The 110,583-nt window shown below is 41.7% G+C and overlaps 3 protein-coding genes across 7 annotated transcripts; 2 read left to right on the forward strand and 1 right to left on the reverse strand.

The window, feature by feature from the left end:
- Positions 1-12,659: 12,659 nt before the first annotated feature.
- Positions 12,660-36,781, forward strand: thrap3a (thyroid hormone receptor associated protein 3a). 4 transcript variants are annotated; one of them, XM_061674064.1, is made up of 11 exons: positions 12,660-12,804; positions 25,393-25,556; positions 27,356-28,213; positions 28,314-28,934; positions 29,033-29,205; positions 30,170-30,281; positions 30,529-30,613; positions 31,512-31,675; positions 31,762-31,936; positions 32,735-32,866; positions 32,951-36,781. In XM_061674064.1, the coding sequence occupies exons 2-11, from the start codon at positions 25,420-25,422 to the stop codon at positions 33,167-33,169; spliced, it is 2,676 nt and encodes an 891-aa protein (XP_061530048.1). In that variant the 5' UTR covers positions 12,660-12,804; positions 25,393-25,419; the 3' UTR covers positions 33,170-36,781. The 4 variants fall into 4 exon arrangements, with proteins under 4 accessions (XP_061530048.1, XP_061530051.1, XP_061530050.1 ...); XM_061674066.1 differs by lacking the exons at positions 12,660-12,804; positions 25,393-25,556 and adding exons at positions 25,793-25,857; positions 27,022-27,107; XM_061674067.1 differs by lacking the exons at positions 32,735-32,866; positions 32,951-36,781 and adding an exon at positions 32,149-32,700.
- An 836-nt stretch (positions 36,782-37,617) lies between these two features.
- On the forward strand, positions 37,618-55,473 carry sh3d21 (SH3 domain containing 21). 2 transcript variants are annotated; one of them, XM_061674068.1, is made up of 17 exons: positions 37,618-37,783; positions 38,904-39,061; positions 39,148-39,205; positions 39,275-39,384; positions 39,672-39,762; positions 40,869-40,930; positions 41,011-41,050; positions 42,393-42,487; positions 43,106-43,207; positions 46,848-46,899; positions 50,164-50,214; positions 50,319-50,436; positions 51,908-52,070; positions 52,412-52,480; positions 52,906-53,102; positions 54,772-54,835; positions 54,929-55,473. In XM_061674068.1, exons 1-17 carry the CDS (start codon positions 37,768-37,770, stop codon positions 54,959-54,961), a joined length of 1,479 nt encoding a protein of 492 aa, XP_061530052.1. In that variant the 5' UTR covers positions 37,618-37,767; the 3' UTR covers positions 54,962-55,473. The 2 variants fall into 2 exon arrangements, with proteins under 2 accessions (XP_061530052.1, XP_061530053.1); XM_061674069.1 differs by having other exon boundaries at positions 51,911-52,070.
- Positions 55,474-59,943: 4,470 nt separating this feature from the next.
- eva1ba (eva-1 homolog Ba (C. elegans)) lies at positions 59,944-79,826 on the reverse strand. Its single transcript, XM_061675605.1, has 4 exons — positions 79,554-79,826; positions 64,996-65,153; positions 63,095-63,177; positions 59,944-62,340 (listed from the first exon to the last, which is right to left on the reverse strand). Exons 3-4 carry the CDS (start codon positions 63,159-63,161, stop codon positions 61,898-61,900), a joined length of 510 nt encoding a protein of 169 aa, XP_061531589.1. The 5' UTR covers positions 63,162-63,177; positions 64,996-65,153; positions 79,554-79,826; the 3' UTR covers positions 59,944-61,897.
- Between the last annotated feature and the right edge of the window lie 30,757 nt (positions 79,827-110,583).

Here is a 110,583-nt window from a genome sequence, read left to right on the forward strand (position 1 = left end):
ACAAAATAAAGAATTAAAAAAAAAACTTTGTTATGCCCAATCTCTCAAGTCATAAGCAGAGAAACTTGGTGTGGTTGCAGGGTTATGTAAATGAGCCAATTGTAAACTCACAACTGTGGAAATATTCATAAAAGCACACATTTTCAGAAATAGGCAGCTCACTAAAGTTTTACTTGTTTAAATGTCACACTTGGTTAGGATTAGGCACGAACCCCAGGGACTATTTTTATAAAAGCCAATAAAAAGCTTGTATCCTTAAAACACGACGTCCCTTTAAAATGTCTATTTGCCTGTACGATCAATAAAGGTTTTAGGATGGTGACCATTTCAACCCTGGAATTAATTGTTCCAAATATAATGAAATATTGCCATAATCACCTATTAAACCCAAAGCAAGCCCAGACAGCCAGGCTCTGTATCCCTTCGCAGCCTGATTGAATATCAAACCTTAGTGGCAGCAAAGCGACACGCAGCCAGCGGCCAATGGGATCCGGTTGCACGGCAGAGGAGGTGTTTGGGAAGATGCCACAAAAGCTGTAGCATGGCCTACTTGACCTCTACTCAGTGCGGGTCATTTATTAGCCCGTGAGTGGCGTTGGTGGGCTCTCCACCAGCAGCACCTGCCACCCGTCCCCCGGATGAAGCCGTCGTAAATCTGACCCCGTTAAGAGGAAAATGGCAGCAACGCAAGCATGGCCTTTTGCTCTGTTGGGCTCTGGGTCACGCATTTGGCTTTGCACTTCGAGCTCAACCACTCGCATTTACAAGTCCCCAAGGTCCTCATTCAACAGAACCTCTACTCGGGAGACTTTTGGTAAACAGTTCTCCCACTTAATGCCCTCTGACTGACCACCCCTGTTCTTGTGTTATGAGATTGACACACTGCATCACAGTGATTCTTGATTTAGATGAGGAATGTTGGCAGAGACTCATGAGCAGGGGTATTAGGACCCAAACTGGGTTAAAAGAGGAAGACCAGTGAGGAAAACATATCCCGAGGGAAAAGCTAAGGATCACTGTATTTCTCCTATGTGGACAACATTCTGGCAAGGATTTGACGTTTGGGGACCCAAACCAACTGCAGCAACCATGGGAGAACAGACTCAAGGCCGTATGCGAGGTCTTCGGACTATCCCGGCATCCGCTGGTATAAGAATAATTACGTAACCTTACATACATAGTTTGTGCTATCTTTAGCCAATTTCCATTACAACTGCAAGGTGTGCAATGAGTAGATAATTAAGTGGACATACACTTTAGTGTCAGCTTTAGCCAGCTAGCATGAGTGCAGCACACCTGTCTTTCTGTCCCAGTAAGAGGCAGACCCCCTTTACACTGATTATGCAAGCTGGCAAACTGCGAATGATTGGGAATAAATTAAAATTAGACTACTATAAATAGTGTGCCTAGACATATTGAAAAGTATTGTGTGTTGTTGGGTGTCTTTGATGGGATCACATTAACTTGTGATGTAAAATGCAGTTCAAGTTTTTTTTTTATTTTTTTTTTTAATTATTAGTCAGTCCTAGAAGGTGCCCTAATACTGATCCCTGTGGAATGTCATGAGGAAATAGCACCTCTCATACCTTTCCCACTCTCTTTTTTTTGTTTTTATTTTGAATGCTATAATTCTCTTTTTGTCCTGAGTATTCTTTATTTTGAAACAAGAGAAACTCTACATTACTCTAGCTGGGTGGTTCTTGGTATGGCTAGTGGTTTGGTTAAAGTCGAATACGCCTGTCAACGGTGACTCACCTTCACACCCATCTCCTTCAATAAAAACCTGTTGTTAAAGATAATTCCTTCAGTTTAAACTGGCAAAATAGATTCATCGTGAGGACAACCATTCGTGGCAAAAGTGCAAATGATACTGGACATGCCAAAAACATGTTTGGGACAGAGGGTACTCGCTATTTGGTTCCAAGGAATTGCACGCTCGTAAAGCCGTGCTCGATTTTTAACTCCTCATTTGCCCATTAATCAAAGCGGGCTTTTGCTCATAATCGCAGCTCTGGTGGGAGCCGTCTTTGGTTTCCCATATTTCTCTTGCTGATGCATGAGTTTTGACGGGCGAGGGTGCCATCCAAGCCCCCTGCAGAAATATGGAGAAGGTGATAATAGACTATGGCCAAGGGGTTTGTGGGCTGGGTGGGCTGGGTGGTCAAAGAGCCACTCTGAGGCTGCGGGGCAGCTGTCTCTGCATGTGTGCTCATCTCTGTAAACCCCCGCTGGGCCCGCTGTGCTGACAATATAGGACAAGTGAGACATCCATCTTGTATTTTGACGGGTGTGAGGTGACCCGGCAGGTGTGGACACACGCTAAGTGATCGGGAAGATGGAGGTGGCATGGAACAGTGTCTTTGATTATTTGCCAAACGCAATCCTTGATAGGCATTAGCTAGACCAGCATCGGCATGCCAAAATGAACGACCATCAACACTTGCTTGGTTTGGCGGTGATGAATGATTTTAAGTTTAAATGGTAGTCCAATTCGGCCTCAGTACTTGGGCTTGCCACCACTATGCCTGAAAGTCTCATAATCAGGCAAACTACGATGCAATTATGACAAAGGTTACTTTTATGTGGGAACTGTGAGCGAGATTGTGAGATGCATGTTGGCCACCTTGTTGTGTTTTGACTACCAAACACAAGAGTGTAAATTCTCTGAGGAGTTATTTTTACCCGTTAAACACAGAGCACCACCAACAATTATAGCACCTTTTTTGAAACAATCAACTCTTTTCTTCGGATTAAACGATGATTCATGGTTTAGCCAGTAAGAGACTTTTGGATATTTACAAGCAGTAACAACAACCAGATGCTCCAAAACAGAGGTACTTTTACATAAAAGGGAAGGATTTACCACACAGCCAGTTTGTTTCTGCTCTTCTGCTCTCTAAAGACCCAGTGCAAGTCACGATTAGACAAGATCCTTTTGTAAAAACTGCGGTAGCAATAGGAGTAGATTGTATAAAGTACAGAAATTTGTTTTCAAATGTACGACGTAAAAGTAAAAAGTTGCCGGAAAAATAAATACTCAAGTAATGTATAGATACTTGGAAAGATCTACTTAAGTATTGAACTTCCTACTATTGCTCCAGGGATTTTAATGTCCCTCAAAGGAATTGTGTTACGAGGTGCAATGCTGAAGGCCCGTTAGCGAGGAGATGGACACCTCTAACAGGTGGCAAGGATACAAAGTAGGGAGTGTGCAGTGTTGTGAACTCGTTTGTGCAGACACAAGCGCGAGACGGAGGTGCTGTCAAGGAGACTTGCTGAAAATAGCCCAGCGTGGCGTCACCACTCTTCACACACTTTAGATAAGATTGTCAAATTTCAGGGTGAAAGAACAATGTTTTTATTGCTGTCAAATATCAAAAATGGTCAAATCTGACACAGCCAGTATGTAAGGGTGAATAAACGATACAGATCTTCTATAAATGTACGCTAAAATGAAAAAAGATACTTGAGAATTTTGACGTAAAATCTGTTTTCTAGCACCTATCGCGTTCAGGACAGACGAAGGAGTCTGCTTTGGAGAAACATCTGAGAACGTTTTGAATTGTGTGGAGTTCTTCGTCTGTGTGACTGACTTTATAAATGTGGAAGATGGGAGGATGGAAGGATGTGGTACAAGCTACCAGCGGCGGTATTTCCAATGCAAATACACACAGCGGACGTTTTTTGTTCCCTATGAAACATTAGCCTCGAGTCTAGACAGAATGAGTGCAATTATTCGCTGGCTTTGAAAGGCACAGATTACAAAAGCAGCGTAGCTTACTTTCCTCCCGAGTAAACACAATCCGTAACGACTAATTAAGCTTCTAGCACGGTGGTCTCTCACTCGGTCAGCAAATGTTGTCTAGTTTTGTTATGATTTCTCGTAATAAATCAGGCATTAATCCATCAACTAATCCTCATTAGGGTCAATAAATGAGGCAAACAAACACAAATCTTTGAGTTGTTTTTATAGTTTAGCAGGCTGTTCTTGATCCTTTGCTTCTACAGGGCGTCCTCTGTTGTGGGGGACGGTGGGTGTGGTGGTGGGGGGTGGCTGGGAGGGAGGCATTGGGTCCCTGCGGCCCCCACTGGGTGGCCAGTTGTCGGGGCGCCTCAGTGGGGCCGGCGGGCTGTGAGACGTGTGCCATCCGCCGGGCTGCTCTCGGGTAGACCCCTGGGCCCGATCCCGCCCCTCGATTTATTGGGTGGGGTCCTCAGCCTCCGTGGTGCGGGCACAGCAATTACCGGACACTTCTGTCAGTCTTTGTGCATGTAAAACGGTGTCAATTCACTACTCCCACGTGGATATCCGCAGGCACACACCCCTGGGACTCTTTCACTGGGTGCACTTATTGTGACAAATAACTCATAAATATGCAAATCGCTTGTGTATCCCCTCACTTATACTCTCATCCTGTAGGCTTTTATAATATACATAATCAATCCCACCACACTTCAGTTGTACAGCCGGGCTCACGACCCTTGTCCTGCATGCTTATTCTCCTGTCCTTGTCCTGTTCTATCTTGTCCTGTCCTTCCCTCACATGGTGTAGCTCTACAGCCCCATGCAACACTCATATTTAATGTTTCATTGTTGTAAATATTGTAATGACTTACTTCTCTCATCCTGTTTACAATTAGTGCTTTGTCTTTTGTCTTTGTTTCTCTCTCCCCTAGAGAAACTTTGTTCTGTTCGACTGATCGACTCTGATTCTCAATAGACCTCAATTATAATACTCACAGCGGAAGCTTAAAAACTCCACTGTGACACAATAAAACTGTTCCGGCATAAAAGGGATACAGATTTTCCATTCTGCTTGACCTAACAGCCGAACAGGACAAAAAAAAAAAAACATTAACTCAAGTATTGTATTTCACAAACAAAGGAAGAGTACTGAATGTCATCCATCCATCCATTTTCTGAGCCTCTTCTCCTCACTAGGGTCGCGGGCGTGCTGGAGCCTATCCCAGCTGTCATTGGGCAGGAGGCGGGGTACACCCTGAACTGGTTGCCAGCCAATCGCAGGGCACATAGAAACAAACAACCATTCACACTCACAGTCATGCCTACGGGCAATTTAGTGTCTCCAATTAATGCATGTTTTTGGGATGTGGAAGGAAACCGGAGTGCCCGGAGAAAACCCACGCAGGCACGGGGAGAACATGCAAACTCCACACAGGCGGGACCGGGGATTGAACCCCGCTCCTCAGAATATGTGAGGCTGACACTCTAACCAGTCGTCCACCGTGCCGCTACTGTATGTCATTTAGGCCAAAAATTTCCTGGTTTTTAAATCTGTTACAATTATCTGACAGCATAAGGTATTGTAAATAACCGTTTTTATATTCTCCTCCTGTGCGGGTAAATAATAATATTTACCACCCAAAATCTTCAATATTAATGTTGATTATAAACTAAAAACTATTTCCTGAGCTCAAAAAAGCCTTCAAATCCCTTTTTGTTTAAAAGTATAAATAACCAGGTAATTTCTTTATCAGCTGGTTATCTGTTCATTAAGTAGTTATTTATATGATAATAAATTGGCTATCCATACTGATTATCTGTATGCAGTAATCCCCCCTCCATCGGGTGGGGGGTTATGTTCCAGTCCACCTCTGCAATAAGTGAAATTCGTGAAATAGAAATATCCTATTTAAATACACCCCAGGCATGTTTTTGTTGCACTTACGGCACTTATGTTTTTTTTTAAAGGTTTATAAACACCTAAAAATGCACAAACAAATTAAACGCATAATATTGTGAGATTGAGCAAGAGCCATGGATAACACAAAAATATTGTACAAGCAGTATAAAAGATAGATTAAGGAAACCAGAGTGCCAGAAGAAAACCCTCGCAGGCACAGGGAGAACATGCAAACTCCACACAGGTGAGGCTGGATTTGAACCCCGGTCCTCAGAGCTGTGAGACAGATGTGCTAACCAGTCGTCCACCGTGCCACCCCAAGAAGACATATACAGTGTATTTGAATACATTTGTTAACGAATGTTAAACGTTATCACAGACATGCTCTGAAGTTGTCTCAGCATATGCACATGCAACCCTGTTACAAAAACCTTTTTTTAGCTATCTAGACGACGAGAAAAAAAAGTGAGGTACATGACTCAGCAGAAATTACATCATTAAGTTGATTGCTCTGACCAAGTCCTCTCTCCGATTTTCTGTTATTTTCTTATATACCCAAGTTTGTTCTTGACCAGTACGCATACTGTAGCAGCTAACACATTTAGCATGTACTCTTGAACATTAGCACTGATTTGCAAACCTGTTACTTGCAACCCTGTTACTGTAATTAGAGTAATACTAAAATTAAATTAGTAGTTAAATACAATTTAGCAACTAAAGCGAACTAGTTCATTGTTCGCCTTTCGGAACCTCGAATAGTTGCATGTCGTTACGGTATGAAACCCGTAACCCCCTGTATTAGATTATTATCTCCTATAAGAAGTGAAAGACTATCGTCGCTGTCGTCGCGCCACCGTGTTGGCCACCGCGTGCTTCAGAAATAACATCAACAATATGAAGAACATTCCACGGGAAGTGCACATGAACTCCATGCCTTGCACCGAATGGTCAATACAGACGCAAATGAGCCAAGACGACGACACAATAAGAAGCCGACGGCCTTGAGCAAAACATTTCACCTGCTGTATCTATTAAAATGCTGTCACAATGGAAGCGTTCTCCGTCTCCATTTAGCTGTCAACCGAAAAGCACTTTATAAAATGCACTTTATAAAACATGTCCGGATGAAAAGAGAGTGCGTCGGCAAAGCAAATCCCTTGTCAGCAACAATATGGCAACGGTTTAATGATGAATGCTTCCATGTTGAAATGTTTTCTTGGCAATTTAGAAAATCCTTTAATAGAGGCCTACAGTTGTAAGTAGTACAATAAAGGGAAAATTACAACCATTCATGCATTTTCTTTAGCACTTGTCCGCATTAGGGTTAGGCTAGCCCTTTGGGCGCAAGGTGGGACACACATTCGACTGGTCGCCAGTCAGTCACAGGGTACATATAGACAAATAAGCTCACATTCACCACTGATGGACAGTTTAGTGTCTTCAATGAACCTAACGCATGAAAAAACAGAATCTTTCAAATGTAAGATGTACTAATCACAAAAAAATAAATCTCATCTCAGATTTTATGCAATTGTTTTCATCTTTTTTTTTGTACATATATGTTATTTCACTTTTGGACTTTTTAAAGAAACGTTTACAGGCTGTATTAAAAAAAATTAAACAAGTCATTACTTTATAATTCTTTTTTTTTAATGTTTTTATTTTTATTAAATGTCTTTAAAAGATATATTTTCCTTTTTTTCAACTTAATTTTAAAGAATGTTATACTAATTACATATATATTCCATTATTTATTTCGCTTCATTATGATCATATACATGTATATATTGTATAGTGTATTTTTTAAATTATTCTTTGTGAATTTGTACTTTTGAAACCTTTTTAGTTTTTAAATGTACATTATTTCACTTTTTGCAAAACATTTTACACATTTATATATTCAGTAATTTGTCGTATTCATATTTATCATCTGTTTTTATTTGACATACTGTGTATTTTTTTTATATGTAATTGTTTCGAACAGGGCGGCACGGTGGCCGACTGGTTAGAGCGTCAGCCTCACAGTTCTGAGGACCCGGGTTCAATCCCCGGTCTCGCCTGTGTGGAGTTTGCATGTTCTCCCCGTGCCTGCGTGGGTTTTCTCCGGGCACTCCGGTTTCCTCCCACATCCCAAAAACATGCATTAATTGGGGACTCTAAATTGCCCCTAGGCGTGACTGTGAGTGCGACTGGTTGTTTGTTTGTATGTGCCCTGCGATTGGCTGGCAACCAGTTTAGGGTGTACTCCGCCTCCTGCCCGATGACAGCTGGGATGGGCTCCAGCACGCCCGCGACCCTAGTGAGGAGAAGCGGCTCAGAAAATGGATGGATGTTTCGAACAGGTTTTTCCAAAGTACAGTATACTATACTGTATTGAGCAAGTTGAATGGAAGCCGTGCTAGCAGTAACGTTGTTGTTGCTAATATCGCACAACTGCAGTCAATTAGCAGCCCTGTTTTCATCTGTGGTCCAGGAGCTGTTACTTTTTGCTTGCAGCGCACAACAAAAACACTGTTGGCATCCCACTGGGAGACCTTTTCTTTTGGGGGGGGGGGGGGGGGGGCTGGATTTTACATGTCCTCCTTTTAGCTGATTGGTTGTCTTGTGGGTGTTTCGTGCCACAGACCAGACCAGGTTAAGTAAAGCTCTTAATTACCACCATGTGTTGATGTAATGAGCCATCACAAATTCAGTTAAATCCGTTTTTAAATGAGGCTTTAAAATTGTGAAAACATCAAGCGATTAACCTCTGCTCTAAAACATTGTGAGCGTGTCCGCTAAATGCGCTGAAACCACGCCCTGCTCAACTGTCAACTGTCAATCAAATACCACTACTTCTAGAATATCTCTTGTGCCTACATATCCCTACATTTTTGAGCCGCGAAAATATATCTGCTTAAAGCAGGGGTCCCCAATAGGTCAATCGAGTGTGCAATTAGAAAATAGTCGACCTACGCATTGAGTTTTTTTTTTGTTTTTAGCCGATGTACTGATTGATGTACAGGGCAGCCAGTCAGACTGACCTTTTCTGACACATGGGTCACCGTGCATGCGCATTCAACGGCGCTACGTGCTGCAAAACTCTAGCGAGCTAGCGAGTTGCCTTTTTATCCTCCAATTTATTTTGTCAACTCTAAACTTAAGAAAATATCTAAAAATGAGTGGGGACCAAGTAAAAAGTCAAAAACCTACCACTTCCTTACAGAGTGGGAGGAGGACTTTGTTTCAAGATGTCGTTTTCTTAGTTAAATCGAAAAAGGAAAACAAGCGGCATTTTGTGGACTGCGCAATAACCCTAAGACACTGACTTCCCTCCAAAAGCAAGCTGAAAAGGAGAAAGGTGAAGGAACTAAAATCCTACTTGTTCGGACACAGTCATTTTTCTCACAGTTAACTTCAAAATCAAAGGCAGCCACCGAAGCATCGTTCAGAGTGAGTCACTTCATCGTTAAGAAGAAATCTTCCAAGATGGCCAGATGGTAAAAGAGGTATTCGTTGAAGCAGCTGACCTCGTTGTTCTAGGACTTTAAAAACAAACCAGAAATACTGTTTTCGATAAAAGCTCTCCAGCGATCACGAAGTACAGTCACACGGCACAGTGGAGGATGAGATTCTGACACTACAAGACAACATTCAGCTGAAGTCCATCTGAAGAGCACTGGTGGGGACAGGCTTGACCAGAGATACATGAAACGTGGGATGGATCTTGAGAGACTGGGGAAGTTTCAACTGTATCGATGTGGAGTTATGATTTTGGTGATAGGAAAAGGCCCAATGAAGCGTGGAATGAGTTGACGTGATTCAGTTTGGAGAGGGAGGTCACGGGAGGAGAGCCACACCATCTGACCTACCTTGTAGTCCGGTGTAGGGATCCGCCCACCGCTTGTTTCTTTTGGCTGAACAAGTGAGAGCTGCCCTGACATCCTTCCAAATAGCACGAACCCGTCGCAGGTGCTCCCTCACTGACGGAACCGCCACAGGATGCTCCTGATCCTTAAATAAAGGGGGATGGAAACCATAGCATGCCATGAAGGGAGACATACCTGTGGCGGAGCTGGTGAGGGAGTTGTGGGCATATTCAACCCACAGTAGCAAGGTACTCCAGAAGGCGGGATTGCGTGTGGCAACGCAGCAAAGAGCAGACACCAGATTTTGATTTGCCCGCTCCATCTGGCCGTTGGACTGTGGATGATAACCAGAAGACAGACTGGCTGCTGCGCCCACCGCCTTACAGAACTCCCTCCAGACCTGGGAGGAGAACTGAGGACCTCGGTCTGAGACAATATCTATCGGAATTCCATGGAGTTTGAATACGTGAAGGACAAGAAGGTTGGCGGTGTCGAAAGAAGAAGGTAACTTGGGAAGGGGTATGTACTGGACACACTTGGAGAAACGATCTAAAGAATGACAGCATTACCTTCAGAGGGGGGTAGGCTGGTAACGAAGTCCAAGACAATGTGAGACCAGGGGCGGCTCGGAATGGATAAGGGAAAGCCAGTTGGGGGCAGAGGTGAGGCATTTCCTCGGGCACAGACTGAGCTGGCTAGTATCTTTCGCCAAGCTAGGCCACCAGAAGTGCTGTTGTAGGAATTGGAGGGTTTGGATGATTCTGAGATGACAGGGGAGTTTAGAGCTGTGCCCCCACTGGAGCAACTGAGAGCGTACAGACTCTGGCGCGAAGAGAGGTTCCAGAGGTCCAGTCTTCGGGTCTGGTTGGTCTCTTTGAGCCTTTACCACTTGTTCGATCGCCCAGGTGGCAACCCCAACAAAGCAGGAGGAGGGAAGAATGGGGTCCAGTTCGACAGAGCTGGAGGGGGGTGAATAGAGATGTGGGATGGCGTCAGGCTTGGGCAAAAGGAGAGGCTGAAATTGAATCTGCTTAGGAACAAGGCCCAACAAGCTTGCCGGGGGTTCAGACACTTAGCAGAGTGGAGATAGACCAGATTTTTGTGGTCTGTCCAGATGATGAAAGGAATACTATTCCCCTCCACCCAGGGCCTCCATTCCTCCAGGGCCCAAACGATGGCCAGAAGCTCACGATTTCCCACATCATAATGTCTTTCAGATGGTGACAGGCGACGGGAAAAGAAGGCACAAGGGTGTAATTTCTGGGTTTCGGGGTCCCGCTGGGAGAGGATGGCCCCAGCTCCTGTGTCTGAGGCGTCAACCTCAACCACGAACTGGAGGGAGGGGTCGGGGTGTCTCAGGATGGGGACACTCGTGAATAGTTCCTTTAAGCGCTTAAAGGCTTGCGATGCAGCCAGGGTCCAATGAAATGGGGAGCTGGTGGAGGTGAGACTGGTGAGGGGAATGGCCACCTTACTGTAGTCACGAATGAATCAGCGGTGGAAGTTTGCCAACCCCAGGAAGTATTGCAGCACCTTGCAGGTAGAGGGGATGGGCCACTTGACGACTGCCTCAATAGATGGATAGCCAGGAAAGTTCAAGGTCTAATGGGGTTTCTGGAAAAGGAATGACGAACAGTTGAAGAGTTTCACAGTGGTTGCCAGAGATGAGGAGGGTGATAGGATCTGTCTGGAGGGTCACAGAAGATATGAGGCGCCCGTCCAGAGCAGTAACCTTCTCGGGAAGAGGGAGGGGTTGGAGAGGCAGCCGGAGTTGACACGCCAAACCCTCGTGAATGAAACTGTCGTCCGCTCCGGAGTCGATGAGGGCGGTTACCGGGGAGTTGTGGTTAAGTCCAAGGGTACAAGCAGGAATGGTCATACGAGAGAGAAAGCTGCAGCTGTAACTGGCTTGGCTAACTACGGCGCTCTCAGAACGAAGAAGTGCTTGTGCCCAACGGCGGCGGCAAGCAAAAGTGTGCCTTAACTTCCATCCATTATCTGAGCCACTTATCCTCACAAGAGTCAAGGGAGTGCTCTAGCCAATCCCAGCTATCATTGGGCAGGAGGCGGGGTACACCCTGAACTGGTTGCCAGCCAATTGCAGGGCACATACACATACAAATCATCTGCACTCACATTCACACCTACAGGCAATTTAGAGTTGTCAATTAATCTACCATGCATGTTTTTGGGAAGTGGGAGGAAACCGGAGTGCCCGGAGAAAACCCACGCAGGCACGGGCAGAACATGCAAACTCCACACAGGCTGGGCTGGTGATTGAACCCCGGTCCTCAGAACTGTGAGGCAGACGCTCTAACCAGTCTTTCACTGTGTCGCTAATACAAATATATATAACATATTTTGTGTTACATTTCACATATATATATTTAAAAATGGTGTTGTTTTTAATTGAATCAGTATCACAAAAAGTTTTAAAATGCCATATATTTCATCTTTTGGATTTGCATTTTCAGTTTGAAATGTGTTATTTCATTTGTGTATATATATGTAACTGTATATATTTTACTATACTAATTTCTCTCTCTCCTTTTACACACAAACTCCCACCCACCCAACACACACATATACAGTGTGTGTGTGTATATATATATATATATATATATATATATAATTTTATTTTTTAACTGTGAAATGAAATATATGTATTTTTTTCTTAACATATACATACAGTATATATTTCCTTTTTTTGGACAGTGGAATAGAATTTAATACATTGCCTTTTATTGGCCCTGCGATTGGCTGGCAACCAGTTCAGGGTGTACCCCGCCTCCTGCACGATGATAGCTGGATAGGCTCCACCCCGCCTGCGACCCTAGTGAGGAGAAGCGGCTCAGAAAATGGATGGATGGATGGATGCCTTTTATTGTCACTATACAAATGTACAAAGAGATTGAAAACAGCGCCTTCTCTGGTGAAAATATGTATAGAAAAATTCAAAATCTAATGTATACAATATTAGCAAGGAAAGTAGTAATGCGAGGCGATAATGAATAAAATTGTATATTGTAGAATTGTATTTTGACACAAAAAAAGAGAGAAAGGGAGCGCAGAGGCTACGCCCCCTTTTCGGTCGCACATTCACACAAGACCACACGCGCGCGCACACGCACGCACACACACACACACACACATGCTGGCACCCATAAGTGAGCCAGTCGCGCCTGTAGATCACACATATATTCGTACACACACGCACGGACGGAACACTACAGTAGAACAACTTTTGACGCTTTTTTATCTGCTGCCTTAATGTGAAGAAGCCACGACAACACTCAACAAAAAGCTGACCGGTAGGTCCCTTCCTTTCCCTCCTTTTCGCAACAAATGAAAAAAAATAAGAAAATACTTGAACATATTTAGCATGCTGAGATCAATTACGGTAAGTGCGACGTAACGTGTGGCGAGGGGAAATGATTTATGATCATGAAGGAGGCTGCACGGGTTTCCATTTGTGGTGAAGAGAAGTGGGGACGAGCTCAAAAGAAGTGGTTTTCAAAAAGGGGGCGGAGAGCTCAAATGTGGTCCCCAGACCTCATCTTGGTATCGAAAAGCTAATAAAAAAAACTGGCATTTTAAATAGCTCATATGTAGTCCACATTTTTGTGTATTTTTTTCGTGCTTTTTTTTTTAAAATGAGTTTTTCAATTGGTAAAATGTAATCACTTTTTAAACTTATTATACATACACTATGTAATAATAATTGCGCGGGATGTCCCGATCCGATCACGTGATCGAAAATCGGGGTCGATCACGTTAATTTCAGCTGCACGAGCTCGGGTTGAAAAGATCGTTTTTATTCATTTTCTGACATTTTTAAATGTCACAAAGTGACAAAATAATCCAAAGGTACAAATATCTTGCCAAATGGAACAGTAATAGCTTCTTTTTCTATTACACAATGTAACTTTTCGGTGTTTTTTGTTTTTTTAGTATCTGTATACATTTATGTGAAATAGACGTACGCTCTGTGTGCGTGCGCGTGTGCGTGTGTTCGTGGCACACAGACACAGTGTGTCACGACACGGACCCTGAGAGCAAACTACAGCAAGATATTAAGTCTGAGAGGACAGACATCAATTGTGATGCATTCAGACGACTTCACTTCAAATAGAAGTTTCACAACTGTGAACTATTTTGAGACAATCGACCTTGCGGTCATAAATCAAGAGCGTTGTTTGTAGATGAACGGAGTCTCACGCGCGTGACTATACCACCAGCTACTTAGCTGCGGTGGCGGTTCGAGAGGGGGGCCCCTCAAAATTGACTACCCCGCATTATTGGTGCTTCATCCCCACTTATTCAAGATTTTTTTGAAAAAATTAATTCTATCAACGCAATAATAACGGGTGTCAATTATCCACAGACTTTCGCGATCTCTATCACCTGAATAGTGGTAGTCCACTGTGTGTGTGTGTGTGTGTGTGTGCATGTGTGTCTGTTTGTGTGTAAGCATATGTTTGTATGTATGAGTGTGTGATGACTATGGGAATATTGAAGAACATGCAATTATTATACATACATATATATATATATATATACACATACACGTTTTCTCACTGGAGTGTTTTAAGTTTGTTTTATTAGGCTGTTATTTTTTCAGACTGTTGTGAGTGGAGGTTTCACCCACTGTACCTACCTACAGAGCAGTCAAATATAGTCACAGAGATTGTATTTTTATTTAAATGCTCCTGGCTTTGTGGTACAATGTACGTCTATTTTTGGGGTCTACTCGTGTTAAAGAATGCCAATTCCTGTTGGGATGGAGGATTCAGTTTGATCCGCTTTGATAAACACCAGCTGCCCATTAGAACATACACACACCCATACACACTCAAACACAAACACACAGTGATGAGGTGTGTCTGTATTTACATACACAGGCAGGCTTGTGGTAGATCGATGTGTTTTGATGGTGATCCGGTGTCCTGTTGCAGTCGATTAAACAGTACACATACAGTAAAACCATGTGAGTGTGTAACACTGAGCTCATTGTTTGGGAGAGGCAACACTAACACTACACTACATTACAATTTATATTGTATGGGACAAATATTTAATCGGCCTTGACAGAAAGTTAAAGCTAATGATCGCTCTTCTTACACTGTACACTTACATTTTGTTATGTTAAAGTTCTATGGAAGGCATCTTTAAAACAGTCGCCAACTGGCAAAAAAAAAGCTAAAAAAAAATGCCAGTGCGGCAATTGGCAAATCCAGTCGTAACTCGCTGGGGAGTCGGGACCACCAAATTTCAGAAGCGGCAAAAATTCAAAGGGTCGACCAATCACTCCTCGTTTTCCAACCATATATATATACTATACTTACGACCCCAAAAAGTAAAAAATAAATAAATAAATAAATACAATTTTAACAAGTCACGGCGCCCGAAACCTAATAACTGGTTAGGCCACTCTCAATGGTAACAATTGAAATCAAGCATTTTCTATAACTGGCAATAAGTGTTGTACATCTCCGGAAACATTTTGTGCCGCTCTTCCTTCCAGAATTGTTTTAATTCAGCAACATTGGAGGGTTTTCGAGCATGAACGGTAAATTTACAGTAAATAGTGTCTTTTCACCTGTAAGAAAAGACGCACTTAAATATAATTTCAGTTATCTTACATTACCCTTAAAATTAAATGTGTTGGATGTGATTTGATTACGAAAACAAACGTGTACGTATGGCAAAGACCAACTGTAATTTCCACTTACCAATCAGGCTAAACTTTACCTCCTCCAAGACATACAAAGATGTTAGCGATGGCTTTGGTACCATCTTGTGGTGTCTTAGATCATTATAAAAAGCGCCCAAAAATGTGAAAAGGTCAGTTTTTCAGCAAATAGCTGAGAACACATTCCTCAGTAAAAAATAAATAAATAATGCGGTACTGTAATTACTGTAATTTGTGAATCACGAACCAGATGGCAATTCACTGTACAGTATTTGAAGTCATGTGAATGGAGATAATTTCGATACAGTTGTAAAAGAAACGTCACAATTTTTACCTGGTTGCTGTAACGTAGGCGCATCCAAAATAAGTTTAAAAAGAAGCCCTCCCTGCCATGCTTTTGGTTAACACCATCTTATCTCCATGCAGACTACAAGGCCCAAAGGGAAACGCAAATGACAACTGTGCATATTTTGAAAGTATAAAGCTGTAACTCATCGCTGGCCTGTTCCCGGTCGACCAAAATAGAGAGGAGCGACTTCAGCTGATGGCGTCCTTTTTGTGTTCGAACATGGCGACGACAGACGCGTCAGGAAGTGAGTCAATGTGAGGATGCCTGCCTGACACTCGGCTGTCCGTTAATTCTTGCAACCCCATCGGTCAGCTGTGCAAGAAGAAGGGCATTATGTAGTCTTAGGAAGGTTTGAATGGAAATCACTGATCAAGGGGATCCTCGGTTTACGATGGTCCCAGCGCGTGACATTTTGAGGTTATGAACAAGAAAGCACGTTCAGTTACCACCACGCTCAGTGTTTTATGTTTCATTATTTCAAATGTATTGCCTAAAAGTGATTTTCATATGAATATTTACTGTAATTATGACTTTTCTACTGTGTTAGTGATTGACAACGGCACATACAAATTACCCTACAATTGTAACTGAGTGCAAAAAATACAATAGTTGAGTTTTTCAACAAATAGTTGAGGATAGGTTCCACAAAAAAACAAAAAACACAAATCGGTAAATTTGTCAATAGCGAACCATGGATAGGTGGGGGTTCACTGTCATTGATATTTGATATGTAGCCTACAGGAGGAACTCATTGGTGTCCAACAGCGTCAGCATTGAATTCAGGTTTCTGATGCAAATAAAGTTCGCGCAGAAGTATGTTGCGACTCAGGACCTCCTCTGAGTTCTCAGCAGAATTCAACAAACGGTCAGACTGAAGCGAAGCAGTTGTTTTCGTTTAATAAGGCGGGCAGGAAGCCGCGTGGCTTATCTTCTCTGAGGCCCCGTTGTCCGTCCTAACCGCCCCAGCGTCTCTTGACAGGGGAGTGGAGGGTTGTTGCATTTCTATAAACCAGAGACCACTTCAATGGACAGTTGCAGTGGATTGACCCGACAACATGGCGGGTGATAGGCACATTAAGATGGCAAATGTGATTCCAGCTGCCCGTCGTGGAATCCCGGCCAAAATGATCTGGTCCTTGAATGGAGTGGAATGTTTGTTCTGGGGCACTTAAGAGCTGAGTATCGAGTTGCAGGCCCATTGTTGATTACGTGAAATAAAAACTACAGCTGTTATGGCGTCTGTCTCTGTGAGGACCATTTAGATCTGCATTGTCTTAATACAGGAGGTCCTGGGGTTACAACTGAGTTCTATTCTAGTGATGGCGACGTAACGTGAAATTGTATGTGGAATGTGCCATTGTCTATCACTAGCCATAATTACAGTAAATATTTAAAAGACAAGTCCACCTTTTCTGCAAGCAGAACAACTGAATTAAGGAGGTTAGGGACTAGTAGGAACAGAAATAGGAGCATCTTTCAAAACCACCTTTTTAAAATCTATGTTTTATTTGGGGTGTACTACTTTGGACCTATTCACCAATTAAAGAGCAGCTTCTTGCAAGAGTTCTCATTTTGTATTTGACTCTTTGTTCCGTTCAATAAACGGCTCAAAGAGCATCAGCGACCGTGGCTCTCCTTGCTTACATGCCAGGGCATTACAGTATACTTTAATTGCGCCATTTCTTTTAATTTCAATTGAGCATGTACAGTGACGTGAAAAAGTACTGGCCCCCTTGTCAAATTCTTCTATTTTTACATAGTTTCCAGAATTAAATGTTTAAGATAATCAAGTAAATGTAAATTATCAGAGAAATATAACCCAAGTGAACTTAAAATGCTGTTTTTAAATTGTAACTTCATTTATTAAGGAAAAAAACAACTTCAAAGTGTGAGAAAGTAATTACACTCCTTCTTAAATCAATCATTAATTGTGGCTAATCCCAATTTCTGGTTAATTTTCAGTGATAACACCCAAGCCTGATTACTTCCAGACCTGTTCAATCAAGAAATCACTTAAACAGAATCCCGACATAATCATGTGGGAGAACAGATTTTAAAAAGCTGCAACAAAATGACACGATCCAAGGAAATTCCAGAACAGTCGAAAAATAAAGGAATTGACATCTATCAGTCTGGAAAGGGTTACAAAAGCCATTTCTAAAGATTTAGACAAAGATTACACCAAGAGAACATCAATGACTCATCCAGGAGCCCACAAAGGAACTCGGGACAATTTCTAAAGAACTGCAGAGGTCCGTGGCCTCAGTTAAGGTCAGTGTTCATGACACAACAATAAGGAAGAGACTGGGCAAAAATGGAATCCAAGGCAAAAACCACTGATGACCAAAAAGAACACTATGGCTTGTCTTATTTTTGCAAGAAAACATCTGAATAATTCTCAGGACCTTTGGGAGAATATTTTATGGATTGACGAGATGAAAGTTGAGCTTTTTGGAAAGTGTGTGTCTCGTTACATCTGGCATAAATGGAGCACAGCATTCCAGAAAAAGAACATCACACCGACAGTCAAACATGGTGGTGGTGGTGTGATGGTCATCGGCTGCTTATCTCCTTCAGGACCTGGACACTTTGCTGTGTGATTGATGGAACCATGAATTCTGCTCTTTAACAGAAAATCCTGAAAGAGAATGTTCAGCCATCAGATTGTGACCTCAAGATGAAGCGCACTTGGGTTCTGCAGCAGGATAACGATCCAAAACACACACAAGCCAACTTCTGAATGGCTTAAAAAAACAAAATGAAGTTTTTGGAGTGGCATAATCAAAGTTCAGACTTGAATCCTATTGAAATGCACTGACATGACCTTAAAAACCCCGGTCATACTCGAAAACCAAACCAACAAATTAAAAAGATTCTGCACGAAAGAATGGGCCAAAATATCTCCACAGATATGTGAAAGACAGTTACAGAAAATGCTTGACTTCAGTTGTTGCCGCTGAGAATGGCCCAACCAGTTATTAGGTTGAGGGGGCCATTACCTTTTTAATACTGGGCCAGTAACTTGGAATATTTTTTTTCCCTTAATAAATGAAATCAGCGTTTTTGCTTGGGTTATATTTGTCCAACATTTTCATTTGTTTGATGATCTTAAATATTAAAGGGGGGAAACTTTGCAAAAACATAAGAATTTGAGAAGGGGGCCAATACTTTTTCAAGGCACTGTATCTGAAGCTCACTTGTACTAGAATTTTTGTCTTACAACACAAAGCAAATAATGAGAAAAAACAAGCGACAGCTACTAACTCGAAAAACTCGAACGTTGGTTCACTCGTAATTCAAGATACTACTGTAATGAGAGATGAAGCCCTATGTATCATCCTATACACTAAATCTGACCTTGTTTACTAACCATGTAGCTTCTGTTTTCCAGATTTTAAAATGGTATAGTCTTTTCTTCTCCGGAATTTATTTCTATTTATTCCTGCTACTGCGAGTGTCATCAAGTTGTCATGTGTGAGGTCTTTCACATAATAAGTTCTGTTGGGGGTCCATTAAAAGTTCCTCACAAGAGTCGTATCCATAAGCAAATCCAGAGTTGACAGATTAAAAGGCACAGGTTCCCTTAAGAGGCTAAAATCTTGTTGATTAAACTGCTGACAGTGTGTTTTGAAGCAGGAGGAACAGCTGCACATGGTTATCAATTGAGACCATCGAAACTTATTCCACAGCTCTGGAAGTGAGCTTTTAATGATGTGAGAAGGAAAAGGTTGTGTATTTTGGGTAAATAAGGCATATGCACGACCAACATCCGCATTGGGCAAAACATGGGAACGCGCACAGGTAAATGGTGAAACCCTATAGCAGGAGACCGTGACAAAGCACCTGTAGGAACTTTAGACGTCTACAATGTCTTTTGTTCAACACAAGATGTCACCACAGAGCCATCAAAGATGACAATATGCAATGTTTAGGCTTTGTTTACCTATATCATATCATATTTGTATAAATAAAGGATATACCAGTATCTATATTTATATTTTGTTTGAAGACATCAGCCGTAAAGAAAGCAAGTTCGGCGTCAAACCATCGTGTCATCAACCCTTAGTTATGCTCGTTAGTACAGCATACACAGGAAGTCCGCAAAGCCCTTTTTCGGGTTTGGTCACGTGACGTTCCGAATATAGCGGATTCTTTGGTACTTTAAATTACATGAACAAAATGTGAACACAACTAGCACTTTGCAAGAAGCTAGTGGATGTTGTGAGTTTCTGAGACTAGAACTAACCGAGAGCAAGACTAGACCAAGAATTTTGGGAGTTGAGACCGGGTTAAGACCAGGACTGAGACAGATCATGAAAATCCATTTTAAAAACCATGACAAAGTTTTCCCTTTTTAATTTTAATTTGCTTTTGAATACATTTAACAGCCAAAAACACAATTTCTGCAACTCTTTCAAACCACAACATGCAAAAATCTCAAACCTTTTACTTCATTCAACCAAATCCTTGCAAAAATAAGTCACTGTATTTAAAAATGAAAATTTAGAGAAGAGCTTGGTTGCATTTAAGAAACATAAGAGCCTGCAGCATTTTGTGACCAAAACGTGCACGGTGGGGTCTCAAGGATCTCCTTGCTGAGTTTCGTACTTAGGTCGAGCAGCTTTCACTTAGGCTTGTGTGTGGGGTTGCATTCATTATGGGGGTTGGTGGTTATTAACACACGAGGAGAAGATACTGTATTTATTGTTTTACCAAGTGCTTCTCCTTATTATCACATTAATGCAGTTGAAGAATAGCAGATCAGCGATAGTCTCCACTGGTCTCGATAGAAAATCCATTGTCTGACCAGTCCGAGACCAAGACAAGACCAAGACCTTTGGGAGTCGTGTCCGAGACAAGACAGAGCAAGACCTTCAAAATGTGGTCTCTAGACCAGTCTCGAGTGTTACAACAGTAATGATTATGTCCTGTCCCACTGAGTTGCCATGATATTTTGTGACTGCAAGGCTATTTATACGCGAGCTCGGTGTCGAGGGGCCTGAAGGACCAGGGGCCAAGCCCAGTCGTCATCAGGCAAGAGGCATCAATGGCTTGCCAAACGGATACATCAGAGCTGTAACAGAAGATCTGGCGTTTGTCCTTGTATTCTGTGTCAGTGCCATTTATACAGAACACCAAGAAAAAAAAACTTTTACAGGCAGTATAAAAGGGGCAAATGGTATACCTTGAACGAATCAGACAGAACAGGGCGGCAGACGTATGAAGCGTCACACCCCGGTCTCGGATTTCCTTACACATATACTGTATGCGGTACTGCCTCTGTTAAGGCTCTGATACTAACTCTGAAGGTAGCCTCTGGTATAGGAACGACTTTGTCCCCCTCAGTCCACGTCATTTCCTTTTATACAGTACATCAGATAGTCCTGGAAAAATCCCAGCTTTTCCAGGCAATGTATGCAGGGCAATAGGTACACACTGGATAGATTGGAGTAAACTGGATGAAAAAAGTATGAAACTTCACACACCTATTCCAGGATTGCATTATTCCTGTCCACACAGGCACGCATCCCCCCTCCGTTACAGCCTGGATACACTACCTCAGAGGCAGAATATTTGCAGAATGACCCGCCCCCACCCCCCATTCAGTGTCAGTATTGTTCATAAAAAACAGGAGAAAATCCAGTGTAAAATGTGGTAATGGGATGCCCTGGACAGATCAGACAGAACAGGATGGCAAAAAAATATGGAACCTACATCTCTAGTCTAGGATTTACTTACACGCAGGCCGTCACGTCTGTTATGGCTCTGATACTACCTCTGACTATGGAATATATGCGTAGGAATGGATGCACGGGATGACTTGGGTGTCCCCATTCAGTGCATGTACAAGAAAAACCTGGAAAATGCAGACTTTTACAGGCAGCATCAAATGGAATACCCTGAACAGATGGCAGCGCTGATACCATGGCTCTATTCTCACATTTAGAACAAAATTTGCATGTTGTCAGACTGTAGGAGTTGCCGGAATATCCAGAGACAGAAATGCCACAGTTATTGTCAATGGTAAATGGGCTGCACTTATATAGTTGATACAGATTTGAACCCGGAACTTTCTTGATGTGAGGTGACAGTGTTAACCACTGCTAAACGTGGTGTATGGAAGAGAGGGTTCTGATGCAGTTCAAAGGCAGTTTGAGAGATAAAGATTATCTTATATGTCTGTCTGTTTTACACTTCCGATTGAATGTAGTCCAGATGTTTCAGCAAAAGACTGTGCAAGTGAACATCTTCAAGGGGGCTCTGATATGTAAAGAAGAATAACAGTCCACCATTTTACTACTGAAAGGAAAACATGAATGCCACGCTGTTGAAATATGCAGGCTAAGCTCAGTGGATGCTCGCTTGAGGCTGGAGCCTTCAGCGAATTGCTCCCTGAAAGCCAATGACAACAAAGTGCCAGGAACAGGGAGAGCAGGGTGCTCGAAGCGCTTACAGACGAGAAGCAAAGCAGGAGGGGGTGGAGGAGGAGTGAAAACGGATCAGTTTCAGATACTTTCCAAAATAGTAGCAAAGATATATACTGGGACCACCAATGCGATTGGGTGCACCACTTTTGAAATCCTAGTCCTATGCGGTCGGTAGTTTTGTTTGGTGTAACGTCCACGAAGATGACCCTGGCGATTTGATCCCTCGCGGACATAAGACCTCTGCCAAAAATCTATAGTTTCTTGTCAATTGGGTGTTCCACTATCTTTGGACAGGTCGAGACCATTATTGTAGATGCCAGATGTGGGAATAAGTCACATATGTGCAAGTCACAAGCAAGTCACATGTCATAACCTTCAAGTCCCAAGTCACTATGGGGAAAAAAATCAAAGTCAAGTCGAGTTGGCACTAAATTTTAAGCAAGCCGAGTCAAGTCATTGCTTGGTTTACGCAAGTCGCAAGTCAAGTCATACAATCTTGCTCCAGTCGCAACATATATTGGAGTGGTAATAAAATGTTTCCACTCCACCACAAATTATAACACTAAAACAAGTATTCACTCCTCATAAAAGTTAAATGAACAACAACTGAAATTATGATTGATTGAATGTATCACACTGAATCGTTTTAAAGTTGTATTTCTAACTCAGTTTAACTCAACTTTATTTCGGAACAACTATGCTGTGTACTTTATGGTGACAGCCTTGTAATTCCTACGGTTCTTAAGAGAACACCATTAAACAAAAGCCGAGACTGTTTTCTGTTGGTCAAATATAATTAAAGGTGTCCCTCATGGGCTAATGGGGATTGAAAGAGATTCATAATTAAAGGGAATAATACATGACAGACAAAAAAAAAAGTAATGTGAACAAAATCTGCATTCTTCCTGTGCCCTCTACTTTAATTAAATTTAATTTATTTATTTGGAAGCACTGACTCTAATTGCCAATTGTCATTAGATTAAAGGTTATGTTTCATATGCTGGTGTCTCAATTTATAAAAAATAGTGCAGACAGCTTTATCACAGAGCCGACACAACAGATGACATTTTAATGGTGACACTGAGCCAACACAACAGATGACATTTTAATGGTGACACTTCAATGAACAAATTAGATTCACACGTAGCTACTTGCCATTTGTACTGCACTTACTTTCGATCCGATAGCGATATTGAAGCCTTGAATTCTGGCCGATACCGATCTCGGCCCGATCCGATATCAGCAATAATCATACATTACTTATTTTGTAGTTAGTATGGAATGTGGGAAAAGGGTTGATCAAGTGATATTACTCAAAAGAGAACAATAATCAGCAACAATGGGTATGACAAAAACTGACCCATTTATTATTAAGCAATGAGTTACATAAAGTAACTTTAAAAATAAGAATGCAGTACAATTGAATGAAATAAATAAAAATTGAATGAAATAAATAAAAATTATATTAGGAAAGGCCTTAAATATAAGCATATTCTACATTTGAATAGATTAAATAAAAAATAAATTAGAAAACCATGAAATCATACTTTTATAGTACAAATTATACTTTTATAGTCCAAAATAACAACTAAAGTTCAATTCAGTTATTTTTTTTACCGTCAGTATATTGTGGGAACATCAATGGGTTTCTCCACATGTGCGGTAATACACTTTTGAACTTCTTGATGCAACTGGGGTTTAGTTTTATTGACAATCGCTGTATCTGCTACACACGTCTTGGCCTCTGAGGGGCAGTGTGATACAAACACACTTGCAGTAACAAAGAAAATCACGATCATATATTGTTATTATAACTTGTTTTTCCACAGAGTTTGAAGAATATATGCCAGAGTATTGTTATATTGCCTCTTTGTATGTGGTTATACAACGTTTTTATGTACCAATATTCATTATTTTGAGATCTATAAGTGCTGCGAGTTCAATGCTATTTTTCGTTAGCTCATCAATGGTGTTTTACATTCATTGTGTGTTAGCTTTGAGCTAGCAATTTTTGTGAGCAAAAACGAAGCCTGAGATGTATATGACCATTCAATCGGTGTAATTCTTTTGTTATGTGAGTTTAGTTTTACAGAGAACTTAAACGAGAGTGTCAATAAACGACTTCAAGCAAGCAACATTCACTGTTACTCCTTGCTACTATGTTAGCACCTTAGCAACCTGTTGTTGCGATGAATGATCATGTGGGCTCTGCCTGCTGTCAAAGATTAATTGGGACACCCTTAGTATTTAATAATGGTGGAACGAGTTTTTTAATCACCGTGATTGTAATGCAAGTGATCTCACCAGTGTTTAAAGCAGACCTATAACGCACCTGGCATCTTCTAGAGCCAACACTTTCGTCATGCCGGCAAACATCTCCACACTTTTGTATTTTGTTTTCATCTCCACAGCTGAGCGTTAGCGACACCACTTCACTTCTTGTGGATTCAGCGGTTGGCATTCTATTTTAGGCGATACTTTTTGCTTTAGAGTGCACACCAGAGAGAGAGCGAGAGAGTTTGTGTGCCTATGAACCGAAAGGTAAGGTTCCGACAATTATCATAAACCATCCCACCCCGAGTTATGTTACTTTGCTGTTCACAATCACATCATTTTCATTTTTAATCATCCCTAACCAAGTCTATGAAACATAATGTTTGACCAGCTAGCTCAAACAATTTGCAAATCACAAAACTGGCAACTCATGTCGACTCGGGTCAAGTGATTTCACTCGACTCGCCCCATCTCTGGTAGATGCCATTGCTTTATATTGGACCACCACTTTAATGTGGCATAAAAAAAAACAGATTTGGCAGCCGCATGTTTAATCTGGACTTTGTTCAATTGAATACCATTGTCACATGTAATAAACCCAGGCAAACATTCTTATGTTGGGCACATTTGGTATTAGCTTCACAATGTCCAGCCAAGTCAGTATTATGGGGCTTCGGAATTCAGATTCAGATTTATGATGACAAAGCAAGTAGAGGCTGTGCAGGGACCGACATCAGTTTTTAGACGTGGTGTAAATTACTGTGCAATTTTATGCAGCGAAGACAATGGTGTTATGGAGAGTGGTAGTCAGGTGACCAAGGGAAGTCTGGCCCTCTCTGCAAATGAGGAGCAGTGACTAAATAAAAACGGCTTGTTTTTGATGCCTATCACTACTACGCATTGCCTTCTTCTCTCTTTAGAAGCTGCTGCTTCACTCTGCTCTTTTTTTCTTTCGACCTTTTCAGTTAGAAGTTTGTTTCTGGGATGACTTGGCTCTGTTTGATAATTCTCTGTTCTCACCTTAATTAAATCCTAGAATACCAATGATCCCATTCAAGATGTGCAACTACATGGTCTCATTAGTTTGTGTATTTTTGCCTTTTTCAAAAAAAAAAAAAACCATCTGACTGGAATATACTTTCTTGCTCTATGAAAGTTTTTGGTGCCTGGCCTGCCAGCGGGGATGTCCAGAGCCACGAGATCAGCCTCTCGGTCTCCCAGCCCTTCGAGATCCCATTCCCGATCTCGCTCCAGATCCCGGTCCACCTCGCAGTCTCGAAGAAGTCATTCGCGATCTCGCTCCAGGAGACATCGTTACAGGTAGATCTCACTAACTTGCATGACTTTTATCAAACGGTTCTGTTGTGTTTCTGCCTAGGGTGATAACATTTTAAAAAGCTTTTCCCACCTTATCCGGCTATTAATCATCTCTGCGCTGATTAGTTAGGTCTCATGACCGGCAAGCATAGAGTCAAACAAGATTTGAGAAGAGCCCTCCTCCTCTGTTTGGCCAATGAGAAAAAGCTGGAGCGTAAGCACAACTCACTCCCATTTAGTGTACAGAGCAGCTCAGTACGCTGCCATTTGAATCGCTCAGTATTCCAATGAAAAAAAGGACACGGTGAGTTTTTTTTTTTTTTTTTGTAGTTTTGGTGAGCTTTAAAATCTCTTTCATATCTTATCTATATCGTATGTCTTGTATGTCGTAGTCTGTGTGGTGCATGTATGTTTATTTGGCATATTTAGGCCTAGTTGGTTTGGAGAGTTCAGTCGTTTAAAACATTTCCATTGTTGGTGGAAATGAGAGAAGTATATGCCTTGTAAAGTCTGAGGAAAAAAACTAAAAAACAAAGTGTTGATGTCTACACCAAAATCCTGTAACATAATACGTTAATGTCTACACCAGATGTGAAACATCCATAACATCAAATGTAGCAGTGGGGAGTTCCAAAATGTGGTTCCCACACAAATACTAAAGCAATAACAACATTATACTATAGGATCATGGCGATAAACTGCAGAGTACTGTATATTTGGTGCCGAGGCGAGAGTGGTACACATAAGAAGAGCACTCGAGCCATCATGTGGACTATTGTGTCACTACAAGTTGGAAAGTTCACCTTTTCTGCATGCAGAACAACTGAATTGAGAGTTTCTGGACTAGTATGGACAGAAGTAGGAACATCTTTCCAAAAATCTGGGGTGTAGTACACTGGACCTATTCATAAAATGATGGCTCTATGGGCAAAGGGTTGAGGCGATACTGACTTTGAAGAAGACGATTTCATGGGTCTTTGCTGCCGAATGTAGCGGAGACTGAAAAAACAATGAGATGGCAATCTGGCAGAAAACCCATATTTGAGACAAAAGTCTTGGTTCTTGGTCTTTAAACAGGTCAGCTTCAGAAACTGCACTGCAATGAAATGTAAACCAAATTCAGAGGTGGCAAAAGGACTCTCATTATGTACTTTGGTAGGATTACAGATACTACTGTAAAAAGGACTCTGTCCCGATTCCTCCTTTACAGACTGAGACTCTGTTTTTTTTTTTTAGATTGGAGATAGATTTGTATTTATTTTTTTAACGCCAGAAGCTTGTAGTTTTTAGGTTGTCACAAGAAGCATTCTCCACATATCATTCTTGGAATCAATCAAACAATTCTCTTGAGTAAGGCCATGAATGTGGAATATCTTCATAACTGTTGCGTCACCGTCATTAATGCTCTCTGGTTCACATTCCCGCTTATAAATGCCAAGATCTCAGTCTTTTTTTTTCCCACTCTCAGATCTGTCAGTCAATCAAGATCTCAACCACAGTTGATTTTACCTTTCTTCATTTGCATCTGCGGAGGTTGAAAAAAGCAATGAGCAAGTAAGGAGTAGGAGGTACAGATATTGGTTTTCAAATGAAGGGAGTGAAAGTAGAAAGTTGTCAGAAAAATAAACACTCAAGTAAAGTAAGTGTGTGAAGAATCTACTTAAGTACAATAAAGCATTTGTACTTCTGTTATTTCCCACTACTGCCCAAATCACTTTAAAAGCAAATATGACACTTCCTTATACCAGGCCAGTTGTACAGATGAAAACCAGGCTTTATATGTGATTTTCCTTTTCTTCTAGCTCTAGGTCTCGGTCTCGATCACGGTCCCGGTCAAGATCTCAATCTCCACTATATTACCGTGACAAGAAATACCAAAACAGCCGGGAGTTCCGGGGCTACCACCGCGGATTCCGGAGGCCATACAACTTCCGAGGCAGAGGACGGGGCTTTTTCCCCCGCGGACGATACCAGCGTGGTGGTGGTGGTGGTGGGAGAGGCTACAATAACAACAATAATTTCCGTAACAACTGGAAAAATCACAAGCAGAACCCCCAGAAGCAGCAAAAGCAGCAGCCACAAAACCAGTCCCGAGGGCGACCCTACATTCATAAATTCTCCGGAAGCCCCCCTCCTCCCGGACACTCCCGCCACTCCGATCGATCCCTTTCTCCGTTATCCAGGCAATCCCAACATTCTAACGCTTCCTCTCACGGCTCTTCTCCCAAAGCCCCTTTAGTGGCTAATCAGAGTTCCAACAATGTTAAGGAGGAGCTCTTGACCTCCAAGGAGGTCCAGAAAGAAGGGACAGATGGAGAGAAAACAGAGGTGGGAGATGCCCAAGAGGGTCAAAACAGTGGGACAACCCAGGGGGGCTGGCAAGTCTTGATGGAATGCAACAGAAGTCCAAAGAAAGCCAGTCCAGAAAATCATGCTGTCAATGTTCAAAACAGTCAAACCTCAAACGAGGCCGGTACCTCGCTACAGACCGTGAATGACACCAGCAATGGTGCCCCCTCGTGGGAGACGATGTGTAATGCAACTTCTACAAAAAAGTTTTCACAGGAAGCGCTAAACCAAATGCTTTCCAGCCTTGACGTCTTCAAGAGCGAAGAATGTTCGGATGGAGATAAAATGGCCATCTCCATTGCTTTCAGAAAGTAAGACGGATTTTACTTTTACTTTATTGATAACCTCTTTGCATGTTTGTTAGAACTGGAATTGCATGTTAGCTCTGTTGGTCTCTTTATCTTTTTTTAGGTTTTTGAAGGAGCACAATAAAAAACCCAAACCCACTTGGGAAAACAGGAGAACACAGGCAGATACTGTAGAGGAGGATCAAGTCAATATAAACGGCCCAGCACCTGCAGGTGTCGCTGAGTTGCCGTCAAAGCGCTACAAAGAAGACCTAAATGGCAAAGTGCCTTTAGACCATTTGTTGAAGGATTGTCCTTCTCTGTCTGATGAGGAACGGATGCTCCCCAAGCCTCATTCAAAGTCTCTTAACAAAGACAGGCACAACGGGGATGTCCACAACTCTAATCCAAAGGTTGTTCATCCTGCCAGAGAGCCGTTTGACGAGTGCTATGAGAGATGGCAAAATGTGGCCTCCGCACAGGAGGAACCTGACGCCATGGGAGAGGAGATGTACACCGCTCTTAAATCAGCTGCTGTCGCTCGGCGGGAAATGGTGGGCACTTTTGAGGAGCTTGGTTGCAAACCCAGGAAAATGTCAGATTCTCCCTCCATGCTACCGATGAGGCGGAACTCTGACAGGGAGATGTTTATGATGAATGCAGAGGACTCATCGCTGTTGTCCTTGAGAAAACCGGAGACCAAGATTAATGTCAGAATGGATTTCCTCGGCGACAGCTTGATAGGGTAAGCTATGGTTTTTCATGTTTGGACACTCATATGTTATGAATCTTAAGCTGTATCATTGCTTTTTTACTAGCCTTAATAATTTCTGCCGTTTTCAGCACTTCAGAGATTTTAGCTCAAGAGCGACAGTTGTCTCAGGACTTGGTGCAATCTTCAAAGAGGGGCCAGGAGTTCCGCTCTATCTTTCAACACGTTCAAGCTGCTCCGATGCAGAGAAGTCCCTCCGAGCTGTTTGCTCAGCACATTGTGGCCATCCTGCACCATATCAGAGGTGAGTACAGACGGGTTCTGGGTGGACTGAAGTTTGATCCATCGCGTTCAGTTAAAGCAAGAACCTGTTGGTACGTTTTTTTTTTTTGTCCTTAGTCCAGTTTCAAACAATTCTCCACCATAATCTATTTTATGTAGCGATAGAGGCCTCAAAATTCAGAGCATAATAGAAGCTTGCGCGTTTATCCGCATTTGCAATTTCACAGAGAACTCAGGGTGCGGCGGCACGGTGGGCGATGGTTAGCACAGGATGGGGATTCAAATCCTGGCCCCGCCTGTGTGGCGTTTGCATGTTTTCTTGGGCACTCTGTTTTTTTCCTCCCACATCCCAAAAACATGCATGCGAGGTTGATTGACGACTCTAAATTGCCCTTAGGTGTGAATGTGTGCGCGAATGGTTGTTTGTTTATATGTGCCCTGCGATTGGCTGACGACCAGTTCAGGGTGTACCCCGCCTCTCGCCCGAAGATTGCTGGGATAGGCTCCAGCACACCCGCGACCCTCGTGAGAATAAGCGGAACGGAAGATGAATGACTGAATGAACTCAGGGTGCACGTTCTCACATCAGCATGTCATGACTCAATCCGACAAATAATTTGTTTGCGATTACTTCCAACACAACGGGGTGGGAGAAGTGAGTGTCAGGTGTTAAACTTGTTAGAATTCCCCTTCACATACAGTCGGTGCTGTCCTGCCTCAGTTACTGTTCCGATACTACTTTTAAAAACCTTGTTTGTTGGGACCATCACAAACCGAGGATCCCTGAACTCAGACACTTTTACCTGCGTTGTAAAAGGAAATTGCTTCCAGGTTTATGCTCCTCTTTAGAGCCTTACAGCAGGGGTCAATGCAAAACAATATTACGGTATTTTAGAAAAACTAACATGGCAGTGTTGCATATTTTATGAATGGAGTCACATGTGCATGGAAAAGGAGAACGAATAATACCTTTACTCTTCACGCAGCTCAGCACTTTGCGTCGTCCCGAATGACTCTTAACGAGCGATTCACTGTGTACCAAAGACAAGCTGCAGAGAAGGAGAGCATGAAGCCTAGAAAAAGCCCAGAGATTCACAGGTAGAGTTGCCCTCATGAGTGAACAACTCTTACCCTTCAGTGTGCTGTGGCTTCACATCCTATTTTAAAAACAGCCTTCAGGTATTTTGCTCCACTGTCCTACCTGAACTTTTGTTTGTTTTCTTTCTGGGTGGAGGTTTGTTCTTCATTCTTCATTGTCCTGTCCGATGTTGTCACTGTAGCTCAGTGTGGCAAACAAACCATGCCGCACGTCATCTTAACGCTTCCGCTTTGTCTTCCTTTTCAGGAGAATTGATGTCTCACCAAGTGCTTTTAAGAAACACTCTCAGGTTTTTGAGGCAATGAAAAGCTCAGAGGATGGCACTAACAAGGTGACTGAATATTTTGCACTATGACGTATAAATGAGGGCAAACAAAACCAAACGGCAAACCAGTGAGCCAGCCGGATGCCTTTAGAGTGCTCGCCCTCCCATGAATGAATGACAATGTGGCATTTTGACTTTCTGTGTGAGTCGGTTAATATGTTGGCACGAGCCTGACCTGAGGCTAATGAATAAGATAAAAAGTCAAAACGTGGATGCCGCTGTGCCCAAGCTGTTCGAGGGATTAATTGCCTTTGTAAGTATCAAAAACAATGGAAATGACCAAAAACAGAAATAAATCTGCTTAGAATTGCATTCAGGAGTAACCTATACAATGTAATTAAGTGGATAAAATCTGACTAGAGATTATAGCACTACAATGCTTATTTCTGTACCAATGCATGGATATTATTTAGAACTTAAACATCAAGGTTGGTTGCCCATCTTGCATACGGTGATTTCAGTCCGATTAGAAATCTTGAGTGACTCTTGAATTGGATAATACATCACTGTCCTAAATAGAGAATATATTTCATTATGACTCCAACTTGTAAGGAGATCTTTGGGTTGTCCATGCCAGCGCTTTTGAAAAGTTTAATTCCTTCCTACGAGCACCTGAAATCACCATTGTGTTTTAAAAGAATCCCGATATTGCCTAGCTCTGAGTGAAGACCATTGGTGTAAAAAAAAAACATGGGCTCATATTGCACTCAAAACAAGCGAAACTGATGACTGATTTTACTGGACAGTTTAGTTGGATTCACACTTGTGCTGTTACCCAGCTCTCGTTGCTGTACACACTCCTGTTTAGTTTACAAACCTTTAGTTTACATCTTGGCAGACTTAACATCATCTGCATGCTAATCCAAAGTCTGTCCACGGCGCTGTTCTGTTTTGCATTTCTCAGGATGTCTGGGAAAAAACAAAGGGCGACCTGATGGACCTGCGTTTGGATATCGAACGGCGTAAGAAATATTCCAGCCGAGAAATAGATTACGAACATGATGGGTTTGGAGATTCCCCAGACACTAGTCGAGAGAGATCTGAGGAACATTTCTCAAAGAAATCAAAGTATGTGCAACAGCCCCGTCCTTTTAAGATTCTTCAATAAAATTGCAGAATACTGATGGAATGTGCAAATATCATTTCACTTATAGGATCAATGAGAGCAAGTGCTCTCGCTCCAGGTCGTCCTCGTCGTCGTCGTCCTCTAAGTCCCACATGGATGATTTGCCCAAGCCCAAGCCCGAGCTCAAAAACGATGGCTTTAACAGGGCTCGGCTGGCTCCGACCGAGACGCCAGCGGCGAAAGAAGCGCCGTGGAGAGGATTTGTAAGTTCCATTTATTTGTTCTCCACTGTGATAACTAGGGCTGAGCGATACGGCCTTGAAATAACATATCAAGAAAGCCAATGGAAATTACATTATTCAAAACGTTTTGCTTTTTTTTTTTCACAGTTTAGGGATTTGTTCTGGAAAAAACAACATATCTTAACTGGTTTTGTGAAATACCTCTTGCATGGTTATATAAATCCACTTTTTAGGAACTGCCAACTCCAGAGAGGGTCAGAGGGCGCTCCCAAGAGTAACCTCCAAAGGGGGTGAGCGTCAGATCAGCCTTGCCAACGACGAGCCCTCAGAGACGGCTGTTTTTCAACCCTTATTTTTGTTCTCCTCCTAGCTCCTCTATTAATTATGCTTTCACGTGAGTCCAGTCACATCCGAGAACGAGGCACTTTAAGTGTCCTCACCAGCGACGAGTCCAGATCAAAGGGCTGGTTCTTTTTTTTTCTTTTTTCTAAGCGGAATGGATTAGTGGACTTGTCAGGCAACCAAACAAATGATTCCTAGGAAGTGAAGAAGAAGAAGAATCACCTTTTATTGTCATGAACATGCATGTGCACGAAATTTGTTCTCTGCATTTAACACAGCACAGTGAACACATACACATGTTAGTGGAACACACTGGAGCAGGGGGCAGCTGAAGCGCCCGGGGAGCATTTCGGGGTATCAGTGTCTTGCTCAAGGACACGACAGCCGTGAGTCCAGGGGATGTTAGAATCGATTCATCGGCCTGCCCTCATGAAAGCGCCACATCTCTGAGCTTGAGCAACTGCGTGTCTCTTGTAGCAAGTCCGATTTCGCGGGAGGGGCTGGAAGAGTGGCAACGACCAGGGAGACTCCAATCCAGACCTGCCAGTAGCACCCACGAACCAAGACTGTGATCAGGGATGTCCCCCAAAGAGCAGAAAATACTACTTGGTAGGACACGTTTCTTCCCAAGTTAACCTCAATTGTCTTGTCAATTTTATGATTGTTGTTATGTATTTCCATCTGTTGACCTAGCATGATGACAGAGATGGCGAGGTAGAAGCAAGCAAGTGGACGGACAATCAAGGCGGGCACGGACGTGGCGGGGGCGGCTTCTCACGTGGACGGGCAAGGTTTCTCATACGGAAAACCAATGATGGGGGGCCGAACATCAGCTGGGCCCAAGATAAGTTCCTGGTCAACGACATGCGGGAGGACCAGATGGAACAGGACCAGAAAGACAGAAATACTTGATCGTCAACACCTTAAGAGATCGTCTTCTTATGGGATCTGATTTGTATCCACGTGAATATTCGACAATGGCAGATGTAACTACTTACGAGATGTTACTTTATAGTCATAACACAGTGGACTACTATTTCACCTACTGTACCTTCTCTGGTTATAGCCATGCTTTACAAAATGACTGGTGGACTTTTTGGAGTGTCAGTTGAAAAAAAGAAAATCACATTTTTACCTTAAACTTTTCAAACTGACTCGAGGCTTTTAAAATCAAATGCCTGCATGAGCTATGAAAAAAAGTGCTTCTTGTGGTTGGGTTTCAAGCAGTGGCGGGTCTTCAATGGGGGACTTACCTGACTTAATCCACCACTTAATACGTGTTTAATTCATTCATTCATCAATTCACGTTGCAATATTCGAAAGCATCAATACTATACAAAAATGTCAGATAACGTCCCACATGTACATTATTTAGAGCAGTTCACAATCAATATTTATATACTAAGATGACAAAAACATTATTGATAAACTATAGACACATCAGAGAGGCCGATTATTAAAAGTATTAAGGTGTGCAGATAGCTACAGACATGCATTGCTCATCAAATCTGGCTTTCTCTGACCAACCAATCAGAGGTCTGAACAATGTTGACGTTATTGTAAGGCAGTTAGCTGTCCCTCTGAGGCAAATTTGAAATCTGATTGGTTGAAGAAATTGCCGATATATTTTAAGGAAAATCGGCCATCACGACTGATTCTGAAGACCCTGGGCAGATAGGTTTGACATGGCAACACATAAAGGCTCAAATATGGCTGGACAAAAAAAATAATAATCTAACATCCACGTACACTGTACACATACAAGAAGCAGCCAAGAATAATGCTTTTAAATGAAGAAAATATGGAATAAATGGCTAAAATTTTATTAATAGATAATAATTAGATTATCCATCCATCCATTTTCTGAGCCGCGTCTGTCTCCTCACTAGGGTCGCGGACGTGCTGGAGCCTATCCCAGCTGTCATCGGGCAGGAGGTGGGGTACACCCTGAACTGGTTGCCAGCCAATCGCAGGGCACATACAAACAAACAACCATTCGCACTCACATTCACACCTACGGGCAATATTACAATTTAGGTTGTAGGTGAATGCTTCTGATAGGTCAGCAAAAAAGGCCATGCTCTCCCTCACAGGTTACCACTGCACTTCTCAAAATGGCTTATGGACTTTTTCAAAATCACTTTTGTACCTTAAACATTTGAAATTGTTTGACCTTTTATGCTTCTTTGTAGTTAATAGTTGTGTCACCTTGGGATTCAAAGGCACTTAAGGACACTTTTGACCTTGATCTGACAAAGGGACCAAACTGTAAAGGGTCATCAAAAAGTCAGGTCGGATTTACAGGAGCATGAAGCAAACTACCTGGACTTTTATGTGGCTGTTCACATTTTGAATTTCTGTTGTTCACAATAGGAGCTTTAGCAAGCTACAACCCCAATTCCAATGAAGTTGGAACGTTGTGTTAAACATAAATAAAAACAGAATACAATGATTTGAAAATCATGTTCAACCTATATTTAATTGAAAACACTACAAAGACAAGATATTTAATGTTCAAACTGATAAACTTGATTGTTTTTAGCAAATAATCATTAACTTATAATTTTATGGCTGCAACACGTTCCAAAAAATTTGGGACTGGTGGCAAAAAAGACTGAAAAGTTGAGGAATGCTCATCAAACACCTGTTTGGAACATCCCACAGGTGAACAGGCTAATTGGGAACAGGTGGGTGCCATGATTGGGTATAAAAGGAGCTTCCCTGACTTACTCAGTCATTCACAAGCAAAGATGGGGCGAGGTTCACCTCTTTGTGAACAAGTGCAGTTTAAGGACAGTGTTCCTCAACGTACAATTGCAAGGAATTTAGGGATTTCATCATCTATGGTCCATAACATCAAAAGGTTCAGAGAATCTGGAGTAATCACTGCATGTAAGCGGCAAGGCCGAAAACCAACATTGAATGCCCGTGACCTTCGATCCCTCAGACGGCACTGCATAAAAAAAAAACGACATCAATGTGTAAAGGATATCACCACATGGGCTCGGGAACACGTCAGAAAACCAATGTCGGTAAATGTAGTTCGGCGCTACATCCGTAAGTGCAACTTGAAACTCTACTATGCAAAGCAGAAGCCATTTATCAACAACACCCAGAAACGCTGTCGGCTTCTGTGGGTCCGAGCTCATCTAAGATGGACTGATGCAAAGTGGAAAAGTGTTCTGTGGTCCGACGAGTCCGCATTTCAAATTGTTTTTGGAAATTGTGCACGTTGTGTCCTTCGGGCCAAAGAGGAAAAGAACCATTCGGACTGTTATGGACGCAAAGTTCAAAAGCCAGCATCTGTGATGGTATGAGGCTGTGTTAGTGCCAATGGCATGGGTAAATTACACATCTGTGAAGGCACCATTAATGCTGAAAGGTACATACAGGTCTTGTAGAAACATATGCTGCCATCCAAGCAAAGTCTTTTTCACGGACGCCCCTGCTTATTTCAGCAAGACAATGCCAAACAACATTCCGCATGTGTTACAACAGCGTGGCTTCGTAGTAAAAGAGTGCGGGTACTAGACTGGCCTGCCTGCAGTCCAGACCTGTCTCCCGTTGAAAATGTGTGGCGCATTATGAAGCATAAAATATGACAATGGAGACCCCGGACTGTTGAACAGCTGAAACTGTACATCAAGCAAGAATGGGAAAGAATTCCACCTACAAAGCTTCAACAATTAGTGTCCTCAGTTCCCAAACATTTATTGAATGTTGTTAAAAGAAAAGGTGATGTAACACAGTGGTAAACATGACCCTGTCCCAACGTTTTGGGAACATGTTGCAGCCATAAAATTCTAAGTTAATGATTATTTGCTAAAAACAATAAAGTTTATCAGTTTGAACATTGAATATATTGTCTTTTTAGTGTATTCAACAATTAAATATAGGTTGAACATTATTTGCAAATCACTGTTTTCTGTTTCTATTTATGTTTAACACAACGTCCCGACTTCATTCGAATTGGGGTTGTAGATGTTGGAAAACAATTATTAACATATATCTAAATATAAAATTAGTTTGAAGTTTTGTGTTCGTTAAGCAGGATTTACATTTGGTTAAGGTATAATTTGCATCTTTAAACATTTCTCAAGCCAGTTAATGTGACATTGTGTGCTTATGTGTCAACATTACCCAGTCAAATTTTTTATACTTACAGAAACTGTAAGAACGTTTCACACAAATTAGTAGTTTTTTTTGCTGAAGTATCTTAAAAACACAAATAATTAGTTTACGCCTGTTTGTGTACATGAGCAGACTCTGGCCTCCACAGTATACACAGGGTGTATACATGAAATAAGGTTATGGTATTTATAAGAACTTTTAAAGATGATTAAAAAGTTGGGGGGAATAGTCTGCATGGAGGTCAGCTACAGTATATGTAAAAATGAAAGTTAGTAATATTTGTGTTCACCTGGTGTGCCTGCTTGTGTTACGCTTGAGCTAACTGGCTCGATAATAATCGTTTTTTCATGGGTGTTTCTTGTGTTCCGGAAGACTGTTTAATTAAATGGAACATTGATGACAACGGAGTTGAATTAGTGTCTCTTAGTTGCATCGTCTCTTTGTTTCACTACAAAAAACATCATGGACAAGTTTGCTGGGATACTGATTTTTTTTCACTTTCCCAATTGTCAAAGTTGTGCAAGATATCAAAATGATCCGAAATCATCCGCACCATCCTACGGGATGGCAAATGGTACTGAACTATTACACTTGGTGGAAAGGTACACAATACTCAAGCCCTCAAAATATTCATCAACAAAACAATCTGTGATGTCATAGTAGTGACTGTGTGTCAAGGTTCCAGATCCAAACAACCGGCTGTAGTTATGTATTGTGCCTATTGCATGTATAGATTCTCTTGACAGATTATTAGTCACATGGAATGACGCAGGCCTAAACCTCCCACTCGATGCTAATATGTAGTAATTAAACATGTTCATCTTCACTCACGATGCCATCATCATGGTATTTTAGTTGCCCCCCCCCCCCCCCCCCCTACCCACATCACCTTCTTTGCCATGTGACAATTAGTTAATTCTGTCTCACGTCACTCAGTTCTGCTTTCCAGTTGCCTCAAGGTTTCTTTTTAACGTAACAGCATGCACTAAACTTCTCTCAGAAACACATGACTGACTGAGACTTTTGAGGATGTCCATAAAAATTAATTAGAGCGCAATACTTAACAGCCACCTTCATCTGATCCATATGCTTATGTCAGTGCTTCATCTCCTTGTGTACGAGGTGGTAAACACTCATGAGGTGACTTGGTTTAGCTGTGCCATTATAAACCTGCCCCACCTGTTTTTCCTCAGCCTGTAGCTTCTGTCCCTACCTCCTTTCCTCCCCACCCTCCTTCCTTCTGGCTGTGAACTTGCAATGACAAGCCTCTGGAATCGTTGCTGAATGTTAATGTTTGACAAGGAGGAAGAAGGTCGCAGACAACAGTGATACCGAGTGCTTTGTCATTCTGTGAATAACACACCAGACTGAGACAGATAATGCCGGACACAATGGGTGAGCCTTCCTTATTGCTTCTTTTAGAGACCTGCAATCATTTTTTTCATTTGGATTACTATCAGGGATCTAAACACAGAGACTAAGTGCTAAGTTAAAACAACTTGCCATTCCAAAATCTAGATTCTAACTGGACTATGTTCATAACAATGGTTTACATCACACAGATTTCTAGTATGATTAAAAGGCAGGATATTAGTCGTAATATACTGTACACTAGTCCCAAAAGGTTAATGACATTTGATATTCCGGTGAAATTTCAGGCTCAACTTAAAATTCACTTTCACCTTTAAGGGTGAACTTACAATTGACCTTCTCTTAACCTGTGAATGCACATTTGCAACTGTTCAGTGTTTTAGTACTTTTTCCACAATTGGCTGTTCTCTAGCAAACAGCTGAACTGAATCATTCACCAGTTAGACTTTTATGCCTTTCTGTAACTTTTTCAGTGTCTCTGCATCCCTGTTGCAATCTGCTGATGACACTGAAATTCTCAGCTCAGTGGCCATGTCCCTCTGACTGAGGTGAGGGGACCAGAGTCACATGAATTGACTTGAGTCAGACTTAAGTCGCCAATTTTAGGAATTGGGACTTGCTTGGCTAAAATTTGATTTTGACTTGGTATTCATGATACTCGACTTGACTTAGTCTTGAATGACATAACTTGCCTGTTTAGATTTGTCTTGCCTGCTTTTTCCAACTTAAACGATACAAGACACAACAACTATGACACCTAAATTAATGGTTTAAAAACAATAACACAAACACTGGTAAGCTAGGTTAACTGAAAGTTTAGCTCACCAGTAGCTGGCCAAACCTAAACATGTCGGTTATGGTGTGTAATTGAGGAGATAATGAAGACATAGATACTACGAAGACTCCTTTGGGAACAATTAAAAACTATGTAATTGTAAAAGTGAAAAGTGGATAACGTGGGAATATACAGGTATGTATGCAAGCTGTGTGTGTGAGATGACGCCTGATGACGAGGACTGTTTAAAGATCAGTGTATGATTGAACCAGGAAATTTATTGGCCGATTCATTTGTCAAAGATCAACACATCACTAAGACAAGCCAAAAGAATCAAATGTTCTGCCTCACTTGGCGATTGTTCCGCAGAGGTTCTGGTGCTGATTGACTTCGTGGGCACCATGGGGGACGAGATCACGGTGCGGACAGGAGATGTGGTGAAAAACGTCACCAAGGCCAGCGAGGACGGCTGGCTGGAGGGTGAGGTGCAAGGGAAACGAGGCATCTTCCCCGCCAACTTCGTAACGGTCCGAAGGCTAAAAGCACCGCACTAATGTTACTGTGTCGTGGTTACCTGCATTCACCACAGTGGTTTTTTTGTTTGTCTTTGCAGGAGGTGCCTGTTTATTTGATGGGGGACAGCAAGAGGGAACCAAGAAGCATCCGAACACGTATGCATCTAAATCCTCAGTAAAGCTGCAGTACTTGTTTTTTTATAAAATATTATTTTGTCTCTCCAGCAAAAAGGATGAAACAAGTACGGACATGCGAGGTGGTGTTTGCCTACTGCCCCCTCAACGAGGACGAGCTGCAGTTGGTCGTCGGGGAGAAGGTGGAAATAATCAGCGAGGTGCGGTTTCAGCCACTTGGCAGCTACAAAAACCTGAGCGAGCAGAATAAATCAATAAATCAGGGTAACGCACATGAGTTTGCTCAGGTGAGATTTACTGTTTGGCTATTCCTAGCCTCTAGGTGCCAGGTAAACAGAATTAGACCCTGACGGTTTTCAGGGGGATATGAGCCGTCACAATGAGACGATAGACAAACTGTAATTTGCAGTATGGGTTCAATTTCAGCTTGTCAAACATACAACTACAGTGGGTTTCCAAAATGTTTGCTGTCTCTTTACTGTGACAGATCGAAGATGGATGGTGGATGGGCATCAAAAATGGCAACGTGGGGGCATTTCCGTCCAACTTTGTCAGAGAAATCTTCGTCGCCCCTAAAGGTGCGTCCACCCATTACTTTTAGGGCACAAGTACCAGGTACTGCGATGGCCCTTCTGCAATCTCTGTTTATTATTTTTCTTTCTACAACTAAATATTTTTCTTGGGTACTCTCATAATACCTGAAACCACCAATTTTTAAAAAGCACGTACATCCTGGTGAAAATGTTCCTTTTGCAGGGGTCTAAAACAGACAAAGTAAATAAATAAATAAATAAATAAGTTTTACTGATAGACGTCATATTAGGTGAACTCATCGATCATAACAAGCCGTGCAATAAAGTCGTGAAGACCCATGCCCGCAATTTAACAGGAAGTTCTCCATTTTGGTTTGAATCACGCATTTTGGGCGAATTCCAAGGCTCGTACTTTGACAAACCCTTACTAGGGAATTCAACCAAATGAGCCCCAATAACAACCAGGTATTCTCTTTTTAGCCTACACTGTGTTATGTGGGTGGAGCTTGGTATGAAAATGTAATGATCCTTTTGAGGATTTGCCATGAAAATGTATTCTAGACAGATGGGCCGCTCTAAATTGCCAAGCTTTTTTGCCTTTTGGTGACCCTTTCGAGCATTTAAAAAAAAAAAAAAAAGCCCCAGACATCAGTTTCACAAAACAAAATGAATTTGGTGGACATACAGGACACACGAAAAAGTCTCAATGACCCATGCCTGAAATTGAACAGGAACAGGCAAATTCCAAGGCTTGTACAAGGATTCAAGAACTTTAATTGTCATACCAACACACATTTACACATGGTATGGCACGACATTTGATCCCCAAGGTTCCACATTAGCCCAGTAAGTCTCAATACATAGTATTATTAAAGACCTCCAACGAGGGAATTTGTCCAAATGAGCCCCAATCAGAAGCAGGTATCCTTGACAGATAGGTGATGCTAAATGGTCAATCTTTTAAGCCTACACTGTGTTATGTGGGTGGAGCTTGGTATGAACATTTAATGATCATTTTGAGGATTTGCCATGAAAATGTGGCATGCGGAGGTCCGCTCACTGCTGTTTTCAGCTTTAATTACGTTTACTGCCTTTCTTAGTTTCATGTACTGTTCATGAATCAAAATGCTAAACTGATTATGTTTTTAAAGATGGCAAACACAACGACAGCAAGGCCAGACCGAAGCTAAGCGATGCAGTCTTCAGTAAAGAGGTACAGTACTGCAACATTTATTGTCCGCCACTTCACCGTGATCGCTCTCTTGATGTTTTTTTTTTTTTTCCATTTTACAGATATCCCAGAGAGCAACAGTGCGCAGCAAAGCAAAAAACGGTAGGTGACACTAATGATACTAAAATGATATTCAGGTGGTTGCCTGTTCTCACTGAGGAGATGCCATACACAGTTTCCAAAAGCAGACAGACAGGTCTATTCATAGCCTAACATTAAGTCAACAAATGACAAGCAGAAATTCCGGTACAGAATTCATTGTGGGTGAGGTCAGCTATAATATGAGAAATGTAAGGCTTGTACTTGATGTAGGTCCGTTTATCTCTGTATGTTTACTTTCAGGTATCGGGGGTTTTCCAACATGCTTTCGTTACTTAAAAACTCAATAATCCTGATTGAGTTCTGACACACTTGACGACAGCTACAGTCTACTGTGGCAGTTGATCTGTGTTTTCTCTGTGATGGGGTCACTGATAAGCAGAGGTGGCAACAGTACTCACACATACATAGAAGTATAGATACTTTTGTAAATAAATAAATGGTTAAAGTAGAAGTGTTGATTCAACTCCTTTGCTTAAAAGTAAAAAAATACACTGAAATTTACCTAAGAACAAAATTAATTGACGGTAACAATACTTTTACTGGCGGCACAGTGAGCAATTGTTTAGCACATCTGCCTCACAATTCCGGGGACCGGGGTTCGAATCCTGGCCCCGCCTGTGAGGAGTTGGCATGTTCTCCCCGTGCCTGCGTGGGTTTTCTGCGGTTACGCCGGTTTCCTCCCACATCCCAAAAACATGCATTGATTGAAGACTCGAAATTGCCCGTAGGTGTGAATGTGTGCACGAACGGTTGCTTGATTCTATGTGCCCTGCGATTGGCTGGCGACCAGTTCAGGGTGTACCCCGCCTCTCGCCCGAAGATTGCTGGGATGGGCTCCAGCACGCCCGCGACCCTAGTGAGGATAAGCGGAATGAAATATAAATGAAAGAATGAATACTTTTACTATCAATTATGAACACATTATCAAAATGAAGACACAATCAAAAAAACATTTGTGCACACAAACTAGTTTCCCTTTTTAAAAACTTTTATAGGCCTCATAATGAGAAGGCAAAAAAGCGAGATAGCATTGTTTTTTATCGCCTTTTATTCTATCAAACATGGTTGTGCGCATAGTTTTTTAAGACATGTTTCAATATAAAATACTGTCCATATGTAGATCCTATTTTATGAAACATGAATGTTAATAAAAATATGAATGTTTGACCTACTGAAAAAAAATTGTATTCCACCAATTTGAATATGGTGGAATATGTCCACCATATTCAAATTATTGAGATATACCTGCACTGTATGTTTGAAGATGAGTTGAATCCAATGCACAGTTGTTAACCCTTCATTTAGACTATAAACAATATATGACCATATCTTCTTTCTTCAGTGGTAGAGTGTTGTCAAGTCATGTTCGACTACAAGGCTAAAGCAACGGACGAGCTGGATTTGAAGATTGGGGACGTTGTCGTCATACTCCGAAAGGTTCAAGAACATTTGTGTTATTGTTTTTCCAGACATTCCTTGCCTATGACACTTACCTCCGAGTACCTTTTCTCATCTTTTAATGTCGTATTTGTCATTTTGGTAAAAACCAGTTGAACTAGTCGAACCTCTCAAGAAAGTCGCGCACCACAAGACACGTGAAGGTTTTGATGAATGTGCCAATCATGAATGAGATGAATGAAATTTAAGAAAAGGCTTTAGAGCAGGGATGTCAAACTCATTTTTGTTTCGGGCCACACTGTAGTTACAGAAGTTATGTACAGTATAGAAGTTATGATTGTGAAACCACATAAACGTTACATCGTTTCATCATGCACGCCCGCGATCCTCGTGAGGATAAGCGGTACAGAAAATAGATGACTGGAAGATGGATAACGAGTTTTGAAAGTAGAAGTCAAGGATAATAGTTTGTTCAACTATTACTACTATTGTTATTTTGTAAGTAACGGTAAAAATGGGTTTGTAAAGAAAAAAAATGCTTGCAATATTTCAAAGTTATTATTTATTACACGTGTCAGTTTAAAATTTTGGAACAGATTTTAACAAGAAGCAGGGGGTATCTGTTGAGGTAAATGCCGCTTTCATCTGCATCTGAAGGAAACCGAAGATGATGGCTGGTGGGAGGGTGAGCTAAGCGGACGTTGCGGATTCTTCCCCGATAACTTCGTCATGGTGATACCGCCAATGGACAGTCTGAAGGTGAGTGAATCGAGAAAACTACAATGAGTGAGCTTTAAAGGGAATATATTATGCAGATTTTTTTATTGTCTTGTACGTTGTATACAAATAGTTGGGTCTTTGGAGTGCCTGCCAACGGGAGTGCCTGCCTGTGAATTTAAACACCCAAGTAAATACTTTGTTTCATGCCATTTTCTGAAAATGTGTCTGTAAGCAAGCTGTTCAGAATTATGCCAGACTGGGATGTAACAGTTGGGCTAATTTACAAAACACTGCTCCATGACTTGATAGTAGGCCGTAGGCCGGTTACCAATTCCAAGGTATACTGTGGTTTTGAAAATGGTTTCAGCGGTGTGAGTTGCTTTTTTGTTGTTGTTGTTGAGTTTTCAATACAGGTAAAATGACAGAATGACTGCTACAGGAGGGAATAGTTATTATGCAAATATCACATTTACGTGTGCACCACTCCTCACTCTTAAACAAATTCAAGGTCATGTTAATACATTACTATAACACTGTCTTGAAATAACAATTTACAACCAGCTATGAGAGTTAGCTTTCCTACAATTGGCGAAATAGTCTACTTTTTACTTTTACGTGAATCACGTTATTGTCACGTAACAGTATTCTTCAGAATCAGAATCATCTTTATTTGCCAAGTATGTCCAAAAAAACACACAAGGAATTTGTCTCCGGTAGTTGGAGCCGCTCTAGTACGACAACAGACAGTCAATTGACAGAGAACACTTTGGAGACATAAAGACATTGACAAAAAACAGTCACTGAGCAATAAAGGGTTCCTCGTTATCTGGTAATGCCGGTACATTTTTTTCTTTCTTTTTGTTTTTCTTACCCTAGGTACAATATTTGGCTACTCTACCCACCTCTGGAGCGGGCATCCTCTATTGCTATTCTTACGTTTAAGGAACATTTTTGCTCATCAGATCAGCCCGTGTCATATTTGCTGCACTGGTCTTTCGTATTTTCACGTTGAGGTGCTGCGGGTCTTGGCCCTGGTTGTGGTCCCAGTGGAACCGTGAAGCACACGTAACATTGGCGACAAGAATTGATCCGCTAGTACATCTTGTATTCGGAAACGCGCCTACATTTATCTAATTAGTTGACGGATGTTAAAGTTAAATGTATTCAGCGACAGAGCGATTTTAGGGATTATGTCACAACACAGTATGAGCTAACTTCAAATTTAGCAATGGCCAATAAAAACAGAAAAATATTGTACTTAATATTTTCCTAGAGGATGCATTTGGGATAAGCCTTTGAAGTTGGTAATAGTGAAAAATGAAGTGAAACAGACAATGATTGTAGGCAATTCTTTTCCAGAATGAGAGTGCTTAAAGTGGAGGTTGCTATTCATGTGGCACAGCTTGAAGCAGGCATCAGGTGCAGGCGGAGATGGGCCTGGCTGAAATTGGAAGCCAAAACAAAAAAGAATAAAAATGAGGCAAATTTAATTTTAAATCTTAAATTTGTACATCAACATGCACTTGAGTGGTGCAAATAAATGTTTTTCTGCATGAAGATTATTTTTTTATTTTGCCTTATTGTACTCTTCAGAGTCTTCCAGGTGGCTTAATTTATGTTCAAATCAAAAACATTCTCTGCGGGACCCCCTCATTTATGTACCTTTTCTAAATAGACATAGAGGTTGTCTGAACCTTTGGGAGTATCTGTAATTAAAAGAATACACAAAAATAGTCAGAAATAGTCAAATCCTGAATGCCAACTCATGCCAACATCCTTCGAGATGACCAGGTCTAAGATGTGACCATGAGTGTGGGTTAGACTCTTAATATGTTGACAGAGGTCAAATGTGTCTAGTATAGCAGAGAGTTCTTTATATTTGTTTTCCCATGTTATTTTCAACATGAATGTTAAAGTCTCCTGTTGTGACAAAATAGTTGTAGTACAAATAACTGACAGCAGTTCTGAGAAACCCTCCATAAATTTTCTATTGTATCTTGGAGTTCTAGAAATTATTAAAACAATAACCTTTAGGTCACCTTTTACTAAAAAAACCCAGAGATAATCAAAAGAGCTAAAATCCCCCAGTATAATTTATTTACACTAAAATAATGACTTAAAAATAACAGCAATACCACTGCCATTTTTCCCTATTCGACACTTGTTCATAAAATCAAAAAAATTGCTGGTGTTGCCTCAGCTACTTTTTGGTAGCCACGTTTCATTTAGACAGACAGACCAATTGTGACAGATTTCACAGTTGGGTGCCCATTAGTGATATCCAGGATTTTCGTTTGAGATATCGGACACCATGTCATTGGTAAAACACAGTACTTTGGTGTTTTTCTCACTGCTAAAATGTTTCACATCCTTGACAGCTCCATCAGCAACTACTAATGTTTGGGGTGGATTTTTTTTCTTCTTGTATGATTTAGGTTCATTCCTTTCAGTGGTGGTGGGGGATGAGCATTATTGGCCAGGGTCTTGTAAAAGTGGCTCAAATCTATTTGCAAGTCTGATGTTTTACATTGACTCGTGTCCTTTTTTCTTGCCCGTCGCTGTAGCGACCGTCCATGGCTGGTTACTCAGGGTTGAAGAAGCACGCAACGCAGGCCCACCAGATTTCTCTGTAATCTGCTGGTGTTGTGTCCTCCATTTTAGATGTTGTCCCATATATTTGGGCTTTGCTCCCAGTAAATTCCAGGGAAAACTGCGAACTGCTGCACCATTAGGTGTTTCCACAGTTGTCCTCTTTGTTGAGTTAAGTGGCTGTCTGTTAGCACATTTCTGCTCACCATTTTGAGACATTGGTGTAGTGGTTTCATTCTCCGACTGTCCATTTACATCCACATACACTTCAAGACAGTGGATTTTCATTTCCAGAACCGACATCCTCTGTAGCAGTCCGTGATAGTCCTCAGTGGAATAGAGAGGCATCTTGTTGCTGGTCTCGTTGCCAATAGCAGGCCTGTGCGAATTAATAGTCCAGGGTCACGCGTAAGGGGGTATGAAAAAACAAATATTGGAATATGGCAACAACTGACTGCATCTACCAAAAAAGTACAGTCCCACAAGTTAAAAAATATCCAGGAGTTGATTCTTCCAATTTCTTTGGAAGAAGAAAAACAAGTTTATCAGCAGGAAAAAAATGCAAACAGAGGCGAAGCAAGCAGGGCGATCAGGAAAGCGTCTGCACTGTACGAGAGCAAGAGGAAAAAGTGTCAAGTGCTGCCTCCTTGAGTGAAAATACAAGTGGTGTGTTTACTTTGTATTTACAGGGGCTCGCTTTTCTCTTCAGACACGGGGCTGTTGGAGAACAAGTAGCTGCTCACCTAGTAGCTAGACCCCCAGTTGTCATGTGGGGTCGGGGTGAGCATTGGCTCATTTGCATGAGACAGAACCCACGACCTGTTTAAGACAACTGGGAACTGTTTTATGTGGGAAAAAAATGGCCAATATGATTCCTTTAAAGTACTTTTTTTGTATTTGTCCTTAAAAACCTGTCCCTATCCAACTCGCTACCAGGATGCAGTGACTCAACGTTTTCTGTATTTTAGGAATTATTCACTGTCCCTCAGTGGAAAGAGTATTTAAAAAAAAATATCTGATGTGTCTTGAATACACAAAGGCATGCACTGGGCCTGACTATAGTTTTTTGTTTCTTCCCTCTGTTCTACAGCCTGGCAACAAGAGCCTACCGCCCACACGCAAAATCAACAAGGAGCTCTCAGGTACGTTTTGGAATGTTGACACATTTAAACAGAGCAGCATTGGGAAAGTTTTATTGTACTGCGATGGACTGGAAACCGCATTGGGATGGATATCTTGTAAAATTTATTTCAGTTTTGTCACTTGCGCTCAGTCAATAGTGGAAGAGTAACACTTGGTCTAATTAGATTACAAGTAGGTGACTTTGGGGGAGACTTTCACCTATTGCAGGTGGGTCTGCAACCTATTTCCTGTGATAAATGGGGTTTCACTCTTTTCATTTGGAAAACTCAAATGTATGCACGGCTCGTGAGAACCCCCCAAAAAACTGTCTAGAAGTCATGGGTGATTACTTTTCAAATTTAGAGGCTGTAAATAGAGCAGGGTAGTCATTTTGTTTAAGAGGACAGAGTTCAATCTTTTATTTATTTTAGAAAGGTCTGTCGCTGAGGCGGGTCATGAATGTGGTAATTTACACACTTAAATTAAGTGCGAAGTAATAACTGTAATACAACCTACACTATACACTGCTTGTAAAAGCCAAGACTAGCCTGGGGGTTGGTTTAGGGGATATTGGGTAAGGTGAAAGGATTAGCAGTTAGTGTGTTAGGGTTTGCGTTTTTAAAATGCAAACTTTAGCTTGATTGACGGTTGCAACAGTTATGTGGTTTTCTTTCCTGCAGAAAGTGTCACAAGCGAACAGGGTTAAGGTTTAGGGTTAGGCTTTTGATGTGTTAGGAAGTCAGGTTTATATTTAGGGGTAGGGAGGCTGTACATCTGTACTCGTACTGTTATAAACGTTCTGTTTCTAGACACTGATACCACTTCACCAGCCTGACATATCTTCTGGGTAGGTAACATGTCAGTCTTGTCTTGGCAGTGATTCTCAAACCTTTTGCACTAAGTTCCACCATAATGACCAACATTAAAATACAGTAGCGTAGTAGGTCCATAGTCCATCCATCCATTTTCTGAGCCGCTTCTCCTCACTCGGGTCACGGGCGTGCTGGAGCCTATCCCAGCCATCATCGGGCAGGAGGCGGGGTACACCCTGAACTGGTTGCCAGCCAATCGCAGGGCACATACAAACAAAGAACCATTCGCACTCACAGTCACACCTACGGGCAATTTAGACTTTTTCAATTAACCTACCATGCATGTTTTTGGGATGTGGGAGGAAACCGGAGTGCCCAGAGAAAACCCACGCAGGCACGGGGAGAACATGCAAACTCCACACAGGGGATTGAACCCGGCTCCTCAGAACTGTGAGGCTGACGCTCTAACCAGTCGGCCACCGTGCAGCTAGGTCCATAGTAGATTAAATGCAAATGTTTTGTATTCAGTGATTCTTTTGCATACCGTACCACTACAGGCAGCTCGAGTACCACACTTTGAGGATCACTGGTTTAGAGTGTAAGGGGTTGGGTTTTTTAGAAACCAAATTTACCATGGTTGGTGGTTGCTACAGTTAGACTTTCATCAAAGGGAGTTAAACAGGGTTAGGCTGTAAGGGTAGAGGGGTACCGGTTAGAGTTTTTAGAATACAGCTAGCTTGGTTGATAGTGGATTGATGCCATCGTTACACGACTTTTCCCAGGAAGTCTCACACATTAACAAGGTTTGGTTTCGTTTGTTAGGGTACGGGGTTAATGTTAGGGTTAGGGTTTTTAGGATTTTAGGGAACTATTTTGGTTGTCAGTGGATTGATGCCAGAGCTGTGTTTTTTTTTCCTCCAGAAAGTGTCCCAAGCAGTGGGGTGGTGGTAAGAGGTCATGTGACACTGTTTGGGAGTCTTGCAAGGAAACGGGAGGGTGGGGATGTGAGGAGGAGGGAGGAAGGCTTCTTGTCACACAACACATTTCTGCAAGCGGCACAAGTCTGAGCGCCGCTGCTGTGCGAGTGTGACTTTACACTTGAAAGGAAATGCTGTGAATACCCATGGTGGGATTCCTGTACTGCTGCCACATTCATCGCGAAATCTGCCATACGCTTCGTGTAAGTGTCACGCGGGTTTTTGGTGAATATCTTGGTTCATGTTGGTCTGGATTTGCACACTGACTGGATTGGAGTCTGAGCTTGGCCCTTGGGATCAACTCTTAATTGTCCCTGGCACATTGATGTGACCATTGGGAGCTATGTTTGTAGTGCAATTGGTTGGAGCTGAGACCAGGCTTGCTCTTATGCAGCTTCTCTTCATCTAGGTTTGTGTTGACCTACAGCCAGCAAGCATTTTAACTTCATTTGGGCTCATGCTTCTCCTGCAATGTGCAATTGAGTCAGTGAAAAAAGATGGGGGCATTTAATTGGCTATAGGGAAAATTGATGATTGTCATTTAAAAAGACATTATTTTATTATCATGGGATGGTAGAATCTCCCTCTCTCTGAAGGTTCTGAACTCCTAATTTGAACAAAGTGGTATCGAATAATGCTGCACAAAGGATGGCATCACATTTTTGTCTTTTTGAGAGCAGTCAAGTTGTATATATTGTATTCATTTTTGCATCAACTGCTTCAAGATGTGATTAATCAACAATCCCTTTCACAATTTTCTATGATTATTATTCGATTATCTCCAATATAGCAATTTTCTATGATTATTCTTCGATTATCTCCAATATAGCAATTTTCTCTTTTTTCCAAAATTTTGTGGGTTTATTTTTAAACCTGAAGTTCATTGTCTCCATTTGTTTCTTCTTCTTTGGGAAACATCAAAGAAATGTTATGTTTGTCTCCACAAATAATGTGATTTATTCTCTTTTTCAAAACAAGAATAAACGTTATTGTTAGTTACTTTGAAACATCCCAAAAAGTTGTTTTTTTGTTGCTTGTATAGCCAAGGTGAGTTTGAGGTTTTGTTAGCTACATATTTTGTTTCTGATAAATTCAAATTTGTCATTTGAAATCTTCTTTTCAATTGTAATATTTATTGTTTTGGGGGGGATTTTTGTCAGAACACAAAGAAAGGATTTTTGCTGTTTGATCTCTAAGTGAGGGGATTTTTTTCAGAACACGAAAACATGTTTTTTTTAAGCACAAAGTAAATACATTTTGACATGATTTTATAATTTTTTTCCTTTTCATTCGTCAATGAATTAGTTTTAGTTTTTTGTTTTTTGAAGAAAAGTAATTTTGGTTGTTTCTTCGGCATGAATTTTTGAAAATATAGGACAGCTGCTATCATTCTTCATTGATGTAAAATTAGCGGATAGACCTCCATACACTCAGGTGAACTGCTGCTGATTAATCCCATTTAATATGTACTTTTTTTTTCTTTTGCATTTTCCAGTCAAAACAGAGGGCCCAGCCATGGACAAAGTTGTCTCGACGACGACAATAGGTCTGACAATACAGTACACACACACACACACACACACACACACACGTTGTGCCCAGAGAAAAATGATTTTACATTTGGAGTAACCTGGTCATGTTTCTTGGCAGATGAAAAAACAGAGTTTAAGGACTTGCGAAGTCATCCCCCAACCAAAATCAAGCTTCCAAGCATCAACAAACTCAGCCCGACTCATCTCAAAGACAAAGCCAACAAGGGTTTATCCAAGTGAGACATTCCTGATTACGTCCCCCCCCCCAAAAAAAAAAAAAAACTGAGATTTTGAAACATTGGCAACCTTCCTAAAAAAGGTGATTAAAGGTCACAGGAAAAAATGCCAGGAACGCTCCTGCTTGGCACTGGGAGCTGAGCCTTTTACAAATACGAGGTTTTGGTTGCCACGGTGTCCTTGGAAAAGAAGAATGCCAGGATGCCAGACCTTTAGCGGCAAACAGTGGAAAGTTTAGGATGAGTCAGATCGGGCCCCACCACGCGAGACCAGCCTCCTTCCTGTTTCCTGTGTGAACGTGCATGCAACCTCAGAAAACCAAAGCACAGACGTCTTAAAGAGTTCCTGAAGGTTGTTCACAGTATAAGTGTATACGTTTGGTACAAAGTAACAGTTAACAGTCATCCATTCATTTTCTATACTGTTTATCTTCATTAGGATCCAAGTTGACTTCATGGTGACAGGCAGGGTATACCTTGGACTTGTTGCTAGTCACAATAAAAAACATTTAGAGTCTTCAGTAAACCCAAAAGGCATGTTCTGGGAATGTGAGAGGAAGACAAAACACCCGCAGAAAACCCACACAAGCATGGGCAGTGTATTCAAATTCCATGCAAAAGGGCCCCTAGTCAAGATTCGAACCACGAGCACATCTCCATGATGAGGCTGACTTAATTAACACGAGGACACCCTGCTGTCTAAAACAGCCATTTATCTTTTCCGGATGTTTTCTCCAGCCACTGGGTCAGTCAGCATACATTTTTCCACTTCGCTGTGGGTTATGTTCCCTGCTTCATTCCTGCCTTCCCAAATGTGTGAGATTGGAACCTCAAACCTCAGAACTGTGTAGCCCAGGTACTAAACTCAGCCCATCCAACTTGACAAGTCATATATTTACAACTGCAAATGTTCCTGGTCTTAAGACCTGATTTCATATGTGGAAGTACTCACGAAGGTCCGACAAGTTGATTATGGAAGCCGCAAAACAAAAGTACATCTGAGACTCCATGAAACTGGTTAGCACATCTGCCTCACAGTTCTTAGGACCTGGGTTCAAATTCGGCCTCGCCTCTGTGGAGTGTGCATGTTCTCCACGTGCCTGCGTGGGTTTCACCAGGTACTTTGGTTTCCTCCCACATTCCACAAACATGAGCATGCATGGTAGGTTAATTGAAGACTCTAAATTGCCTGTAGGTGTGAACGTGAGTGTGAATGGTTGTTTGTTTGTATGTGCCCTGTGATTGACTGGTGACCAGTTCATGGTGTATCCAGCCTCTCGCCCAGAGTCAGCTGGGGTAGGCGTCAGCACGCCTACGACCCTCATGAAGACAAGAACTCCAGAAAATGGATGGATGGATGAGACCACTTGAACCACTAGGCCACCAAGCTGCCCATTTAAGACCTTGTTATTTTGAGTACTAAGCGTCTGTAGAGCAGTTAAAAAACAAGACAATCACAATGTTACTCCAGCAGAGCCAACGATGACACGTCCCCACACTCGCCGAACTCCCCAGAGGACAAAGACCATTTCGACGGCGTGGACCCAGACGGCGACAAGCTGAGCCACCCGACAGCCAACCGAGCCAAGCCCCCCCAGAGAAGACCCCCCTCGGGCGCAGGTGTCGAAGAGCAGGTAAAAAGAAACCCAAAAAAAAAACACCTGTCTTAGCCATGGTGATTTCCTCGAGCTGTGGAGAGTATTAGAATGCTGAGTCACTGCTCACCCGCGAACTTCATTGTATAATCGTGGCAACAACAACTTGACGCCTTACCTTTACTTACATTCTGCATTCTTGCATATTAGTTAGCTAATCAACCAATGAACAAAACCCATTCAGGGGTAAGATCAATTATATTTGTGATGATGATGTAATGCTTTAAGTTTAATGTTATTATTAAAAACTACAAACTGCTAGCAGTAAATTCTCCATTCAATGAAAGAAAAGGTCACTAATTGCAAAATTTGCTCCACAGACTCCGAGTGACTCTGAACCAGAGGCGACCAAGAAGGGCCAAACCGATAAACTGCCTGGCTTACAACAGGTGTGATATAATATCCACCCATCCATTTTATCAATACCGCTAATACTCACTAGTGTTGCGGGCACGCTGGAGCCATCTTTGGGTGAGAGGTGTGGTACACCCTGAACTGGTCGCCAGCCAATCGCAGGGCACATATAAACAAACAACCATTCGCACTCACATTCACACCTACGGGCAATTTCGAGTCTTCAATTAACCTACCCTGCATGTTTTTGGGATGTGGGTGGAAACCGGAGTACCCAGGGAAAACCCACACAAGCAGGGGGAGAACAAGTAAACTCCAAACAGGCGGGGCCGGGATTTGAACCCTGGTCCTCAGAACTGTGAGCCAGATGTACTAACCAGTCGTCCACTGTTACACCCGTGATATAATATATTCATCATAATTTTGAGGATACCAAAGTCTTTTTTTTTTTTTTAATCAGGGTGCTGAGCATCTCAAGCCGCCACCGGCCAAGCTGGACTACCGACCCAAGACGCCAACTCCAGCGCGGCCGGCGCCTCCACGGGTGCAGGTGGAAGTCCGAAATGTGGCCCAAAAAGACAAGGTGACGCTGGAGAGCTTGCAGGCAGACATCAAGGATCTGCAGATGGCTCTGCAGCTTCTGCAGACAGGACACGAGTGAGTGCCATATTTAAATCTTGGAACAGCGCACAACAACAGCGCACTCCTTCTGGATAGCACCATTTGGTTCACTGACATCAAAACAGATAATCCCCCATCCCATTTTAAAAATAGATCTTTCTTCATTGTAAATAGAAATTCAGTCAAATGTCATTTTTTTCAAAATACCTTGAAACCCATCCATCCATCCATCTATTTTCAACACCACTTACCCGGGTTAGGGTCACTGGAGCCTATCCCAGCTGACTTCGGGGGAAAGGCAGACTACACCCTGAACTGGTCGCCAGTCAGTCACAGGGAACATATAGACACAGACAACCATTTGCACTCACATTCACACCGTCACTGAGCAGGAACTGAACCCACGCTGCCCGGACCAAAGTCAGGCGAGTGTACCACTACACCATCAGCGACACTTTCCCTGCAAAAAAATCTGCAAATACTGGAGGTGCATTTGCGAATGCTGAACTTCCACTGTACTTGCCAATATGCCAACACGCCACTGCGGAGCTTCCGTCTACATTTCCAATTGTCATTGTCCCTGTAGCAGCATGTTAGTTTTGACGAAACACTATCTGCTATTCAACGTTATGTTTCTGAAGGAGAAAAAGTTTCAAATTTCAGTGAACGAGGCACTACTGCCAAACATTGCTGTGTGCCTTTGTCTCAGAGTACAACAGCGTTCTTCTTATTTTTTTAATTTCCCGCTGAGGAGGAGATTCGATGTCAACGGCTCGTTGCCGTCTGCAAGGACAACTTTAGCATAACGCCTCACACCCAGTTGTGTAACCGACATTTTAAAAAAAAAATTAAAAAAAAGAGAGAACATACACGAGTCGGCATCAAAGACAGAACGCCAATTGCTAAGAGGAGTGGAACAACTACTGTACGCCCTCCCCTCTTCAAGACTGGCTGTTTGAACTAAACCTGCTCGACTTTCCCTTACCCCTCGACTGTGGGGAGTTGTTGTTGTTTTTTCTCATTGACCTGAAGCACTCAGATAGAACAATAATCCCTGTTGAGTCCTTGTTTGAAACGGATATTAATGGCATTAGAATTCAATACAGTGTATTACAGAAAGACCAGGCCAACATGACTATAACTAAAATAACATTCATGGCATATCGGCCACTGATTTGTCAAACTATCATCGCAAAAACATAAACACATACTTAATGACCATACAGATCTGAAACAGAGTTAAGAGTTTGTTGATATTAAAAAAAAAAACAATGATCCATTGGAAGAGAAAGCGTTACCATGATGACCAGGGTTTGCTTGGAAATATCGGATCTTCACCCATCATAGTTCCCAAGTCATGGGGGGAGAAACTCAGTTTTGTGGCGTAAATTAAAAAAAATAAAAATAAATAAAGTAAATTAGCTGTATTTTGACATCACACTGGGTCAAAATTCAGAGTGGTTGGCTCATGGACACATTTTTGGAAACAGGCAGATAACACAACATTTAAAAATGTTTTTAAATTATTATTTTATACTTCATGGGTGGCCAGACACTTCAGAGACTCCACTATATGTATACAAGCAAATAAAAGGTCACATTTACATAATACTGGATAGTACCTTTATCTCCTAGTCTTGTAGTACTTTAAGTCCACAAAATCAACTAGTAGTAATACAATTTGCATGCATGTGTATTTGGTCAGACGCGACATGAAGGAAGTGAAGGAAGAACTGCAGGACGAGAGAAACAAGCGACTAACACTGCAGGTCAGTCAAGCTTGACTTTTTGCAAGCCTAACCACTATATTGATACTTTTAAAATGCAATATTGACTCGGTGTGTATATTTTTTTCCACACAGGAAGAAGTAATTGCGTTGAGACTGAAAAATTAATCTCAAAGCGCAACAGATCCTGCAGCTTGCCCATGGACTGCAAATAAGATCACAAGCAAGGACTATATTAACCCCGTTGTTATGTTACGGGTCAAATTGACCTGTACAGAAATCTAGAGAAAAAATAGGATTACATTTATTCTGCTTGGCTTACTATTGTTTCCCTTTCTTTTTTAAATAATCGACAAAAATTTAATTTGCACTGTGTTAAAATTGTTTTTGATGATTAAATGTATTGCAGGTCACATTGACCCATGCACATTGTTGGTAACAAATGAACACAACAGGAGGGGGAGAGAGCTTGACATATATAGTTTTTTATTATTATATATTTGTCCTGGGTTTTTATTTTTGTATAACATTTACTCATTAATGTGACATGTATGTATGTGGCTGTACTGAGGCATAAATGTATTTTCTGTACAGTTTTGTTCTGCCTTGTCCAAGAATATTATACTCTGAATTTCCACGTGGAGGCGCCATTGCGTTATTAAAGATCACCTTATCTGTGACTTGCTTTTCTGAAGTTGACCTCAAGTCAAATCAAAAGAGGAACCATTTGGTTTTGAAACACAATTAATATTTCTCATTATTCACTTACCCTCCATTTTTTCCTATGGGAAAAACTGCTTTGAAATGAGACAGACTCGGTAGTCAACCAGCGTTCAAAAGGAGCCGTGAATGTCCATGGACTCGGGATACTGTGTCTCAAAAACCCCTTTCACACTGCTTGTAAAAGCTGGCATTTTTCAGACGCTGTTGTGACACAGCATGGAGGCGAGGTGCGCTGAAGAAATTGTAAAAATTGTAATTTCTTCAGCGCAGAGGTGCGCTGAAGAAATTACAACGAAGCTGCCAGGTTTATTTTAATTTTTTTTAATTATTAAATTGTTGGAAATTTTTAGTCTCATATTTTAAATGTTAACATTTTTTTTAACTGTACTGTAGTTTAAATTTACAGCTTGGCACCGAACTGAAATATTTTTATTTATAAATAACATAATCATACATTTACGCATGTATTGCGGACTCGGATGAAAGGAGTGACGTGTTGACATGCATGTGAAAAATTAATAAGCTTTGCCTTTTGGTAACATTACAGTTAGTTTAAAGTCATTTATGTTTTTTAAACATGTATATGTCCTTGACAGGACGTAATATTCAGCCCTCGAATCCGATGCATTATTGTCCTGACAGTGCTGGCCAAGTAGACGGACGGCAGCAGTCTATTACGGGCGGGAGGAGCTGCTGCGTAAGCGTTTATATTTCTCTCATTTAAACCAGAAAGACGCCATGCTACGTTTTTAAAAATAGGAAAGGTAAAAGCTTTTTTTCCCTTGTGTGAAGCTTTTTATGAGTGTGTGAATGTGTATGAGCACCGAACCTCGCTGCTGTGCTTTTAAACTGTAGCTTAGCAAGAGCTAACGTTTTGGCTAACACTGGTAATGTTTGTTCTAACATTCTAAGTTGGTTTACATGAAATAAAAACTTTCAGTATATACTAAATGAATCATTTTTATTTAATAAAAGCTAAAATATTAAAGGTGACATATTATTTCAATGTTTTAAACTTATGCAGTGTTTTTTTTTACATTTTTTTAATTTATTTTTTTAGCAGTGACAGTAGCTGTGTTAAAGGGACAAGTGTAAAGTTGGAACACGTGTTTGAACTGTAACGACTGACACTCAATTCTCCCGCAATTAAAGCCGATGAAACCTGGAAATGTTCCTGCCTTTTCCCTATGTCGCTGTTCTGACGCAAAACAGGGGTTCTACCCACAAATATTTCCTGGTTTAGAAGTATTATTCGAAGCATAATCAGGGTTTGCAGGTCTGTGTGCAAGGTATTCTACCAATTATCCAATCAATTCTCGTAAATAAAAAGCAAATAAACATTTATTTGAATTACTATACGATAACGTGCATGTGCAGGTATGATTTTTGTCCACTTGGGGTCAACATCCTTATGTTCGACTGTAGTATCTCTAATTGTGAGTGTTGGGTTGGTCGGGCCTGGCCTGGTGAGTGACGTGGGTGTCAGCGAATGAAAGTGTACATTTAGCTGGCTGGTAACTTGAGTTTAGTGACTTGACGTGAGTTTTGGCCATCAGCACCTCGTGTATAAATGTGCTACTACCAAGGGTTCACGTAAGTAAAGCCATATCAAAAGTTTATCAGTGCGGACCAAGCATTTTGCTTTGTCCTTTTTTTTTTTTAGCACTGCGGTAGACGGGGCTCGAGCAGTGTTGTCGTTCACAACCGACTCGTTCAAATGAACGAGCAAATCTTTTGAGTGAACATAATGAATGGAACCACTTCACGAACGGATGTGTTCCTTTCTCAGTTGATTTGATCAAAGTTCCCCGTAAACATTGCCACTCGCGGGACGGGGACGGTGGCTGAGTGCACGCAGGGGCTGACGATGAGGCGGTGTACTTCGTAGTCATCTCACGGTCAAAATATGTCTTTACGTGAAACCGGACCGTGGAGGCACAAACACAATTGTGAACCACTGCCCTAGAGAACTGCGGCAAATTAGCTGATTGCTCGGTCCCATGCTGAAAGTGTGTACTGTTCTGTAGCCTCCTTTGGTTGGCTGTTGGCTAGTGGCGGTGCAAACTTGAATGGTTCCCTTTGCAAGACCCCTCGATGGAGCCACCTCGACCCCCACCTTCATCATCTTCCTCATCATTCAACAAGTTTACATTTAAAGGGTGAAACTACAAACAAAAAGATGTATATATAACCTCTTGAATTTTCACCTATTACAGGTGCGTCTGCAAAGTATTCCCCATGATAAATGGGGATTATTATTTTATGCTGAGCATGTTTGTCCTACCATCGGTGATATTAGATATTTTGGAACCCAACAAGTGTAGCCGGGTTGGAGCACATCTGGATAACATCTGGAAGCCATCGCATCTCCACAACTGCCATGGGAATGTTCTATTTTTATAACAGAGGCATGTTTACTCTGGGACTGGGGGGCGGTGAAAAGGGGCCACTCAATAAATTTCCTCAACAGTTTGCAGATAAGAAAATGAATGGTGTCTGTCTCTCTCACCACATTAAACATAAGTCGTCTTGTGACGTGGAGAAGGCAGAAGAATGCTGGGGATTTCAGGGGGGAAAAAAAGCCTCGAGTGATAGAAAATAGAAATAATAACAGAAGGCGCCCCAACGGACAAAGACAAGTTTGTCACTGAAAGCCTATCATGTGGACTTCATGGGAATCGACTTCAGGGCCATTACTGTATGTCGCTGGGGGGCATTGTGGACCCAAAATGGGATTTAAATGTGTGTATGAGCTACCACGGAACCACACATATGGTTTCATTAGTGTTGATACAGTGGAAGGTCCATTTAGAATCAATTTTTCCCGTAGGAAAGAATGGAAATGGTGTTACACATAAGTCCATGTACAGTCCATGTTTGACGGCTTATTGTGTTAAATTTGTCCAATGTGTCCACTGGATGCACCACCCGCAAGGATCCGCTACATTAATTGACAAATGTTCAGTGGCTTGGCGATGAAGTGCTGCCTCCACAAGTGAAAATGCAATGCGTGCTTTTACTGTCTCTAGTCACTTTTCTTCTGCAGAGGGGGTTGATATTGACCCTGCCGAATAGAGGTCGAAGTAGAGGTGCAACAATTAACCGATTAATCGACAACTAATTCCATCCATCCATTTTCTGTACCGCTTATCCTCGCTAGGGTCGCGGGCGTGCTGGAGCCTATCCCAGCTGTCATCGGGCGAGAGGCGGGGTACACCCTGAACTGGTCGCCAGCCAATCGCAGAAAAAAAGCCAATCGCAAAAAAACAACAACCGTTCGCACTCACATTCAAACCTACGGGCAATTTAGAGTCTTCAATCAACCTGCCAGGCATGTTTTTGGGATGTGGGAGGAAACCGGAGTACTCGGAGAAAACCCCCGCAGGCATGGGGAGAACATGCGAACTCCACACAGGCGGGGCCGGGATTTGAATCCCGGTCCTCAGAACTGAGAGGCAAATGTGCTAACCAGTTGTACACCGTTCTGCCTCGACAACTAATTGAATATCAAGTTAATCCAACAATTTTGATAATCGATTTTCATTTAGAGACATTGTTTGTACATAATTTTTGTAAGACATAATTTTAGCCTCTTAGCAGTAAATACGATCAGATTTCTGTCCTCCATGAAAGCATCACTCAATCATATTTAATTTATGTTGCATTTTCTGCTCTGTCAATTTGAAACACTGCGATTAGCTGGAGACCAGTCCGGGGTGTACCCTGGCTCTTGTCCAATGTTAGCTGGGATGGATAGGCTCCAGCACGCCCACAACCTTAGTGAGGATAAGCGGAATGGAAAATGAATGAATGAATGAATGAATCTGAAACAATGTCCTGTTTTTGAATAAAGGGAAATTAGAAAATATTTTTTTTTCCCAGATTCATTGATTAATTGAAAAAAAAATCGACTGATTAATCAATTATTGAAATAATTCTTAGCATTAGCATTCTGTTATCCACCACGTAGTTTTCAACGTGAGGAGGTTGTGAAGTCTATTTCTGTTTGGTGATGTGTCCGCTGCTTGCGCCACATGCACGAATCTGCTACACAAATTGACCAATATTAATTTGGTGGCTTGTTGATGAAGTGTTGGCTCCATACGTTAAAATGCAATCCATACTTTTACAGTCTTTACTTTTGCAAGTAGTACCCAGTCGTCATGGTAACAGAACTCATACAGTTAGCCCAGCAATAGGCAAAGGAGTGAAAGAGTGAGACAGGACTACCCCCTCATATCAGGCTAATTTACACCCAGATATAAACAAAAACAAAACAAATGTGTGAAGAGTTTTGAGTAAGAGTATTGAGAAATGTTACCATGTTACCATGAAACCTGGGAACTGTTTTAAATTGGGGGGATAAAAAAAATGGCATGTCTCTTTTAACAGTCATACAATTGTAAAGACAAGTTAAACACTGCATAATAAAACTAAATCAAACTAAAATAAAGTAAAACCACTCACTGTTAGTAGACACCCGACAGACACTGGCTTTGCAAAGCTATATATTCATGTTGTGATGTTTTTAATCAGTATTGCTGGAACTACTAAAGCCTTGTAATACAGTATGTCATTGTTTTGCTCAGGTTGCGGCCAGAACCTTTGTCACAATGAGTTACATTTCCGCTTCTAGAGCTACCATCAAGTTGCATAATAATAATAAAAATAGCAATGACTGGGCATTAAGTGACTTGACAAGACCGAAGAAAGTATTGAGAGTTCACTTCTTCTGAGACGTCATCCAATTCCGCCATTGTTGCTGAGGGTGCTGCCATGTCGAATTTACAAAACGAACATATGTAAGTTTAAGCGAAATGAAATTAAGAAAGCATTTATGTTATATCTGCACTAACAAGTCGCATACTTATAAAAGCCAATGAATGGAGATTACGTAACCTTACAAGACAGAAAAAGTAGCTAAGTGCCAAGTCAATGAGAGATTTGTGTGCTGCAGTATAATGGCTTCCTATTGGCTGTTGAGTTTTAATAAACGTTTATGTGACTAACGTACATATTTAAGTTTAAATGAAACCAAAGTAACAAGTTTTGTGTTATAACTACACTATCAATTTGCATGAAGAAAAAATGAAAGCCAATGAATGCAAATGAATTGACTTTAAAAGACTGAAAATGTAGCAAAGTGCTGTTAAAAGAGAACAAAACCATGATTGGTCAAGGCCGCTGCAATGCTGGCTTCCCAGCATTGCAGTACAGTACATGTATACATAACTGTAGATAGTGATTGTGCTACAAAATAAAAAATAATGGAGGCACTTAATAAATGAAGTGTGCATGTGGCACCATTATACTTTCCTGGCCTCCATTCTGAAGGAAATTACTTTAATGCTCTGTTATCCCACCACATTATGCCACTTCCGTTTAGTAGCCTTATAAAAACATTTTCCTCACACAAGGGTTAAGTTTTGTGTTGTTGTTTCCACTTTTTTTTAAAAATTTATTATAAAGTCGCATTTCTATTAAAAAGAAAATAGGTACATACAGCACATTGAAAATTATTGGAAATGAAACTCAGGCGATTTTGTTTGAATAAATTCTTTTAACCCAAAGGCAACATCTGCAAATTATTTTCCCTGAATGCTTTAATTTCCTTCTCATTTTACCCTTAATTTAATTGTAACATTATCTACCCCCCTAGATTAAGTGATATGTTTGTGTTCAAACAATGTAATTTCCTCTATGGGCCCTCGTGTGGGTGTTCACCATGAACACTGTAGAACCTTCATTGCATACATAATGAAAGTCTGTCTTACCCACCACTGCATGTGCACTACTCACAAAAAGTTAGGGATATTCAGTTTTGGGGTGAAATTTTGGCTTTAAACAGCTGCAAAGTACATTCAGTGTCCTGTCCTGTGGGAACAAGTACAGTAAACCCATGCATGTTGGCATTTCCACATTCTGAAATACACTTATTTGCTGAATTTTTAGGGGGAACCTATCCTTCGTTATATTCTGAAAATCTAGGCGATATCACACAAAAACATTCCCCAAAAAGGCAATTTTTTTTCCCAACACAAAAAAAACTCTAAAAAGATTTTTGACACACTGTCATTTTTGTGAAATCTTGTCACATTGCTACCGTAAAAACCCATAAAAAAAGATTGCTTAAAAAATTGCAGGGGTACAAAGGATAAATCACAATATTAAAAAAAGCAAGTCCTTTATCTCTAACTTTGTGTGAGTAGTGTATAACTGTGTGCACACTTCATGTCGTTAAGTGCCATACTTCAAGTGTCATCAGCTCCATTCATACTGATTGTTTTGTCAATATGCATCCAATAGTCTGTAACAAGACACTTCTTGGTATTGTAACTTTGCACCACAAGCCTTCCAGTCTTCGGGGCCTGGTGTCTGTTATTAGTAGTAATGCACTCTTCCGATGGTCCCTGTTCCTGATCCCAGGATGTCCGGCTGTCCGTTCCTCCAGATCTCCCGTATGATACGTTCCCGCTCCTCCATCCGCTGCGCCCTCTCCAGCTCCTCAGCCGACGTGAACACATTCAGCGTCCCGTCCGAGTGGTTGCTCTCATTCCCCACGGGGATCTCTGTGGTGACTGTGGTGGCGAGCAGAAGGGCGGGCGCTTCCACGTCGTCCCTTTCGTCGTCCTCTTCCTCGTCATCGCTCTCCGCATCTTCGTCGTCCCGTGGTGTTTTTTTCTCTGGCGTGGATGAGGCGGCCCCGGTGGTGGTGGTGCGGGTGCGCGGCTTGCAGGAGATGCGGATAACCAGCAAACAAAGTGTCAGAACGAGGCCGAAGCACACACCCAGCACAAAGTACAGGCCGAAGCTCTCCGGGTTAGCTGGGGGAACATGGACAATGGAAAATAGTCAAAAATAAACATTTCAACGGAAAGTTGCAGATTTCAGGCGGCATGGTGGATGACTGGTTAGAGCGTCTGCCTCACAGTTCTGAGTACTGGGGTTCAATCCCCGGCCCTGCCTGTGTGGAGTTTGCATGTTCTCCCCGTGCCTGCGTGGGTTTTCTCCGGGCATTCCGGTTTCCTCCCACTTCCCAAAAACATGCATGGTAGGTTAATTGACAAGTCTAAATTACCTGTCGGTGAGAATGTGAGTGCGAAAATATATATATATATATATATTTTTTTTTTTATGTGCCCTGCGATTGGCTGGCCACCAGTTCAGGGTGTACCCCGCCTCCTGGCCGATGACAGCTGGGATAGGCTCCAGCACGCCCGCGACCCTAGTGAGGAGAAGCGGCTCAGAAAATGGATGGATGGATGGAAATTGTAGATTTTGATATTCGAGCCACTTTGGCGAAAAATATTAGCTTAGCTTAATGTTAAGCTAAGCTTAGCTTTAATATTAGCATGTTAGCTTCATGAAGACTCAAAATTTGTCCATCGGTGTGAATGTGAGTGTGAATGCTTATTTGTCTATGTGTGCTCTGCGATTGGCTCGTGACCAGTCCAGGATTAACCCCGCCTCTTGCCCAAAATCAGCCGGTTTAGGCTCCAGCTCACCTGTGACTGTCAGGAAGATAACCGGAATAGAAAATGGATGGATAAGTTAAGGATAAGTGAGAATGCGACATACCTTTGATGTGCGCGTAAGCAGCTATGCTGTTGCTCAGGAGATCCATTTCCTTCTTTTTGACATCCATGGTGGCTTCTTCAAAGCTGGAACAGATAAATCACAGGGACATGCACAAATTGAGTCTGACTTTTAACGGCACAGCAAGACGACAGTCGACAGAAAGCATTCCATATCATACCCACAGAGCACAGCGGAGCTTCGTATGCCTGCGGGTGGGCAGGATGACGCATGCGAGGGTCAAACAAAAGCTCCTCTGTGCGCTCTTTTTGGCATAGTTATGCACATGGCGCGGCGCCTTACCCTCTTAAGCATGACACACCCCTCAAGCACAGGTTAAGGGTCAGTTTTGCGAGTGGTGATTATTGATTATTACTTATGGCCTAGAAATATTTTTCATATTTTTTTTAACAGTAATTCTGACTTACAGTAGCTACTGCATTAGCATAGGTTAGTGATAGACGTCCGCCTCCCACGTACGTAAAAATTCAGGTTATGTCGCCGGCATAAGAAAGGAACTCAGTAGTAAACCGTGGATGCCCATACAGTTGTGATTTTCTCAATGAAATGTGAAGCCCTCAAAGTTTAGCCGAAGATTTTACAGTATTCCAATATTTTCGATTTTGTTGTCTCCTAGTAGCTCCTTTTGTGTCTTTTTCCAGGTTGTTGGATGTCTGAACAGCACTGACCTCCATATTCGACCCGTATATCTAAATACTTCAGTGGTAGTGTTCGAAGTGTAACACAGGAGGCCAGTGCATTTACATCAGTGACAATTACATCCAACACAACAGGGCGGTAGAAGTAAATGTCAGGCGTTAAACTTCATACCCATGGTCTGGCGTTGTACAATAAATACCCTTATACACAAACGCTGTCCTGCTTCGTGCTGCCTATGAAAGCCGCAGATTTTATGCCTTTTTCTGGGTCGCTGTTTTGTCTAAACAGCACCGACTGTTGAAGCCAACCTGCAAATTTGACGGCTTCAGAGGTCATAACAGTGGTATAACAGAGGACAGTCTGGTGTGATGTACAGTAGAAAAAGGTTGTCAGACAGAGACAATTACTTTCAACACAACTTCACACCACAGTTCTGGTATTATTCAATATTCTTACAAAGAGCAGTGTCCACCATCTATTACCGCTGTAGTTATTTTCACACTGAGTATTAAAACAGGGAACATTCTGCCTTTTTCCTGGATTCACATAGGCGCTGTTCTACTCTGTTACAGCTCAAGCTACTTTCATCCTGCCTACTAAAGCTGGAAATGCTCTGCTGTTTTCATGAGTAGTTGGTCTGGGACTAAAACATTTTACAATGTCTGGTCATGTGTGGCTTTTGTAGTGTTTCATTTGCAGACTGGAATAGGGGATAGAAGACAACAAAAGCTGGACTTTTTCTTGCTTTTTTTCCCATGTCGCTATTCTGTATAAATGGCACAGACATGCGAAAAAGAGAAATCCTCAGCCTTATGACATTATGATGGAAACATAAAACTATTGTAAACCAAAGGAAGGTACCCACAATACTCCCAACTCATGTTAGCACCAACTTGTGGCCAGCGGTGGAAAAAACAACACAAATAATGACGCACCACACATGGCCTCCTGTTCTAACCTGTGTAAGTCCAACCACATGTCAGTGGGCCTTACATATGTAACATGGATGGCTTTAAATTGCACTAACCACATGTTTATATCTGCCTTTACCTCCAAATTTCACCCGCTCATGATCTCAGCGATGGTTCTCTACAGTGATGTCAATGCAAAATGTGATGTGTGCCTTATTTGACTCTTTTTTTTTTTTCGGGGAATATCCAAGCATCAAAAATCCACACATGGAGACCATAAGCCATGTGGTTCGTGAGGCACAGAGGTAAACAGAACACAGATCAAGTACTTACCACAAAATCAAATAATGAAGCCGCTCTTCAGATGTAGCCCATCGTGTTAGGAGAGGACTCGGTGATGAGAAAAGAATTGCTAACCCTTCTTTTGTGTCTCACCGCTGGAGCGAGCTTGTGATCTTTGGTCTTCAGGCTAAACAGTTCATTTGGCCACCCTGAGACAAGAGCAAACACACACACACACACACACGTCAAGTCGCATTAGGTCCAGAGTCACTGACGCATCTGCAGTGCAAACAATGGTAGGCAGACTGAAGTGTTCACGGTCCACCACGAGACCAGAGTGAGCGGTTTTGTTTCAGAGTGACTCCAAAAAAGTTGTCTGTTTATGCCTTGTTCTCTCAAATTTGAGATAGTCTAATCTCTGCTTGCTGGCCTCATGAGGACTTTTCGAATCAATGGAAAGGCATTTTTAGGTTAAAAGTCAGAGGCCACAGTCTGACCTCCAAAGAAAAAACACCAACTCTGAAACAAAAAGGAAGTCAGTGATGTGCTTCGCTACATCTTCACAGGCTGTTTTGAATCCTTACAGGGTATAATGAAAAACTCAAGACTTTCAACACGTTCTGTGGTGAAATGTGCCGCCCAGTGTCAGGAAGCGTGAAACATGGAGGAGGTTTGGTATTCTGGGGCTGCTTAGCCATATCATGAAATGGGCACCCAGTGTAAGGAGGGTTGGTCACAGGTTCTCCAACAAGGATCAACACCTGAAACACCCAGCTAATAATACCCAAGAATGGGTTAGAATAACACATCAGAGTATTGGAAAGAGCCCTACGCTAAACCCCCAAAATGAAGCAATGCCTGATTTTCTCTAGCTATTTTTTCCTTGCCAATTATTTGGTCAATTTTAAGTTTTTCAGGGATCATTGCGAGTTTTTTCTTTCTTATGGAAAGGTACTGAGTATTTTGTTCATATATGTATGCTTCTAAGAAATTTAAAAAAAAGTTAGCTCTTTAAAAGGTTTTTCAGAAGAAAGACCTACATTCTTAAGCTTAATGACCTTTTTACAATAGTTTTAAAGTTTTTAAAGATCTATATTTTAGGGATCACAGAAGCCCTGGTGAGAGCGATCGAGCACATTTGGTCTGAAGAACAGTTCATGACTGAGGTTCACTAAAGTTTCATCCATCCATCCACTTTCTGAGCCGCTTCTCCTCACTAAGGTCGCGGGCGTGCTGGAGCCTATCCCAGCTATCATCAAGCAGGGGGCGGGCTACACCCTGAACTGGTTGCCAACCAATCGCAGGGCACATACAAACAACCATTCACACTCACATTCACACCTACTGGCAATTTAGAGTTGTCAATTAACCTATGATGCTTGTTTTTGGGATGTGGGAGGAAACCGGAGTGCCCGGAGAAAACCCACACAGGCACGGGGAGAACATGCAAACTCCACACAGGGATTGAACCCCGGTCCACAGAGCTGTGGGGCAACGCTCTAACCAGTCGTCCACCGTGCCGCCTTCCACTAAAGTTCCAATTATAGTTTTGTCATTCTCTTTAAATTTAGGATTTGAAGAGAATGACAGGGTTTAAAACACATTGCGATCCTTTCCTTGATGGAGGTTCGACCAAAGAGAAACCATTCCTCAAGAGTGAAGTCTTTTAACAACTCGTCACGTTTGGCCCAATGGTACTCGAAATATTCCAATGACAGGCTGTTAAACTTGGCCGTGGCAGAAACCCTAAAACTGTAAAACCAATGACCTTAATAACGATAACAGGAGTGAGTTATTAGAGCTTGGATGCTTTTTAAGGGGAACATTTTTTATCTTCTGACTCCCGGTGGATCCTATGGACAAAATAGAGCACCTGACTTGACAGGATGGTCACGATTTCCACCCACCCAGTAGTACGGAAAAATGACAGAAAATGACAAACATTCCAGTGACTTTGCATCTCAATAAAGATTTGTTGGCTAAATTCACAAATTCGCTGTGGTCTCCAGACCTTAAGATATATTTTAATCCCCCCATGAGTTATTTTTAAGTGTCCTTAGGTCCCTTAAAAGGTGCTATATAAATTGCTAATATTATTAGTATTATTTATGTGAAATAAAACCAATCAAATGAAAAACACTAGGAACGGCAGTAAGTGAGCATGTCAGCTTGTACTAGCCACGTACTCTTGCGCTAGTTCAGTGTGCATTGTTCGTAACATTGAAACACTGGTACAGACATAAACCAAGGATGCCCTGTACTGTGCTGTCCGTTGATTGTTCTTCAGAGTTCTGGGTTAAAATGGAATGCAATAAGTGGAATAGTAAACAAAACCGTGTTTGGGTCTGTCACAAAACTATTGGATTCTTGTGGTGGAAACACATGCCTGGTAAAGGTTTATCAATAGGTAGCTTACCATGGTCAACTGAACCAAACTGTACGGCTTAGTGTCAACATGTTTCATGTGTCTCTAAATTGTCAGTCATCCAGGTCATGGTAATCCACAAAGGTTTAAAACTAATTCACTGCCAGTCCTCCATGTTAACATAGATATTTGAATTCAACAGCCGTCAATGGCAGTGAATTAGTCAAGGCAACTGGACTGTTCTTGTTTGTTGACGACATTTGACCTTTAATCGAAAAGGCTTCTTCAGTTCTAAAATGTAAAGAGTCTAAACTAAAATAAGACTCCACAATTAAAATTTTAGAACTGAAGAAGCCTTTTGGATTAAAGGTGAAACATCTTTAACAAACAAGAACAGTCCAGTTGTCTCAAGGGTAATAAAGTAAACGACTACGGTAGTCTTTAAGGTCAAAGTTAACAGTTGCACAACTTCGCTAGAATGCCGACAACTTCAGCTCCGTCAAGAATCCATGGCGGTTAAAGACCACAGGGGATCCGCTCGAAGCCCATCTCATTACTAATTATACCAGCGTGTTGTTTTGCTGTGTTTTGGTTTTTACTGCTAAGGTAAATTATTAACAGACCCGATCCTCCCTAATCTCTACTTTCAGTCAAGTGTGCGTGCCAAGTTTGCTTTGCTATTACAAAACCCTGGCTGTTTTTACAACAATGGCGTCGTTATCAGAGCAGTAAAGCCTTTAGCGCACACTCTATAGCCTGCATTGTTGCGCAGTGCTGAGTACTGCAAAGCTGCTGTGCAAAAAAACCCCAAAAAAACAAACAAAAAAAACAGGCTATGGTACTATGGTACTGTGGGAAAACCTTACACAGTGGCCTCTTTCATGCAGAGATCCCGCAAAAATTGCTGTCACAGCCTTTTGCACAGAACCCAGCAAAGGTGGGTTATCCTTACACACAGACTCTGATATTAACCTCCAAAGGCATAAAATTGCCAGGTTAAATGCAGCTCCCTGCAGTTTAGTATTTTAATCTCAGCTCCAGCCTTCCTGGATGGAGTTTGAAGGTACTCCCTATTCTCCTCTTCTTCAAAGGTGGGACTGAAGCAGAAATGCAAGACACAGTGAAGTGGAAAAATGCATCCTGACTGATCATTTTGGAATCGCAGTGGTGGCAGAAAATGTCCAGAGAACAGACGAATGACTGGTCACTGCAAAGTGAGATTGTAACAGGTATCAGATTACCACAATTGTATTGCTGTTAGGCAGCTCAGTGTTCTAGTGAGCACGTCTGACTCACATCCCTGAGTTTCAGGATTCAAATCTCAGTAATAAGGGACAGCTGAACTGCAGCGAAGTGGAAAAATGCATGTTGATGAGTTCAATACCATGGTGGTGAGAGAAAATGTCCAGAAAAAGGACAAATGACCAGTCATTGAAGGATGAGTTTGTATAACCATTATCGGATTATTAATGGGCAGCACGGTGTGCATTCAAGACTAAATTAGAAACTAAATTGTCCGTTGGTTTGTTTGTTGACACAGTATGCGCTCTGATTGACTGGCGACCAACCCCACCTCTTGCGCCAAAGTCAGCTGGGATGGGCTTCACTCTAATGAGGACAAGTGGCGTATATAAAAAGGATAGATGGATGGACTTGGCCACCCAGTCCGTGTCAGTGCTATATGGACAGAAGAACTGAAAAAGTTGGAAAATGGTGACTTCTATAGGCAGATTTAAAAGGGTCTAATATTTCTGCTTTAATAGCATCGTTTCCCAGACGTTTCGTGTTTTCATTTGCAGACCGGAACAGAGGATATGAGACAGTCATCATGAGATTTTCCAATTATTCTTGGTGTTTGCTCGTGGCTCACATGCCATTAATATCTGCTTCTATTTTTGGTCCCCACTGGCTTATGCTTTTGTCTTTTCGGGCTTCATATCCTGAGGTTAAACACTCACGCATCCCTTTCCTGTTTTTACTAATGGTCATTTAAGCCAGTGTTGACAGCCTAAATAAAATCCGTAGCTTTACATTTTATCTGAGTTCAACTCAGATAAAAAAAAAAAAATTATTTAAAAAAAAGAAACTGCTGGACTTAAACACAGTATGTTGTGTTTACTCCTGAGGAAAACGGGAAATGCTATTTTTGTCCGGGGATTGTCTGCACTGAAGGATCATACAGATGACCAGTCCAAATTTCTGTTATCATCCTAAAACAACAATGGCCCTATCTTCCAGGACTTCCTTCGGCATCATGTCCAGTCTCCTAAACTTGGAATGTCTGCTAAGACGAATGATTTCCTGACTGCGGTAAGGCAATGAAGAAGTTGTAATGCTTTTGTAATTTATGTTAGGAGTTAAAAAGCTTGATGTATGTGCTATGCCCAGATGAAATAATACCACAGGAGTCCATGGTATTTGTTCATTTTAATGGCACAAAACGGCATCAATGTACTTAGCATCTGTAATCTCTCTTCAGTCGCAACAGCACTTTCTATGGTTTGAGGACTAACAATAGACTTTAATTTGTCAAATCTTAAGTGTCATATCGTGAAAGCTGCTACTAAACTTCCCTTGTTCATTAAAAAGTTCCTGCTTTGATTTTTGTGGCAGTCGCCAAGAAAATTCTAGACACAGAAAAGTCATTTATTTGCAGTGTTTATAGAGTTTTAAAACTTGACACGTCTATCCATCCATTCACTTTTTTTTAATAGCACTCCTCATTTGAGTCACAGGTGAGCTGAAGCTAATCTTAGCTGATTTTGGATGAGTTCACCTGAGACTGGTCTCCAGTCAATCACAGGCCACATTTAGACAGAGAAGCGTTTGCATTAACATTCAAACCAATGGACAATTTAGTCTTCCATTAACCATCCATGCGTGGTTTGGGAATGTTGGGGGAAGTCAGCATACCTGGAGAAAACCTACACAAGCATTGGGACAACATGTAAATTTCACACAAGAATAACAAGGCCAAAATTCAAACCAAGAACCTCAGAACTGTGAGGCAGCTATGTTGACCACTAAATCACAGCGCTGCCTAGAAGTAATACAATTATGGTTATACAATCTCACCTTGCAGTGACCAGTCATTTGTCTTTTTTTCCATACATTTTCTCTTACTACCGTGATTTTAAAATAGTCAGTCCGCATGCAGTCTTCCATTTTGCTGTGGTTTCTGCTTCAATGCCGTCTACATGAATTTACGAGATTCAAACCCGGAAACCTCGTTAACCACTAGGCTGCCCAATGTGGCCAGTCCTAAATCTAAAAGTGCAAATGTTCCAGGTCTTAAGACATGATTCTGCACGCCTGTGAAAATACTCACGAAGTTCCCGCAAGGTGAAGGCAACGTCTCATGGAAGCCACAACCAAACACAAGCACTTCTGAGAATCTTTGGACTTTGCTGGAGAAAGCAGCCACCACCAGGCCAAGGCTGTTACAGTTGGAGCTGGGACAGGCATGTGATCGACCCCGCCTCCAAACCAGACCAAGGTCACGGAGGACTTTCAAACAATTCTATGCTTTGATTTAGTGACAGAGAGTTGACCTCTGGCTAAATATTTTAAAACAACAGCATATTCACTATGTTCTTAAGCATACCATCGCACTGAGATAAGGAGGGTATGTGATGTACACATAAATCAGTTATCAAACACAGCAGAACCACTAAAGTAAAACACAATCAGAGTTGTTGAATTCGTAATCCAACCTAAATTGTCATTGTCATGTATCCATACAAAAGTTTGAAACAGGTGTCATCAAAAACAATTCACATTGTGTTTTGCTTTGTCTTTGGTGGTAATTATACCAAAAGTCTCAACAAGGGGGTGTTGAGAGAAGAAGAGTGGGAGAAGTAGACTCGCATTCAACACAAACGCGTGGTCACCTGTTATCAGAGGTAGACCGTTTGTAGCTTTATAGCCTTTTTATAGTGTTATCGATAAATACATTCACTGGAAATTTTCCACCTCTTTGCAACCCGAGTGGAAATAAACATCCATCCATTTAGTTTCTATAGCGCTTATCCTGTTTATGTAGCGGGAGCTTATCCCAGCTGACTTTGAGTGAAAGACAGACACCCTGGACTGGTCAACAGTCAATCACAGGAACATATAGAGACAGACAACCATTCACTCTCATATTCACACCATCACTGAGCGGGAAATGAAGGCACGCTGCCTGCATGGAAATCAGGCAAGTGAACCACTACACCATCAGTGACTGGAAGGTTGATCAATTGTTATTTTTGAAATCTTATTTAGACTATAATGGGATGTTCTATAGTCTGACAATGAATCCCGTATGTGTGGATGGTGTTCAGCTTCCCATAGCTGACGTCATGATGCTCAAACCAGAAATCAACCAAGTGGTGGGCCAAAGTTTGCCTCAGTTACTTCAAGTCTCAAATTTTGAATGGATGATTTCTAATTCTAAAATGCTTCACAAATCCAAACAAATGTGAGGTCAACCAGCGTCCAGTTGTGTTTAATTGAACAGTCAATGACACATTACATAATGAACAGAATTCTTAATCAATTTTTTTGGGGTATCCCTACATGCAACACAACTAATGCATTATGCTTTTATTGTTTTTGTGTTTAACTATTAATAAGCTTTACGACAAAGACAATGACATGACAATTCTGGGAAAAAAAAAAAAAAAAATGTTACCATAAAATTTTTCTGATGGCGACAGTTGGCATTGAAATGAATGTTTTGACTTTGGATTGATTGAAGCTTTTCCTGGTGTGATGTAAAAAAATTATGTACTTGTCTATGGTTATATTTGGCCTTTGCTCCAATACTCTGTACAATGAGTACAGTATTTGTGATATGTTTCTATTCATAGAGAAAGCTCTGTTTGTGTTCTCAGCTGCAAAGTCCAAAATCTGGTGAGAAAGCGAAACACAACTTGTGCGAAAGTCCCGATGAGTGGGTGTGAATTTAAAGCCTACTTGTTTGCTCAGCGCTCAGACTTTGACAAGATCCACTCCAATCCTAAACGTTTGATATTTAATCTAAAAAAAAAAAAAACGTGTTTTAGTGACACATTATTTAACACTCAACGAACGACAGTTTTGCATTCAAGGGAAAAAAACGAGTAAACATGCATGCGAGCCAGCCTTGCATTTGAAAACCTTTCAATAAGACAGACTTGTAAATGAAGACGCCAGTGTGACGCCAGCTTGTTTCAGAGTCCTGAATCAATGCCCTGCGTGTCCTCGCGTCGTCAGGGGGTGGGGAAGTAACCACAGAGCAGAGCTTGTCCCGCGGAGAGCGTGTTCTGTGAGCCCTTGCAGGTAATGGGAAGGTAATGGAGATATGCGATGGCGCTATGGGTTAGGGCAAGTGCTTAACAGCAGCCAGATGTGCTCCTGATGCCAAGCAGAGCCGCAATGCTTTTGTATGTAAAATCACATAGGGCATGATTTACCTAATTTGGTTTGTGTGTGCAAAAATGGGCACAAACTTGATTGCTCGACTAACTGGGTGCACCCAGGACTGCGTCTGCTAAACAGGCAAAATTGCTGCGTAGTTCATTTTGTGCATTCAAGGATTTGTATATTTTAGCACACCAATGTGTGCAGAAACAAATTGCAGTGGCTTGATTTTCTGTCTAAAAAGGCAGGTGCAAACCGGCACTGCTGTGTATAATGACGACTGTGGTGACTGTGCCGAGGAGGAAGCTAAAGCAAAATGAGAGGCGACGGAGCAAACTGACCTTTTTCCGCTCTCTCTTTTAAATTCCAGACACAAAAATGATCACCACATGTTGTCGTATATTCAGCAATGCAATTTTGGAGCTGCTACAAGAAAATTATGTAAGGGCTGACTTCGGGCCAGTCACAAGAAGGACTCATGCCATATCACCAATGAGAAAATCCTTTCAACTCTGCATTTCCATGTGTCTGGGTCATTTCATCGCACTGTGACAATTGGTCTTGGCCTATGCGAGACTTAAATGCAATGTTATGCTGAAAGGGCAGATACTTTACATTCAAGTCCTATGAGTTGAATCTAACAAAACATCGCTTTGATGCTGTTGCTGGCTTCCCCCAAATTATCGGAGCGATAGATTTATTTTCTGGAACTCAATAATATGTTCGTTTGCCTCTTTCACTTACACTTCCAATTCCATCACTTAATACTCTCCCATACAGTCTCCACCACTTTTACACCTGTTGCCAACAATGCGTGCAATCTGATAGCGTAAGTGAACACGCAATTTATCGCTAGCTATTTGCGATCTTGGTACATCAGGCCTATAGAGTAGCATCTTCATCCTGGTGTTATCAGGCTAGAAGACAAGCCAAAGTACTGTACATGCATGTTTGGTGACAGGACTGTTCTGTAAGGTTCTACATGTTGTGAGTATTCCTGATGAATATTCCTCTCCTGTTGCTGAAATCAGCGCTGGCTTTAGATCATCAAGCCATGAGCGCACACGTTTCATCGATCTTGGACACCATCCAGCAGCGCAACACGCTGTATCAATTACATAGCCACCACCGCCCATTAGCCTGTGACACACAACACGTGTTTGCCTTTTTCCGTGATTCGGTCCCAAGGCGTTGCCACATGCCGTCTCCTCAAGGTTTAGCCCACAAGGTTCTAAGGATGACACGTTTCGTACAAAAGGATGCCTTGTAAACAAAAAATAATTAGTAATTCCTTTTAAACTGCTGTAAAAACACATAAGTTTCTGCATTTTGTCCATATATTGGTTTTCTGTAGGAAGGCCGACCTGCCAGGTTTTTGCCTTTTGAGGTAGTTTTTGAACCCTAACAGATGCGGGACGACCGCCTTTTTTTTTTTTTTTTTTTTTTTAAAGATTATTCCGCAATGTCAGAAAGGGGGTGTTTTAACACCTTTCACTTTTTTGTTCCATCTCGCTGTGTTGAAAGTACTTGTTTTCGAACAGCCGCTGCAATATCCCGCTTCATTGGGTTCTGTGCCCAGGTAGACATTTGCTGGATCTTTATGGCTTTGATGCAACAGTTTTTTGTGGAATCTCTCTGTGAAAGAGACTAATTGTCACATAAGTCCCTTCCAGACTGCCTGCCAAAGCCGTTTTCCCCCAGTCTACTGTTCTGTGTGAAAGGCACTGACATGGAAAGGGGGTGAGAAGTTGACCTGGTAATTTTCCACCTCCAGAGGTAGTATCAAATCTGCAACATATTCAGAACAAGCGTATACGTGTAAGGTTATGCCGAAATGGCAGGAAAGTACCTGAAACTGGCTACTCCTGTCCTGTTAAATTGAAAGCAACTGTTCAACAAGTATTGTAGACCCTCAAAGTCGTCACTGATTATCTGACTGCTGTGTGAAAGTGCACACAGATGTGGCAATATCCCATCTTTAATGGGTTGTGTCTAAAAGGCTGAGGCAGATTTTTGTCAGGGCATGGCCAAACTCAATTCCCCACTGGCGTCTCTGTACCTTTTGCACAGAAGGACGCAAGAAAAAGCTGGGGAAAATACAAATTTGTAGCGCTCCATATTGTCACAGCAGGGACACATTAAGACGCTCGTCAAAGCAGCAATCAGGAATGTCAAGCAATGTAATTTAATAGGGGAAAATGCTGAGGGCACAAAATGATGTTGGAAAATCCAGGAATGAGATGCAAGACATCTTAGACAAACATTTCCACTATTACCATCTTTTGAATGCAAAATGTATCTTTTTTTAAATGTTTTTATGAGAGCCAGAAATTGCCACTAAAGTCTCTAAATGATTGTTTTTATGAGAGCCAGAAATTGCCACTAAAGTCTCTAAATGATAATCCCCCATGGGACTTTGGGATTTTTATGGGTTTTGCCATAACAAACCATACACTGATGAACTAAAAATAAACACTGGACACACTAGAAACAATCCAAATGGACTACCTTTTCACGATTGGCAATTGGGCAAAAATTATTGATCAACTAATTGATCTTTGATCGATCAATCTTTTAACGTATTACCAACAGGATAGGAGAATTTGAATGTTCTGAACCTGTTTTAATGCCAGTGACATATTGAGCAGAATAATGCTAGCTAATGCTACGGCTAATGATAGAGTGAATCTAGCACAACTTTCCGTAGCTGACATGCAAATCAGTTGACATTGAATCAATGTCATCTCTGCTTCAAGGCAAGATTTCAATTAATTAGACAGTTTTTGTTTGTTCGTTTGTTTTTTAACTGGGTAACCCAATAAAACCAAGCCCGGGACCCTTTTTTGGGTCTTGAACTTTAGTTTGGGAACTAAGTGACTAAAGGGTTAGTAGGTTTCCGATGTTATGTACACTTATGCATTGTAACAGTTGTGTTTTAGCGCAAGCAGATTAATGTCAATACCTCTTGCCAATACTGCAAATGTGAACAATTGGCCAAGCGAACTCTAAAAAATAGATAGGTTGGTAAATATGGTAAAACAAGGTTAAAATAACTTTAACTGACTTTAAGCACGATTCCATCGCTAAATAATTAAAAACCATTAGTATCCCGTCACTACCTGTCACTTGCCTTGCAAGTCCCAGCGTCCATTCCAGTCTCGACTTTGAGAAACTCTTAAAACTTTCCGGCATCCTGATTGGCACCATGGAAGCATCTCCAATCAGATCACGACCCTTCAGCTAAAAGAGAGCAGCGCAAACAAGCATCCTCGAGACAGATAAAGACAAGACTGATGAATGGGTCGGCGGGGTTTTGGATTTGATGATGGTGGTCAGTAAATTCTGAATAGCTCAGGGAGGTAGCGCAGGAGTCAACTCTTGCTGAGGGGCCTCGGATGGTGTCAACTAAACACGCATTAGCACTCATCCTATGTTATCAGCGTTATCTGATTGACTGGAGGAGCTAGCGTGTACTCAATTAAAGGGGACCGCTGAGAGCAGCACAACCCCCCACTTGCTTTGCTTATTCCATTCCCAGCTGCATACATGTAAAGTCAGGTAGATGTATCATATGTATAGTTGTTGCATACAACACTGCTATCTATTAATCCAATTCTGATACTTAGTTTTGCTCATTTCCAACGGCATACATGAAGAGTATTGTTGATCCATGTCATGTACAATTGCATCTGTGCCCATTCACATCTGCATGTGTAGCAGGCCAAGTCATTGCCTTGTAAGTCACAAGTCAGTCTCAAGTCTTTGCCCTCAAGTCCCAAGTAAAGTTCCAAGTCGAGACAGGCAACTCCTGAGTCAAATTGCAAGTCCTACATTTCGATTTTCAAAGTCAGGAGTTGCAACTTAATTTTGAGTTTCAAAGTCTAGGACTTGCTACTTGACTTAGGCCTTGCCTGCCTCAACTTGGGACTTGCCTCGAGACTTGGGACTCTACTCGGGACTCGAGGGTAGAGACTTGAGACTTACTGGCGACTTGCAAAGCAATGACTTGGTCCCACCTCTGATGTGTCGTGTATATATAGATAGCATAGCATCAATCAACTGCCTATAGTTTCTATTGCTCGTTTCCTTCCATATATACAGAGCATTGTTCATCCATCTATAGCTGTCACTGGGGGTGTCCCTATCTGATCTTTGAAATCGGAAATCGGTCCAATGTCAGCAAAAAAAAAAAAAAACGAGTATCGGCTCCAATCGAACTGGATCTAAAATCTCAGATTATACCACTCTTACGCAAGCAGGCCATTCGATGCTCCGCTCCAGCACCTTTTTCCAGCAGCTCCCGGACAGCATGCAGATCCCACATGATCATGACAACAGGTTGCTAAGGTGCCAACATAGTAGCAAGGAGTAGTGAATGTTGCTTGCTTAAAGTCGTTTATTGATGCTCCATTTTAAGTTAACTGTAAAACTAAACTCACATAAAAATTACACCTATTGAATGTTCAAATGTATCACAGCCTTCGTTTCTTTTTTCATTTTTGTTCACAAAAACTGCGAGCTCAAAGTTAACACACAATGAATAAAAAAACACCATTGAAGATCTAACAAAATTTAGCATTGAACTTGCGACACTTACGTTTATCTCTCAAAATAATGAATATTGGTACACAGACGCTGTATAACCACATAGACAGGCAATATAACAATACCCTCTGGCATATGTTCTTCAAACTCTGTGAAAAACAAGTTATAATAACAATAGTCGATTGTGACTTCTCTTACTTTCTTTGTTCCTGCAAGTGTGTATCTCATTGCGTGTATCACACTGACCCTCAGAGGCCAAGATATGCACAGTAGCAACAGCGATTGTCAGAGGTGTGGACTCGAGTTACATGACTTGGACGCGAGTCAGACTCGAGTCATGAATTTGATGACCTTAGACTCGAATTGACAATATGTTAATAGACTTGCAACTCAACTTGGACTTGAAACAACAATGACTCGTGACTTCACTTGGACTAGAATCCATTGACTTGAAAAGACTTGCGACTTTAACCAAGGCACTGAGAAACCAACTTTTTGTAGCTTTTTCTTTCTATAGCTACAGTATATGTGAAACTTACTGTTTTATTACAGGAAAATATAAGTGACAACATAATACTGAAGGTCTTAATGATCATTTATTAGGCCATTGTTGCTAATGTGTAGTTAGTGTAGTGTGTAATGTGTAGTTAGTTCTTATTGTATTTTAACAGTTAACGCCCTGTTGAAGAAGTGTATTGCCACACATGTGGAAAAAAAGAAAATGATGTTCCCATCATATACTCACAGTAAAAAAAAAATTAAAAAAAAACTTTTTTCACGTTCACTTTAAAAGTATAATTTGTATTTATTATTTATTGAGTTTATTTTTCATCATTTTAAAATTTATTTTTATTTAATCTCTTCAAATGTAGAATATGTTTATGTTTAAGTTAAGCAGTGGTTGTGTTGCAATTTCAATATATATTTTTGTTATTGGTTTTATTGAAGTTATTGGTCAGGATTTCTTGATATAGTTTTTAAAATGTTATTAAATTGTAGTACAGTCTTATTTGTAAAGTTACTTTATGCAACCCATTGGTGAGCAATAAATGGGTCAGTTTTTGTCTTACCTACTGTTGCTAATTATTGTTCTCTTTTTGAACAATATCACTTCATCAAGCCTTTTCAAACATTCCATACTACAAAATAAGTCAACTATGTTTGATTATTGCTGATATCGGATCGGACCGATATCGGTATAAGCCAAAATTCAGCGCTGCAATATCGGTATCGGATCAGAAGTGAAAAAATTGGATCAGCACGTCCCTAATTGTCGCATACAATGCCACTGAGTATTGTCACTGCTTTCGGTCACATTCACATCTGCTTGTATTCATGTAGTGTATAGCATGTATAGTTGGTTACAGTGTGTCAATTTCATTCTCAACTGCTTATATATACAGTATACGATTTGATACACTACAGACAATGCTGCTGACTATTATTGCTGCTTTTGGTCACATTCACATCTGTGCATATTGTTATTTACTGAAAACTTGTCATTCTCAACTGCTTATATGCAGACTATTTATTGGTGTACTGTATATAGCTTTGTTTTGCTAGATACAATGCTGCCAACCATTCTTGCTGCTGCTGCTCACATTCACTAGTACTGTTGCCACATACACTGTTGCTAGTAACACACGATTTTTGTAGATTTTTAAATTTTTATTTATTTGTTTTTACATTGTTTTGCTGCCATGGAACTCAAATGTCCCCTCCTGCATGACAAATACAGGCTTTAAAATTGCATTGATGTAGTTCTTAACGCAAATGTCCCAATAATGGATAGACACTTGTATGTTAAAAACAGAACCGCAGTTAACCTCGAGTGCTGTGTATGACTCAGATCTCGCGGCCCTGGTGCGGCGAGGTGTCGGCTTTGTTTGTGTTACAAGTGACAAGCCATCATTCACCACGGCGAGTTTCGCCAACAGCGTGCAGCTGCACAGGAAAAGCCGTACCCAGGCGCAAAACATAAATGCTGCATCAGCTCTCCGCCCCACACCACGCATGGTCACAATATAAACTTAGCGGTGACCAGACTGCGGTCATGTCGGGCCTGCACGCTCAGCAAAACAAAACAAAAAAAGGAAACGTGAAACAGAGGTGAGGCAGGATTGGACTGAATATGAAAGCACCTTTTGTTAGTTATCTAAGCAAATGGTTAACAAAAGTACATTTAAGTAAGGAACGTGGTTCATGCTGGAAGAAATCTACACAAGGGGCAACCACATTTCCAAACTTATACTCAAACCAAGTGCACTATTATTAATTCTTACGTGAATGTGCATGAAGTCGGAATAGTACTCACCAGTCCCAGTCAAAGGCTCCAGAGAGCTTCAGGAACACACAAACACATCATTCCCTCCAAGAACTTTGGGGAAAACATCACAAACAAGCAGCCCTGACTGTTTCCCGGCTTGCTTTGCCGCTGTGGTTAAATTCCTTAAGTGTGTGTGTGTGTGTGTGTGTGTGTGTGGAGTCTGGGAAGAGGTGGTAACTTCCTCTCCAAGTTGGAGGCTGATTAACAAGAGTTCTCTCTACTTCTCTCTCCAGACTCCAGTCCAGTCAGAGCAGGAAAAGCTGTCGTACTACTACCCCCCCCCCCCCCCACACACACACACACACACGTCCACACACAAGCACACACTGCTCAAGCATGAAAAAAAAAAAAAAAAGGAACAGCCTAAAATGGTCAAGCAAGTCAGGGAGGGGGTGCTGTGTGAGCATAGTTTGATGGAGGTATCAAATACAGGATATTTTGTGTGTTTTAGCAGCAAATAAGCACAAGCGTGTAATGAGTACCATACAGTGAGTGGCCAATCAGTGATGTTGAGAAGTAGATGGCCCAATGATTGAACAGTGACTGAAAAGCCGGTCAATGGCTGTACAGTTAGGATATTGGAGAAAATGAAGCAGAAATGCAGGCCGCAGGGAACTAGCGAATGGATGCTGGCTGATGATTTTAGAATCCAGGTGCTAGGAGAAAAACCCATGTCTTTAGAATCATGGTGTTCGCGGTCTTGCTTAATGTTATGTTTACACTTATGTTCTCGGCAGCCACGGCAGTCCTTTTTGCCCGAAACGTGAATGAGCCATGGGATTTTGGCCATTTTTTCCCCTCCCTATTCAAATCTTGTTTAGTTTTCTCGTCGTGTATCATGGTATCCGCAATGGGCTGTGGGATGACGGGGCTGCTGAGTTTCGTGGGCTCAATGTTTCAGCTCACGGTTTACCACAGATGCCAATACGTTCCCTCCCGGCCCGTCAGGTTCTGATGGAGTCCCTCACATTTGTCACATTCTCCCTAGGGTTGCTACAGAGGAAACATGGATGCCTGGCAGCTTTGGAGCACATTTGTTACCCCGCCAGAATCGAATGAAACTCCCCTGCTTGGCCTGGCCCCGGAGTCGGCGTCAGCGCAGGGGTGCACACGGATAATGCCGCTCAGTAATGTTTGATGATATTGGTTTTGGTCATACACCACACTGTATGTTCTGTATGTTCTGTATCCATCACTGTTCGACAACAGTGGAAAATTGCAGCACGAAAGCAGAAACATCAGATCTTAAATTTATCTGCCTGTGCCTTTTACACAGTACCCAGCGAAGCGAAGTATTGCTGCAACCGTTGGCACTTTCACACAGTGACATGTCATCCCACAATCAGACAACAACATCTGCAACAACAGGGGTGACATAGTTGTCGGTTCGTCGGTGACAATTGCTTCTGACGCAAAAAGGTGGTAGAAGGGCAGGTTGGATGTTATATTTTACCAGTCCCAACATTGCAGAATTCTTTTACACAGAGTTGGTGTCCTGCCTCTGTTATGGCTCTGATACTACCTCCTAAGGAAAACTGCGATCTTGACTTTTGCCCCCATTCCGCAGCAGTGGCCTTAATACAGAACAAAGACTCGAAGAAAAAAAAATGGAACAATGTCTTCTTTGCGAACAGGGATAATGGGTGCCACCTGGACAATATGCCATCAAGAAGAGTTTCTTTAATAGAAAGGATGTTTTCAGTGATTTCAATACGGGCTTCTTGTAAGCTAGTGAGCGAGCAGTGGCCGCTGGTCAATAAGGGTGCTTGGGGCGCCGCCCTACTGGTCAGCTGAGTTCCTTCCTTGAATAAGAAAAAAAAAACTTCAAATCAAAACTGAACATTAAAATAAAAATATTATAAATTATATGTATATGTGGAGGCACAGTACAACTGGTCAGCACATCTGCTTCACAGTTCTGAGGACCGGGGTTCAAATCCCGGCCCCGCCTCTGTGGAGTTTGGATGTTCCTGTTTCCTTCCACATCCCAAAAACATGCATGGTAGGTTGATTGAAGACTCTAAACTTCCGCATGGACAAGAACAGCTCATTTAAAACGCTTTGCCGTGAAGGCAAAAAAGCATGAACCTTCTGGGATCCACATGGCAAATTCACTGTGTCTTGCCATGTTGGGGAAAGTAAACATTGCTTGCCAGCGTGATGAAGGCTACAGATTAGACATGCATAACCACAATAAGGAGGTTGACAAAAACAGGCACATCCTATCTAAATTAATACATTGTGTTAAGTTCTGTGGTGCGTTTGAACTTGCACTGTGTAGCCATGATGAAGGTGAAGGCTCAGAAAATCCTGGTGTTTTTAGAAGATTGGTGGATTTTGTGGCATCACTGGAAACAGTTCTACATGAGCACCTGCACACTGCCACTTTGTTTAAGGGAACATCGAAGACTGTGCAGAATGAACTCCTTTACTGCACGCTGTCAGTTTTGAGAGAGCACACCATTGAAGAAATCAGGAGTGCAGATTTTGTTGCCATTCAGGCTGATGAAACAATGGACATGTCCACTCAGTGTCAGCAGGTGATTGTGGTCCGCTATATTGACAAACCCCATCTTGTCCAAGAGAGTTTTTTTTCGTTCATTCCTCTCCCAACTACTACAGCTGATTGCATTGCCACAGCACTTCTGGATAGGCTGAGCTCCATTCTCCCGGATGACCAGAAGGGCAAGCATTCAAGAGTAATTTAAGGAACCTCAAATTTAATCTAATCTAAAGATTTAATGTGTTGCTTGTTGGTCTTGGACAAGTCATAAATATATTTCCAATATATTACAGCAGTATTTTTATAATTAGTGAAAGAGGGAAATATAATATTGCCAGTGATACACCAAGCATATAGTGTAAAAACAATATTTGATATGCATAGTATGTATTTTTCATACGCTACAATGAACACATCCATAGACTGAATTGTTAATTTATATATTTTTGCATTCATTTTTTTTAGGTTTGTGACACCATCATGGGCCATGCAAGTGAAAGATTTGGTTGAACAAAGCATCTGATTAGTGCTACACTGCTACAGGCAGCCAGATTTCAGGAGTATCACAGCCAGTTTCCTGAAGCAACACTGAACAACACCATCGAGGCTTACCCACTGCTGAACAAGAACAGGCTGAAAACTGATCTAATCTGCAGCAATGATGAGTTCAGGAACTGCAGTGGCGCTGTGGTTCTGTACCAGCTGTTCATGGAGAACAATATTCAGGGCATCTCAGAAATGGTGGCTCTGCTAAAGATCCTCATCACAACTCCGATGACCACAGCTGAATCTGGGAGGGATTTCTAAACACTGAAGAGAATCGAGACCTTCCTCAGGAATACAATGTGACAGGATCCTCTCAATCCACTGGCCATGCTCTCTATTGAGACGAATCTTGTCCAAAACAGCCCTGACTTTAACTATAGACTCATTGGGAAATTTGCCTCTCTCAATGACAGGGCAACATTTCTGTACATAAAAATAGAACACTGCAGGACGCCATCAGACTCCTGAACAAATGACATCACAACCTGTGAACCACATGCAATTTTGTTTCTCTTCTGTAATCCTGCTCACTCGAATGTTTGTGCAATACTTCTGCAATCCGCAAGATTTAAATAGTCGACTCGGATGCCTGCATCGTTTTTTGCACTAGCTAAACTATTACAACTCCCAATGTCATATACACAGTTCTTTTTTTTAAATGGTCATTGTTTTTAAATTGGTTCTTACGCCTTCAGTATTTATCTTTCGTTCTTTAAAATTGTTACTTTTTACATTTTTGGAAGCGGAGGGAGAATAACAAAGTAATAATTTCAGTGCTACTGTTGGTTTTACTGTCCAAATTATAATTAAACCTTGAAATTAGAATTATTATTATTTTTTTGTAATCAATGTACATTCCTTGGTGACGCGTAATACCAAGGAATGTGATGTGACATCTAGTGGTGACAATGAATAACATCTTTAACACAATGTCTGTGTTTCAGCAATTATTTTCTTTCATGAGGTGGTTTGAATTCAGTCATTGACAGTATATGAATTTATTCCTGTGTTTTGAGGTTAATTAAGGGATTGCTTGGGGTATATTTGACAAACGAGTTAAATACATTCAACTCTGTGTGTGTGTACTCTCCACCAGCTGCCTCTAGAAAGTGAGCCGGTCGAGCCGGTGTCCCAATATTTTTGTCCATTTTGAGGTGTGACTAACACACAACCTGATTGCCGAGTCAGAGCGATTTGTTTTATAAGCTTTCAAAAAAGACAAGACTAGAAATTCAAACAATGAGATTTACATGAATTCAGTTGCTAACTCAACAAGCAGCCTGGTGTAATAATTCACTTTGTTAAAGTGATCCAGAGTTTCCCCCAGAGTTGTCTGACGGTTTCAATTTAGTTGGCTTCATTAGCGGTTTGATATGATGTCAATCACAAGAATAAGGCTGTCTTCTATTCGCGCTGACATGATGTCCTACACGACAAAACTAGCGCGAGTACAAACTGTTGCGTTGGAGTGGGATGTGTTACACTTTCTACCTTCTGCCATCTCAGCTGTAAATCTGACAAACTGTGGGGGGGACTCGGCTTTTATTGAAGCCATATGCTTGGCGATGTAGAAAACGAGTTTTTTTTAGGGTTGGCTCAGTATGGAAAATGTACTTTTTAATGGCTTGTATACGAACATCAAGTGTAAAATTAAACCACCAAGTAAATATTTTGTTTTACAGCTTTACTGATAATTAACAGTGGCGCTAATTTACAATGGAATTCAAACTCCTTCTTTCATACAAAGCACTACATGCCCATGTACCATCGTAGCTAAAGGAAGAGCTCGTGGTGTCTTATCGACCGAGTAGAGCGGTATGCTCCCAGAGCTTACACTGACTTGTGTTTCCCCAAAAATTTCAAAGTAGAACAATAGGTAGCGCGTTATCAGGCTCCCTTCTGTTTTTCCTTGCCTCTGTCGCCAAGTGCTTGCTCGTGTAGGGTTCAGTTATATACATCATGTATGACTGTGATTGGCTGGCGACTGGTCCAATGTGTACCCCACCTCCATAGGCTCCAGCACACCCGCCACCCTAATAAGGATAAACTCGATAGAAAATTGATTTATAATGTATGAGGAGTTCAGTAACTTCTGTTGTGAAATGGCACTACATGAATAAAATTGACTATTGTCACTGGTGACAAAATAGTAAAAGTCTAGTATTGTGAGTCATTCACTACCCCTATTGGCCGTGGAGCTGATTTAGCACCGGGGGCGGATATGCAAGACAGAAGAAAGGAAGTTCCCGTGAGGAAGAGGGGGGTGAGAATGAGTCTTAACGAGCGACGAGAGCGCTCTAATTACAGGGCACCGGCCGATTTTTCCTGGATGATTACAGACAAAAGAGGTGCAGCTTACTTGTTGGTGTAAATACTTATCACTCCGCCCTGATAAGCGGTGGCGGAACGTACAGGATAGAGCCAACAAATGCGGGGGGTCCATTCACAGGTGGGAGATTTAAACAAGATACGAGGCCCGCTCAGGAGGAACAAAAGGCGGCCGAGTGTAACCCATGAGAATATTTGCAGGGCTTTTCACGAGTCACCCACTCATTTTCCAAACACGCAACTTTGCTTGGTAATCTGCACCTAAGGGGGGGACAAAAGCCCCGACAAAAGGTGGGCTTGGCTTTCCGAGATGCAGTGTAATGACAAGAAGGACGACTGGGAGGAAATTAAATCCTCGTGAGGGGGGAGAAACTCCCCTCTATGCATGACTCATCTGTGCTCAGAATGTGCGAAAAGACTCCCCGAGAGAATGATCCGATTTTTCTTTCATCAAAAACACACTGCTGGTGCTATCAAGCTGCAAACATCTGTTGCTAATGGATGGATGGATGGTTTGGATAAATGATAAAATGCATGAATGGAAGAATAGACAGATGGATGGCAGAAGATTAGGTGAACGTGATAGAGGGATGCCTGGATGATTTATGTCTGGAGCGATAAAAAGTTGAATGGATGGAGCAATCATTAGCTGGCAGTAGTTTAGTTCGAAAACCAAATACAACATTGGATAAACAAAATTAAATGAAAAAAGACCCAAGTAGCAGTATTTGAAGAGTAGGAAAAAGTAAAACTTATATATCCCTACACTCCTGTTCCATTTCTTCAATTGGTTTGTAAATTAAGCTGGATGTATGAATGAACAATAATTAGATACACTGATAGCTGAATAACAGATGGGTGTTGGAAAAGATTGTTAGATTGATGGATCTAAGAAGAGAGATTGGTGGACAAGTGATTCAAAGAGGGATGGCAGAATGACAAATGGATAGGTCAATGATTGGCTGGATGGATCATGGATAAAACATTGATTAGCTGGACGGGTGGATGGATGAGCAATAATTAGATGGACTGATAGGTGGATACGAGAGGGATGTGAAAATGATTAGATGGATGATGGAATAGACAGATGGATGTACAAATGAATAGGTGGATTCGCTAGAGGGATGATTGGATGACATGTACGTGGCTTGATGGAAGAATAATTGACTGAATTGATGGAACAAGATGGATGGATGGACAGAGGAACAGAATGATGGCTGGATAACCAATGGAAGAGTGGACACCCAGATGAATAATCAGGTGGATTTGATGTATGTATTGGTCGAAGAAGAATTGGATGGATGGATGAACAATAATTAGCTGGATGGATATGAAACCTTGATTAGCTGGATAATGGATGGAAATATCAAAATTGCAACTTTTAAAAATTGCTTAAAATCCCCCAAAACTGAAATGTTTGCCATTGTTTTGGTCGAAGCAAGTGTTTTCTTTTTCACATCTTGAAAAAATGCATGACTCCTCAGTGTCTCCCTGAGAGAATGATCCAATCTCTTTTAAATGGAAAACACGCACTGCTGCTATCAAACTGCAAACATGTGTTGCAACCTTGGCTTAAGTCGAGTGACAATTAAGTTATGAGCAAGTTAACTGGGAGTGACAAGAGAACAAAATGTTTCTTTCACCTCGGCACCAACAAACATTAGAATGTCTTTGGAAAAACCTCTCTGTGAATCTCACTTCCACAACTCGACTCCAGTGCAAGAAAACATATGTCTTTGGCCCTGGTGCCCCCCCCCCCAACTATTAAAAATCACAGAGGAGGCCTCTGCCAGCAGATCTTTATGGTACAGATGGGATTTTGGAGTAGGGAACTCCCATGCATGGAAACTGTTTCGCAATAGATCTCTGGAACCGTGCTAAGTACCATCATGTTTCAAACGCTCCACCATCATTCCAGTCCCCAAGAAACCTACAATCTCGGGTCTAAATGACTACAGGCCTGTCGCCTTGACATCTGTGGTCATTAAGTCCTTTGAACGTCTCGTGGTGGACCACCTCAAGAGCGTCACAGGTCCCCTGCTGGACCCCCTGCACTTTGCCTACCGAGCGAACAGGTCTGCGGATGATGCAGTCAACATGGGACTGCACTTCATCCTGGAACACCTCGACAGTGCAGGGACCGATGGCAAATTGGATCTTGTTACATGAGCCCGCTACTGATAGTTTGATGGCCCAAACACACAGGGTCAATGAATGAATTGGAGGATGGATGACAGATGGGGCTATCTATTTGTTTGAATTGATGGATGCATTAATGGATTTTTTAAAATTCAGAATAAGATGGATGGTGGTTGGCTTGTCAGAAAGGTAGATTGAAGGATGGAAGATTAGTTGGATAGACATGATAAGATGGATGAAAAGTGAATGATTAGATGGATGATGGACAATGCATTGTGGGGTGGTTGATAAAGTGGTGATAAATAATAAATACATTGATGAAGAGTGATGGATAAATGGAAATATGTGTAGAAGAATGGTTGGAAGGATGGATGTCAGAAAAATGACTAGTTGAATGGAAGGATGGGCAGAGGGAATGATGATAAGACGATGGATGGATCAATTATTTGATGGCGAGAGGGATGAATTGGTGGATGCAAGAATGATGAACTGCTGGAACAATGAAAAGATGTATGGAAGAATGTTTTGATTCATCAATGAATGAATGAATGAATGAATGATTAGATGGATGGAAGAAGGATTCGATGGAACAATTATAAGATATGATTCATGGAAGAATGAATCAATGGATAGATAAGTTGATCCATGGATGGACAGATAATTTGATGGATAGAATAATAATCATCCGGATGGATGAAAAAATGACTCGATGGATAGCTGGGTGGATAGAAAAAAAGATTAGATGGATGAACAGCCGGAGAAATTATTATATGGATAGATGGAAAAATGATGAGGTGGATGAATACATGGATCGATGAAAGAATAATTGGATGCAACAAAGATTAGATAGATGGAAGAATGAATAGATAGAAAGATGATAACATGGACGGTAGAATGATTTGATGGAAGAATGGATAATGGATGGATGGATGAATGTTGCTATCCAAAAAGAATGTCTCTAAACATTGTGGTATGTATTCAAATGAATGTACATCAGTGTGAATCTATAGGATCACAAACCAATTGACCAAAAACCATGTGTTTTTTACCCATATCACACATAATGACAGTGTAAAAAAAAAACAGTCAGCACTCTTCCCAGAATAATCGGCTACAACTGTGTTTATGGTTTCCTTCACAAAATGCAAAAAAAAAAAAAAAAAAAAAAAAAACAGGCGTGACTAGTTTCTATTTCAGGACGATGAGTAAAAAGAAATAAATAAAATAAATCACATACATTTTTTTATCTGGATTTTTGGCAAACATTACGACAAAAGAGTATTTATGTGGAAAAAAAAGAGATGTTTAAGAATTATTCAGTGGCTCCCTTTTGCACAAACATTTCAAATGACTCAGCTTTAAGTGGTTGTGTAGGACGTGCGTGAAATGAAAGTGGCGCTGCCATTTGGGGTGTTTGGAATGCGCACATGCAGAGAATATTACAGGGCCCTTCGCCACCACCGCTAACACTTCCAGGTATCAAATTGGAGGCAAGACACCATAGAACAGCCAGACTAGCAATTATGATTTGATGGCGGCATAGCTCCCAGAAGCGCGCAACTTTGGTTTGTGCGCGCCGAGCGAAACTCACATAAACACTCGGGCACACAGAAGGTGGCTGAGAGCAGCTGCCGAGTGTCCTTTGGTTTTAGCGAGCATATTTAGACTAATCCGCGTCTTTGGCCACAGACGTCGACCCCTTTGTTTGGAGTCGAGTACACATTTGTCCAACAGTCTAATAGAAAACGCAAACACAATGACACATTCATTTGTCTCGCAAGAGACAACTGAGTACACATTTATGGAGGGTATTTAACGAAGAATTCAGCGGCTTCGCGACAGAACAGCACTGCTAATAAAAATGTTTCAGCGCGTTGAAGCTTTTCAGGCGGTTACACATGGACAATCCCAACAGAATCGAAATTTATTGATGGTGCAGTAATCCCCTTCTATTCACGGAGCTTTAGCCCTACCGCAAAAAGCGAAAAGCAATCGACCCTACCCCTAGGACTTTTATGAATTCACTATATAAACTGTAATACCACACACTATGATACCCAAACAATTGACTATCATTTAAAACAAATTTCCCCTAAAAAATAAATTGTTTACAGACGATTTGATTTCGAAAAAAATTACAAGAAAGCGTGTACATCTCTCATAACTTCTGCTAACAACCTAGGCTAAATTTAGCTCCTCGTCAGCATTCAAAGTTCGTCTCTCAGTCAAGATGCATCGCTTCAACATAGTTCCTGAACACCAATGTGCTACTTTTAAATTAGACATGGCTTTGGTGCCATCTTGTGACATTTTAGGGTGTTTTGGAAAGAGCACAAAAAACACAAATATTTGAGTTTTTCAGCGCACTGCTGAGGATAGGCTGGCTATTTGAATTAGTAAATAGTGAACCACAAATAGGCATGGATTACAAAGCAAAGTAATTCACAAAGCAGTTAGGGTGCTTGCACCAGAACCCTGTGGCACATCACATCGCTTCGAAGAGGAGCAATACTGTCATATGACGAACACTTTTAACTATTGCTGATGAATACAAAATGTTCTAGGGAAATACTTGGTTGAAGTTCTTTCAGAGATAAATACCGGTTTAACTAGTAGCATTCAACCGGGCTGAATACCAAAGTTGACAGTCAACAGACGTAAGACATTAAAGCTACAAGCGGCGATGAACGGGCCTGCGAACCCCCGATATCTCTAGCTCCGCGCACATTCGATGGCATTGGTAAAAAAAAAAAAATCAATTTATTGACTAACTGGGGCTCAATTGGGCGAATTCCATAGTTATTAAAGTTAAAGCCCTGGAATTTACTTCAAAATGGCTGTTCCAAAACTAAAATTGCTGACTTCCCGTTCTATTTCGGGCATGGATCCTTGAGGCTTTTTTGTGTGTCCTTTTATGGTATATGACCGACATATCCACCCAATTTTGTGTTAATGGGTTCAACTGGTGTCCGTGCTTATTTTTTGTAACCTTTCAGGAGGCTCTATTGAGTGAGTTCTGGGGTCTTGAATTCGGGACAGGTAGGCATGGGAGAGAGTTTCGCCGAACTTGTCTGTGAAATTTAGGTTGCAAACTATTGTAATGACTAACAGATCCCTGTAGATGGCAGCGTTGCATCGCTTTGGATTTGAAATCAGCACAGCATTTGAGTAGAATCGAAAGATCAGGGGGTGAATCTCGACTTGTCACGTTTTTGATTATGACGGAGAGAAATGCCGACACGTTGGAAGTCGGACAGGTTTAGGCACTTCATACATGGACAGAGTGCGAATATATGTGGTGCAAACAGAGTATGTGTCGCAGTTGGTAGTGGAAATAATGTGTCACACTCATGAGAATAGATGACGCAGAGTGAATGAGGAACGCCACGTAAAAAAGCCACTGACATTCAATTTGAGCCATGGGGTGAGTCAGCGTCGCTCACGGCACGTTTCATAGTTCATATATCCCGTAACTACATTATTATTCTGCCATCAAATGCACTTTCTCAGTCTTGGTTTATTGTTTTATAGTTGAAGGTGTCACAAAAGCAAAGAATATTAGTTTCAAAGTCACTGCTCTGCTTGACATATTTCTTTTCACAAAAAAGCTCTTTCACCGCTTTTTGGTCATAAATCATTGTTTTGGCTCAAACCAACCCATGTTTGCCTGCTGATTACTAAAGAATGAAAAACCTTTTTTCTGGTTAAAGAAGAGCGTCTGCTGTTTCTACTGGTAGGTACAGTTAAAGCTCATTCAAAATGCTCTGAAACGGCTGGCAATGTGGGGAATTCTGCTCTATAAACAGCGGGCAGTAAATGAGTTCAGATGACGTTACAGTCAACGTGTTCAGGAATGGGGGTGATCCTTACTGTGGCTCTTAAAATGGTAATGTAACAAATATTCAAATACGGCTCAATATTACAATCTCATGGCATGAACACAACAAAGAATGGAGCAGAGCCTTTGTTTCCTGTTTCACGGACCTCGTGTTCTTGTCCCAATTTTCACGCCGTAATCGATGATTACCGCCACATGGGAGCCTCCATTTTTCGCTGTTGAAAGAGTCACTTGTTGGAACGGGACCATCCACCTCGTGCCTCAGGCCTCCGAGCTGTTTTCTGGTCTGATCACCAAGAGCATCTCGTGATTGTCTTTCTCTGGCTGAACAAAATATGTTTTTGAATCCCTATTCCCTTCACATGCAGGGAAACATTACAACAGTGAGATTTGAATGTGTGGAAATGGTTATAACAGAGAGTGTCCAGAGAACCATAATGTACACCCTGGGTCTTAGAGGTTCCCAAGCTCCTGCAATCAGCATAAACAGATCCAGACGAAATGAAATGAGCATCCAGTATCCCACACACTTGCACTAAAAATACAAGCGAGCATTTATGAGAGCTGAGAAACAAATTGAAGTGAAATGTAGCCTTCGGTTAATGACACAGAGACATCATGAGAACTTAAGACAAATGGGCCTGTTTTTCCCCCTTTCCTTCAACTGGAGGAGCGTGCATGAGGGTTGTAATCGGCTTTAATAGTACGCTTGCACGCACAGCTACTGATGCGGACCGCCGAGCCAAGCCCGGGTTGCCAGTCAACACCGACCGAGCGCGAGTCAAAGTGCAGGTTGTACCTGACAGCACATTCTCTGGAGGACAGGACCCGACAGGCTGGCGGGAGCTGCAGAGGAACCAGATGTGAGTTGAGGGCGTGGAAAACGGAACATTTAGCAAAAAAAATGAAATAAGTAGGACATTGACCGTCAAAAAACATGAAGTCTTGGATGTAAAAAAATACGAATAATCCAGCAGCGGCAATGAGGTCACATAATAGTCTTCTGTCATAGTCGGATATAGTGGAAGCTTTAAGGTGTACAGTGAACCCCCATTCATTGCGGGGGGGGGGGGGGGGGGGGATACATTCCAGACTGACCCCTAATGGGTGAAAATCTGCAAGTCAGAAAGACCACATAAATTCTCAAGTATGATCATAAGCTCAAGCATGATCATGAGAACTTAACGTAAGATAAAGTTGTAATCCTGTAGGGTAGTCTTAGCAGTCCTATTAAAATGTTCCCTGAAATATGCCATGGATGAAGATGATTGAACTTCCGCAACAACATCCGTAAAGAACACAATAAATGCAAGCACTTCGGCGTCTACTTCTGTTGAAGGCACTGCTGCGCTTCAGCGTAAATAGTGGCGCATCTTGACTTTCATTGCAAGAGCAAGGCATGCTGTGCGTGTTTGCCAATTTGGCAGAGCAGTCTGGGGGAAAATGGTTGTTTCGGTGCAGCGGGGGTGTGCCCTTGAAGATGCGCTTGGCAGAGTGAGATTTGATCGTTTTTTCTTTCGCAAAATCTTTGAAAAATATGCGCTCGTCATGAAAATAGAGCCCTTTGTGCAGACTTGACTCAGTGAATAAGCCAGGCATCTGCTTCCTGCCCCTCTGAAGCTTAAGCCCATGTAATCATTCAACACTTGTGGACTTCCTGTCGCCACCCTCCCAACCTGTGCCTTCTTTCTCACCAGCGACTGCTGTGCCCCGGTCTGTGTAACGGAACTAACCCCTGCAGATATGGGCAACAGGCGTCTACACTTGTGACAACAAAATGGGGAAACTAGAACACAAGAAACAAAATGTGCACTCGCAAAGACGAAAGAGTATCAAATGAGTGAGTGAACAGCTTGTAAAGGGGGAAGAAGAAATACGTCCAAAAATTTCCGAAAGAGTAGGTAAATCACATAACCGTAGCCTCTCGTTTATCGCGGAGTTTACATTCCAGAATCATCCGTGTTAAATGAAAATCGGCGAAGTAGCGTTCATATACTTATTTTAATATTTATATATATTTCAAAGTTATGACCCTGACCACACTCTTATTTATCCTTCCCAAAGTCTTAGAAATACTTCCTATTAGGGCTGAGGCTATTGAATATTTTTAGAATCGATTATTCTACCAATCATCCCATTGATGATCCAAGTAATTACATAAAAATTGCTTTTGCATAAGACCAATCCAAAATATGCACGTGAGGTGCAGGTATTGTTTTTTTTTTTATTTTTTTATCCACTTGGGGATGCTATTCTCACATTCTCCATGTAGCATCCGTGACTTTTGTGTGGCTTTAAACGGCGGGGTCTGGCCTGTCAAGAGGGCGTCAACAAAGGAGTGTCGTTGGTCGTTGCTAGCTCAGGTTAGGCAGTCTGCGTGTTGAATCCCTGGGCGTCAGTTGTGTACCCGTGAAAAGTGAACCGCCATCTGGCAAGGGATGACTGTTACGAAATTATTGTCTGGCCAGTCCAAGGTGTAGTCTGTCGAGCCGTTCATTTGTCCAAGCAGAACATCACATTTCCTCAAATTGTGGTCATCCCTTTAACAAACGCAATGGCCCAATCGGGTCTCATCCACTGAAGACAAATAAAGCCCTCCCTCAAATGAACACCTCCCTTTTACCAACATGGGGAAAAAAAACAGGTAAAACTAATAATGTCATGTTATAGATGCTACATTGAGTAAACCACTGAGCCCATTTAAACTTTGTTGTGAACCATAAACCACACTTACCAACAGATAGTCGCTCAGATTAATTCATGTGTGGAGCCTTATGAGAAATTGTAAACTCGTGGTTCTAAAACGTTTTAAACCCTGTGCATCCTAAAAAGAAATTGCTTTCCAAGTACCGCCATCATGACAAACATTAAAATACAGATGCATAGTAGATCTCAGTGTTAATAAAAACAAAAAAACAACCAGGTATAGTTTTATTACACTAACAACCATGACTAAGGGTTGATTACATGACTGTTTGAAGCAAAATTTGCTAAAATGTTGTTTTCTTTATGGCTGGTGTTTCCCGACATTAAATACATGTATATCATGCATTTTATACAAATATAATATGATTTATGTTAACACGAACCAATCCTAAACATTGCATATTGTAATCTTTGTTTGCTCTGTGGTGACATCTTGTGTTTAAAAATACATTGTAGATGCTTGAAGTTTGTGTGTTTGCTTTGATCAGGTCTCCTTCGCCATTCACCCGAACCAGCAGGAGCTTAGACCCGTTTTGCCGAATGCGGAAGCAGGTTGCGCATATACCGCGTTAAAATGTATTGCGCATGAGTTCAATTCAATTGTACCTTCATAAATGTTTGGGGGGAAGAAATGTAAAAACAAATAAATAAATGCAAAGGTATAGTTCATGACAGCTGATCTGTACTTAACAAACACACTTGATTGGATTTTTTTCAAAAAGTTCAAACCACTATTACATTATGCTCAGTTTGAACATTTAATTCAGCGATTGTTCACAAACCGCCAGAGGGAGCCCAATTACCTAATTTTTTCCAAGAGGAAACAATTAACTGTAAAGAAGCACTTTTTTTTCTGTCAAAGTTGAAACACTGGAAATACTTACACCGAAATAATTCCTATTGTAAACTGCTCTTGTTGACAAACAGATGAGACCTTTGCTTATTTGAGCGGGGAAAGCAAGAGTGCGACATCTCTGCTTTGTTGGGCTGCGTGTCTTTTCAAACACTCCTTTCTCTCACCAGCTCCATCTTCAGACATGGCCACAACTCGCTTGCAGGCTCAAACCGGTTAAAGATTTATGCCTCTCGCCTGTGAGGTGCGGGGGCAAGAGCTAACTTGCATGGGACGCTTCTCATCTATTCCAAAGTATCGTGAGCTAACATTTCCGCAGGGCGCAGTCGGGGAATATATATATACGCCATTAAAATGGAGAGCTTCTGTGACGATGATGATACAGATACATGTCAACTAAGTGTTCTATTCCAGTACAGACAGATTCTTTTGCCAATTGCGGTCACAATATTGCTACATTGTATTGTCATTTGGGCAATAACATCCAAGGCTTTTACAATTTGACTTTGATGGCTTCGGGAAAAAATACCTGCACAATTTTGACCGTGGTAAAACTACAAACATTTACCTAAGAGTCCTTATAATTACGCCTTTAGGGTCCATTTGTCAAATGTAATTGTACTCCTAGCGTACCTTGAATACTGATATTATGGTGAAATGCAATGATTGTAATCTTCAACAAGGACACGAGTGCCAAGGTTTGTCAGTCTCAAACTATGCAGACCTACAGTATAAAATCATGATCTAACATGTTGGAATGCCAAAGTCGATCCCAGGAAATTTGGGATTTTTGCACAGAAATGTTCAAATGTCGTTTCGGACAGTCTTCTCGATGTACGTCCCTGAGCGTAAACCCTTTCCATCCATCCATCCATCCATTTTCAACACCGCTTATCCTGGTTAGGGTCGCGGGGCGTGCAGGAGCCTATCCCAGCTGACTTCGGGCGAAAGGCGGACTACGAAAGGCCGGTCAGTCGCAGGGCACACATACCCCCGTTCATGTTGCCTAAAAAAAAATAAAAATAAAATACATTTGAAAAAAATGGAAAAAGTTGTCCTTTACTGACTTTTTCGCATGAGGCCAACCTGGCAATTTCTCAGATTCTGAGGTAAGACTCTGCCTGTGTGTCAGAGATGCGTTGAAAACAATTATCGCTGTATGGCAAGTATTATATTCCTTTGATTTTGATGTGACCAATTTTTCTAGATCTCTATTCAAGTCCCTGAGCATGGCCCCTTTAACCCCACCCAAAATAAAAAGGAAGTTTCCTGCCTCTTCCAACTTTATGGTGTTAAGCCAACCCGAACGTTTTCCCTATTCGGTGGTTGTTGAAACAGAGGTGGGACACTGCCTGTGTGTAAAGGTTGCGTTGGAAGCAATTTTCGCTGTACGACAAGATTTTGATACCTTTGATTCCTGTTAGCGATTTTGGTGACATATTACATCTGTCGAAATTCCTGAGTATTGCCCCTGTCACACTACTTGTAAAAAAACATCATTTTCCTGTTTTTTCCGACGTGTTTGTGAGAAGTCGACGCGGTTCTTTTCCTGATTCAGAGGTGGAACACCACGTGCGTCAGGGTTGTGCAGAAAGCAATCGTTGCTGTAAGTTTATATGAAGTATTTTTTTACTTACAGGAATATACTTGTAGCTTTGTTTGCATCAAATTTTTGTATGATGTATTTTTCCAGATCTCTATCATAGCCTTTTTCACACTGCCTGTAAAAAAATATCTTTTCCTGTCTTTCTCTGACTTCACCATGCAAAGCCAACCGGTCAAATTGGTTTTGCATTAGAGAAGGCAAATATTTTGGCCTATTATGTGATTTCTCAGTTCACCTTTTTCTTATGCGACTTCCTGGTCTGCTCTTAACCAACACACAGTACGCTACAGAGAAATGAAACGGAAAATTCTGTTTGGTTCACTGGGGATGCCATTTTTACAAGACACTGGTTGGCTAGCGAGATGATCTATGTCCATCAGTGTTGCGGGGAGTAATAGTCACGGCTCAAACGTGAAACTGCGATTTATAAAACATACATTTGGCAGTTGGAGTATAAACGCAATGTTTTTTACAGGCGCGATGAGAGCTTACTTCACATTCATCAGGCCTCCTGTGACGCCGGGCCGGAGGCGAACACAAGCTTCCCTCCCTCCCTCGCCTCTGGAGCTACATATCTGCCTCGCTTGTTATCGCCTGTTGCCGTGTCAGGGTGCTTACATGGAGACGGTATGCCAGGCACGGATCCGTGGGTGGCATAGGGTGACCGCACCCACACTAAACTGAAACCTGGACACCCTATTGGCCACCCCTGTTGTGTGTATATTTTTGTTCGTCTAGAATTACCTTGTGAGGCCGTAAGACACCAAGAAAGCATTTCAACACACATTGTTTTCGTTTTGCTAGGGTGTTTCCACATACAGTTGAAGTAGTCACTAGTAGGACCCTATGTGAAACCCAGAGCAGTTTAAACCAGCTGATGATTACAAGTAACTTATCTATAACAGAGTAAAGGTCAATATTCGATATGTTTCACCGTATCATCTGTGACTGTATATATCAAACGATGTTAGACTTCCACAGCTAGGCAAATTGTGTCTTGCGCTGCCCTGCCCCCTGACATCTGGATTTTGGCCTGTTTTACTGCCGCTTCACACATGCACAGAGGAAACCGGTTTGCTAAAGAATAACCGATCAAACCATAGACATGCTGTACGCTCATTGAGTCAGTTGGACATGGATCTATCTGCATATACTCATAAGCTTATTTCCTTAATTGCAAGAAAGTGATACATTGGATTTGGTAATTCCACTACTGGCTGAATTATAAACAAATGTAGAGTTATACTGTAATGTGTGGGTGTCCTTACTATCCATCCATCCATACTCTGAACCGCTTATCCTCACTAGGGTCGTGGGTGTGCTGCTGGCACCTATCCCAGCTGACTTTGGTCGAGAGGTGGGTAGACCTTGGACTGGTCACCACCCAATTGCAGGGCACACATAAACAAACAACCATTCATACCTATGGGCAATTTAGAGTCTTCAGTGAACCTACCATGCATGTTTTTCAAATGTGGGAGGAAACTGGAGTACTCTGAGAAAAGCCATGCAGGCATGGGGAGGACGTGAACTCCCCACAGGAAGGTCGGCTTTGAACCCAGGACCTCAGAACTGTGGGGCAGATGTGTTAACCAGTCGGTCACTGTCTTTATTATTCCTTTATTTGATAGATGACTATTATATACACATTAGGCGTTATGTGCCATCCCAAAATGACCTCTGGTTTCACCCTGGCCACCCCACTGAACATTCTCTGGCTCCGCCACTGCTGCACGCTTGACACCATAGATGGGCACCTCACCAACAATCGGTTTCCTGTTTAAGCCTCCAGTTTGAGCACAAAATAAATCAATAAAATAACTGCTTAGTGTGGCGTGACCACACTTTGATAAGATTTAATACAGAAAGCCCTAAAGCGCCCCGACACCCTCAGTGGATAGGACATGCATGGATTTACACACTTGGACTGGTGAAAAAAGTTTTTAACATCAACTCGCAGAAGTTGACATTCCATCCATGCAGCTGTGGCTGGATCGCCTCCACACGGGGGACGTCCTTCTCACCCTCAAGGATCCCAAGGCCTTAAACATGAGGATAACGCAGGTGTTCCAAATGGGAAATCAAATGCGACAAAGTGCACCAAGTGTATGGAGCACTTTGCAGCGGAGGTTAAAAGGCAGGCAGTTTATTGCATTCCATGTTCAAGGCTGATGGGAAATAGGAGTTTACAAGGCTGCAATTGCAACTAGCTGGTACAATTGCAACTTGACATACGAGCGTGACAAAGTCAGTTTACTCGTATATCAAATACATTTTCTCCATTAAAATGCCATTAATTTTCTACCACGTTTTTATTTTTTTCTCAAATAAAGAAACATACTGTAGCACTGGATTGTATATGAACAAATAAAACATTCCACAATGGAAAGAAATATACTGGTGTGAAGGTGTGGTAAATAACGAGGCGAGGGGCCGAAAGCGAGTCGTGTGTCTTTACGCTCTACATGAAACTAACTGACAGTACAACAACAACAAACCGCCGGCCTCTATGAACATGGAAGCCTGTGTAACTCCCACGGTACAGGCGTCTGGTCAATGTCTCTCCCTTTTTGGATCACCACACGGATTTTCCTCACCGACTAGCAACAGTTTGCCCATGCGGGGTAGACTAAAAAACCAGGGCACCTGAGCCCCGCCGCCACCCCCGGAGGACACTGCAGAAACGGCAGCCGCGATGACAGTCTACGCCAATGTCACGTCAGGTTGTGTTACTACCACGTAGGTTTGGGGCTAAGCCCAAGCAATGTCGCAGACCTTGCAGTTTCGGGGAGCAGGGAACCACCAGGGCCGGCACTCATTATCGGCAACGGGTGCGAGCTGCGGGCTGTTGTTTATTACCGACTCCATATCCAATCCGATGTCTGTTGATAGACTCCCGCACTCAACGCAGCATCCTGCTGGCACAGCTGGTGGACACAGTGGTGGGCTGACACGGCCCCCGGATGCACGCCGCTAATGGTGCACTCAACCACGTACTGATATGTGGAGATGTGTCTTAATGGACGCCGTTTCAGCGGGGACTTTGTTATGGCCGCTGTATGTATGCCGCTGCTGGGTACAGACTTCCTCTTTGCCTTCAGGCTGCTAGTGGATGTTACGAACTGCTGCATGATTGAGGAACATGCTTAAAAATGCTTCACGTACTGCAAGCTTAATGTTGCTTAATGTCAGAAAACTATCATTAATCATCACCAAAATTTATGTGAACATATGTACTTATGCCCCTTTCCACCTCTGAAAATATCAGAACAGTAACCCCGATATTATAGATTTTATGGATGTTAAGCTTGTTCCTGATGAAGCGATGTTTAAGCTTTTTCTGTATAGTGAGCGTTTATGGACAGAAAAACATCAAAATATTGGACCAATTGTTTTAATATTTTCATAGGGTGAAGTGGGCAAAAGGAGAGATGTCCACATAGATCTGGGTGATGATTGATGATAGTTTGCTGACATTAAGCGATGTTAGGCTTTTTCTCAATAGCGCCGATGGAGAGGAAAATGCTTAACGTCCATATGGATTTTATGGATGTTAAGCTTTTTCTGTATAGTGAGCGTCTATGGAAAGGAAAACCTTTATCCATAAAATCCCAAATATTGGGCTGGTCATTCTAAAATTTTCAGAGGTAGAAGTGGGCATAAGAAGAGATGTCCACATAAATTGTGGTGACAATTTATTGCAGTTTTTTGACATTAAGTTACATGAAGCTTTTTTTACATTACGCGTTTTAGACGGTCCTCCCGATGGATGCTCTCTCTTTCGCTTACCTACCCATGCACGTTTGAAAGGGTAGGAGCGCTTTGCCCGTCAAACACCATTGCAACCAGGAACCTGTATCAACACCTGCGTGTCGAGTTCCTCGTCCTCATAGCACACACGTTCTCGTCAGCTGTGGCTAAGCATGGGGTAGAGCACCACGTCACCACTTCATGCCTCACGATCTCTGCTTGTGTTTGGCGTCTCGACTCAGCCGAGCTTGCGACCACCAAGGAGGAGTTTGCCACCATGGCACGCACATGGTGAGATAGGCCGACGGCGGTTGGCGCCCCTGTGCCGCTATCTGCCGCCTGAACAACACCACGACTCCTGACTGGTATCCCATCCCGGACATACGGGACGTTTCCGCCCACCTGGTGGGGACCACTATCTTTTCCAAGGTGGACCTGGTGCGCGCCTTTCATCGGGTACCGTTACACCCCCATGATGTACGCAACACATTGATCATCACACCCTTCAGCCTTTTCAAATTTCTGCAGATGCCTTTCGGCCTCAAAGGGGCAGAAAAGACGTTTCGGTGCCTGATGGACTCCGTGCTGGATGACATGCTGTTCTTGCTCGTCTACTTGGACAACATCGTGGTCACCAGTGTGGTTCGACGTGGGGAGTAAAGAGACACGACCCGCTTTCGTCTCATTATTTACCGCACCTCCACAACCTCTTTGAACCCGAAAGCCCCTATAACTCCCACGGTACGGGTCCCTGGTAAATGACACTCCCTTGTTGGGTCACCACACTGGTTTTATAAAGTGCAATTACTGCGCATATTGTAATATTCGCGGATTGAACGTGTGCCCGGTTCTGTCTCATGCAAACGCAGAGTACGGCTTTCGCGACCACGATGACCAGGTTGGCAAGCGGACATTCATTGTTGCCAACTTACCGACTTCGTCGGTATTCAGCAACTTTTACGATAGATTTTTTTTGTGACTTTTCTTTTAAAAAGCGATGAGCAGCAAATCTACTTTTTGCATAGACTCCCTCCATAGCAGCAGATGTTCACCCTTCCGCGTCCAGACTGTCAACGCACGTCGCTTGCGCAAACTGACTACTTGAGAAAAATTCATTTATTTCAGTAGTTCCATTTAAAAAGTTATACTACATTATATAAATTAATTAAACACTAAGGAAAATACTTTTCAGGCGGCAAATCTCTACCTAATTTAGTCATTTAAAATAATTTGTATTGTTTTTTTGTACCAATCCTAATTTCATATGATGGTGAATTTATGGTTTATTATTATTAAAAATCATGAACTATTTCACTCTGTGTGTAATGAATCTGTATATCTGCTTCACCTTTTGAATTGAACTTTTCGGCGGTATTCTGATTGAGAGGCACCTGGATCTCGTACTTTGGCGACCAACAGCATGCTGAAACGTGGGAGGCTACTACCATAATTCTTTAAACTCCGAAACGTGAACCGTAGCAAACTGAATGCAACTCTACCGTACTGCTCGGAGAAAAACAGGGGGCACAACTGTTTGTGTGACCTCTGGGAATTAGTGAAGTTGGGGTATATGGGTTTGTAACGATGTGTCAAGCTGGAAAAACAGCTGTTTGGCTAACAAAAGTTGCTAACGACCAAACTCATTGTCCTCTCTGCATTCTCAGGTCTGGGTGACTCACGGTTCGGTCACATAGAAATAGACTTGGTTCACGTTTGCTGTAGCAGCTGATGTTTGTGCTGGCGTCCCAGCGAGCGAGCGAGTTCACGCTAGGACGTGGCCGCGGAGAAAACAAACCACTGGAGGCTCTCAAAATCTTGGATTCAATGTGCGTGACTTAAAAAGATGACATGCAAGTGTGTATGGGGAACAATAAACTCGACGTGAGGGAGCTTCATGTTGGAAGGTAAACACAGTGGACGCTCTGCTTTCAGCTGCGTAAACATCGCTTTGATAAACATTCTACTTGTTGCGCACTGTAAAAACTCAAAATCTTACCAAGAATATTTGTCTTATTTCGAGTCAAAACAAATCAGATGGCAGTTAAAATACAACTCATCACCTGAAAAGTATCATATTTAGACAGTTTTCACTTGTTTCAGGCCAATTTTTACTTGAAATAAATATTGTCAGTGGATTAAGTTTTTATTTTATTACAATGGAAAATGTATTCACTTATTTCAAGCACAATTTGGCTTGAAACAAGTGAACATTTTTTGAAAACAAGTTACTTCTTAGCTAATGGATTTTATTTTAAGTGTAACCAAATTAGTTTTGACTAGCAATAAGAAAAGTATTCTTCGTAAGATTTTGAATTTCTTGCAATGCAAGCAACCGATCACGAATGACTCTTCGAATACAGTTACATCGGTTGAAATGAAAACCGTACAGATGGTTAACGATAGAGAACAAAAGACGACTGATTTCAATTTGTCAACCTTCATTCCATGCAAATACTGCAGTGCCTTAATTCGGTCCATGACCAAGCCCTTAACTCTCGAGTTGTATCTCAAATCAACTTTCCCGATTCAAATGAATGGAAATGCCACTAACCCATTCCAGCCCACATTAAAAAAAAATGTTGATTTGTAATAAGAAAAATAGTACTATTTTGAATTGTATTGTATGAAACATACAGAAATAACATAACCTAATAGAATGTAAAGTATGAAACTGTTGTTGTTTGTGCTTTAATTCAATTTACATTGTGCTGCTCCTTCTGGTGTGCGCACCTTGGACACAAGGGTGCAATATAAAACATTAGAGTCTTCAATCAACCTAACGCACATGTTTTGGGGATGTGGGAGGAAACCGGAGTGCCTGGAGAAAACCCACACGGGCACGGGGAGAACATGCAACTCCACACATGCGGGGGCCGGGGATTTGAACGCCGGTCCTCAAAACTGTGAGGCAGATGCTCTAACCAGTCGCCCACCGTGCCGCCACTGGCCAAACAGTAATCATAAAAACATGATTTTGCATCTAACTATTGCAAAATACTTTTATATCCGATTACAGTGGACCCCCGCACACTCAAGGTTCGGCACCCACAGATGCATCTTTTTGCTGATTCCCCCCCTCCCCCCCCCCCTCTTTCTCCCTAATTTGTTCCAGTTTTTTTCCCCCAATTCTTTTCTTCTTTCCTTTTTTTTGGGCAGGGAACCAACCCCGAAAATGTTTATCGGCAGTTTATCCTTGCCTATTCAAGAATTTTTGGGGTTTTATATATACACACACACACACACACACACACACATAATTCAATTATAATGGACGTCAATTATTCGCAAATTTTCGCTATTTGTGGTCCGGCCCGGTCCCTATCCCCCGCGAGTAGCAAGGGTCCACTGTATTTGGTAAATTTGATGGAATGATTGATAGAATAGATTCTAAAAATATTTGATAGTGACAGCCCTACTCTATGACTTTTTTATTGTTTCATGGCGCCATAAAATCAAATCACTCATTTCTATGCACTAAAAGTGACTTTAAACGTCCAATCAAGCACTCAATGGCTCAAGTTGAACGGCTGGTGTTTAAACTCAATTAAGACAGGAAGAGATGCCATCTGCGTAATCTTTAGACTTCTGAAATGGCTTCTTTATCTGTGTTGTTTCAGCACACGAATGCATTTTGCAGGCAGCCGCGTGAACGCTCAAAGGCAGAGTTCAAACTTGCGACGCACTGGAAAGCATCACTGCTGAACCAGATTCTTTTGTGCGTCACATGTTTCTTATTAACGATACCGTATGTTTTGTCAACACGAGTGCAATGACTGATAGCAGAGTGCGAACACGGGCATTGGATTTGACTACAGCAGCTGCAGAACATAAACAAAGCATATCTGAGGAACCCAAAGCATGTGCACCCTTATCACAACTGCCTTACAGCACCTATTAGCTTTCCTTATCAGCTCTGACGGTATTCTTGCTATTAGGCTAGTGCTTCTTAAACCTTTTACACCAAGTACCACCTCAAAAAATACTTGGCTATGCAAATACCACCTTAAGTAGTGCAGTAGACAGAAGTTTTCATCAAGAACAAGGCAGTGGTTTTATTCCTAAAAAGTACATTTAATATTGTTGGAAGCCATCGTTACATTATGCACAGTTTGAACAATAACACGACGCTTAACACATTTACTGTATATTCGTCAACTGGAATCCAACTGTTTACTGCCATCCACGAATATATTGGTTAAGTACGTTTCTCGACAGGTACTGTAGTTGTGGAAGAGGGTCTCGCCCAGATTGCGAAATTCAGCTTTTGAAATGACAAACAGATCCCTGTAGAAGGCAGTGTTGCATCGCTTTGAATTTGACATCAGCACAGCTTTTGAGTAGAAGTTAAAGATTAGGGGGTGAATCTCCGCTTGTCACAGTGATTTTGAGGACGAGAAATGCCAACATGTTGGATGTCGGCCGAGTTTAGGGCACCTCACATGCAAATAGAATATGTATGGTGTAAACAGAGTATGTGTCGCGGTAGGGAGTGGAAACTGTGTGTTATGATTGTGAGAAAAGATGACACAGTTCATGGAGTGAATGGCGAATGCCATGTATATAAAAAAAAAAAAAAAAAAAAAAAAAAAAAAAAAAAAAAAAGCCACTCACATTCAACTTGATCCAGTCGGTGAGTTCGTGTCACTCAAAGCTCATTTCTTTGTTGTATATCTATGTAATAAATTATCACTGTATTTTGCCATCCAAAGCCCTTTGTTAGTCTTTGTTGTTTGTTTTATACCTTTGGGTGTCACACAAAAAGGGGGAAAAAAGATTAGCGTCAAAGTCACTGACGCATCGTTTCAGAAAATTTAATATTTCACAATATTCTGTGTCTGTAAAGATCAGTCAAAGTGATCTGAAACAGCTGGCAATATGGGGAACTGCATTGCAAATGAGTGGCAGTCAATGAGTTATAGGAAAGTTATAAAAAAAAAAGGGAAAACTTGTCTTGCAGGCAGAGTAAAAAGACACTTTGGACACGGAATGCATTTTAAGACTGAAGATTAATCAGGAAAAGGTGTGCCATACACTCTAGAGCAGGGGTGTCAAACTCCTTTTTTTTTTTTTCACGGGCCACATTTGTTGGTACCGTTTCCCTCAGAGGGCCGTTATGACCGTGAAACCATAGAAATGTTTCATCGCCTGATCCGTACCGCTTATCCTCACTAGGGTCGCGAAAGTGGCCCACGGGCCGTTAGCTAGACATGTCTACGGGTTGAACCGATACGTCGACTAGCCAACTTTACAAATCTGCATCGACATTTAACGCTAGAGGTCGACTTAACCGCTAAAGATGTTTACGGTAATTTACAGAGGACCTTCGACTCGTCCATCTGCTGCCATCACCAGACGATGACGCTCTGTGGATCAGTGAAATGTCCAGCCAACAAGGCAACACAGTCTTTATACTTCTACGTGGGTCAGAGAGTAAGAAAATATTGGAAATTAGTTGGAGATATTTGACCAAAAGTGAGACCGGTAGCACGTCTATTCTCAAATATAAGAAAAGCGCAAGTGAAATGTAAACAGTGAAACAGATAACAGAAACAGATGTCTACGATGTCCTGTCTTCCAACTTCCTATGCTCTGGAACGCAACATGAGACCGGCTGGTTTGTTGAAGAGAAGCATGTACAGGGCTCCCACTAATTAAAACAACTTTATCCAGCATAATGGGGAGTTGTATATTTACTCATTAGTTTTTACTTGTTTCTATGCCTGTTCATCAAAATATGCCTTATTTAAAACCAGTCCATGGTGCAAAAAAGGTTGGGGACCGCTCTACTGCGTTGAAAAAAAATAAACAAAGACAGTTGACAGATTAAGAATGAAGACACACGGGACTGATGCAACGGTTACACTTTAGCTGTGCAAATTTAGCAATTGTATTGCTCTGGGGACAAAGGAGTCTCTTTGTCCTGTAAAAGGGGACTCTAAATCTCCGGCCTGAGGGAAGGACCTCAAAGTAGCGGTGAAGGGGATGTGCTTCCCAGACCAGTATGGCTTTGGCCTATTTGAGGACCTAATTTTCAGAGGAGTTTGTGGGGCACCCATCAATTTTCCAGCTACCTTCACGAGGTGAGCCATGCACCTTGTATCCATCACCCAAGTGCTACCACCAAATACAAGCATAAGAACAGACTGACAACAACTTCCATTTGGATGCAGCACAATACAAAGTAATTCCAAACAAGAACATAATCTACTGTATACTGAGAACAGGCTTCCTGTACGCTTTTCATGCCAAAAGCCCCCCCACACACACAAATATGAAGCAACAAGCCAAACCAGAAACGTTCGCCCAAGCCCTAGCCCAAAGGAATTCACATTAACCAGTAGTTTGGTCCAGACGTGTAGATTCTTGGCACCAGTGGGGGAGTCATGGTTGGCTGTATGTACAGTAAGTGGAACTCCACCCAGGTCAGACCACAAGAATTACACCCTACATGGGGTGTTTGTCACCCTAGTGAGTACCAGCCTCATTCCAACCGGACCGTCGCCACAGTGGACACGTGAGGCCAGTCGTGAATGACTCGGGAAGCCTTTAATGACCACTTCTCAAGTGCATCCTCGCCGTGGCGGAACACAGAAATAGAAATTTCGGTCTGGACTGCAGGTTGCCGTTTGTTGCCGCGTCTCGCGTTTCACTCGTCATGTTATTATCACACAAAGCGTAAACAGCAATTAAATCATCGCTGGCAGTTGTCAGTATGTGGGCCGCATGAAAGTGTTTACCAGACTTCACAGGTAATCAGAAGGGAAAAGTCAGGCTTTTAAATACCAAAAACTGCAAATGTGGAAACACTCTCCTATGAGAGAAAATATTTATCGGGTCACCCACACATTTGACGGCTGTTTGCCATCAGTCGCCTGCGGATTGTTTTTGCCAACTCTGTGATGAACGTCGAGACCAATCAGTTGATTTATGCACAATCAAATTATTCACCCGTTGCATATTCGAGTGTAAGGTACAGTTGCAAATATGAAGCTCATGCACAGCGGCTCTCAAACATTTTGCACCAGGTACTACCTTGAAAAATATTTGGCCCTCCAAGTACCACCATAATGATCAACCTTTAAGATTACAGAAACATTTGATCCAAAAACTGTTTGTAAACAGTTGTAAAAGATTACTTGCAAATGTATTGTACTTAAAAGTGAAATATGACCGAAGTGTACTTAACACTCGATAAAAAAAATTATAATAATTAAGCTACTGAACCATGCAGTTTGAACATTATCACTGCGCTTCAATCGAGAAAAATATTAATATGTATTGCACTTTAAAAGCCAAATTATAACTATAACTAAACAAATGCTCGAAAGCAAACAGCTCTTCATGTTTAAACGAAGAGCAAGGCACAGGGCCGACGAGAACAGGTGGGGGGGGGGGAAAAACAAAAACGAGTAGTCGAGACATGAACAAGGGATGCAGAAAAACAAGACATAAAACAAACACTACACTAATAACACTAAATCTAACCTCAACAAAGTCAACAAAAACACAGATGATGACACAAATGTATTGAAATTTAAAGTGGAAAAACAACTGAACTGTATTTAACAAATGTACTGTACTGGATTTAAAAAAAATAATTAATCCACTGTAACATGATGCAGTTTGAACATTTATTTCGGTGATTCTTTCATGTACCACAAGAGCCCGTGTACCACTAAGAGAATCAGTGTGTTTGCCAATTTGGGAGATCTGTCTGGCCAAGCTGGTCGTACCGGTGCAAGGGGAGTTTGTCCTTTGACATGCGCCCGCTAAATGTGAGAATTTGGTGGCTGAAAGTCGGACGAAGATTATACCTTCTCACACCATGTTTAAGTCTGGTGCAGTCGGTAGACCGCTGGTCTAACGCGATTTTGGTGAACTTGATTGAAATGCAGGCAGACAGGGACACAAGCTACTGGACATGTGTGGTGGATCAGAAATATTTCATTCATAATTATGTGGACAGCAGGCATCATGTCCTCTGAATCATTATACAGTAGAAACCAATTCATTGAAGCAATTATTATTATTGTTATCATCATCATATTTTTTTGATATATCATCCCACATGACTGGCACAGCTACTGTGAGGGGGGCGCACAAATGATTAGGATTGGAAATAGATGCATGAGGTCCGTGGACATATTTAAGTCGCCAGTGGTTATCACCCGCTGACATTGTCTGTTGCCACACTGGCCAAAAGCAGTGACAATGCACAGATCATTGCGATTACGTAAAGTCCTCTTCCGCACAGAGACGTCTCCATATTCAAAGGGAATGAGAGGGGCAGCTTTGATCGGACATGATTAAAGTCAGCTGTGTTCACGCCCACAACGTCGCGGGCCTCCCTATTTTAAATATGCCGGCTTGCGCCAATCTGCAAAATCACCCACACCCAGCCTAGCCTGCTTCCGTACGGATTTAGGCCGTCCACAAAAATGAAGCCTACAATACGATATCATTGCGGTATTTTTCCGACGATACCAAGTATATCATGATACAGCAATAATTAACGCACGGTATTGGAAGAAAACCATTAACCATACCTAATAAGGGTGTAACAGTACACCAAAAAACATAGTTTTGAATTTACCTTGGTTTTAAGGTCAGAGTGAGGTAGTGAAATTCAAAACATTAAAGTTCGTATCTTTTGTAAAACAGGAACAGATTTGACATTTAAAATAAAACAAAAAAACTGTAAACTGCTGGCAGTAAACTTTCCAATAAATGAAAGATTCTCAAGTCAGCAAAAAATAATCACTTAAAATCTTTTAGTAAAGCGCAACCTCAGACAAAACAATGAATCCAAATACGGTACACACAATACTCTAACATAAAGCTGAACTTCAAAAAAAAACAAAAAACATTTCCATAACATTTTCCTGAAATAAAAATAAAATTCAAGATTTGTCAATTTATTTCATACATGAGCTTTTTGGGTTGATTTGAAATCTATTTGTTTTGGCTTTGCTGGTTTTTATATTTGATTTGTGTATACGTGTTCATGTATCCTAACTGAAAAAAAAACAGTTTCTTTTGATGAGTTTTTCTTACAATATACTATATAATTATTGTAACCTTTTTTCATCTTGCACCTGACAAACACCCTGTATTACAAAAAACTAACACTAAAACTAAAAGCGGAACTAAAACAAAACATTTTCGAAAAATTGCCCTAAGAACTGATTAAAACTGACTGAGCCAAAATAGAAACTACAACTAAATTATAATTATTAGGTTGCTTATTATATTATCAGGTTGCTTGTAGGCGACAACATTCTGCAACAACATTCTTGTCAGTAGGGTTCAAAGATGACATTAATTACAAGTAACCACAAGAAGATTATACTTGTATCGAAACCATCTACCACCAATGACAGATTTATTTATTTTTTTTCATGTTTCTGGGATCTCCCCGATCGCTGGATGATAGATGAGGGGCCTATACCACATCACAGACGGTCATTTGTTTGAAATCATTTTTATGACACCAGTTCCTTTCATCCAGATGAAACCTCTGAAGTTGAAGGCTACACGGGTCATGCCAATCCGAATTTGAAGAGAATTTCCGGCAAAACAGGTTTGCACAAATCAAAATTAGGCCAAACCTTTCGAGATTTCAGATGCACCCGTTTAATTTAATTAAGCATACAAGTTAAATACAAATTCTATCGAAATTAATGTGCTTTTTTAAAATTAAAAACAATTCTAATAGATTAAATACAAATGTATTGTACTAAAAAGTTAAATACAACTGAACTGTCCTGAGGCAGTTATTCTTTTCTGTGCCGTCCGCATACCACTTGTGGTTCCACACTTTGAGAATCACTGATCTATGGCATTTAGGGGTACACATGAAACTGAGGGGGGCCTTGAAAAAATGTCTACCTCGTACCCTGGACCGAAAGGTTTGAGAACCTCTGTGCTAAAGGTAACAGAAAAAACTCTTTTCAACCGAATCAAACAAATTCCCCATAGTGAAGACAACAGAAAACAATAATGGAATCTCCAGACAAGCACTGCAACCTTTTCTGGACATGAAGACGACAGCTGTCTGCTGCCAATTACCTTTGGAATAGGTTCACCATGCTCAGAGTCCATTTCCAATACATCCCCTTAGAAACCTCCCCCGTACCGACAAGTCCAGCCTCACATTCGCTCTGTTTAAGCCATCACGGTCGACAAGGGTTGGCTCAAATATTGTCAGGGATGGACAGGTGCTAGACTTTCCTTTGATGCCAAGTTTCCTCATGATGACGACAGTGCTTCTTGCTTCTTCTGGAGGTGCAACTGGTATTTGCTCGTTATTGTCGATGGTGCGGGCCGGAGATGGCAGGGGTTGGGAGTGCACCATCATCATCGTCGTTAATGTCATCATGGGACTATTGTTGTTGACACTAAGGGCTCTATTATCATGGACTGCACAGCGGCGGCGGAGCTAAAAAAACGGCCGTATATTGATTTTCGTGCAAGCGCAGGGCTCGCTGTGTATGTTTGCCAATTTTGCAGACGCATGTGCACCAGCATGGATGTACCGGCGCAGCGAGTGTTAATTGTCTTTTGACATGCCAGCTGCCGCATTGACAATTTGATGTCAAAAAGTCCGTCTAAACGTACGCCTGCTCAGACCACTTAACATTTAGTCTACTAGTCTAATGTGATTTTGGCGAATCCGATCGGGGCACAGGCAGAAAGAATGTGAGTTCTGTTCTGTTCTTGTGGACGTGTGGTGGATGACAGACTTAACTT

The sequence above is a fragment of the Phycodurus eques genome, chromosome 4 (genome assembly GCF_024500275.1).
Source record: "Phycodurus eques isolate BA_2022a chromosome 4, UOR_Pequ_1.1, whole genome shotgun sequence".
NCBI classification, from domain to species: Eukaryota; Metazoa; Chordata; class Actinopteri; order Syngnathiformes; family Syngnathidae; genus Phycodurus; species Phycodurus eques.

Excerpts from the sequence above, each read along its gene's own strand:
- thrap3a (XM_061674064.1), top strand. The coding sequence starts at position 25,420 with ATGTCCAGAGCCACGAGATCAGCCTCTCGGTCTCCCAGCCCTTCGAGA. Across the intron at positions 28,935-29,032 it reads CTCGGCGACAGCTTGATAGG|CACTTCAGAGATTTTAGCTC; the intron begins GTAAGCTATGGT and ends TGCCGTTTTCAG. Across the intron at positions 30,282-30,528 it reads AAAAGCCCAGAGATTCACAG|GAGAATTGATGTCTCACCAA; the intron begins GTAGAGTTGCCC and ends CTTCCTTTTCAG.
- sh3d21 (XM_061674068.1), top strand. Across the intron at positions 39,206-39,274 it reads ACCAAGAAGCATCCGAACAC|CAAAAAGGATGAAACAAGTA; the intron begins GTATGCATCTAA and ends TTGTCTCTCCAG. Across the intron at positions 42,488-43,105 it reads TTGTCGTCATACTCCGAAAG|GAAACCGAAGATGATGGCTG; the intron begins GTTCAAGAACAT and ends CTGCATCTGAAG.
- eva1ba (XM_061675605.1), bottom strand. The coding sequence starts at position 63,161 with ATGGATGTCAAAAAGAAGGAAATGGATCTCCTGAGCAACAGCATAGCT. Across the intron at positions 62,341-63,094 it reads TGCTTACGCGCACATCAAAG|CTAACCCGGAGAGCTTCGGC; the intron begins GTATGTCGCATT and ends ATGTTCCCCCAG.